This window comes from Cibotium barometz, chromosome 39 (assembly GCF_041138505.1).
Source record: "Cibotium barometz isolate CiBa-2024 chromosome 39, ASM4113850v1, whole genome shotgun sequence".
NCBI classification, from domain to species: Eukaryota; Viridiplantae; Streptophyta; class Polypodiopsida; order Cyatheales; family Cibotiaceae; genus Cibotium; species Cibotium barometz.
The window spans coordinates 44,339,990-44,484,168 of NC_141084.1; the positions used below are offsets into that span (position 1 = coordinate 44,339,990).

Below are 144,179 nucleotides of genomic sequence, written 5' to 3' on the forward strand. Positions count from 1 at the left end.
ACATTCCGACCGATGTGAGCTCATCTGAGCATGGAGGGAGCACCGAGTTATCATCTGGGTCTGAGTAGTACTCAGACTTATAGTATCACATTCCATATTGAGGATGTGGTTGTATATATTTTTTTGTAAACTGAAGCCATGGGCTACTTCGAGATATGGACTCCCTTGTATATATGTGTGAAATTTTGATAGTAATATTGAATCGTGAATCGATAGTATTACATTCATGTCTGTCTTGAATCGTGTATTGACAATGTATGCATTCATGTCGTTCTTATCTTAATCTCCCTCGTGCATATGTTCTTCGTGGATGGTCTAATGCACAAAAAAAAAAATCCAGAGAGTGTTATTGGGTGCTGGAATGCTGGAACAGTATTCAGGCACCAAATAGCACTCTGGATTTTTTTTTTTTGCTCTCTGTTCACGTGTATAAACGCATCAGAACTTCTAAAAATCGCGTGTATATACGCGGATAATCTATAAAACACGTGTGTATAAATGCATCAAAACTGAGAAATACGCATGTATAAGCGCATCTAAATTAACAAAACACGTGTATAGACGCATGTATCAACGCGTCTAAATGCATCTGAACTGAACAGAACGCGTGTATACACCCGTGCATGAGCGCATCTAAGCAGTCCTATACACGCGCTTTTACACGCATGTCTCTGGCTGCGATGATACACGCGCTGATACACGGGCCCACTACTTTTTTTCACAAGTCATTTTTAGCGGCTAGGAGCGCGGGTATGAGCCCGATTCCTTGTAGTGAGGACGTGGTGGAAAGAGGCCCTAATGCAACAGTCAAATGCCATGCAAGTGACTTTGTAACTATTGACTCCACAAAGTTTTGGCAAAGTAAGAAGGACACACTAGTACTACCGCAACAATGTGAACAGGTACTGTACACACATATAAAAATACTCACTTTTAAATATTTAATACCTTCGATGCAAGGAAAATAACATGATTGTATTTGTGTATGAATTAGGTTGTCTATCAACCAATGGTGGATAATAATAGATGGTGGCATGTCATACCTATTATGCCACGTTTCAAAGTGATGTATAGTACATTTACGAATATGGAGCGTATGGAGGATGATCATGGCCATGGAGGTGATGATGACCATGATACGAGAGAGGAGGATGATCATGAGATAGGAGATACAGATATTGAGGCCATTACCCGTGAGGACGAGCCTACCATTGGTGATGCTGATTTAGATGAGCACATGAGTAGCACAAGTAGTAGTGGGTTGAATGTACTTGACAATGTTTGGATTTTGAAGTAGATAGTTTGGCAAGGGTTGATCTCATTGAGGATGAGATTGAACAGTAGCCCATCATTGATATTGGCAAAACTATTTTACATATTGTCTCATTCTCCTCACCTCACTTAATTTTTGTATATGTGGGTTTGCAAAAAAGCATTGATGTTTTTGTTAAAATTATGTGCTTTGGTAATCATGACAATTTTTGAAAAGCAGTGATGTACATTTACCAGCCTACACCAAAATCTCACTTTTTATATTCTCTGTTTTGCGTCTAAATACGCGTCTAATTCTCAGTGTAGACGCACTAATAGATGCGCTAATACATGTGTAAATAAACGCGCTGTTAGACGTAGTGTTAGATTCTCAGTGTAGACGCACGAATAGATGCGTCAATAAACGCGCAAATACATGCGCTATTAGACGCGCTGTTAGACGCGCTCGTAATTTCTCTATTGAGGCAATGCCTATAGACACGCCCGCTATTTTGCGCATCTATCAAGCGTGTCTTGTGTTGTTGTGAATGTTGGATGTGTGGATTGTAGGGAGTGATGTGTGGAATGATGTGGAGTGATGAGAAGTGATGTGTGGGATATGCGGATTGATATGGATTGATGTGGAGAGATGTGGGGGATGTGTGGATTGAGATGGATTGATATGGAGTGATGTGAAAGGATTGTGATTGATGTAGATTGATGTGGGTTGATGAGGATTGATGTGTGGACTAATGTGGTTGATGTGAATGAATGTGAAAATGATGTGAATGGATGTGAATTGATGTGGGATGAGGTGAATTGATGTAGAAAAATGTGGGATAATGAGAAATGACATGGAATGATATGAAATGATGAGGAATGATGTGGAATGTTGTGGAAAGATGGGAATTTTGTTTGGAAAGTGTATTTGTATATTTTTGAAGATTGTTTTATGTCAAGAATAATGGGGAAAGCATTTTGACTATCTTATAGAACGAGATCGTGGGGACCTATGTGAAAATGTTGCAACATCTGGGACATCTACTATATTGTGCCCCATGCGCTGAGGATCAGCCTGGATTATCTTACCATTCGAAGATGGTGGGCATGGAAGACATTCCACGATGAGCAAAAAACAAGAGCCCGAAGTTTCAATTCAACTTCCCATGGTTTGCACCCCCATCGCCACAACATCCATGTACTAAAGAATCCATGGTCAAGCGCTTCCATGACTTCATCCACCACTATGACCAGGTCCACAACCTAGTGGTGGTTGCCATAATTTGATTCTTCAACCTCATCATCATCTCGCTGTAGTCCTTCCTCCTGACATGGGACCATTACTTTGTTGGAGACCAAGGCCTCGCCTTCGACATCAACAAAGGGCCCACACTCAAGCAGATGTTCGACTACTATGAAACGAGTCATGTGGATACCTATTTGGAGGCTCCAAACTTTTGAAGACATGATGGAGACAACCTTTTGGATGAGCTACCGCGTCTTCCATCATGCCCCTCCTTCTCCTACCTCGCCAATGGAACTTTGTATGCACTTAGTCTATCTACTACAGATGACGTCTTTGACCAGTTCCAAAGATGGACCTGCAATTGGGAGAGGGAGGTATGTTAGCCCTTCTGGTTAACATGACCTTTCGCATGGCAACTATACTTCCTTTGTAATTCATCTTTTTGTAACCATTCGGATCGCTAATTGTAAATGAGACATGGGATGACCAAGCTTACGACTTGTGCAATGCCGATCATACGAAATTGATGTACATAGAGCTAGATAAACTAGGAAGACTAGTAGTGGGCACGATTTGTAATTAGGTGACAAGACATTGTAAATATGAGCTCATGTATATAAGACATTTTATGAAATATGAAAAGGGACAATCCCATTTGTCTCAATTGAGTCTTGCCTTCTCCCCCCCTCTCTCACTCTCTCTTGAGCTTATGGTGGCTTGCTTGCTTGATTGTGATTGTTGGTGTATGTTAATAGGAGTGGTGTTGCTCTCCCTTCTTTCCTTCACTCCCTTCTTATTTCCCTCCACCCTATCTTGTTTGCATATGATTGGCATGAGGTAGAGGTTGAGCTCTCCATAGCTACTTCCCTATTGTTCCTACCCAGCTTACTTGGATATCTCTTTGGGTGACACATAGAGAGTGTAGAGTGAGCTCCCAGTAGCCTCACATCGGGGAGTTAATCTGAATAGGGTTGTCCAAGTGCAAATCACTAGATTCGACCCTTCGATACACTCTCTTCTTCTTCTCTCTTGTGCTTTTGAGGTAGCATGTGAATCCATTAACACCAATATGGGAGTAAATCCAATTAATTATGTTTCACATAGTGGGAAGACATTGTGAGTGAGTATATGTGATGAGTATATGTGATGATGCATGGTAGTGAATCTAAATAATGATTTCCACTTGTCGCTATTATTTTTGTGAGTGAATCCAAACTAGTTGTAATCGAACATTGTGGACTGGCTTTGGGTATAGATCATAAGTTTGGGACAATGAAGGTGGACATTGGACGGAATTGTCTAGCTATGCACATGTGTGTAAAATAATTAATTTTGTATGGTTTGTCCCACCAGTGTACATATGTTGGGCAAGTTTTATTCCTGATGAGAAAATTTACAAGCATTGGACTATGGTTTACTTTTGTACTTGGGGGGGGGTCACTCATAAATACGTAAGCGTAGCATGTGGGTTCAACAAAAAGGATTTGTAAAATCCTTTTTGAACATATTTTTAACATATATATAAAAGGGTATCATTTAAAGTGGATATTCACAGGTTGAATAGAAAAAGGGTGTGTTTTGTTTATGAAACATTCACAGATAAGGGATTTTTTAAGTAGGCCTTGAAGACACGTGATACAGAACAATGAACCCCTTGAGATTTTGTAAAAGCCTAATTTTGGAAAATCTATTCTATTTATGGCTCCAAGGACTAAACTTATGAAATATTATCTAAATACTACATGTGGGAAATGAGGAACACATGTCCGAGGGGGGGAGGGGGAGGGACGATTGCACCCAAACTTGTGCTCTATGGTGTCTATGGTTTATTTTCTTTTTTGATCAATTTGTAGAATAGTCAAAAATCTATGTACTAGAGGTCCTATAACAGAATGAGTATCTTATGAATATGAAGGGAAATAATGGCATGATCTCTCTCATTGTCTTTTACCACCTTCAGATCCTCAAGGTCCACCTTCTTTGTGCCTTTTACCAAAGGCCATAAACCTTTGAGCATGAGCATATATTTTACTTGAACTTGCTAAGTATGGAAACTCTTGCTATCAAACTTCTCAGTCGAGCCTCACATCTCCTTTGTCGTGATTGATAGGGGTAGGAGAGGTCTTACCACTTGCAAAAATCAAGGGTAGTGTCTAAGTCCGTTTACAAGGCAAGAAATAGTTGATGTTTGAAAAGTGGTGTGATGGAGTGGGTACAAAAATAAAAACTTACCTCTTGCACTCTGATGAGCAAGAGTGAGTGAAAACCTTCGGAAACCTTTGAGAGATAGGTTTGAAACCTTAGATACAGAGGTTTAGAAACAACCTTAGAGAAAGGGAATGTTTAAAGAAAACCTTAGAAAAAGAACCTTTGAAATCAAAAACCTTTTAAGGTTTGGTTTTTTTTTTAAATTCTGAAGAAAAAACGCAAAGGCTTTGCGCGATAACAATCTGCAGGTCAGTTGTGCAAGTGCCATTCTTTGATGCTGTAGAATGTGTTGGCTATCATTACTTGATGTGGAAAAGGGTATCGTCAGCAATGTGGCTACTGTTGACGGACAACGATGCTGCAATGTTGTTGAGCTACTGTCATTGAATAGACAGATGGTGCCCTTCGACTTGCTGCCTCCTTCTGATGTGGCTGCTGTTGATGGACAACCGTGATGCAGTGTTGTTGAGCCAGTGTTGCCCGTCGTCGAATAGATGGACAACGCCCTTCGACTTCCTGCCTCCTTCTGATATGCGGCAAAGAATTCCTCCCTAGCAACCCTTCGCTTCTTCTGAGACTTCCAAAGAAGCTCTTGTTCTTCTTCTTCAAGTTTCCAAGGATCCAAAGAGAGATTGATGATGGAAAAAAACACAGATAGAAAAACTCGACGAGAAAAAAATAGGATGGAACTGTTTCACGTTTATTTTTCTTCTTCTTGTTGATGATGTTTTTCTTCTTCTTCTTCTTCCAATCTTCAAGAGCTTGTTGGTGATGTAGTTCTCCTCTTGATGAAGCTCTTTAAGCTTTGCTTTCTCCTTCAATCCTTCTTGAAGCTCATCTCCTTCTTCTACCACAACCTTCTTGCTTGGGAATGGATTATGAGAGAGAGAGAGAGAGAGAGAGAGAGAGAGAGAGAGAGAGAGAGAGAGATAATGAAAAAAATCTTAACCTTAGCAAGGCTCTAATACCATGTTCAGAATCATGAGTATCTAGATCATTCTACAATGGAAGCAATGGAAACAAGAGGAGAGAAAAGTATGAAAGAATGAACAAGCATAAAAAACTTAATTAGTGAATCATCATGAAGATACCAAAGCTTGAGAGAGGACACAAGATGTATAGAAAGATTCTTGTATTAATTTCTATTTCAGCCACTCCAAAGCTGGCTTACCCTTCTCCTTCAATTTGTTCTTGTTGTTGTTACAAAAAGTAGGGTCTCTTGCCCTTTATGTAGGCCCTACCAGGGTCTAGGGTTGGGATAACCCTAAATTCTTTTTCCACCCATAAGCCCACTTTATTTGAGTGTGTTAATACCTCCATTACCTCTTCCTTTCATCCTTAACATTGTACATCATATATTGCAACAATTATCACCTTGTGAGGGAGAAGGTTCTTTAGGTGATGTAGATCTATTATATGTGAGCATAGAAGATCAGTTAGTTGACATCTTCACGAAGGCATTGGGCACATAGAAGCTCCCTAAGTTAGGGAGCTTACTTGAAGTGGAGTGTGTTGAGTTGAGCTCGAGGGAGAATGTTGAGATATCGAGCTCAACTAGTGCTACAATGGACATTAATAACCCACCTCGGTGAAATATTCCACACTTATGCCACTCCCATGGTGGGTGAGATTATGGGAGTGTGGATAACAAGCTGTGTGAAAACCACTTTGGAGTACTAGAGTTATGGCATAGTTATAACGCCAGCTCATATAGTCAGATTCATACTATGGACTGAACATTGTATGTTATTGTAGGAGAGTACTTTTCCTTTATGTATGTACTCTTATCTTTTAGTATATGGTTGTAGAGAAGAGAAGAAGATAGAATAAAATTTACCCATCCATCTCTCTCTTATGTCTTGCACTCTCTTGTGCGTGTGTGTTTGCTTGCAAGGAACTCAAGCTCTCCCTCTCCTCCTCACATTGTCTTTACCACTCTGGGGGGAAGCGTTCGGGATCAGGGCCGCCACACTAGGGTGGGACCTCCCAAAACCGGGGTGCAGACAGAGATCCTAGCTAGTAGAAAGTCCTTCCACGGCTTGCCATCTGAAATGAGGCCACCAACTATCATATTGTTTTCCAAAAGGGCACAGCTCTAAATAGAGGGGATCAATGATGCCTAGGCCCCTTGTGTCATGGTTGAATGATCACTCTCTAGGCCTCATTGGGCCGTATAGGCCTCTTGTCACTACCAACCCAAAGAAAGTTGCCAATCAACTATTGAACGTGACCAATGGAAGCTCGAAAGAAGGCCCATCAAGAGGTGATGTATCACATGGTGGCAAGAAGAACGTGGTTCACCACCACAACACAGCTAGCTCTGGAAAGCCTTGTGGAACTCCAATATAGTAGATTCTTTAGAATGCATAAAAGAAGAGGGGCTAGTTGCTACTCCAAGGAGATATCGATACCAACCTAGCCTCCAATATATCGAGCAGCTCGAGTGCCACTCAAGATCCACTAAAATCCCTCAACTGGCCTCCAAGTCGAGGCAGGCGATGAGCCAACCCTAAATCCACACGACTTGTGCTAGTTGATATGTGCTTCGGATGCACGACATAACATCTCTATCACCTCAATGAATATCTGGAGATTCTCCTGATCACTGGGTAGGTATGTTGATGTCTTATTCGACAAACTCTGAATCAAGCAATTCCTCCTATACAAAGATGGGAAGACGTAGCCCATGGGGTGCTTTCTCCTGGGCGGAGAGAAAAGTACTCATGTCCTCGGCAACAAACAAAAATAGATAAGGTGCCATGCCGGACCAAGCGAGAAAGCATAAATATGTTGCCTCTAGCGAGAAAGCATAATATGTTGCCTCTAGTGACCTGGATGAGACCTTGGCTATGCGAAGCCAAATAGAGCCCAAAAACACCTCGGACCCATTCCTTGGAGAATCCCATCCGGCACATAGTCTCCTCTAGAAAGCCCCAGTCTACCCTGTCATAGGCTTTCTCAAAATTCAGAAGGAACCTCAGCTGGGCTGCAGCAGGCGCCAAAAAGTGAAAATGTTGTCCAAAGTACTCGGCAGCTCCTAGGACGGTGATGGGCCTCCACTGCCCAATCTGCTTTTCTCGTTTTCTACCACTAAAGATCAAAAAAGACTGAGACTCTTCTCCGTTCGTTAATTGTGGGGGCTAGCCCAATGAAGTCAAAAGCAATGCCTCTTTTGAGTAGGCGCACTTTGGGTAATGGGAGCAGCTCAGTGCCGCGCGCATTAGCTTTAACTTAATCCGCAATGTTATCCTCAAAGCCGGTAGTGCGGACGAATCACAGCAAAACAACATACATTATCATGTTCAGGCAGCTAGTGGACAGGTTACGTGAGGGCCTGGAATTCTTGCTGCCGGGTTGCCCATAAATTCAACGCCCGGATGGGTACTAATTACTCATCGCAGCAGTATCGTACGCTCGTTGGCAAAAAACATGGGACGTGGTAGAAAGTTTTTTGCGCTAGCTCTGATGGCGTGCGCCATCATGTGGACGTGCATCAATGCCGCCCGGGAGGAGCCCGTCCAGGCCAAGCCTGAGGAGACGGAGGGCGGTTACGGCTATGGCGGCTATGGCGGCTACGGCGGCTATGGCCACGGGGGTGGGGGCGGCTATGGCCACGGGGGTGGCGGCTATGGCCATGGAGGTGGTGGCTGGCCTGCCGACCGGACACACGAAACGGAAGGCGGATACGGTTATGGGTACGGCGGCTATGGGCAGGGAGGCGGCGGCTATGAGTACGGACATGGGGGTGGCGGCGGCTATGGGCACGGAGGCGGCGGCTATGGGCATGGAGGTGGGGGATGGCCTGCCGACCGAACCCAAGGAACCGAAGGCTACCATGGAGGCGGGTATGGAGGAAGTGGTGGACACGGCCACGGACACGCCGACACCGCCTCCCAGGCCGAGGCCCTACACCCCTGAATTTGAACTTGAGCACGGTATGTCGCTCTCCATGAATAAAAGAATGCTTGCTCATGTTGTCCTTAATTTCATACTGAACTCGATGCATGGATTGCCACAGTTGGATGTTTTGGACACGCCCCAGAAGAAGACAGTGCATGAATAGATGACGACCACGACTCACTGGTTTTATGATGTACCTACTTATCCATGCAATAGAATAATGTCTTCTTCCACCGCTTGCTATACTCTTGTTTTAAAATTGTGGTTAGGTTTGTATTTGTGATTCAAAGTTTGCCCTACCCTACATGAAAGGGTCGCTACTGATGCAAAGGGTCGCTACTGATGAAATGTGCATGGAAAGCGCCACCACTAACGTCTCCAAAAGGACCACTAGTGGTGGTGACTCTTTGCTTAGGCCAATGCGGGGCAAACGAGTCAACCCACGCACACGAAGGTTATATTGCAAACCACCTCAAAAGTGAGTTTTAGCTCCTTGAAATAGGCAAAACATCCGAATAACCTTGAGTACAACCACATTGGAGGCCTATAACACCAATTGTGACAGGCATTCAATGTTGCCCCATCAAGTTGCCAGAGGCTTAAGCAATGTTTTCTGAAGTTTACATCTGGCCATAGTGGACATTTCAGCCTCACGTCCAAGAATCCAAAGTATTACGTCTAATAAGAATGGCAAGGAATCAACTGGGACAATAAAGGGTATAGATAAACTTAGGTATTTACCTTTAACACATTTTATATTGAGCTTTGACCTTCTCATGTATATTATGGTTTAAGACAACGTGTGAGGGTGTGACCATATGATTTAGGAGAACGACCTTGTGTGGAAGCTCAACCCTTTTTTAAACGAAGTACCTTTTAAACTATTATCATGAGAATTTAGGAAGGTCAAGCCTTAGAGAAATTGTTAAAAATTATCACTTACAAATATATATATATATATATTCCATGAGTGGGAAAGATAAGACTTCCAAAATGTGAGAAGTGCCACTTTTCCCCCTTGCTAAGAGCTTCCTTTTATATAACACAGGTAGTGATAATAACACCAAAATATTAAACACACGCTTGTTGTTGTGTATTAACAATCCTATAAGAAGTCGGTATTAGGGAATTCGAGAAAATCCCAATTCCCAAAATGGTAGTGTTTAGGGATTTTATGATCAATTTTTCTCAAAACATAGGTTTTATGGCACAAATAACTACATGTTTGGAAATGAAAGCATGCAGACGTGTTCATTTGTGATATAAAACCTAATCAAATTTCCCCAATATTACGTAAAAAAGCTACATGCGCACACATTACTGTACTCGATATTCGACTTGTCACCTTGAGATTTATAGTCCCAAAATGAGACCATTGGTATTAATCAAGGGACTTCAAAAAATAAAATGTTTTTTTACAGCTGTTTTTTAAATTAAGGGAGAATGGCAGTGGTGCCATTCTTCCTCAATTTTAGTAAAGGACTTAGAACATACAAAATGGTTGCTTGCAACTGTTCTTGAACCTATGTATAATTATTTCTAGAAATTGGTTTAGGTACACACACTATGAAATGCAATTTTTGGTAGCATGAGCAGCATCATCTCAAGAGTCTTTGTGGTGTTCATAAACACCATCAAAATATTAGATCTAAGAAGTTTTGTTCTACAATTGTCACATTCAAATAGTTTAATAAATGGTCATTGTGCTGTTATCCTCATTGGATGACCTCTAATCCAAAGTTGATGGAAGAATTGCACCACTACAATTCTCTCCCTCTTGTATAAAATGGAGGAAGAAAGAAAGTGGTGCCATCCTCCTCTAATCATTAAACTTTTCAAGGGAGGATGGTAGTTCCGCCATCCTCCCTACTCTGATTACAGTGATCAAAGCATGGAGCATGGCTTTGTTTGGTTTGGTGCATTATCATTTTGTAGTGTTGCCATTCTACCTGGCTACTCTAATTACAATGAAAGCATGGAGCATGGATTTGTTTGGTTTGGTGCATTATCATTTTGGGAGAATAGTAGTGTTACCATTCTACCCCCAATCACAATGTGATCTTAGCTACACTTTTGCAAACTCACTCCTCATTAAAGGACCCATTCCCATTGAATATTTGATTTGAGATGAGAGCGACAGTGGTGCCAATCTCCATCTTATTAGATTTGGCTTGGTTTGGTGCATTATCATTTGGGGAGAATGGCAGTGGTGCCATTCTCCCCCAAACAAAATGCCAAACCACCACCATCCGCTTCTTGCAAAATTAGATGTAGAATATGGTGATGGAGAGGGAAAGAGTGGTACAATTTAAGACTGACAATTGGGAGGAATGATACACTATCACATTCATATACATTTTATTTTTCATTGGCAAAATATTCTGAATCATGTCTTTCTCGCAGCACACAAATAAAAAGAACACAAAGTAGAAACAAACTAGATATTAAAAAAGACATTTATGAATGGAGTCTTGTTATTACTTCACTATCTCAATTTAAGCATAACAAAGATTCACATGTCTTCAATTCTAACATTAAAATACATCAAAGGATTTATACAGAGATATAAATGTGCAAGAGTTAAAGCTCTATTTACAAAAAATATATAATCTATAGCTTCTGAATTACAACTTGAAGCGTAAACAATGAACTATTTGTGTGAGCACTTTTAAGGTTTGCAATGAACAAAGTATTCCTCACACAATTAAACATTTTGTTGAAAATACACAAAAGCATTTATATTCAAATTAGTGTAAGATTGCATTGGCACACAAAACACAAACATGATATCTGGTAATGAATGAAAAAGTATTCATAGTGTAAGATAACATTGGCACACAAAACACAAACATGATATGTGGTAATGAATGACAAAGTGTAAGATTGCATTGTATTAACAAAAAAATATAATCCATAACTTCTGAATTACAACTTGAAGGATAAACAATGAACTATTTGTGAGCACCTTTAATGTTTGCAATGAACAAAGTATTCCTCACACAATTAAACATTTTGTTGTAAAGACACAAAAGCATTTATATTCAAAGTGTAAGATTTCATTGGCACACAAAACACAAACATGATATCTGGTAATGAAAGAAAAAGTATTCATAGTGTTATGTTATTGATCAAACTCATAGTGTGCGACTTAAAAAGATGCAGAGGAGAAGGAAGCTTAAGTTCTTGCAAGCACACACACACACACAAATCCTAGAAGAGAACACACAAGGTGAGAGGCTGAAAATTCTTCTTCTTCTTCTTCTTCAAACAACAAAAGAGGACTATAAAGAAGATAAAGTGACTAACATACAAGCGGTCCCTAATGGGAACACGGTAAGTGGAGTGGATAGTCTAGCTATAGAATATCTAGCAAAGATATGTCGGTGCCAACTGTTGAGATATCGAGCTCATCTAATGAGGTGGTGGACACTGATGACCCGCCTGGGGGATAGGCCCCACACTTACACCATGGTGAGATCATGGGTGATATGCATCCAGTGGGATGATAGGATGTGTGACAGCCATTTTAGAGACTGGTATAATTATAGCGCCAGCTCATTTTAGTTGGGTTTACACTATAGAGAACCCTAGTATGTATTTGGTTGAGTACCTTTCATATTGTGTGTACTCTTATCTTTGTATATGGTGTGTTGAGTGTTGAAGAAGAAGATTTTCAGCCTCTCACCTTGTGTGCTCTCTATTAGGATTTTGTGAGTGTGTGTGTGCTTGCAAGAGCTCAAGCTCTCTTCTCCCCTACATCTTTTAATGGTATCAAAGCCTGGTTCATGCTAAGGACTGAGCTACAAGTAAGAGAAGCACAGGAAGCGGTACAAGGGTAAGAGCTTCAACTACTCTTCCCTATTTGTGTTGGCGACGACTACATCCTTGTTAGGAGCTCTACAGGAGGCACCGACAAATGATCTCTGATTGAGGAGCTTTCTTTGCGGGATTAAAGCTACAGGTTAACTATTTAGTCCTATTGGACAAAACTTTTTGGGCTGAAAACCGCATTTCAGGCGCGTCAAGACCTCCATTTTTAAAAAAGAAGGCGATTTCGAGCAGTGCGGGTAAGTCATCGATTCTCTGCAGAACTCTGTTTTAAGAATTGCAGGAAGACAGATTGGCTATGCCGACACTGTGTGTTCTACAAGGAGGTCAACGATTGCCATTGGGTGTATTTATGCACATTGAGGTCACTGGTGGTGACATTTGAGTGTACTACAGTTCCCAATTTTACAGATTTGGTGTCTATGTTGATTATAGAAGAGAAGAGCTTGGGTGAAGACCAACAGTCTTCACAAAACAAAAACAGTTCAGAGCAACAGGCCTTCTACATGAGTTCAGGAAGAGGAAGAGGTAGAGGAGGCCGTGGACGCAGTCAAGGAGGTGGTCGAACAGGTAATCAGAATTATGGCCAGCAGACAAGAGCAACAACAATCCCAGAATTCACAACAACCACAACAACAACAACATGCAAGTGGAAGAGGCCAATTCATAGGCAAGGGGAGTCAAAGAGGTCGTGGAAATCGGCAAAGGCAGTATAATGATACACATGGATGCTTTTATTGTGGTAAGCCTGGACATGTGCAGGCAAATTGTTATAAGAAGTAGGCTGACATGTAAAATGAAAAATTGTAGCAAAACAACTATGCATGCTCGAGAAAAAACAATGAGGATAATGAAAGGTTGTTTGTTATGTAGCATGTTGTTAATGCCATGTCTAAAAATGTAGAAGCAGCACATATAGATGATGTATGGTACTTTGATTCAGGTGCTTCAAACCACATGACAAGTCATGGGGAGTGGTTCAAGGAGATGAAAAACCTTGAAAGCCTAGGTTTTGTGGAAATAGGGGATGATGCTACTCATCCAATTGCCCATGTTGGAGATGTGCCATTGTCTATGCAGGATGGCAAAGTGAAGTACCTTGGAGATGTACTTCATATTCCGAACATAACAAAGAATCTGGTTTCAGTTGGTCAGATGATTGAGCAGGGTTTGCAGGTTCGGTTCAACCCTGATGGTTGTTATGTTGAAGACTTTAAAGACAAGTGCAAGTAGGTTGCAAAAGGCAACAGAGTGGGCAAAATGTTTACATTGAATGTAAACGTGCATGAAGTGAGTGCTGCGATGTTTGCAAATGGTTCTGGAATTGTTGCAGACACACACATTTGGCATAAAAGAATTGGACATGTGAATGTACAGAGAATGAAGTCTATGTAGACTAAAGGAATTGTGACAGGGCTACCAAAATTTAAAGTTGAAGGTATGCAGAGAATATGTGAAGCATGCCAATTCGGAAAGCAAACAATGCATGTATTTCCACGTAACAAAAATGTAAGCAGAAATGCACGAGATGTTGTGCATTCAGATGTATGGGGTCCTACGAAGACCATGCCTATGGGAGGCTGCAAAGTATTATGTGACATTTATTGATGTGACCACACAAGGAAAGTGTGGGTATGCTTCATGAGAAGAAGAAGGGTGAGGTATTCACTCACATTAAGAATTTCATAGTTATGGTTGAACTTAGCAAACAGGGAAATATGTAAAGTGCCTAAGGTCAGATGGAGGGGGAGAGTACTTCTCCAATGAGTTCTCTGAATTCTTGAAGAAGAATGGTATTCGGAGACAATTTACATGCAGATACACTCTGTAGCAAAATGGAGTTGCTGGAGCAAAAAAAGAGGCACATTGCTGAGATTGCGCGAGCATTGATGGCAAAGGATATGCGCAGACATATGGCATTGATTATGAGAAAACTTTCAGCCCACTTGCCAAGATGGTAACAGTGAGAGTTGTGATAGCAGTGGCTGCGTCAAAGAGATGGATGTAAAGAATGCATTCTTGCATGGGGATTTGTAGGAAGAGGTGTATATGTTGCAGCCACCTGGTTATGAGGATGTGAGTCACCCCGAGCATGTTTGCAAGTTGAAGAAAGCCTTGTATGGCTTAAAACAAGCACCAAGAGCATGGTCTGACAAAATTTCTGAATATCTTGTCACTATTGGCTTTCATGTAGCCAATGCAGATTTCTCGCTGTATGTGAGACACGGTGATACAGGGGTTGTGCTTGTTGTCATCTACGTAGATGACTTGATCACTACGGGGGACCATGATGTAGAGATCTTTGATGTAAAGATCTTGCTTAGACAGAAGTTTGAGATGAAGGATCTGGGGGACCTCAGATATTTCTTGGGCATTGAGGTGATTAAGGTCACCACATGGTATTGGATTACTGCAGAGACAGTATGGCTTGGACATGTTGTCCAAGTACGGTATGATAGGCTGTAAGCCTATCTCAGTGCCATTGGATCAGAATGGCAAGTTGAGTGTGCAGATTCAGGAGAGATTTTGGAGGATCCTACTATGTATAGACGCAAAGTAGGAAGCTTGATCTACATGACGATCACCATGCCAGATTTGAGCTATGCTGTTGGGTTGGTGAGTAAGTTTATGCAGGTTTGTCGAAAGCCGCATTTGGATGCATTGAGACGCATACTGAGGTATGTGAGGTCTACTTTGCATTGTGGACTATTTTATGAGACTGGGACAGAGATATGTGTACATGGATACACAGATGCTGATTGGGTTGGTAGTATCTCAGATAGATCTACTAGTGGCTTCATGTTTTCTTTGGGGAGTGCTACTGTGACTTGGAGCAAAAAGAAGCAGCCTACGGTTGCTCTATCCGATACAGAGGCCGAGTACAGAGGTGCTACTATGGCAGCATGTGAGGTAGCTTGGTTGAGAAAGCTACTTTGTAGATTTGGGTCTATCAGTGCATAGACAAGTTGTCATTTTCGGTGACAACATTAGCAGCCAGGAGTTTTTCATGCTTGCACGAAGCATATAGAGGTTCACTACCATTTTGTCAGAGAGAAGGTCTTGGTAGGAGACCTTGACCTTGTTTATGTCTGTCATGGAGTTGAGCTCGAGGGGGAGTGTTGAGATATCTAGCTCATCTAGTGAGGCAGTGGACACTGATGACCCGCCTGGGGGATAGGCCCCACACTTACACCACTAGTATGGTCGGTGAGATCATGGGTGATATGCGGCCAGTGGGATGAGAGGCTACGTGACAGCCATTCTAGATACTGGTATAGTTATAGCACCAGCTCATTTTAGTTGGGTTCACACTATAGAGAATCCTAGTATGTAATTGGTTGAGTACCTTTCATATTGTGTGTACTCTTATCTTTGTATATGGTGTGTTGAGTGTTGAGTGAAGAAGAACATTTTTAGCCTCTCACCTTGTGTGCTCTCTATTAGGGTTTTGTGAGTGTGTGTGTGCTTGCAAGAGCTCAAGCTCTCTTCTCCCCTCCTGCATCTTTTCACCAACTACCAAACCTGCGGCGAGTGATGTAAATGGTCATCGAGGTGCCTTGTGTCAGCTCATGTTGAGCTTTACATCTCAACACTCCCCCCCTCAAGCTCAACTCTTCATCTCATGAAGTCCTAGCATATCTCAAAATCTACGGAGCTTCTCAGCTTCCAAGGACTTTTGGCCATGCTGACAATGATGTGCTTTTGCTTTAGCTTGGCTTGCCTCGCTTTGGCCTCTTCTTGTGCAGTTTGTTTTCATATCCTCATGGTCTTTTTTTCGTTGTTTTTTTTATCATGGACGGCTTTCAAGGTGGCCTCAGTGAGAGGGCCATAGTAGCGTTTAAGTTTTCTACCATTAAAGTAACTAGCCTTCTCAACACCATCAAGTGTTTCAATGCACTCACCGCCTTGTGGTGTGATCTCAGAGACTAGGAAAGGTCCTAAGCCCCTGAGCTTGAGATTTTTCTTGTGCATTCTGGTGCTAAATAAGAGGACCATGTCACCCTTGAGTTGATCATCAAACCGTTGTTTATGCTTGAGCTTCTCTACAATCATGCTCTAGATTGCAAAGAGGGAGGTTTCATCAAGCAGGGAGGTTTCATCAAGCTTTTCAAGTTCGAACAGGCAACAACTTAAGGCATTTTCGATGAGTTTTTTGTGCATCTCGCAACACGTAGAATTGGGACTAAGAACTCCATGGTCATGACTTTTTCAGTACCGTAGGTTAAACTAAAAGGAGGAGTAGCATTGGTTTTGCTACATTGTACAAAGTTCTATAGGCCCAAAGTGTAGGTTAAGCAAATATTCAATGAATGAAATTCAATAAAGTAGTAATTGAAATATTACTCTTCGATAAAGATAGTTTAGGGAGAACCTTTCCAGACTCAAACCTTGAATCAGACTATGACCAAGACATAACTCCTTCGTCAGTTTCAAGAAAAGACGATGTGACTAGTTCAGTAATCTACACTCAAATCACCCATCGAATTTGAACCTAAGTCTTGGGATACAGAATTAAGATATACCCATTGTATTCAAAAGAAATTCAAAACTAAAAACTTGCATACAAACCCTGTTTTCTTAAAGGACTGTCTTACGCCAGAATTCTAGAGAGAGCATTTTGTATATGTGTTTTTCTAAGGGAAGTTTGGTTGCAATAGCTGGCGGGCTGGGAGTGTTCAAAGGACGGCTCACGCGATAAAAACTTACCCAAGTCTTGACCAGCTTGGGTATGGTGAAAAATGGTGTGCTTCCGGTACGATGGGCGAGGGGGGCCGACGAAGAGATCCATGAGTGAAGTGCGACGACACCTAAGGAGGATCCTAGAGGGTTCTAACCAAGTGATGCACGAGATCGCCGTGCTTAGGACACCCATGCGCATGTCGTGGAAGATGTATATATGAATAATGACGAGAAAATTATTGTAATCTATTTTACTGGATCTCGTTGCTGACCTGCTGGTCTCAACGGAGAGTCCAGAGTAATACTATTTTGTGAGAAACAAGGATTGAATGGAAATTTTGAGTTATGATATCTATAACCAATAATTGTTTGTCAAGGGATTGTTTTAAAAGTTACAGTTTAAAGAGGAGTGTGTGCGTATCTGTATTCTAAAGCAAAAGTTAAGAAAGGCATTCAATTATGGGTGGGTGGTCCTACTATTCCAGTGGTTGGGCGGTGCCAAACCCATGGGCCGGATGGGGTTAGGCTGGAGTCAGTAGAGTTTTAATAATAAAATTGATTAATAGAAATATGCTTAGAACTCACGTAGTTAATTAAAAGCCTGAAGACTTCTCTAATGAATAGATCAATGGGTGTGCCTGATTCAATTAGAAAAAAAAGGTTGATTCCTTCAAGTCTGTAATAGTTTCCCTTCTATCTAGTTTAATTAGATGAAGGTTGGTTCGGTATCTTGACCTCGTTAGAAAAATTCGTTAAGAAAATAAAAATGGTAGAATCATCCCCGTTTTTCGGGCATGGAAAATTTTTTCGATTTCAATTTTCAAAATGACCACCAACTTAGTCTCGTGCCCCGACATTCGAGGGTGAGGCCCCGAGTGAGAAACCTTGCCTCGTGCAAGAGGAAGCTACTTCCGCTGCTGCTACCATTCGAAAATTTGGTGTGCAGAGGGGGCAGTGGGATCTCACAGTTGGTATCAGAGCGCTGTTGTAAATTTATGTAACAACAATAGAAATTGCTTAAAATTTTAAAGTAAATCTGGGAAATAATGTTTTCACTTGTTAATATTATGTTGAATGAACTTCAAAAATTGAAAACTCATAAATTAAATTGAAAATTTACAGATGTATACCCCGAATCTATCTGGAATTCTTGAACTCTCCCAGAGTCACAATATGATAGCCTTTGCATTCGAGCACCTCATCAACTCTGCTATGACCCGAGTAAGCAGAGTGAGACTCGCACGTCATTTTGAGAGTCTTTACTTTCCTAATCATCTTGAGCGATGTCAGTATATGTGGCTGGCTCTGTGGAGGACGATGTATTAATATCAGTACCAGTCAGCGTCAGAGGCTCACGCAAAATATTTCCTTAGCCATGATTTTGATAAGGCTAGGGCTTGTTCAGCATGTACAACTCTTTGATCATTCACCCATGAACTTTGGAATTTCATGCCAAGTTTTTTCTTAGCCGCTTTATCCCTCCCTAGAAGTAGAATTACAGCACCTCTCTCTGTATTGAATTGTGTGTACCATGGTATGTCTCCTTCGTAATTTCGCTTCTTTATACGTATGCGATTGAGGCAGTGATTTTGGGAGCCATGATGCTCTATGTATATATCAAAAACTTTTGATAATAAATGATGTTTTGCAAAAAAATTCTAAATTGCTTTCATGATTGTGTATGGTTAATCTTGTTCAAGAAGTATGATGAAATAATTATCTGTTTAAAGATATATCTCAAAAATTAAATAATCATAAATCTATTATCAAAGTTAAGTTGACAAAAATCTTGTTTTGTCAGAATCATGAGACGCGCGGCCCGTGCAAGGCAACCGGATCCTTTAATCGATGACAAAGAGTTAGATCCGGATGTTGGAAAAGCCTTGCACAGATTCCAACCTGATCCCTTCAAGAGTGAAGGGGAGCAATTCGGTGAAGTAGTGGAAAAGTGGATTGAGGCTATGGAAGAATACTATGATATAACTGGCTACAATGAGAGAAGCAAGATGGCTCTCGCCAGGTTAAAGATTGTGGAAACGGCCAGGGTCACTTGGAGGAATCACTGCGAGACTAACCATCTCGATCAGAATACCCAGATCTAGACCGATCTTAAAGCTTACCTTAGAAAGAGGTTTTGTCCTTCGGGCTTCCTTGAAACTAAAATGAATGAGTTCTTGGAAGTAAAGCAGGATAGCCAGACAATTGAAGAGTACCATCAGGACTTTTCCCTTCCCCTCAAATATTCCCCGTAATTGGATGAAGAGCAGCTGATGGCTAGATTCATTCGAGGAATGAACAAGCCATTGGACACCTTAGTAAAGAATGCCAAACCTGTCTCAATGGCCGAAGCAGTAAGAATGGCAAAAGACTTTGCCAAAGCCTTTGTTGTTAAGGTCCCGCCAAAGCCTGCTACCTCTAACTTTAAAAACTTCCAAACCCTGGGAAGTACTTCAAACTTTGCTCCACCAAAGAGGCAGCAAGGCCCAATTCAGAATCATAATGTGGGAAGATTCAGAAGTGAAGGACTCTTCCCCTAGAACACTTTCTCAGGAGCCCCACCTCTTTCAAGGATTCAGAAGGATGAGCTCAGAAGTGAGAACTTTTGTTTTGGATGCTAGGGTTTTGGTCACCAACTGAAAGACTGCCCGACTCCTGCCATCATGTAAGAGTGACAAGGATGTCAAGGACTGAGAGTGCAGAGACCAACCCCTTCCTATCAGTCAAATCAGGGTCCATCTCATCAAAATCAAGGAAATCCCAAGAGAACTCCAGCTCAGCCGTCTGCCTCTATCCAGAGTAGCCTTAGAACTCCTTCCCAGAATTGGGGCAACCAAAGAGAAAGAGTTCCACCTCAGACTGCAGTAACCAGAGCAGTTACAATAGAAAAAGTAGTGGAAGAGGAAAGAGGACAGATTTATGCAGCAATTGAAAACCAAGGGCCAAACCGTCAATTCTCCGTCATTTATACTCCAGCTGAGTATCAGGGTAAGCCTTTCAAGGTTTTGATTGATTCAGGTAGTACTCATTCTTTCATTTTCCCTAGATGCTTGCGTAAGCTAGTCTTAGATAAAAAATCAGGGAAACCTATGCAAGTTGAATTGGCTAGTGGGAAGATTCTTTTCACTCACCTTGAGATAGACAATATTCAGTTCAAACTAGATGGAAATTTAACTGATTGTCAGTTTAGAGTTATACCTTTGGGAGTTTTCGACAGGATCCTTGGAATGGATTTGCTCCACAAAAATCAACCTGAAATTCACTGTCATAATGGAACCATTTCCTTCCGTGACCTTCACGGAAACAAAGTTCAAGGAACCGAAATTTCAGGATCCCCAAGTTTGCAATTAGTAAAAGCTTCTAAGTTATTGAAAGGACTTAGAAAGAAGTAGCTCATTTATGTTGTCAAAATGAATCCAGTAGACACAAAGTTAAAAACTAAAGAACCTGAATGGTTAAGTGATCTTATGATGATTTATTCCCAGCAGAATTAACAAAGATACCTCCAATTCGGGAAGTAGATCATGTGATAGAGTTGACCCCTGGAGCTCAGCTAGTAGCCCTGTGCACGTGCAAAATGCCAGTTCCTGAAGCCATCAAACTCAAGGAACAGCTTAGACAGCTGTTAGAACAAGGGTTTGTAAGACCTGGTGTTACTTCAGAAAAAGAAAGATGGAACGCTAAGACTCTGTGTGGACTACAGAGGTCTAAATCAGCTGATAGTTAAGAATAAGTATCCTATCCCCAGAATTGATGAGCTTCTGGACAGGCTAAGTGGAGCCCAGATCTTCACAAAGATAGATCTCAAATTAGGGTATTATCAGATCAGGATTAATGAGCAAGATATCCCGAAAACAGCCATCAATACTCGTTATGGGCATTATGAATTCACTTTCATGCCATTTGGATTGACAAATGCCCCAGCTACATTCAATCGCCTAATGCAGGACATTCTCAGAGAATACTTTGATGATTTTGTTCTTGTTTTCTTTGATGATATTCTGATTTACTCAAAGAATGCAGCTGACCATGAAGCTCATGTCAGAAAAGTTCTTGAGATTCTACGAAAGCACCAACTCTTTGCAAAAAAGAGTAAATGCACTTTCTCTGCCGACCATGTTGAATACTTGGGCTTTCTGGTATATCCAAAGATGGAATTTCTCCAGATTCCGCAAAAGTCCGAGCAATCATAGATTGGCCTAAACCAAAGAGAGTGAAAGAAGTCAGAGGATTCTTGGGATTGACTGGTTGGTATAGAATTTCTATACCAAAGTATGCTCTCATAGCTTTCCCCCTAAAAGAAGTCAGAGGATTCTTGGGATTGACTGGTATTGGGAAAGAATTTTTATACCAAAGTATGCTCTCATAGCTTTCCCCCTGACTAATCTTCTCAAGAAGAATGTCTCGTTTCAATGGTTTGCCAGGTGCCAGAGTGCTTTTGATAAGTTGAAGACCGCCTTGGTAACCAATACCATTATGAAGTTGCCAGATTTCTCTCTACCCTTTGAGGTAGTACTGATGCCAGTGATTTTGGTAACCAATACCGTTCTGAAGTTGCCAAATTTCTCTCTACCCTTTGAGGTAGTAATTGATGCCAATGATTTTGCCTAGGAGGTGCACTCATGCAGATGAATCCCGAAAACTCAGAACGCATGATAGGAACTATGCTGTCCATGACCTGGAACTTTTTTCAGTAGTATATGACCTGAAGTTGTGGAGACATTACCTACTGGGTCAAAGATTCACTTTGATGAGAGATCATCAGAGCTTAAAGTGGATCTTCACTCAGAAGAATCTCAACATGTGCCAAAGAAGGTGGATGCACTCCCTGTAGGAATTTCATTTTGAAATTAAGTACCGCCCAGGCAAAGAAAATGTGGTAGCAAGCTTAGGTATATACATAAACTAAATTTTATATTAAAAGTGTAATTTTGAGCATTTTCAATTCATAGAAAATGAGGAGAAACGATGGCAAAAAAATCATCATTAGAGAATGAGTTTATGCATAGAATAAATTTTATTCTAAAAGTGTAATTTTAAGCATTCTCATTTCATAGAAAATGCAAAGAAACTATGGCAGAATTTTTATCATTAGAAAAAGAATTTTATGTATAATTAATTTTTATGCTAAAAGTGGAATTTTAAGCATTCTCATTTCATAGAAAATGTAGGGAAGTTATGGTAAAATCTTTATCATTAGAAAATGAAGGATTTGCAATTTTATGCCAAAAGTGAAATTTTAGGCATTCTCGTATCATAGAAAATGTGGGGAAGCTATGGAATCATTAGAAAAGCATTTATGCATAATAAATTTTGTGCTAAAAGTGGAGTTTTGAGCATTACTCATTTACTAGAAAAATAAAGAAGATTATGCACAAATTTTCTAGATTCATTCAAATTATGAGAATTATGGAAATGATTATAAATATAATTCATTTAGATAAAAATGAATTAGTTTGGGTGCATAAATTTTTAATCAGAAGATAAGAATGTGAAAATATTCAAAGCAGGGATTTAATATTTACGTGATCACAAGATTTTTTGTGATAATAACACATGTGAACAAGTTATTCACATGTTCTCATGTTACCGTTCACAAAATAACAAGTCACTTGCCATTTGCGAACCCCTTAAAAGCTTGGCTACACATGGGAATAAGCTATTCACATGTTCTCATGTTACCATCTTTACATAATAGTAGGTCAGTGGCCACCTAAGAATATTTTTTATACCCGACATAGATAATTTTTTAAGGCCCTTGTGAAAGCTTTGTGAATACAACATGTGATCACAAGATTTTTTATGTTATTAACATGTTCACATGTTCTCGTTTACGTCAGTGAAATCCCTGATTCAAAGGAATGGATCGAGAAAGCATGGATAAATTTTAAACAGAAAGAGGAATCACGAACATATTTAACTTTTGGAATTATGAAGTATGCATCTAGAATCTCAAAAAATAGAATCTTGGGTACATTCTGAACGGGAAAAGGGATTTCCCAGAAAAATACTAAAAACACGCTAAGACCAGAAGCACGCTTAGTTGGATAAATGTAAATACTTGTGACTGACTTAGTCCTAGATTCCCTGGGAAAGGAATCTGGAATTTTTAAAAGGATCCAGAATCCAAAAGTGAACAAAAATTTAGATTAATTGAGTCGAGAAAAAGTTGCCTTTAACTGAGCCAAGTAATGGCCAACGACTTAGAAAGTTTTGGTAGTATGAAAAGTAGAATAACTGTACTTTTAATCTGGTTGATAGTGGAATAAAATTTCTGATAACTAGATCAAGGAAAGTTGATATTATTAAACCTAATTCGCTCAAAGCGAAAAGAGACCATCTTGTTGTGTATGTGAAACATATTTTTGAAGATTGTTTTATGTCAAGAATAATGGGGGAAGCATTTTGACTATCTTATAGAACGAGGTCATGGGGACCTATGTGAAAATGTTGCAACATCTAGAACATCTACTATATTGCACCCCACGCGTTGAGGATCAACCTAGATTATCTTACCATTGGAAGACGGTGGGCCTAGAAGACGTTCCACGATGAGTAAAAGAAGAGCCCGAAGTTTCAATTCAACTTCCCATGGTTTGCACCCCCGTCGCCATAACATCCATGTACTGAAGAATCCATGGTCAAGCCCTTCCATGACTTCATCCACCACTATGCCCACGTCCACAACCCAGTGGTGATTGCCATAATTTGATTCTTTAACCTCATCATCACCTTGCTAGAGTCCTTCCTCCTGACATGGGACCATTACTTTGCTGGAGACCAAGGCCTCGCCTTCGACAATACTGGGGGAAGCATTTTGACTATCTTATAGAACGAGGTCATGGGGACCTATGTGAAAATGTTACAACATCTAGAACATCTACTATATTGCACCCCACGCGTTGAGGATCAACCTGGATTATCTTACCATTGGAAGACGGTGGGCCTGGAAGACGTTCCACGATGAGCAAAAGAAGAGCCCGAAGTTTCAATTCAACTTCCCATGGTTTGCACCCCCGTCGCCATAACATCCATGTACTGAAGAATCCATGGTCAAGCCCTTCCATGACTTCATCCACCACTATGACCACATCCACAACCCAGTGGTGATTGCCATAATTTGATTCTTCAACCTCATCATCACCTTGCTAGAGTCCTTCCTCCTGACATGGGACCATTACTTTGCTGGAGACCAAGGCCTCGCCTTCGACATCAACAAAGGGCCCACACTCAAGCAGATGTTTGACTACTATGAACGAGTCATATGGATACCTATTTGGAGGCTCCAAACTTTTAGGGTTGTCCAAGTGCAAACCACTAGATTCGGCCCTTCATCGATACACTCTCTTCTTCTTCTCTCTTGTGCTTTTGAGGTAGCATGTGAATCCATAACACTAATATGGGAGTAAATCCAATTAATTATGTTTCACATAGTGGGAAGACATTGTGAGTGAATCCAATTAAGTATATATGATGATGCATGGTAGTGAATCTAAATAATGATTTTTACTTGTCGTTATTATTTTTGTGAGTGAATCCAAACTAGTGATCTAACATTGTGGACTTGCTCTGAGTATAGATCATAAGTTTGGGACGATGAAGGTGGACACTGGACGGAATCGTCTAGCTATGCACATGTGTGCAAAATAATTAATTTTGTATGTTTTGTCCCAGTGTACATATGTTGGGCAAGTTTTATTCTTGATGAGAAAATTTAAAAGCATTGGACTATGGTTCACCTTGGGGGGGTCACTCATAAATACGTAAGCGTAGCATGTGGGTTTAACAAACGGGATTTGCAAATTCCTTTTTGAATATATTTTTAACATATAAAAGGGTACCATTTAAAGTGGATATTCACAGGTTGAATAGAAAAAGGGTGTGTTTTGTTCATGAAACATTCACAGATAAGGGGTTTTTTAAGTAGGCCTTGAACGCACGTGATACAGAACAATGAACCCCTTGAGATTTTATAAAAGCCTAATTTTGGAAAATCTATGCTATTTATGGCTCCGAGGGCTAAACTAATGAAATAATATTTAAAAACTACATGTGGGAGATGAGTAACACATGTCTGAGGGGGGGGAGGGGGAGGGAGGATTGCACCTAAACTTGTGCTCTTTGATTTTCATTCTCTAGACTTGAATTATGGTATGGTGTCTATGGTTTATTTTCTTTTTTAATCAATTTGTGAAATATTCAAATCTCTATGTACCAGAGGTCCTATAACAGAAATTTGAGTATCTTATGAATATGAAGGGCAATAATGGCATGATCTCTCTCATTGTCTTTTACCACCTTCAGATCCTCAAGGTCCACCTTCTTTGTGCCTTTTACCAAAGGCCATAAACCTTTGAGCCTCACATCTCCTTTGTCGTGATTGATAGGGGTAGGAGAGGTCTTACCACTTGCAAAAATCAAGGGCAGTGTCTAAGTCCGTTTACAAGGCAAGAAATAGTTGATGTTTGAAAAGTGGTGTGATGGAGTGGGTACAAAAATAAAAACTTACCTCTTGCACTCTGATAAGCAAGAGTGAGTGAAAATCTTTGGAAACGTTTGAGAGACAGGTTTGAAACCTTAGATACAGAGGTTTAGAAACAACCTTAGAGAAAGGAAATGTTTAAAGAAAACCTTAGAAAAAGAACCTTTGAAATCAAAACCTTTTAAGGTTTTTTTTTAATTCTGAAGAAAAAACGCAAAAGGCTTTGCGCGGTAACAATCTGCAGGTCAGTTGTGCAAGTGCCATACTTTGATGCTGTAGAATGTGTTGGCTATCATTACTTGATGTGGAAAAGGGGATCGTCAGCAATGTGGCTACTGTTGACGGACAACGATGCTGCAATGTTGTTGAGCTACTGTCATCGAATAGACAGATGGTGCCCTTCGACTTACTGCCTCCTTCTGATGTGGCTGCTGTTGATGGACAATCGTGATGCAGTGTTGTTGAGCCAGTGTTGCCCGTCGTCGAATAGATGGACAACGCCCTTCGACTTCCTGCCTCCTTCTGATATGCGGCAAAGAATTCCTCCCTAGCAACCCTTCGCTTCTTTTGAGACTTCCAAAGAAGCTCTTGTTCTTCTTCTTCAAGTTTCCAAGGATCCAAAGAGAGATTGATGATGAAAAAAAACACAGATAGAAAAACTCGATGAGAAAAAAATAGGACGGAACTGTTTCACGTTTATTTTTCTTCTTCTTGTTGATGATGTTCTTCTTTTTCTTCTTCTTCCAATCTTCAGGAGATTGTTGGTGATGTAGTTCTCCTCTTGATGAAGCTCTTCAAGCTTTGATTTCTCCTTCAATCCTTCTTGAAGCTCATCTCCTTCTTCTACCACAACCTTCTTGCTTGGGAATGGCTTATATGATGAGAGAGAGAGAGAGAGAGAGAGAGAGATAATGAAGGGAATCTTAACCTTAGCAAGGCTCTGATACCATGTTCAGAATCATGAGTATCTAGATCATTCTACAACGGAAGCAATGGAAACAAGAGGAGAGAAAAGTATAAAAGAATGAACTAGCATAAACAACTTAATTACTGAATCACCATGAAGATACCATAGCTTAAGAGAGGACACAAGATGTATAGAAAGATTCTTGTATTAATTTCTATTTCAGCCACTCCAAAGCTGGCTTACCTTTCTCCTTCAATTTGTTCTTGTTGTTGTTACAAAAAGTAGGGTCTTTTGTCCTTTATGTAGGCTCTACCAAGGTCTAGGGTTGGGCTAACCCTAGATTCCTTTTCCACCCACAAGCCCACTTTATTTGAGTGTGTTAACACCTCCATTACCTCTTCCTTTCATCCTTAACCTTATACATCATTACCTCTTCCTTTCATCCTTAACCTTGTACATCGTATATTTCAACAATTATCACTTTGTGAGGGAGAAGGTTCTTTAGGTGATGTAAATCTAGTATATGTGAGTATAGAAGATCAGTTGGTTGACATCTTCATGAAGGCTTTGGGCACATAGAAGCTCCCTAAGTTAGGGAGCTTACTTGAAGTGGAGTGTGTTGAGTTGAGCTCGAGGGGGAATGTTGAGATATCGAGCTCAACTAGTACTACAATGGACATTAATAACCCGCCTCGATGAAATATTCCACACTTATGCCACTGGCATGGTGGGTGAGATTATGGGGTTAACAAGCCGCCAGTGGATAACAAGTTGTGTAAAAACCACTTTGGAGTACTAGAGTTATGGCATAGTTATAACGCCAGCTCATATAGTCAGATTCATACTATGGACTAAACATTGTATGTTATTGTAGGAGAGTACTTTCCTTTATGTATGTACTCTTATCTTTTAGTATATGGTTGTAGAGAAGAGAGGAAGATAGAATAAAATTTACCCATCCATCTCTCTCTTATGTCTTGCACTCTCTTGGGCGTGTGTGTTTGCTTGCAAGGAACTCAAGCTCTCCCTCTCCTCCTCACATTGTCTTTACCACTGTGGGGGATGAGACCTTGGCTATGCGAAGCCAAATAGAGTCCAAAAACAACTCGGACCCATTCCTTGGAGAATCCCATCCGGCACATAGTCTCCTCTAGAAAGCCCCAGTCTACCCTGTCATAGGCTTTCTCAAAATTCAGAAGGAACCTCAGCTGGGCTGCAGCAGGCGCGAAAAAGTGAAAATGTTGTCCAAAGTACTCGGCAGCTCCTAGGACGGTGATGGGCCTCCACTGCCCAATCTGCTTTTCTCGTTTTCTACCACTAAAGATCAAAAAAGACTGAGACTCTTCTCCGTTCGTTAATTGTGGGGGCTAGCCCAATGAAGTCAAAAGCAATGCCTCTTTTGAGTAGGCGCACTTTGGGTAATGGGAGCAGCTCAGTGCCGCGCGCATTAGCTTTAACTTAATCCGCAATGTTATCCTTAAAGCCGGTAGTGCGGACGAATCACAGCAAAACAACATACATTATCATGTTCAGGCAGCTAGTGGACAGGTTACGTGAGGGCCTGGAATTCTTGCTGCCGGGTTGCCCATAAATTCAGCGCCCGGATGGGTACTAATTACTCATCGCTGAGTGATGACCCTAACCCATACAAGCACTCCCGTCCTAAGATGACATCCGCACGAGACATATTCATCACTTGAAAGTCAAGAACCATAGTGTGTTCTTGCACAAACACAGGCACTTGCCGTACTAGAGTATCCCACACATCGTGATCATCCCCCTGAATGGTGGACACCACATAACGATGAGAACTCTTTGTCTCCGGCAACTTTAATTTCTTAACTAATGCATAGTTCAAGAAATTGTGCGTGGCACCATCATCAATAAGAATACGTACTCGATGACCATAAATGGAGCCATGCATACGGACCAAATCATGTGGTCCAACTGTCTCTTGCCACATAGATGCAGTGAGATTACACTCATGCATCTCGGCAGTGTGCGAAACCTCTACCGCAGAATACTTAGGATCAACATCCAAGGAAAGCGTTTGCACCATGTGTATAGCCTTCTCCTTGACCTTATCCTTATTCTTGCGAGGTAACTGTGGATAATTTTTCTTCTCATGATCACTACCTAAGCAATGATAACATAGTTTCTCTTTCTTGGCCCGTTCATAGTCTTGTGGAGACAACGGACCACCTTGACCCTTTAAACTTCTTTGTGTTTTCAGTAGAATTGCTGGCAAGTTTACGCTTATTAGCATTAAATTGCAAGCCATTGAATTTGGCCGGTCTATCCATGCCCTTCTTATCCATGGTGTCATCAAAGATAAGGGCACTTTGGATAGCCGCTTCCAAAGTTTTAGGATACTGGGTTTTAACCTTTACCTGATATTCTTTATCAAGGCCTCTAACAAACCCACGAACCTTTTGAAAGTCGTCCAAACCGTCTAGCTTGAGAATGACTTCACGGTATTTGGACACATACTGATTAAGTGTAAGACCTTCCATCTTGCACTTGTCCCAGGCTGTCCAACTTCGATCTTTCTCGTTTTGCGGTAAGAACTCCTTTTTAAAAGCTGCCGCAAACTCCTCCCAAGTCTTAGGGCGAGTTTCAATAGGTAGACTCATCCACCACTTGTAGGCTTTACCTTCAAGTGTGAGACTCGTCTCAGTGACCATAACAGCAGCGGGAGTGCGGCGTAAGCGATGCAAGTCCGTCCACTTGTGTAAAAATGTATGGACCGCATCCTTGTTATGATCACGCTCCTCTCCCTTAAACACAGGCGGCTTCACGTTTTTCAACATAGCCCCTTCCTGCGTTGGAGAGGGTGCAATAGATTTGACTGTAGGATTTGGAACAAGAGGAGGCATAACTATCGAAATAGGCCCTCCACTTGCCGCTGATCCACTTGCAAAACGTGCCATAAATTCAGTAAAAAGCGTGCTCATGTTTGTGAGATTGGTATTGACATTTGTTATAGTGCGCTCAAGTGCAACTACCCTTGAAGTGAGATGCCCAAACTCTAACGTGTCTACCAAACCATAATCGTCTAGTGGACTCGCACCCCCTTCGGCATCGGTCATGTTGGCATCCCGATCAGGCGCAACGGCCTGTCGTCGCGAATCACCCACACCACCACCCAAAGGGCGTGCCTCACTAACATCAGGCATATCATTCTCAAAATCAAAGTGAACATGAGACGGTTCCGCTGAGGCCATGGTATGCACATGCTTACAAATAGAGAACGGATTACCTTCAAAAGCGAACTCCAATTGAAGCGTCGTAGAAGAATTCCTCTTGCATGCACAGAAATCGAGAAGAAATCACCACTCGAGTCGTCAATCAACACATGCATGCAAAAAAGTGTGTTGCATGTAGCATGTCATTGAAGATCCGTCCACCAAAAACTTCCAAACTTGGAGCATAGAAAACTCCTCTCACAAATTGAAGGAAGCATGCAAAAAAGTGTGTTGCATGTAGCATGTCGTTGAAGATCCGTCCACCAAAAACTTCCAAACTTGGAGCATAGAAAACTCCTCTCACAAATTGAAGGAAAGTTGAAGGTGAAAAGGTCACTTTCCTTGTAGTTTGTGTCCTCCCTTGAAAGAATAAGTAGAGTTCTTTTGAAGAGAAGAACAACACAAGTGAAAAGGTGAAGTGGCTAGCACACTTGCCTTGGAGCTTGAGGTGGTGGGTTCAAAACCCCACTCCTTGGATGGTGAAGCCTCCCCCTTGTGCCACTCAAGTAAGGGAGAATTCTCGCGCGCTCGCCAACGATCGCTCACCGATCGCCTTCTAGGACTGCCGGACTGCCTTGGTCGCCGCCTTAGGCGTCCGCTGTGGTGGTCGTACGGACGACGGGTAGGCGGCGGCGGCGCTCGCTGTGGGCTGTTCACACAAGCGCAGACGTGTAGGTCACCGTACGGGCTACGCTTGTTTCTTTTGCTGCACCGTCGAGCTCTTTCTCGTGCAGGTTGCGCTTGACGCCGCTGGCTCTGATACCAGTGTAACGCCTCCACTCTACGGCTGCGTCTTCCTCAAGCTGCCATAGCCTGGGCATGGAGAAGAAGAGAGGGTGGAAGTCGGTTCACCTCCCAACCATATAATGACGAGTTAGGGTTTCTCGTTGGGTTTTATACCAAAACACTGGCCTGTGTCCACACCTCCTAGCCCGGTCGCCCATCTTACTTAAGAGCCGTGCTAACTTAGATGTGTACACACATCGACCAAACCCTAACACCCATTAACCCCTGAACCCCGCTAGCACTAATAATACTCTCGAGACTCTGAAAGCTATTAACTTATGCTAGGGTTCGACTTCCGTAGGACCATAGTCCTGACAAGAGGACTATAAAGAAAATAAAGTGACTAACATACAAGCAATCTCTAATGTGAACAGGCTAAGTGGAGTGGGTAGGTGTGGACTAGTTGGTGTAATCCAGCTATAGAATATATAGCAAAGATATGTCGGTGCCAACTACCAAACCTGCCAGTGATGTAAATGTCGAATGGTCATCGAGGAGCCTTGTGAGTATCAGCTCATGTTGAGCTTGACATCTCAACACTCCTTCCCCCTCAAGCTCAGCTCTCCAGCTCATGAAGTCTAAGCATATCTCAAAATCTATGGAGCTTCTCAGCTCCCAAGGACTTTGTGAATATGTTAGCGACCTGAACCTGTGTTCTGACATAGGAGAAGTCGACGTCGCCAAGACTCTGTCCTTGATAAAGTGGTAGTGTATCTCAATGTGTTTCATCTACGCATGGAGAATTGGGTTCCTGGCCAACTATATACTGCTATAAGATTGTCACAATATATAACAACCTTTCTCTCCGCATGCAACCCCAAATCAGAAAGTAGCTTGTGTAACCAAGCTACCTCACACGCGGCCACCGCAACTCCTCTGTACTCGACAAGACAACTATGGGCCACCTCTTGCTGCTCCATGCACAACAGAACTCTCCAGTGAAAACATAAATCCACTAGTAGATATCCTATCTGAGATGCTACCTGCCCAATCTGCATCTCTGTATCCATATACCTCCAATGGTACACCTACTGCATAAAACAATGCAGAATCAATAGTCTCCCTCAAATATCGAAGTGTGCATCGCACACTCTCAAGATGTGGTTTGCGCGAAACCTGCATAAACTAGCTCTCTAGGCCAACAATATAACTCAAATCTGGCTTGTGAATCATGACATAGATAAAACTCCCCACAATCTTCCTGCACAAAGTGGGATCCTCCAACACATAACCTGTATCTGTATACTAAGCTTGCCATTTTAATCTAATGTCACCAAGATTGACTTATAATCAGCCATCCCATACTTAGACAACATATCTAATGCATGCTCTCTATGTGACAATTACCATCAGGTGTGAATGACCTCAATTCGCAAAAAGTAGCACAGATCTCCTAAATCCTTCATCTCAAACTTCCTTTTGAGAAGACTTTTCACATACTCAATCTCATCCAAGTTGTCACCACCAACAATAAGATCATCTACATAGATAGTGATGATCACAATACCCTTATCACTCTTGCGCACATATACAAAGAGTGATCTGCATCTGTGTAAGATTCCTCCCTCCAGCTTTTGAGGTGTAAAGGAGTAAGAACCTCCCCTTCTTTTCTTGCAGTTATTCCCCTCTCTAAAATAAAAGAAAGATCATGTTTTACCATATTTTAGCCTGGAGAGAGAAAATATCTAGAGAGAGATAATCCAAAATTGAGATATTTTTAGATATAAAAATCCTCCTAGTGTCTAAAATGGTTTTCCCTGAAACAGAAATTCAAAAAGAACTTTCCAATGTGCAATTGGAATTAATTGAAAATGTGTATTTAAAGGACCTTAGCCTAAGGGTCTAGATTTTCAAAAATTTATGGATTATGGTCCAATTAAGGTTCCTATGGACCAATAGGATTCATCCAAGTGTGGGATGAGATAAATCCAAAGAATAAAATAAAATACCAAAAAATGAGTAAATGCTCACATAAGATGAAGAGTTGATTGAGTACAAGGTTTATTAGTATTCTTATTGCTTCGGCCATTGAGACAGGTTTGGCATTCTTTGCTAAGGTGTCCAATGGCTTGTTCATTCCTCGAATGAATCTGGCCACCATCAGCTACTCTCAGGAATTTCATTGACGTAAACGAGAACATGTGAACATGTTAATAACATAAAAAATCTTGTGATCACATGTTATATTCACAAAGCTTTCACAAGGGCCTACAAAACTTATCTTTGTCGGGCATAAAAAATCTTCTTAGGTGGCCAGTGACCTGCTATTATGTGAAGATGGTAACATGAGAACATGTGAATAGCTTATTCCCATGTGTAGCCAAGCTTTTAAGGGGTTCCCAAATGGCAAGTGACCTGTTATTTTTGTGAACGGTAACATGAGAACATGTGAATAACTTGTTCACATGTGTTATTATCACAAAAAATCTTGTGATCACATGAATATTAAATTCCTGGTTGCTCTTCATTCAATTGCGGGGAATATTTGAGGAGAAGGGAAAAGTACTCTTCAATTGTCTGGCTATCCTGCTTTACTTCTAAGAACTCATTCATTTTAGTTTCAAGAAAGCCCGGAGGACAAAACCTCTTTTTTAGGTAAGCTTTAAGATCGGTCTAGGTCTGGGTATTTCAATCGAGATGGTTAGTCTCGCAGTAATTCCTCCAAGCGACCCTGGCCGTTTCCACAATCTTTAACCTCGCGAGAGCCATCTTGCTTCTCTCATTGTAGCCAGTTATATCAAAGTATTCTTCCATAGCCTCAATCCACTTTTCCACTACTTCACCGAATTGCTCCCCTTCACCCTTGAAGGAATCAGGTTGGGATCTGTGCAGAGCTTTTCCAACATCTAGATCTAACTCTTCGTCATCGATTAAAGAATTCAGTTGCCTTGCATGGGCCGCACGCCTCATGATTCTGAAAAAATGAGATTTTCGTCAACTTAACTTTGATAATAGATTTATGATTATTTAATTTTTGAGATTTATCTTTAAACAGATAATTATTTCATCATACTTCTTAAACAAGATTAACCATACACAATCATGAAAGCAATTTAGAATTTTTTTGCAAAACATCGTTTATTATCAAAAGTTTTTGATATATACATAGAGCATCATGGCTTCCAAAATCAGTGCCTCAATCGCATATGCATAAAGAAGCAAAATTGCGAAGGAGACATACCATGGTACACACGATTCAATACAGAGAGAGGTGCTGTAATTCTACTTCTAGGGATAAAGCGGCTAAGAAGCCTAAAAACTCGGCATGAAATTCTAAAGTTCATGTGTGAATGATCAAAGAGTTGTACATGCTGAACAAGCCCTAGCCTTATCAGAATCATGGCTAAGGAAATATTTTGCATGAGCCTCTGACGCTGACTGGTACTGATATTAATACATCGTCCTCCATAGAGCCACATATACCGACGTCGCTCAAGAGGATTAGGAAAGTAAAGACTCTCAAAATGACGTGCAAGTCTCACTCTACTTACTCGGGTCGTAGCAGAGTTGATGAGGTGCTCGAATGCAAAGGCTATCATATCGTGACTCTGGGAGAGTTCAAGAATGCCAGATAGATTCGGGGTATCCATCTATAAATTTCCAATTCAATTTATGAGTTTTTAATTTTTGAAGTTCATTCAACATAATATTAACAAGTGAAAACATTATTTCCCTGATTTACTTTAAAATTTTAAGCAATTTCTGTTGTTGTTACGTAAATTTACAACAGCGCTCTGATACCAACTGTGAGATCCCACTGCCTCCTCTGCACACCAGATTTCCGAATGGTAGCAGTAGAAGTAACTTCCTCTTGCACGAGGTAGGGTTTCTCACTCGGGGCCTCGCCCTCAAATATCCGGGCACGAGAGTAAGTAGGTGGTTATTCTGAAAATCGAAATTGAGAAAATTTTCCATGCCTGAAAAATGGGGATGATTCCACCATTTTTATTTTCTTAACAAATTTTTCTAGCGAGGTCAAGATACCAAACTAACCTTCATCTGATTAAACTAGATAGAAGGGAAACTATTACAGACTTAACTTGAAGTAATCAACGTTTTTTTTCTAATTGAATCAGGCACACCCATTGATCTATTCATTAGAGAAGTCTTCAGGCTTTTAATTAACTACTCGAGTTCTAAGCATATTTCTATTAATCGATTTTATTATTAAAACTCTACTGACTCCAGCCTAACTCCATCCGGCCCATGGGTTCGGCCTAATTCCATCCAGCCTAACTCCATCCGGCCCATGGGTTCGGCCCATGGGTTAGCCACCACCCAACCACTGGAATAGTAGAACCAGACCAGTACTCACCCACCCATAATTGAATGCCTTTCTTAACTTTTGCTTTAGAATACGGATACGCACACACTCCTCTTTAAACTTTAACTTTTAAAACAATCCCTTGACAAACAATTATTGGTTACAGATGTCATAACTCAAAATTTCTATTCAATCCTTGTTTCTCACAAAACAGTATTACTCTGGACTCTCCGTTGAGACCAACAAGTCAGCAATGAGATCCAGTAAAACGGATTGCAATAATTTTCTCATCATCATTCATATATACATCTTCCACGACATACGCATGGGTGTCCTAAGCACCACGAGCTCGTGCATCGCCTGGTTAGAACCCTCCAGGATCCTCCTTAGGTGTCCTTGCACTTCACTCATGGATCTCTTCGTCGGCCTCCCTCCCCCATCGTACCGGAAGCACACCATTTTTCACCATACCTAGGCTGGTCAAGACCTGGGTAAGTTTTTACCGCGTGAGCCATCCTTTGAACACTCCCCGCCTGCCATCTATTGCAACCGAACTTCCCTTAGAAAAACACATATACAAAATGCTCCCTCCAATTCTGGCGTAAGATAGTCCTTTAAGAAAACAGGGTTTTTATGCAAGTTTTCAGTTTTGAATTTCTTTTGAATACAATGGGTATATCTTAATTCCATATCCCAAGACTTAGATTCAGATTCGGTGGGTGATTTGAGTGTAGATTACTGAACTGGTCACATTGTCTTTTCTTGAAACTGACGAAGGAGTTATATCTTGGTCATAGTCTAATTCAGGGTTTGAGTCTGGAAAGGTTCTCCCTAAACTATCTTTATCGAAGAGTAATATTTCAATTATAACTTTATCGAATTTCATTCATTGAATATTTGCTTAACCTACACTTTGGGCCTATAGAACTTTGTACAAAAGTAGCAAAACCAATGCTACCCCTCCTTTTAGTTTAACCTACGGTACTGAAAAAGTCATGCCCATGGAGTTCTTAGTCCCAATTCTACGTGTCGCGAGATGCACGAAAAACTCATCGAAAATGCCTTAAGTTGTTGCCTGTTCGAACTTGAAAAGCTTGATGAAACCTCCCTCTTTGTAATCTAGAGCATGATTGTAGAGAACCTCAAGCATAAACAACGGTTTGATGATCAACTCAAGGGTGACATGGTCCTCTTATTTAGCACCAGAATGCACAAGAAAAATCTCAAGCTCAGGGGCTTAGGACCTTTCATAGTCTCTGAGATCACACCACAAGGCAGTGAGTGCATTGAAACACTTGATGGTGTTGAGAAGGCTAGTTACTTTAATGGTAGAAAACTAAAACGCTACTATGGCCCTCTCACTGAGGCCACCTTGAAAGCCATCCATGAAAAAAAAACAACGAAAAAAAGACCATGAGGATATGAAAACAAACTGCACAAGAAGAGGCCAAAGCGAGGCAAGCCAAGCTAAAGCAAAAGCACATCATTGTCAGCATGGCCAAAAGTCCTTGGAAGCTGAGAAGCTCCGTAGATTTTGAGATATGCTTGGACTTCATGAGCTGGAGAGTTGAGCTTGAGGGGGGGGGAGTGTTGAGATGTCAAGGTCAACATGAGCTGACACTCACAAGGCACCTAGATGACCGTTCAACATTTACATCACTCGCAGGTTTGGTAGTTGGTGAAAAGATGCAGGGGAGAAGAGAGCTTGAGCTCTTGCAAGCACACACACACTCACAAAACCCTAATAGAGAGCACACAAGGTGAGAGGCTGAAAATGTTCTTCTTCTTCACTCAAAACTCAACATACCATATACAAAGATAAGAGTACACACAATATGAAAGGTACTCAACCAATTACATACTAGGATTCTCAATAGTGTGAACCCAACTAAAATGAGCTGGCGCTATAGTTATACCAGTGTCTAGAATGGCTGTCACATAGCCTGTCATCCCATTGGCCGCATATCACCCATGATCTCACCAACCATACTAGTGGTGTAAGTGTGGGGCCTATCCCCCAGGCGGGTCATCAGTGTCCACCGCCTCACTAGATGAGCTAGATATGTCAACACTCCCCCTCGAGCTCAACTCCATGACAGACATAAACAAGGTCAAGGTCTCCTGCCCACCACGAGCTTCTCTCTGACAAAATGGTAGCGGACCTCTATATGCTTCGTGCGAGCATGACAAACTGGGTTCCTGGCTGCTAATGTTGTCATGGAAAATGACAACTTTCATAATTTTCTCTCCCCTTGTTTCCATTGCTTCCGTTGTAGAATGATCTAGATACTCGTGATTCTGAAAATGGTATCAGAGCCTTGCTAAGGTTAAGATTCCCTTCATTATCTTTCTCTCTCTCATAAGCCATTCCCAAGCAAGAAGATTGTGGTAGCAGAAGGAGATGAGCTTCAAGAAGGATTGAAGGAGAAAGCAAGGCTTGAAGAGCTTTATCAAGAGGAGAACTGCATCACCAACAAGCTCTTGCAGATTAGAAGAAGAAGAAGAAGAAGAACATCATCAACAAGAAGAAGAAAAATAAACGTGAAACAGTTCCGTCCTATTTTTTTCTCGTTGAGTTTTTCTATCTGTGTTTTTTTCCATCATCAATCTCTCTTTGGATCCTTGGAAACTTGAAGAAGAGGAACAAGAGCTTCTTTGGAAGTCTCAGAAGAAGCAAAGGATTGCTAGGGAGGAATTCTTTGCCGCACATCAGAAGGAGGCAGGAAGTCGAAGGGCGTTGTCCATCTATTCAACGACGGGCAACACTGGCTCAACAACACTGCATCACGGTTGTCCATCAACATTAGCCACATCAGAAGGAGGCAGCAAGTCGAAGGGCACCATCTATCTATTCGATGACAGTAGCTCAACAACATTGCATCATCGTTGTCCGTCAACAGTAGCCACATTGCTGACGATCCCCTTTTCCACATCAAGTAATGATAGCCAACACATTCTACAGCATCAAAGTATGGCACTTGCACAACTGACCTGCACAAAGAAGGTGGACCTTGAGGATCTGAAGGTGGTAAAAGACAATGAGAGAGATCATGCCATTATTGCCCTTCATATTCATAAGATACTCATTCTGTTATAGGACCTCTGGTACATAGAGATTTGAATATTCCACAAATTGATCAAAAAAGAAAATAAACCATAGACACCATAGAGCACAAGTTTGGGTGCAATCCTCCCTCCCCCTCCCCCCCTCGGACATGTGTTCCTCATTTCCCACATGTAGTATTTAAATAATATTTCATAAGTTTAGTCCTTGGAGCCATAAATAGAATAGATTTTTCAAAATTAGGCTTTTACAAAATCTCAAGGGGTTCATTATGTGCATTCAAGGCCTACTTAAAAAACCCCTTATCTGTGAATGTTTCATGAACAAAACACACCCTTTTTCTATTCAACCTGTAAATATATCCACTTTAAATGGTACCCTTTTATATATATGTTAAAAATATGTTCAAAAAGTATTTTACAAATCCCTTTTGTTGAACCCATGTGTGACACTTACATATTTATGAGTGACCCCCCCCCGAAGTACAAAAGTAAACCATAGTCCAATGCTTTTAAAATTTCTCATCAAGAATAAAACTTTCCCAACAAATGTACACTGGGACAAACCATACAAAATTAATTATTTTGCACACATGTGCATAGCTAGACAATTTCGTCCAATGTCCACCTTCATTGTCCCAAACTTATGATCTATACTCAAAGCCAGTCCACAATGTTAGATCACAACTAGTTTGGATTCACTCACAAAAATAATAACGACAAGTGGAAATCATTATTTAGATTCACTACCATGCATCATCACATATACTCACTCACAATGTCTTCCCACTATGTGAAACATAATTAATTGGATTTACTCCCATATTGGTGTTAATGGATTCACATGCTACCTCAAAAGCACAAGAGAGAAGAAGAAGAGAGTGTATCGAAGGGTCGAATCTAGTGATTTGCACTTGGACAACCCTATTTGGGTTAACTCCCTGATGTGAGGCTGCTCTGGGAGCTCACTCTACACTCTCTATGTGTCACCCAAAGAGATATCCAAGTAAGCTGGGTAGGAACAAGAGGGAAGTAGCTATGGAGAGCTCAACCTCTACCTCATGCCAATCATATGCAAACAAGATAGAGAGAGTGAGAGAGGGGGAGAGAAGACAAGACTCAACTGAGACAAATGGGATTGTCCCTTTTCATATTTCATAAAATGTCTTATATACATGAGCTCATATTTACAATGTCTTGTCACCTACTTACAAATGGGGCCCAATACTAGTCTTCCTAGTTTATCTAGCTCTATGTACATCAATTCCGTATGATTGGCATTGCACAAATCGTAAGCTTGGTCATCCCATGTCTCATTTACAATTAGCGAAATCAGAATGGTTACAAAAAGATGAATTACAAAGGAAGTATAGTTGCCACGCGAAAGGTCATGTTAACCAGAAGGGCTAACATACCTCCCTCTCCCGATTGTAGGTCTATCTTTGGAACTGGTCAAAGACGTCATCTGTAGTAGATAGAGTAGGTGCATACAAAGTTCCATCAGCGAGGTAGGAGAAGGAGGGGCATGATGGAAGATGCGGTAGCTCATCCAAAAGGTCGTCTCCATTATGTCTTCAAAAGTTTGGAGCCTCCAAATAGGTATCCACATGACTCGTTCATAGTAGTCGAACATCTGCTTGAGTGTGGGCCCTTTGTTGATGTCGAAGGCGAGGCCTTGGTCTCCAGCAAAGTAATGGTCCCATGTCAGGAGGGAGGAAGGACTCTAGCAAGGTGATGATCAGGTTGAAGAATCAAATTATGGCAACCACCACTGGGTTGTGGACCTGGTGATAGTGGTGGATGAAGTCATGGAAGCGCTTGACCATGGATTCTTTAGTACATGGATGTTGTGGCGATGGGGGTGCAAACCATGGGAAGTTGAATTGAAACTTCGGGCTCTTGTTTTTTGCTCAATATCGTGGATCATCTTCCACACCCACCGTCTTCGAATGATAAGATAAACCAGGCTGATCCTCAGTGCATGGGACGCAATATAGTAGATGTCCCAGATGTTGCAACATTTTCACATAGGTCCCCACGACCTCGTTCTATAAGATAGTCAAAATGCTTCCCCCAGTATTCTTGACATAAAACAATCTTCAAAAATAGGTTTCACATACAAATACAGTTTCCAAACAAAATTCTCATCTTTCCACAACATTCCACATCATTCCTCATCATTTCATATCATTCCATGTCATTTCTCATTATCCCACATTTTTCTACATCAATTCACATCACATCCATTCACCTCATCCCACATCAATTCACATCCATTCACATCATCCCACATCATTTCCACATTCATTCACATCATCCTACATCGTTTCCACATTCATTCACATCATCCCACATTCATTCACATCATCCCACATCAATCCACACATCAACCCTCATCAACCCACATCAATCTACATCAATCCACATCCTTCCACATCACTCCATATCAATCCATCTCAATCCACACATCCCACACATCGCTCCACATCAATCCATATCAATCCGCATATCCCACACATCACTTCTCATCACTCCACATCATTCCACACATCACTCCCTACAATCCACACATCCCACATTCACAACAACACAAAGCAACTATAGACGCGCTTGATAGATGCGTAAAATAGTGGGCGCGTCTATAGGCGTTGCTTGAATAGAGAAATTACGGGCGCATCTAACAACGCGTGTAATAGCGCGTGTATTTGCGTGTGTATTGACGCATCTATTCGCGTGTCTACACTGAGAATCTAACACTATGTCTAACATTTACGCGTGTATTAGTACGTCTATTAATGCGTCTACACTGAGAATTAGACGCATATTTAGACGCAAAACAGAGAATATAAAAAGAGAGATTCTGGTGTGGGCTGGTAAATGTACATCACTGCTTTCCAAAAATTGCCCATGATTACCAAAGCACATAATTCTAACAAAAACATCAATGCTTTTTTGCAAACCCACATATACAAAAATTAAGTGAGGTGAGGAGAATGAGACAATATGTAAAATAGTTTTGCCAATATCAATGATGGGCTACGGTTCAATCTCATCCTCAATGAGATCAACCCTTGCCAAACTATCTACTCCAAAATCCAAACAAGTGTTTAGATCTACAAATACATTCAACCCACTACTACTTGTGCTACTCATGTGCTCATCCAAATCACTATCACTTCCACTGACATAACTCGAGCATTCTCAAGCGTGGTGGGATCTATTTCCTTTGACCTCACATACCTAGAAATGAAAAAGTACACCATATTAGCAATATGAACACCTTGCATGGAGCATTGATATGCATCACATTTTGTATCATGTAAAGTACCTCACAAGCTCGCCCATCTTGTAAATACAATCTTCCACGTCCTTCGATGCACTACGAGAAATGCTAGTAGGTAGTATGAACTAAACACACGAGGAATGGTTGATTAGTTGCTTCTAATTCACTCACAAATTTGAAAGGAAAAAGATATTATGCACATAAAATACTTACTTGGAGCATCTTATGCCAATCATGAGATTTCAAGCCATATAATTGCTCTACATCTCTTTTCTTGCTCTTTGTAAAGGCCCCCTTCAAACATCTCATGCATCCAGTGGGAGTACGAATTGTAGTAATAGCACGCTTCACCGCCACCATCTCTAGCTTTGATAACCTCCATGGTGCACGAGGTAAAAAAACATGCCCATTTGGTCTCTCTTGTGGCCAAGCTTCACGCATCCTCCCTGTGGTACGTAGATCCTCCCTTATGCCTACGGAATCTCGTGTCCCATTCAAATGTTCCCAAATGGTAGATGCCACATTCTTGAAGATATGCATGGGATCAAGCAGGTGATTGATCTTGAGGTGGGACCAATATAGAACAATAAAAGATGGAGTATCTAAACAAAAGCTAGTGTTAGCGGGCAATCTTTATTTCTAGCCAATATAGCACACAACAGTACAAACCCTTACCGGCTCATGCCAAGTGGTGGAGGAGTCGTGGAACCATCTCAAATTCTCATCCAATCTCCCACAGTGAGTGATTGTTGTGGGAGGACTTCATTCCAAGGGGCAACATATCTAGGATGATCAGGTGGGAGAAATCGATGGTGATTCTCATAGATGACCTTGTTCAATGCGTCTGCCCGTGAGGCAACAAGCGAAGGACCACAAACAGGACATGCATGGTAACCCGATGTAGTGAGACCTGAACACTAGATGCAATTAAAAGTTGAAGGTGGGTTTAGGGTGCCACATCCTTTGCCTACTCATAATTAGAAGTGCAATGCTTACCTGAACACTCGCCATAGCCTGGGAAGTCATGCATCATCCACATCAAGATTGCTTTGCAGTTGAAGTCTCGTTGAGTGACGAGGGAGGCTTGCTCACATCATGCACCTCGATACCTCTCCAAAGTATCTCTAGCTCGTCAATCAAAGGCTCCAAATAAACATCTCGATTTTTGACTTTATGTTTCCCTGGAATTAGAAGGGATAACATAACATGTCCTTTCTTAATTGCCATAGAGAGTGGGAAGATTATAATTCACCAATATCACTGGCCATACACTGTAAGAGGTGCTTTTGAGACCAAATGGGTTCACACCGTCCATACCCAATCCACGTCTCAAGCTCCTAGGTTCTTCCTTGCTTGGCCATGTGTCTTCAATATGCTTCCATGCAAGAGTGTCTGCGGGAGTTCTCCACTTGCCATCGGTTGATCGATGGGAGGAATGCCATGACATGAGCTCTGCAATGGATTTGCACTTGAACATATGTTGGATGCGAGGGATTATGGAAAAATGTCACAGAACCTTAGGAGGCACGTCCAAAGTTTTGAGATCTGCTCTACATCTTGCCTCTCCACAAGTAGGACACTCTCTTGCATCCTTATGTAGTCCACGAAACAAAACGCAATCGTTGACGCATGCATGGATGCGCTTGTAATCTAATCCTCCAAGAGAGGCCACATGTTGCCTTGCCATATCTCTTGAGGTCGGTAATTTATTCTCCCTTGGAAGCATTTTACACAATAGCCTGCACGTGAAGACCATAAATGAGGAAAAGCATTCTACTAATTGACCCACTAGCATAATTTACTATGTTTGCAAAATAGACTTTAAAGCTTACTTGAGTAATGCATTCAAACTTTCATTGCTCCATCCATAGATGGTTTGCAAGTTTAGTAACTCAAGGGAGGCACGTAGAACAGAGAATGTGCACCCCTCAAACACTGGAGTTGATGCTACAGTAAAAAGATCGTCCTGCTTCATGCTATCATCCTTCCCTTTGGATTGATGGACATATAAATCCCGCACCATATCATCAAACACCTCCTCCTCCACAGCTTCATGAGGTAATGGCGGAGGGCTACTATCACCATCACTCCATGCATCCGTAACGGTCCCTCCTGAAGATCCCACCTCATATCGCCGATGCTTTGCCTCCTCACGCGACTGAGCATAGGGCAACATATGTGGGTGTGGCACTGCATCCTGTATCAAATTAAAATGGAATCATAACTCAAACATATGAACACCCATAGGTATCTCAATCAACCTTAACTCTTTAACACTTAGCATGTTTACGGTCGCATCCCATTCTCCATACTTTGAGATGTGATTGAGTGTAATCCTGCATGCACGATACATGTTTCCTCGACATCGATCACACATACATTTGCTTTTTTGCTCCAACCACATTTTGTGGTGGTGGATATGGAGGGATTCATCCTCACTGGAGCTACTTGTTGAGGATGAAGACATCCTACAAATAAACAGCCCAAAAAAATTACTCTTGTATCAAATATTTAATCTAAAAACTCTGTGGTGCGTCTAATACTACGTCTAAAACCGCGTCTGTTTTGTGTGGTACGCATCTATAGGTGTGTCTAAATCGTGTTGTAAACACGCAATTAAACACGCATTTAGACACGTATATACACGTGCACTACACATAACAGACGTGGTTTTAGACGCGATATTAAACGCGCTTTTATAGACGTGATTTTCAAACCTACTTTTAGAGCGCTTGCTTTTCTTCACATACTTTTAACGGGCTTGCTTTGCTTTTGACAGATCCACAGCCTAGCATCCACACTTATCTGCAAGCACCCACACTTATCTCCAGGCTTACACAATCATCTCCAAGCACACAAGAGAAGAGGGTGAACAAGGAAGAGAAGAAAGAGAAGCAAAGGGTGAACAAGGGAGAGAAGAAAGAGAAGCAGCTTTGAAGAAGGACAAGAAGCTTCCATACCTCTATCCAAAGTAAGTGTCTTTAGGGTTGATGTTCTTTGAAAGTTTCTCTCTTTGGATTCGTCCTTTGCTCTCTTTGAAACGAATGTTTTTGGTACAACTATTGTGCTTTTGTGTCGGGCGCATGTCTTTTTCGAGTTTTTAGAATAGTCCGTTTGTCTGTCAAAAACACGTCTAAAAGTGTGTCTAAGAGCACGTCTATAGACGCGTCTACTCTGTGTTGGAAACAAATAGCCGCGTCTATACACGTGCTGTTATATGCGAAGATAGACGCTGTTTTTCTCCTCTCTTTTTCTGTCTTTTTTTCTCCTCTCTTTTCCTCTCCTTTCTCCTCTCTTTTATCCCCACTTTTTGTCATCTCTTTTCCTCTCCTTTCTCCTCTCTTTTCCTCTCCTTTCTCCTCTCTTTTATCCCCACTTTTTCTCTCTTTTCCTCTCCTTTCATGGAAATAAGTGATTGCATGAATGAAGAAAGGGATTGCATGAATGATGGAAAGGGATTGCATGATTGAAAAAGGGGATTGCATGAATGATGGAATAGGAAAGCATGATTGAAAAAATGGATTGCACTCTATATTTTCCTCTCTTTTTCCTTCTCTCTTTTATCCTCTCTTTCCTTCTCTTTTCGTCTCTCTTTTTCTCTCTTATCTCCTCTCTTTTTGTCTCTCTTTTTCTCTCTTATCTCCTCTCTTTTTCTCTCTTTTTTTCTCCTCTCTTTTCCTCTATTCTCCTCTCTTTTTCTCTCTTTTATCCCCTCTTTTTCTCCTCTCTTTTCCTCTCCCTTCTCCTCTCTTTTATCCCCGCTATGCATGCCTTTTCTACTCTCTTTCCTTCTCTCTTTTTCTCTTCTTTTTCTCTTCTTTTTCTCTTCTCAGTTCATCAGTAATCTTCTTTTTTTCTTTTTTCGAGTTCATCATGTGGCTAGGAAGCTCTTCAGCCTCACCTGATCTTCAGGAGACCATCTTTCGGGAGTTATATAACCTTTTGGGGAACCCTCCCAGTCCTGGGGAGTTATACGGCTACATGATGGTGGGTACTCTAAACACCCCCCAAGAGTCGGCACTACAGACTCCAAACCACCCCAACCCCACACCAGCTGAGATTACCCCAGCGGAGTCAACATAGCCCAGTCGGCTACATAGCTGAGCCCCTTCCCCCATGTCGTTCTATGCCCCTTCCCTCATGCCGTCCTTCTGCCTCACAGAGCTGTCGGCATACTCCTGTGCAGTCAAGACTTGGCCAGCATACTAGCTCGACACGACACAGTAGAGCAAGCGTAGTAGCAGGGAGAGCGGTGGGGGATGCATGGCACAGTGCTTTGGGAGGGGTGGTGGTGGGGACGAGAATGATTAAGATGATTTAGATGTGCCTTCAGCAGGTGATGGTACGATCTACTATGACATCATTCAGACAAGAGGCATCTTGATGGATGCACGGGAGAAGGACATCATAGCCTTCATGCGCTCTATAATTGCTAACAATTACAGAGATTGCTTTATTCACTACAAAGATCAACCAAAGAGGTTGGCTGATGAGATCCTCGTTGCTGTTTGCTCTAGGTATCCTAACCCCCCCAATGTTCAGTTCACAGATAAATGGGCCAAGTCAAAGATTGTTTCGATACTTAGCAATAAAAGATCTTCGCTTAAGAGGCATGCACTAGCGGAGCTTGCCAGGCTCTAGGGAGGTCAACCACCAAGGGGCCCGCTCCACACCGCTCACAAGGGTGAGTGGAAGAAAGCAATGAAGTCAGCGAAGGAGGAGCCCAGTCTAAAGCACGTGGAGGCATGAAGGATCCAAATGGAGCAATATGAAAGCGTGCATTTTGGAGCAGGGGGTGTTGAATCATGGGAAGCCCAGTTTGTAAGTATCGATCTCAAATTATATTGTTTCTGTAGTTTATTAGGAGGTTGTTTCTTTGTACTAACCCCTCTGCAAATTGTGTCATCTTGCAGCTTGATATCGTGGGCAGGTACCCTACTCCTGTCGAGATAGCCTACCACCACCACCATCACAGAGGAGATACATGGAGGCACTTCTATAATGACGGGTTGATTACTGAGGAGCAGTATATCCGGGCTACTGGAGAGTCTCCCAAGGTATTTGAAAGTAATTAAATAATATCAATATTATAAATAAAGATTTAATTTTTCATACATTGATATATGTTGTCCCTTGTTTACAGGAACCTGCACAAGAAGATGAGGAAGAAGACGAGGAAGGAGGCAGAGAAGGGAGCGCAGAAGGGAACGAGGACATGGAGAAGTTAGATTAGTCGTAGAAGTAGTGCTAGCCACTCTTTTTTGTACTTAGCCACTGGCTTTTGGCTTTGTGCCTCTTGTATATACACTCCTCTTATTTTTGGTATTTGAAGCCACAGGACGTGGCTTAGCTTCGTGCTATATGTACATACAAGCACTTTTTGAGCTATCAATTAATGCCTTGTAACTAAACGTTTTGGAGTTGTAATGCTTTATTTGGAATTATAATTAATGTCAGCTATAGACGTGCTTGCAAGAGTGCTAATTAAAATGCGGTTGGCTGTAAGAATTGAATTACACAATGTGAAAATGGGATTCCTGTAACTACATAGCATACACAACATACACAACATTCTATTCAAGCACACAAAATTTAAAAAATATTATGTAGCGCGTCTATATATGCGTATGTCTATTCAAGAAGCGTCTATTTTATAGGCACGTCTGTTTGCTATCTTTTAAACGCGCCTTTAGATGCAGGTCTGTAGATGCGCTAATAGATGTGCAAATAGACGCGCCCGTAAGTTTTTTTTTAGTTGAGTAAACGCATCTGTGTGCACGTCTGTAGGTGCTTTGTCTTGTTGTGATTCCACACGTCCCACATCTTTCTCCACACATCCCTCCAATTTCTACAAACAAGATGGTCTCTTTTCGCTTTGAGCGAATCAGGTTTGATTATAAACTTTCCTTGACCTAGTTATGAGATATTTTGTTCCACTATCAACTCGATTAAAAGTACAGCTATTCTACTTTTCATACTGCAAGAACTTTCTAAGTCGTGCCCATTACTTAGCTCAGTTAAAGGCAACTTTTTCTGCACTCAGTTAATCTAAATTTTCGTTCACTTTTGGATCCTCAATCCTTTTAAGAATTCCAGATTCCTTTCCTAGGGAATCTAGGACTAAGTCAGTTACAAGTATTTACATTCATCCAACTAAGCGTGCTTCTTGTCTTAGCGCGTTTCCAGTATTTTTTCGGGAAATCTTTTTTCCCGTTTTAGAATCCTGTTCAGAATGTACCCAAGATCCTATTTTTCGAGATTCTAGATGCATACTTCATAATTCCAAAAGTTAAATATGTTCCTGATTCCTCTTTCTGTTTAAAATTTATCCATGCTTTCTCGATCCATTCCTATGAATATTTTCACATTCTTATCTCAATTTTTCCAAAATAAAATATACTCATTATTCTTCTTTTTAAATAAAAGATTTATGCTTACGACCTCGTGGGATTTACAAAATCAAGTATACCCATATTTCCTCTTTCTGATTAAAAATTTATGCACCCAAACTAATTCATTTTTATCTAAATGAATTATATTTATAATCAGTTCCATAATTCTCATAATTTGAATGAATCTAGAAAATTTGTGCATAATCTTCTTTATTTTCTAGTAAATGAGTAATGCTCAAAACTCCACTTTTAGCATAAAATTTATTATGCATAAATGCTTTTCTAATGATATAAATTTTACCATAGCTTCCCCACATTTTCTATGAAACGAGAATGCCTAAAATTTCACTTTTGGCATAAAATTAATTTATGCAAATCCTTCATTTTCTAATGATAAATATTTTACCATAACTTCCCCACATTTTCTATGAAATGAGAATGCTTAAAATTCCACTTTTAGCATAAAAATTAATTATACATAAAATTCTGTTTCTAATGATAAAAATTTTGCCATAGTTTCTTCGCATTTTCTATGAAATAAAAATGCTTAAAATTACACTTTTAGAATAAAATTTATTCTATGCATAAACTCATTCTCTAATGGATGAAATTTTTGTCATAGTTTCCTCGCATTTTCTATGAATTGAAAATGCTCAAAATTACACTTTTAATATAAAATTTAGTTTATGTATATACCTAGGCTTGAACATAAACATTAACTCATCATAAATAAAGAAAAGCATGGTTTCAAGAGAAAAAATCACAAAATAAAAAGCTTCCCAAGCATGAGGGAGGTTAGGAAGAAGATTAAGATTAAAAAAAGAGTATAAACTTCATTGTTTAGGCTTACCCTTGGTTTACTTGATTCTTTACCTTGCAAAAATTGTGTAGCCCTCAAGGAAAAAGCTTGAACACTAGGGGAAAAGGGTAATTTTCAAGAGAAGAAGAGGTTTAGTGAAGCACCAAAGCTTCACAATGGAGGTCCAATGAAGAGGGAAGAGGAGATTACACTAAATTAGAAATTACACTAGCATAGAATTACTCTAAGATGAAAATACAAAGGAATAGGGTTCTATTTATAGGTGAGGGAGGCCACTAACCAAGTCCAACTAGAATCTAGAGGTTTCTAGCTTTACTTTGATCCAATTTGGACAAGTTTTGGACCAGTTAGGCCCACTATTCTAATCTAGATTAAAAGAGGTGAGAGGAGAGATAAAATATCTCATTTTTTTAATTAAAAAATTGGGATAATCATGAGGAAGCACCTGAATCAACATACCATACATCATCTTTATGTGCTGCTTCTACATTTTCAGACATGGCATTAACGACATGCTGCATAACAAACAACCTTTCATTATCCTCATTGCTCGAGGATGCATAGTTGTTTTACTGCAATTTTCCATTTTGCATGTCAGCTTGCTTCTTATAATAATCTGCCTGCACATGTCCAAGCTTACCACAATAAAAGCATCCACGTGTATCATTATACTACCTTTGCCTATTTCCACGACCTCTTTAACTCGCCCTGCCTCTGAATTGGCCTCTTCCATCTCCATGTTGTTGTTGTGAATTCTGGGACTGTTGTTACTGCTGCTACTTGCCATAATTCTGATTACCTGTTCGGCCACCTCCTTGACCACGTCCACGGCCTCCTCTACCTCGTCCTCTTCCTGAACTTGTGTAGAAGGCCTGTTGCTCTGAACTATTTTTGTTTTGTGAAGACTATTGGTTTTTCCCAAGCTCTTCTCTTCTATAATCAACATAGACACCAAATCTATAAAATTAGAAATGTTTTCTCGAGTCTGAATAGACGTCTTGAACGCCTTGTATTGTGGCTCGAGACCACGTAGACAGACTTCCACCTTATCATCATCATCTATTGAAACACTAATAGATGCAAGGGATTCCACAATACCCTTTATCTTCAACGCATAGTCATTCATCACAGACATACTCTTTTTCTCCACAATATGAAGTTCATTCGTCAACTGTATCTTTCGTGCCTTGGTATTTGTTTTATAGAGTTTTATCAAGGTGTCCCACGCCTCCTTGGGGGACTAGGCATCCTGTATGTGCCCAATCATGGTGTCTTATATACTGATAGAGAGCTAATACATAACTTTTATGGCTCCTTGGTTCCAATCCTTGAACTCTTTCACATCTGCAGCAGTTGGATTGATGTCCGGTATCTCTGGTGCCTCTTCATGCTCACCTTCTAATAGTCCCAGTAGCCCTTTCCCATTAGGAAATTTGTCAGTCTGAACCTCCAAGCATGGAAATTGTTCTTATCAAGCTTCTCACTAAGAAGCTGGTTTAGGCCATCATTTGATATTTTGCTAGACACACAAATTTACCAGAAACAACACTCTGTTTTGTCTTGCACAAACTGCTGTATTTTCTGCAGCGGTACTGTAGTACACTCAAATGTTACAACCAGTGACCTCAATGTGCATATATATACCCAATGGCAACTGTTGACCTCCTTGTAGCACACATAGTGTCTGCATAGCCAATCTATCTTCCTGTAGTTCTTAAAACAGAGTTTTGCAGAGAATCGATGACTTATCCGTCGCAGTGTTCGAAATCGCCTGCTTTCTGAAAAACAAAGGTCCTGACGTGCATTTTCGGCCCAAAAAATAGAGTCCAATAGGACAATATAGTTGACCTATAGCTTTACTCCTGCAAAGAAAGCTCCTCAATTAGAGATCGTTTGCTGGTGCCTCCTATAGAGCTCCCGACAAGGATATAGTAGCCAATACAAATAGGGAAGAGTAGTTGAAGCTCTTACCCTCGTACCGCTTCCTGTGCTTCTCTTGCTTGCAGCTCAGCCCTTAGCATGAACCAGGCTCTGATACCATGAAAAGCTGCAGGGGAGAAGGGAGCTTGAGCTCTTGCAAGCACACACACACTCACAAAACCCTAATAGAGAGCACACAAGGTGAGAGGCTGAAAATCTTCTTCTTCTTCACTCAACACTCAACACACCATATACAAAGATAAGAGTACGAACAATATGAAAGGTACTCAACCAAATACATACTAGGGTTCTCTATAGTGTGAACCCAACTAATATGAGCTAGCGCTATAACTATACCAGTCTCTAGAATGGCTGTCACACATCCTGTCATCCCACTGGATGCATATCACCCATGATCTCACCAACCATGCCAGTGGTGTAAGTGTGGGGCCTATCCCCCAGGCGGGTCATCATTGTCCATCGCCCATGATCTCACCGACCATGCCAGTGGTGTAAGTGTGGGGCCTATCCCCCAGGCGGGTCATCATTGTCCATCGCCTCATTAGATGAGCTCGATATCTCAACAGTTGGCACCGACATATCTTTGCTAGATATTCTATAGCCAGACTAACCACTCCACTTAGCGTGTTCCCATTAGGGACCGCTTGTATGTTAGTCACTTTATCTTCTTTATAGTCCTCTTTTGTTGTGTGAAGAAGAAGAAGAAGAAGAATTTTCAGCCTCTCACCTTGTGTGTTCTCTTCTAGGATTTGTGTGAGTGTGTGTGTGTGCTTGCAAGAACTTAAGCTCCCTTCTCCTCTGCATCTTTTCAATTCGCACACTATGAGTTTGATCAATAACATAACACTATGAATACTTTTTCATTCATTACTAGATATCATGTTTGTGTTTTGCATACCAATGAAATCTTACACTTTGAATATAAATGCTTTTGTGTCTTTTTAACAAAATGTTTAATTGTGTGAGGAATACTTTGTTCATTGCAAACATTAAAGGTGCTCACACCAATGAAAAATAAAATCTATATGAATGTGATAGTGTATCATTCCTCCCCATTGTCATTCTTAAATCGTACCACTCTTTCCCTCTCCATTACCATATTCTACATCTAATTTTGCAAGAAGCGGATGGTGGTGGTTTGGCATTTTTGTTTGGGGGAGAATGGCACCACTACCATTCTCCCCAATAATGCACCAAACCAAGCCAAATCTAATAAGAGGGAGATTGGCACCACTGCCGCTCTCATCTCAAATCAAATATTCAATGGGAATGGGTCCTTTGCAAAAGTATAGCTAAGATCACATTGTGATTGGGAGTAGAATGGTAACACTACTATTCTCCCAAAATGATAATGCACCAAACCAAACAAATCCATGCTCCATGCTTTCATTGTAATTAGAGTAGCGAGGTAGAATGGCAACACTACAAAATGATAATGCACCAAACCAAACAAAGCCATGCTCCATGCTTTGATCATTGTAATCAGAGTAGGGAGGACGGCGGAACTACCATTCTCCCTTGGAAAGTTTAATGATTAAAGGAGGATGGCACCATTTTCTTTCTTCATCCATTTTATACAAGAGGGAGAGAATTGTAGTGGTGCAATTCTTCCATTAATTTTGGATTAGAGGTCATCCAATGAGGATAACAGCACAATGACCATTTATTAAGCTATTTGAATGTGACAATTGTAGAACAAAACTTCTTAGATCTAATATTTTGATGGTGTTTATGAACACCACGAAGACTCTTGAGATGATGCTGCTCATGCTACCAAAAATTGCATTTCATAGTGTGTGTACCTAAACCAATTTCTAGAAATAATTATACATAGGTTCAAGAACAGTTGCAAGAAACCATTTTGTATGTTCTAAGTCCTTTACCAAAATTGAGGAAGAATGGCACCACTGCCATTCTCCCTTAATTTAAAAAACAGCTATAAAAAAGCATTTTATTTTTTGAAGTCCCTTGATTAATACCAATGGTCTCATTTTGGGACTATAAATCTCAATGTGACAAGTCGAATATCTTCTTCGGCATCTAATTAATCCCCATGGGAAGAGTACGGTAATGTGTGCGCATGTAGCTTTTTTACGTAATATTGAAAAAATTTGATAAGGTTTTATATCACAAACTAACACGTCTGCATGCTTTAATTTCCAAACATGTAGTTATTTGTGCCATAAAACCTATGTTTTGAGAAAAATTGATCATAAAATCCCTAAACACTACCATTTTGGGAATTGAGATTTTCTCGAATTCCCTAATACCGACTTCTTATAGGATTGTTAATACACAACAACAAGCGTGTGTTTAATATTTTGGTGTTATTATCACTACCTGTGTTATATAAAAGGAAGCTCTTAGCAAGGGGGAAAAGTGGCACTTCTCACATTTTGGAAGTCTTATCTTTCCCACTCATGGAATATATATATATATATTTGTAAGTGATAATTTTTAACAATTTCTCTAAGGCTTGACCTTCCTAAATTCTCATGATAATAGTTTAAAAGGTACTTCGTTTAAAAAAGGGTTGAGCTTCCACACAAGGTCGTTCTCCTAAATCGTATGGTCACACCCTCACAGGTTGTCTTAAAACCATAATATACGTGAGAAGGTCAAAGCTCAATGGAAAATATGTTAAAAGGTAAATACCTAAGTTTATCTATACCCTTTATTGTCCCAGTTGATTCCTTGCCATTCTTATTAGACGTAATACTTTGGATTCTTGGACGTGAGGCTGAAATGTCCACTATGGCCACATGTAAACTTCAAAAAACATTGCTTAAGCCTCTGGCAACTTGATGGGGCAACATTGAATGCCTGTCACAATTGGTGTTATAGGCATCCAATGTGGTTGTACTGAAGGTTATTCGGATGTTTTGCCTATTTCAAGGAGCTAAAACTCACTTTTGAGGTGGTTTGCAATATAACCTTCGTGTGCGTGGGTTGACTCGTTTGCCCAGCATTGGCCTAAGCAAAGAGGTCACCACCACTAGTGGTCCTTTTGGAGACGTTAGTGGTGGCGCTTTCCATGCACATTGCATCAGTAGCGAACCCTTTCATGTAGGGTAAGGCAAACTTTGAATCACAAATACAAACCTAACCACAATTTTAAAACAAGAGTATAGCAAGCGGTGGAAGAAGACATTATTCTATTGCATGGATAAGTAGGTACATCATAAAACCAGTGAGTCGTGGTCGTCATCTATTCATGCACTGTCTTCTTCTGGGGCGTGTCCAAAACATCCAACTGTGGCAATCCATGCATCGAGTTCAGTATGAAATTAAGGACAACATGAGCAAGCATTCTTTTATTCATGGAGAGCCTCGGCCTGGGAGGCGGTGTCGGCGTGTCCGTGGCCGTGTCCACCACTTCCTCCATACCCGCCTCCATGGTAGCCTTCGGTTCCTTGGGTTCGGTCGGCAGGCCATCCCCCACCTCCGTGCCCATAGCCGCCGCCTCCGTGCCCATAGCCGCCGCCACCCCCATGTCCGTACTCATAGCCGCCGCCTCCCTGCCCATAGCCGCCGTACCCATAACCGTATCCGCCTTCCGTTTCTTGTGTCCGGTCGGCGGGCCAGCCACCACCCCCGTGGCCATAGCCGCCATACCCGTGGCCATACCCCTCCGTCTCCTCTGGCTTGGCCTGGACGGGCTCCTCCCGGGCGGCACTGATGGCGCACGCCATCAGAGCTAGCGCAAAAAGCTTTCTACCACGTCACATGTTTTTTGCCAACGAGCGTGCGATACTGCTGCGATGAGTTGAATTTATAGGCAACCCGGCAGCGAGAATTCCAGGCCCTCACGTAACTTGTCCACTACCTGCTTGAAGATTATAATACACGTTGTTTTCCTGTGACTAGACACCAGCCCGCACTACAAGCTTTAAGGATAACATTGCGGATTAAGTTAAAGCTACTGCTCCTATTACCCAAAGTGCGCCTACTCAAAAGAGGCATTGCTTTTGACTTAATTGGGCTAGCCCCCACAATTAACGAACGGAGAAGAGTCTCAGTCTTTTTTGATCTTTAGTGGTAGAAAACGAGAAAAGCAGATTGGGCAGTGGAGGCCCATCACCGTCCTAGGAGCTGCCGAGTACTTTGGACAACATTTTCACTTTTTCGCGCCTGCTGCAGCCCAGCTGAGGTTCCTTCTGAATTTTGAGAAAGCCTATGACAGGGTCAGCTGAGGTTCCTTCTGAATTTTGAGAAAGCCTATGACGGGGTAGACTGGGGCTTTCTAGAGGAGACTATGTGCCGGATGGGATTCTCCAAGGAATGGGTCCGAGGTGTTTTTGGGCTCTATTTGGCTTCGCATAGCCAAGGTCTCATCCAGGTCGCTAGAGGCAACATATTTATGCTTTCTCGCTTGGTCCGGCATGGCACCTTATCTATTTTTGTTTGTTGTCGAGGACATGAGTACTTTTCTCTCCGCCTAGGAGAAAGCACCCCATGGGCTACGTCTTCCCATCTTTGTATAGGAGGAGTTGCTTGATTCAGAGTTTGTCGAATAAGACATCAACATACCTACCCAGTGATGAGGAGAATCTCCAGATATTCACTGAGGTGATAGAGATGTTATGTCGTGCATCCGACGCACATATCAACTAGCACAAGTCGTGTGGATTTAGGGTTGGCTCATCGCCTGCCTCGACTTGGAGGCCAGTTGAGGATTTTTAGTGGATCCTGAGTGGCACTCGAGCAGCTCAATATATTGGACGCTAGGTTGGTACCGATATCTCCTTGGAGTAGCAACTAGCCCCTCTTCTATTATGCATTCTAAAGAAGCTACTATATTGGAGTTCCACAATGCTTTCCAAAGCTAGCTGTGTTGTGGTGGTGAACCACGTTCTTCTTGCCACCATGTGATACATCACCTCTTGATGGGCCTTCTTCCGGGCTTCCATTGGTCACGTTCAATAGTTGATTGGCAACTTTCTTTGGGTTGGTATTAGTGACAAGAGGCCTATACGGCCCAAAGAGTGATCATTCAACCATGACACAAGGGGCCTAGGCATCATTGATCCCCTCTATTTAGAGTTGTGCCCTTTCGGTAAACATGATAGTTCGTGGCCTCATTTCAGATGGCGAGCCGTGGAAGGACTTTCTACTAGCTAGGATCTCTATCTGCACCCTGGTTTTGGGAGGTCCCAACCTCTTACATGCATGGGATCACGTCACACTGGCCCTTTAGTAGTCTACTCGCATTGCATCTAAGGAGCATCCTCAGTAGCCTTTGATTTGGAGCCATCTTGTTCGTTTGCTGAGTGGTAACATGTTGGGGACTCCCCTGCACATATCATTGAGAGCTTTAAGTATGGGTCCTACTCGGTCACTCAGAGATTGGCTACCCTTGGAGGCCCAAGAGAGGAGTCTCACTCGGATACAAGGTAGGGATAGGCTTAGCCTTGACATTAACTCTTCCATGCCCTAGTGTGGCGGCCCTGATCCCGAATGCTTCCTCTTACAGTGGTAAAGATAATGTGAGGAGGAGAGGGAGAGCTTGAGCTCCTTGCAAGCAAACACACACGCACAAGACAGTGCAAGACATAAGAGAGAGATGGATGGGTAAATTTTATTCTATCTTCTTCTCTTCGCATAGCCATGGTCTCATCCAGGTCGCTAGAGGCAACATATTATGCTTTCTCGCTAGAGGCAACATATTTATGCTTTCTCGCTTGGTCCGGCATGACTATGCGCTAGCACCTTATCTATTTTTGTTTGTTGCCGAGGACATGAGAACTTTTCTCTCCGCCTAGGTGAAAGCACCCCATGGGCTACGTCTTCCCATCTTTGTATAGGAGGAGCTGCTTGATTCAGAGTTTGTCGAATAAGACATTAACGTACCTACCCAGAGATGAGGGGAATCTCCAGATATTCACTGAGGTGATAGAGATGTTATGTCGTGCATCCGAAGCACATATCAACTAGCACAAGTTGTGTGGATTTAGGGTTGGCTCATCGCCTGCCTTGACTTGGAGGCCAGTTGAGGATTTTTAGTGGATCCTGAGTGGCACTCGAGCAGCTCAATATCTTGGACGCTAGGTTGGTATCGATATCTCCTTGGAGTAGCAACTAGCCCCTCTTCTTTTATGCATTCTAAAGAAGCTACTATATTGGAGTTCCACAAGGCTTTCGAGAGCTAGCTGTGTTGTGGTGGTGAACCACGTTCTTCTTGCCACCATGTGATGCATCACCTCTTGATAGGCCTTCTTCCGAGCTTCCATTGGTCAGGTTCAATAGTTGATTGGCAACTTTCTTTGGGTTGGTAGTGACAAGAGGCCTATACGGCCCAATGAGGCCTGGAGAATGATCATTCAACCAAGACACAAGGGGCCTAGGCATCATTGATCCCCTCTATTTACAGCTGTGCCCTTTTGGGAAACATGATAGTTGGTGGCCTCATTTCAGATGGTGAGCCGTGGAAGGACTTTCTACTAGCTAGGATCTCTGTCTGTACCCTGGATTTGGGAGGTCCCAACCTCTTGCATGCATGGGATCACGTCACACTGGCCCTTTGGTAGTCTACTCCAATTGCATCTAAGGAGCATCCTCATTAGCCTTTGATTTAGAGCCATCTTGTTCGTTTGCTGAGTGGTAACATGTTGGAGACTCCCCTGCACATATCATTGAGAGCTTAAAGTATGGGTCCTGCTGCTTGGTCACTCAGAGATTGACTTATTTTCAAGTAGCTACCCTTGAAGGCCCAAGAGAGGAGCCTCACTCGGATACAAGGTAGGGATAGGTTTAGCCTTGACATTAACTATTCCATGCCCTAGTGTGGCAGCCCTGATCCCGAACGCTTTCCCCCACAGTGGTAAAGACAATGTGAGGAGGAGAGGGAGAGCTTGAGTTCCTTGCAAGCAAACACACACACCCAAGAGAGTGCAAGACATAAGAGAGAGACGGATGGGTAAATTTTATTCTATCTTCTTCTCTTCTCTACAACCATATACTAAAAGATAAGAGTACATACATAAAGGAAAAGTACTCTCCTACAATAACATACAATGTTCAATCCATAGTATGAATTTGACTATATGAGATGGCGTTATAACTATGCCATAACTCTAGTACTCCAAAGTGGTTTTCACACAGCTTGTTATCCCCACTGGTGGCATGTCAACCCCATAATCTCACCCACCATGCGAGTGGCATAAGTGTGGAATATTTCACCGAGGCTGTTAACCTATGAGACGGACATTGAGACGTACTATGTTTTACGTCATTAATTTAAATATTCTGAGTCATGGGCCGGGCTTGTCGGCACCATATGTTAAGGATGAAGGGATTGGGTGATCGTCGATGAGAGGCGCACCTTGAATATTAGTAGGATAAGGGTTAGGATCGGCCGGCCATGTATGGACGCCCAAGTGTGAACGGCCAAGTCACCTATAAGAGTCAAATGTAACCCTAAAATCTTCATTCTCATGTGTTGTGAATACAAGAGTGCTCTTGCCTTATCTGTTTGGTTTCCTTCTCCTGCGTGTGAGAGAGAGAGAGAGAGTGAGTGAGAGAGTGATCGAGCACTGTGTAGCGGCACGGCAGCGGCGGCGAGGCGATAGAGCGGCGACGGCGGCTCCTCCTTCACGGCTGCGACGCGGGAATCCTTCAAGGCGGCAGTTAAGCGGTGAGTGACACACCTTTTTGCATTCTGTTTGAGCTTGCCTTCCTGGTTGTATGCTTGCAGCCATTCGTGGCTCGCATACGGTGTTCGGCCAGGTACGACCTGTGCGGCAAAAGCGCACATTTTTGGCGCCGCTGCGCTGCCGGGGAGTTGCCCTGCACCAAGCTCCAGTTTGCAGCTCGGCTGCTACGTGAAGTTTAATCTACATTGTAGGAAAGCGACTGTGTGTTTGTTGTTGAGGTGTTTCTGTGTTTTGCAATCTGTCTTCTACAATTTGTCTTCTGCATTTCTGTTTCTTTTGTTATTTTTCCGCTCCACGTTGTCGTGACGTGGGCGGTGTCGCTGGGAAAGCACGGGGCTTCTGGCTGTGAGAGTAACTTCCAAAATTCCAGCAAGAAAACAAAATAGATAACTCCTCAAAGAGCATAAGACTTCACCATTTTTGTTGACATGTACATGTCCCAAATCATTTCAATTCTTGAAGCTTTGGAATTAGTAACATTCTCCCTTTCTCTTCTTTGGTTACAAGTTCATCATCACACATGCACTCCCAAAATCACACACAATTACCATCATAATCATAACACACACACTAGTAGAGAACAACAGAGCTCTGGATCAAGAGGTAAAATTCAGTTCAACAATAAATGCTCAGCCTATTACCATGTCTGCTGAACAGGATGGTAAAACTCCTCGTTGTGATTCCTCTGCAAGTCTTCTCTGACGCCAGCTTGAACCTGTTACCATATTATAGTAGTGATGTGTGTGAACACAGTTAGGACCGCCGGGGCACTTTTTCCCTCACTAGGAGGTTTTTTCCCCCGTGCATTGTATATACGCCCATTATCTTCTAGGGCTTGTTATCTTTCATTTTTGCACTCATAATACACTACTGTGTTGTGCTCAAGCTTCCTCATCTTCTTGAAGTTGTGTGTGCATTCCTGCAACCCTAATTCCAACAATTGGTATCAGAGCAGGCTTCCTCCTCCCGGGCAGCGTCACCGGCACCTGCCGCTTCATCTCCTCCGATTGCGACGAGGTTTCACGAGCGTCTGCAGGTTAGTATATGCTGTGGGAAAGCCCGTTGGGCTTCTTCGTTTCAGAATTTTGATCTGAAGTCATTTCGCCCTCCGTTTTTGCATTCCAAGTACTGCGCAGGCAAAATCGTCCTACTGTGCAGATTTTTTGTCAAGATTAAAATCTGCAGGACAGGTGCCCATTCGTCTGTTTTGGGCTGTGCTACATAGCACAGGTCGATTTTATACAGGTTTACCTCTTACAGACAGCATTTACATCTAGTAGTACAGTCATTGGCCATGGCTGACAACAATGATGTATTCCGCATGTTGGCTGCTGAGGATAAGTTGGATGGCACCAACTATCCATTGTGGGCATATATGATGCGACATGTATTGGTAGCAAAGGGGTTATGGAACATTGTGCAGGGTATTGATGCACGTCCTATTGTGGCTGGGAATGCTGCAAACACATCAGAAACAGGTACTGTTGATGATGGTGCAGGCACAAGTGCTGTAGCAGCTGTTCGAGAACCACCACTTTCAGCAGAGCAGATTCGTTGGGATGGTAGAGATGCGCAGGCTCATGCCTTGATTGCGCTGTCTGTCAAACGTACCATTATCCCACATATTCGCTCCTGCAGGACTTCTAAGGATGCTTGGGATGTACTTGCCACATTGTATCAGGCAAGAAATGAGGCTCGTGTTGCTTACCTCCGAAAACAGTTGGAGAGTGAGCATATGAACGAAGGTGATTCTATGGATAGCTTTTTGACAAAGATCAAGGATTTCAAAGAGCAGCTCATTTCTGCAGATGAAATCCTGTCAGACAGTTCACTTGTGCAGACTGTTTTGAATGGTCTACCAGATTCTTATCAGGGTTTTGCTTCCACTCTTCGCTTGATGATGAAAGGCAATCCCAATGCCTTATCATTTGAGGAGTTAGTTTCTGTTTTGCTGCAAGAAGACCAGTCAAGGCAAAACAGGAATATTATGCGTGTCGCAGATCAAGCTTTCGTTGCTAGTCAGAGAAGCGGGAAAGGTAAAGCTGGCTTTTCTTCTAGTAAGCAGAAATCTGCAAATGCTGCGCAACCAAAGAAGGAAGACAAAGATGAGAAGAAGAGTGACAAACAGAAGACATTTTGCAAGTACTGTAAGGGAAATGATCATGTCATCAAAGCGTGTCCTAAGCTGGCTGCGAAAGAGGCTAAGAAGAAAGAGGCTGGTATGGCTGTTGCAGATGCCTCTCCTTCTAACAATGAATCTGCTAATGTTGTGCAAGATACAGAATGGGCATTCAATGCGCAGTGCAGTTATGACCCATCTTTGCATGACACATGTATGTCTGCAGTAGATTCAGATGTATGGTACTTTGACAGTGGTGCCACTAAGCATATCACCTCGCAGCGCAGTTTATTCACTTTCCTTGAGTCTGCTCCCACAGGGAATACTGTCACTTGTGCCAATAACTCCTCTTATCCCGTTAAAGGAGTTGGACAGATTGTGCTGAATGTTGCAAATTGCAACACCTTTACACTTTTTGATGCATTGTATGTGCCAGGGATCAAAAAGAATCTGCTGTCAGTCTCCGCATTTGCCAAAACAGGTTTGGTTGTAAAATTTGTGGATGACAGATGTAATGTTCATGATCTCTCTTGTGGTGACATCATTGTAGCATCTGGTTCACTATGTCGAGGGCTGTATAAGCTCAATATGGATGGCAAATGTGTAGAGGATTCAGCATGTGCTATTATGGATACGCAGGCTATTTCAAATGCAAAACTGTGGCATGCACGTTTTGGTCATCTGAATTTTGCAAGTTTGCTACGCCTGCAGAAATCTGAAATGGTGTCTTCTTTGCCTAAGCTTGAGGCACCTGTCAAGCATGTTTGTGAGGGCTGCATATTGGGTAAAATGCAGCGTGCTTCCTTTCCCAAAGATGGATCAGTGAGAGCTGAACGCAGATTGCAGCTTGTTCACAGTGATGTTTGTGGTCCCATGCAAACTCCATCATTTGGAAACTACCTTTACTTCGTGACTTTCATTGATGATTTTACCAGGCATGCATGGGTATATCCTTTGAAGGCAAAGTCCGAAGTGTTTTTGTGCTTCAAACAGTTTTTGGTTATGGCTGAAAATGTGTCAGAAAGTAAGATGGGCACCCTCCGTTCAGATCGAGGGGGGGAGTATATGTCTTCAGAATTTAATGCATTTCTGGCTGAGCGTGGGATAAAACACCAATGTACAGTGCCGTATACACCACAGCAAAATGGTGTGGCTGAGAGAAAAAACAGGTCTCTCATGGAAATGGCAAGATGTATGGTTAAGAGTCAAAGTCTACCACATGGTTTTTGGCTTGAGGCTGTCATGTGTGCCACTTATGTACTAAACAGGTGTCCCACCAAAGCATTACAGGTTGTCACTCCATATGAGGCTTGGCATAGCCGCAAGCCATCTGTTGGCCATTTACGTGTTTTTGGTTGCCTGGCATATGCATTAGTGCCTGTGCAACATCGCAGAAAATTGGATGACAAAGCTGTCAAATGTATTTTTGTTGGATATAGTGCTGAGAGCAAAGGCTATCGTTTGTATCATCCACAGACAAAGCGCATTTTGGTTAGCCGTGATGTTGTATTTGTGGAAGATGCAGTTCAGCCCTTGGCTTCATGTACTAAGGAGACAGATATCAGCTCACGTGATGTCTATGATACATTGTTGCCTCTTTTCAGTGGTGCACAGTCAAGTGCAATACCTCATGAGGCAGTTTTTCAGCCTATGCAGGTTTTAAATGATGGCACAGATCAGCCTATATCTGATGCAGATGTGCATGATGCACTTGAGGATGAGAGACAAGAGATTGAGGGCTCTAGGAATATGCCTAGATGGCTGGTGCAGACTTTGCGTGACAGCAAGTTGGATGCCCCTTTGTCTAGTCGCACTCGTTCTGGCTCTCATGGTGCCTCTTATGCGTCAGATTGTTATGCATTGGCTGTTTCTAGTATGTGCGATGAAAGTGAGCCTGTTTCATTTGATGAGGCACAAAGTTCAGAAAATTGGATGGCTGCTATGCAAGCAGAATACGATGCTATTATGAAGAATGGTACATGGTCTTTATGTGACTTGCCCCCTGGCAAGAAGGCCATTGGCACTAAGTGGGTATACAAATTGAAGCGTAAGCCTGATGGCACAGTGGATCGCCATAAGGCTAGGCTTGTTGCAAAAGGTTATGCTCAAGAGAAGGGCATTGATTTTGATGAGACTTTTGCTCCCACATGTCGTATGACCACTGTTCGTAGCATCTGTGCATTAGCAGCTCATAATGGTTGGAATGTACATCAGCTGGACATAAAGACTGCGTTCTTAAATGGAGATTTGCATGAGGAGGTGTATGTATCGCAGCCTCGTGGTTTTGTTCAAAGAGGGCAAGAAAACAAAGTGTGCAGGTTAAAAAAGGCTTTATATGGTTTAAAGCAAGCTCCACGAGCTTGGTATGAAAAAATACATGCATATTTGACTGCACATGGGTTTCAGAATAGTCCAACAGAAAGCACTTTGTATGTTAAACGTGTGGATGGTGTACATCTAATCATTGCTCTCTATGTCGATGACATGCTGCTCACAGGACCAAATGAGAGTCATATTGCTGATTTTAAGGCTGATTTGAATGCCTCTTTTGAGATGTCAGATTTGGGGCATTTGCATCATTATTTGGGGATACAATTTAAGCAGTGTGATGGAGGTATTGCTTTGTGTCAGACAAAGTATATTGAAACATTGTTGCGGAGATTTGGCCTTGAAGACTGCAAGCCTATTGCTACTCCAATGGAGACAGGTTTGAAGTTGAGTCTTCATGATGCTGGAGATCACTTTGATGTCACACTCTATCAGACAGCTGTTGGTTGCCTCATTTATGTATGCATTACGAGGCCAGACATTCAGTTTGCAGTCTCACAGGTGAGCAGATTTATGCATAGCCCAGGCATTAAGCATTGGCAGGCAGTGAAGCGTATCTTTCGCTATTTGAGTGGTACTCGGCATCTTGGGTTGTTTTATCCCAAGGGGGGATCATTGCCGCCAGATTTACATGTTTTTTCAGATTCTGACTGGGCTGGTTGTTATGACACACGCGTGTCCACGAGTGGTTTTTGCTTCATGCTTGGAAGCTCATGCATATCATGGTTGAGCAAGAAGCAGCCTACTGTGGCCACTTCTAGTTGTGAAGCTGAGTACAGGGCAGCTTTCACAGCTACGGTTGAGTGTGTGTGGCTCAGACGCCTTATGGCTGATTTGGGTGTTGGGCAGCCATCTGCCACCACCATCTTCACTGACAGTCAGAGCGCATTGGCAGTTGCGCGGAACCCAGTGTTCCATGCTCGTACGAAGCACATTGAGGTGCACTACCATTATGTCAGGGAGAGACTCTCTGCAGGAGAGATCAGTTTGGCTTATGTGCCAACACAGGATAACCTTGCAGACCTTTTCACAAAGGCTCTGCCTCGTGAGAAGTTCGAAGCTTTTCGCAAAGCTTTGGGCTTACTCCCTTTTGTGGATTCGTCCACATAGCTAGACACTTCCCTATACATGAGTGCTAGCTCTTGTTCACCGCATCACTCCAGGGGGGATTTGTTACCATATTATAGTAGTGATGTGTGTGAACACACTTAGGACCGCCGGGGCACTTTTTCCCTCACTAGGAGGTTTTTTCCCCCGTGCATTGTATATACGCCCATTATCTTCTAGGGCTTGTTATCTTTCATTTTTGGCACTCATAATACACTACTGTGTTGTGCTCAAGCTTCCTCATCTTCTTGAAGTTGTGTGTGCATTCCTGCAACCCTAATTCCAACAGAACCCTTAATGCCGGCAGCTCGCCTTCACAAAGCCAAGGCGGCTCTCACATCGGTCCTCCTGCAGCCACACCTTGCGCTCCAACTACTCTTGGTTTGGTTTTGCGGATGCGCCAGAGAAACCCGTTCTCTCTACACCTCTTGTCTGGTTTTTTCTAGCGTTCACCTGGGAGCCTTTTCTCTGCACTCTTGCGCTGTCAGCCCAACCTGCTCTTTATACAACGGCCACCTCTCTCTTCACTCACACGACGTCTGCGACTCCAATCGCCAGCACGTCAGCTGCTCCTTCTCACACTTCTTCTCTGCAGTCTTCAGTCGCCCCACCAGCCCGTTCACTCACACGTCGGCGTCTCCATTTATTTTGCTCTGCGCCAACCACCGCATCCATCAGCCCATAGGCGGCCTGTTCCACTGGCTCCTACAGTTGTCACACTAGCAGCCCACAGTAGGCGTCACTCACAGCCTGTTGGCTATACCTACACGGTCACTCTTCGCTGCTCTGTGTCATGCGGCCCCTCTCAGAAATGACCAGTCCGACCTCCTTGTCGAACAGCAGCTTCACATGCCCTGCTCCTTTCAGAATCACGAGGCCCCTCTTACCAAAGCTGTCGACCTCCCTACATCATTCGCCAACCCTCTAGAAGGTGCGCTGGCGGCCACCTAAAACTCCATGTGGCCTTCAATTTATGGCCATATCAATATTATATTTATTTTTCTTCTTAGAGGGCCTACAAAATGGCCACACTAATACTCAAGCTGCATTGGCCACCTTAATATTTTATGGCTCAAACCTCCATATACTTTCAAACACAGCTTCCAGTGCCCACTATATCCTTGACGCGCCCACACATATTCAAGATGACTGAGCAGCTGACATCTTCTCCAGCATCTGACCTCTCACCCGACAGGCTGCAACAAGCTCAAGCCAATACCGTCAACCCTTAACACCTGGCGACGCCTTTAAAAGCAAAACCCTCCACACGCCATATATCCCATATGTACACAGGCACTTAATCCATGCATCTAGATTTGCATTTAATAGCCTCACATGCATGGTTTCACACCATAGACGTGCTGTGGCACGACAGCGTGTGGGCGTGCGTTCTGTTATCTGGTTATCTGAGTGCGGGGGGGATTTCTGAATCCCCAGATCTGTGCTGTGTGCGCGGCCAAGGCTGAACCCTAAAGAAACCCCAGAAAACTTATCTTAAAAAAATAGAAAATAAAAATTTAAAATAAAAAATAAAAAATTAAATTTTATTTTTAAAGAAAGAACCAAACGTGTGGAGAGGAAAGATTTTCTAATTGGAGAAATTTTTTTTGAAAAGAAAGAACCCCAATCGACCCACGACCCACGACCCCGGCCCCGGCCCCGATCTCGGTCTTTTGATATATATATATAGGAGAGTGAGCTTCCATAGCTTTCTTTCAAGTGAGAGCTTATGGGAAGTTGTGCCCTATATGTAGCCCACTCCCCAAGGAGTAAAGTGAGCATGTGGGATAAAGCCCTCACCCTTTCCTCCACAAGCAAATAGGCTTACGCCCCTTCCCCCCAAGGAAAACGAACTGTTTTGAGGACTACAGGAGCTCTAGATAGGCGAACACGGTGCTGTAAAGCACACTAGGACCCTTTGAACGATACGCTCGTTTCGAGCTATCACACGTCCTAGTCCAGGTTTGACCATAAGTAAGGGGGTCAAAAACAGGTTAAAAACAATCTAAACAAGTAAAAACGGGGTGCGAAACACCTAAGAAACCACTTGTGTGAGTTTCAAGGGTAGTTACCAATGCACGTACGGTACCCACATCACATGCATCTACGTTCTGGTCGGGTGCTAGAGCCTGAACCACTAGAAAGTGTTTCAGTTTACGCATGCTCATACCATCCCTTCACGTTAGCATCTTGGCCTTCGGCTGGAACCCAAGGGAGTGCAACCCAAGATCCACGAATAGTGGATAGTGACTCGTCCTCTGACTCAGAAGCCATGGAAGGACACCCTACCAAGAACCCTGAGGAGACAAGCCAAAACATGCCAGGTTGGGCCCCACAACCCGGATCTAGCATGTTTAGTCGTCTAATAGAGACCTTTAGTAGAGCTACACGCTCTGAACATGCGACAAGCAAAGTAAATGAAGAAGGTGGGGTAGTGGATTCACCATTCACATCTCATGTAGACCCTACCCTCCCAAAGAGTGTCCATGTGGATATTCTACCCACTTCGTTTAATGAGGGCCCTACTGAGCTACCACATTCTGATGCTCTTCCTAAAGTAGAGGTCCCTAGAAGCCAATCCATAAGAAGTGACATTGCGTCCACTTCAAGAGAACTGTTTGGCACACCAAGTCTAGATGGGATATTTCTCAATGAAAATTGGGAATATGATCTACACACAGAGACTCTAACGGACCTATACATGGGTTACACATACCATGTGGGTTGGTTACATCTAGCGCCACTAATCTAGAAGAGCAACATCAAATGATATGTGAGGCTATTCATAGAATTATCCAAATTGAGAGGCAAAATAGGGGAGTGAACCTAGTTTCCACTGGCCCTATGAAATCTTTGGATACGGGCAAGGCCAAACAACCAACCCTATCACAATTGGAGACTCCCTCGGTGAGGCTATTCATAGAATTATCCAAATTGAGAGGCAAAATAGGGGAGTGAACCTAGTTTCCACTGGCCCTATGAGATCTTTGGATACGGGCAAGGCCAAACAACCAACCCTATCACAATTGGAGACTCCCTCGGTGAGTCCCATAGACCCTTCGTATGTTGTTTCGCCTGGAGTCTCAATGCAGGTTGAGCCCATGAGTAGTAACTTTAGCTTTCCAACCTTGGCTCAACTTTCCATTAGGGAATCCGCAATGCCTACCCCAATGATGAGCATAGCTGAAAGTGCACTTGTTACCGCTGTAGCTAGTACAACACCGCTACCTAGTGGAACAGTACCTACAACAGTGCGTGCCAGTGCCTATCGACCCTATGTACCTATCGCTACTCATGCTCATGTAGCTCCTACGCCTCTTAGTATGCCAATGGCGTATGCTCCACGAACGCCTTATCACAACCCTTATCCAAGAGGAGCTAGGCCTAGCCACATATCATATCCTACGTCATTTGCCAACATACTCAGACCAATGCCAACTCCTATCAGCCAGGCTAGCCCAGAAGTGCCTCCACCAACTATGCCTGCTCACTTAGGTGATCTCGCAGCGTTTGCTCAGAGGCTAAGCTCACTCAAAACTTCAGTGGTAACGAGGATGTTAGGAAGCACATTGAAGTCTTTGAACACGTGTGTGATTCCTTGGAAGAGCACAATGAGTTACATAAGTGTAAAGCCTTAGGCTTAACCTAAACCAGTTTTTATTGCTCAAGACCTCACCAAGGCGGAAGAAGCTGCACTTACGAAGCTTCTTAAAGAATTCAAGGACATATTTGCTTGGACATATCATGATATGAAGGGTGTTTTACCCTCGGTGGTGCAACACACGATTCCAATGATTAGCACTGCTAAACCAATCCAGCAACATCCCTACCCAATGAATCCTAAGTACGCAAAGATTGTACAAGACGAAATTGAAAAGCTTGTAAAATGTGGATTCATATACCCTATTGAGCACTCAGAATGGGTTTCTCTGATAGTCATCGTACCAAAGAAGAATGGGAAACTCAGAGTGTGCGTTGATCTCAAAAAGGTTAATGCAGCCACCAGAAGGGATCATTACCCCTTGCCATATTCTGAACATGTGCTTGAAAGAGTGGCAGGCAAGGAGGCATATAGCTTTTTAGATGGGTACTCGGGTTACAATCAGATCACAATTGCAGTCGAGGACCAAGCTAAAACAGCATTTATCACGGAGTTTGGAGTGTTTGCCTTTCACGTCATGGCTTTTGGCTTGACCAATGCACCTGCAACATTCCAACGATTGATAAACACGGCCTTTAAGGAATATCTAAGGGACTTCTGTGAAGCTTTCTTAGATGATCTTTGTGTTCATTCCTCTTGGGACGAGCACTTAATGTGTTTACGAAAAATATTTGAAAGGTGTAGATTATATCGCATCTCCTTGAATCCTTTCAAATGCCAATTCTGGGTTAAACACGGAGTTATCTTAGGGCATATAGTGTCCAAAAATGGGATTTCCATGGACGAGAGTAAAATCAAGGTCATTCTGGAATTGCCACCACCCACCAACTACAAGGGAGTCCAACGCTTTATGGGCCATGTTGGTTATTATCGAAGGTTTATTCTATTCTTCGCCGAGATAGCTCGACCATTGTATAAGCTTCTCATCGAGTTTATTTGGACCACCAAAGAATGTGACCGTGCCTATGAGCTATTAAAGAAGGCCTTGGCGAGTGCTCCAATCTTGAGAATGCCTAACTGGGATTTACTCTTCCATGTGCATATTGATGCATCAAACTTTGCTATTGGGTGTGTGTTGACTCAACCTGGAGAACACAAGCTAGACTACCCCATTAGCTTTGCCAGTCAGTTGAACGATACTGAGATGAACTACACCACTACGGAGCGAGAAGGGTTGGCAATGATATATGCAGTAAGAAAATTTCGTTATTACCTCCTTGCCACCAAGTTTGTTTTCTATGTGGATCATCAAGCATTGTTGTATCTGGTAAACAAACCATGCTCCACAGGAAGAATCACACGATGGCTATTGATTCTTCTTGAGTTTGATTTCACTATTGTTGTGAGACCTGGCAAAAAACATGTTATGGCTTATCTCGCATACCTAATGGTGAGGCTTCTACGGGGGTTGATGATGACTTACTTGACACTTCCCTGTTCATGGTAGAGACAATGCCTGAATGGAGTGAGAAGATTGTTAACTTTTTGGTTAATGGCTTTCCACCCAAGGAGCTTCGTAAAGATCTAGCTCGAAAGCTGATCAAAGAATGCGAACCCTATTGCCTGATAGCAGGGACTCTTTATAAAAGAGGAAAGGATGACGTTCTTAGGCGTTGTGCCCGAGAGGATGAGTATCTATACATTTTGCAAGAGGCACATATGGGTGTAGCCGGTGGTCACTTCTCAGGAGACTTAACTGGGCGAAAGATCTTACAATCAGGGTATTGGTGGCCCACTATGTTCCAAGACGCATCACTCTTTGTGAAGGGTTGCGATGAATGCCAACGATATAAGAAACCCCAGAGGAAAGATCAGATGCCCCTACATCCAATCAAAGTAAACCAACCATTTGAAAAGTGGGGTTTAGACTTTGTAGGTCCAATTAGTCCAGCGGCCCGAAACACACAATCTCGCTATATTATTGTGGCCACTGACTATATGACCAAATGGGCTGAAGCGAAAGCGACACGTAAGGCATATGCAAGGACAACAGCCAAGTTTCTCTTTGAAAATATAATCACGCGATTCGGTTGTCCTTTTGAACTCGTGAGCGACAATGGTACGCATTTTATAAATGAAGTGATTAAGGAGCTCACAACAAATTTCATGATATCCCATCATAAATCTACTCCTTACTATCCGCAAGCGAACGCCGAATGGCCATGCGGAGAGTACCAACAAGACTTTAATCTCTATTTTGACAAAGACAGTTGAAGCTCATCGCACGGATTGGGATCTAAAGCTTACGACAGCTTTATGGGCCTATCGTACTGCGTACAAAGTGGCTATTAATTGCACACCATTCAAAATGGTATATGGCCAAGAAGCAGTCATGCCGTGGTAATTTGTCATTCCTAGTCTTTGTGTTGTAACTCAAGAGGGTTGGGATGGTAATCCCTTAGCAGAGCATCTGTATATCCTTGAGCGGCTAAACGAAGAAAGACAATTGGCTGTGTACAATGCCCTTGTGGAGAAGGATAGAAGGAAAAAATGGTTCGATCGCCACGTAAAGGACAAGGACATCAAGGTTGGGGATAAAGTCCTAATGTATGGAGTGCGTAATGAAAAGAAGAAGCTCAAATATGCTGGTAAGGGACCGTATAGAGTATGTGAAATTACCCCGCAAGGTACCATTAGAGTGGAGACTCTCGACGGAGTTGAAACCATTGGATTCCTTAATGGGAGTAAATTCAAAAGATACTATGACCCCCTGAACCAAGAGGAGTTACATGCAATCCATCAAAAGAAGGCAGCTAAAGAACAAGCTGAGCTTAAAAAGATACAAGCGAGAGTCGAAGCCAAAGAACGTCAACAACAGCATGCTAGGCGACAACGAGAAGCCAACTTGGGAATTACGCAAGTATTTTTCGAGGAGGCAGAGGAGGATTCACTGGAATCTGACCCACCTCTAAGATACCCAATTGAGTTACAGAGTCCTTACGGAGAGGTGCTGTATAATGCATTGTTGGATACAGGAGCGCAACACAATTTGCTATCATATGGCGTGTGGTGTCAACTGGGAAAACCACCTTTATCCAAGAGTTCTATCCAAGTTCAAGGAATCAACAAGAAGAAAACCCCTGTCTCAGGAATTCTGCACACTCCGGTTGCTTATGACAAGGGAACCATAATTCAAAGCTTTTTGGTTATGCCTGCTGCTGGTACCATGGAAGGGACTGTAATCTTAGGGCGCAAATGGATGATGGCCACCAAGTGCAATATCGATTGGGCAACCAGACAAGTCACAACGCAAGAACCAACACTAGGTCTGACCGCTCAAAATCCCGCACGTAAGTCATCCACTCAAATATCAGATAATGAAAAATCACAAAGTCCAGTGGCAAAACCATCTTCGATTGTTGGCCACCCCTCTAACGCTTCAACACCAAGAGTGGAAACAGGCAAGGTGGTCCCTAAAGCTTCGCTTACTATGCCAAAGAGTACATACAAATGGGTCCCCAAAGCTTCGTTAACAGCTACTTCCCCTGCTCAATCTCGTTCAGCCACCAAGAAGCCTCGTAAAAGGAAAGCAGCTACCCACCCGAGAAAGGGCAATGTAACATCGCGATGGATCCCTAAAAAATTATTAGTAGCCCAAGGGTACTACGAGGGGAATGACCAGATTTGGGTCCCTAAACATAAGCTGAATCCCTCTACATCACCTGTAAAACCTTGCAAATCAATTGTTGCCACCCCAATGACAATTCAAGACCGTGGTAAGGGAAAGGTAGCAGAGTGCTCCGCACCACTTCTTCCAGAGTTAGTTTGGATTCCCAAACGATATCGATCATTACCACCTAGCTCAGGAAGGGGGGAGCCCCATGAAGCTTCTAGCTCCTCATGCTAGGCACACACTCATATAGAAGTTTCTACATGCTCTACACCTACTCTTGTCAACACCCAACAAAAAACCGATGAGTCTACGTCTCCCCTTGTAATAGTATCGTCGGAAACCATTTCCTCCATTCGTCAATGGGAGCGTACACTACCATCTCTACAATTGGATGTGGCCACAAGGGTCATAAAAAGCTATCTGCCCACATCACAACCTATGACCCGCTGGACAAATTGGTTCCAAGAGGCTGCAACATCATTGCAAATAATATGATCTACCCAAGGAAAGGGGGAGCATGTACTCACGCTCGACATTCTAATGCTTCCTCCTTAACCTTCTCCCCTGACCATGTAATTGCCAAATTCAAGGGGATGTATATATATAGCTTCATACATTAAAAAAAAAACAAAGGAAAGAAAAACAAAAAATAGTAAAAAGAGCAAGAGCACAAAAAGAGGAGAAATATCCGTATACAATCAAGAACTAGATTGACCTGTCATAAACCTACTGATGCTATATCTGTGTTTGCAGATATGGCAGATGCACGATCATCATACACTTCATCCACTCCCACCTTTGATGAGAGGTATCATCTGTACCTTTCTCAGATATTTCACATGTGCTATCCTGTAATTGAAACTGAATGGGATCATATAGATGTACTAGCCAGAGAAAAAAATGTTGAGGAATTAGAATGGCTAATTCGCCTATTGACCATGACTGAGCCCTACTCCGTAGAGGAAATATCCCCGATAGCCCAATGCTTTCCTTTTCCACAAGATGACTATCCTCGCATGGTTACATTCTTGATGAGTTTATGTGGATGGGAAAATGAAAAGGAAATATCTGACAATGATGAAAGGATGGATGAAACTCATGGCACTACTGAGGTTGACTTTATTTGTTTGGATGATGCGGATAGAGGCTTAGCCTTAGGGCTAGAGCCAGGACTCTACAACATCCTCTTACCGTATCCTCAGAAGTAGTGTGGTGACTAGTAGGTAGGTTAGTGTTTGCAAATTTTTTCTAGTTTAGATTCCTTAAACAAGTCTTGAAATTTTCACACTGATGTGCCGCTCGAGGTATAGTGCTTGTTAGTTGATTGTACAGGTTGAAAAGTTTGAGGTGGGTTTGCTTTCAAGTCCCGAGACTGCCACAACGTTCATCAAAATATATCTACATCAAATTACAAGCTGTATCGTCAAATCAAGGAGATCTCCAATTACAGGTGTAATTCTTCCACACCCACTCTCTTTCGTTTTTACTGTTCAATTAATTGCATAAACTATAATGCATGACCACATGGAAATTGTCAATGTACTACTTGGTCTTTGAAGTTGCTTGCATGCTAGTGTAAATCATTAATGAGCTTAACTTTATTGGAAATATTCCCAGGCAGCATGACGTCTTTAGTTAACCTTGGAATATGATTGTCTTAGGTCTAGGGTCAAACCATCTTAATGTTTGACACTTGGCCATGTGTGTGTTGACCTCTAGGACATAGCTATTACCCCTTTGTCGAAAGGATGCAAGACAAATTATAGTTTAGGAGCATTGATAAAAAAGAAATAGATTTAAAAAAAAAACCTACAATAAATGGCAATGCAAGTCTATGATGTGCTTTAATGTTGGCCTATCGCCTTATTGATACTTGGTAGGCGAGGAGTATTCTACTCCAAACCGATGCCTTGGTTGGTAGGGGGTAGCCTTGCCTAAAGTGAGCTAATAGATTCCTGGATAATGCCTTGTGTTAAACATGGTACCAGGATCGATGTTAGTTTTGCCTTAGGAAGGTCGCCATTGTGTGTAAAAATTATCACGTGCATTTTTAAAAAAAAAATAAAGGCAAAAAGCTCCTGTAACTCTGATGTTTCTTGTGTCCCTAGGTTTGTGGTATTAACTTGTTCTTAGAGTAGACACAGTGTGGTCATCTGTTTATTTATTAAGCTTGGTTATTTTCCTTGACTTAGGCCAGTTATAAACCTTGATTAACCTTTGACACCTTGCCAACTGTTGATTTACTTTCCATAATTTTAAACTCCTGTTAATTTGCTACACTAGCTCATTCATGTGACCATTAAACTAAGTTCTCATAGCAACATCCATTGTGGTCTAACATGCTTGAATTTATACACTTTATATCTTTTGAATTCCAGCATACTTTCACTCTACTTCCCTGTTTTGCAGACGGTCAACAACAACCCTCTCGAGCTTACCATACCATAGCTTCCGATGATGGAATCTACATCGAGAAGGGGGGCATGTTAACCTATGACGGACATTGAGATGTACTATGTTTTACGTCATTAATTTAAATATTCTGAGTCATGGGCCGGGCTTGTCGGCACCATATGTTAAGGATGAAGGGATTGGGTGATCGTCGATAAGAGGCGCACCTTGAATATTAGTAGGATAAGGGTTAGGATCGGCCGGCCATGTATGGACGCCCAAGTGTGAACGGCCAAGTCACCTATAAGAGTCAAATGTAACCCTAAAATCTTCATTCTCATGTGTTGTGAATACAAGAGTGCTCTTGCCTTATCTCTTTGGTTTCCTTCTCCTGCGTGTGTGTGAGAGAGAGAGAGAGAGAGTGATCGAGCACTGTGTAGCGGCACGGCGGCGGCGGCGAGGCGGTAGAGCGGCGACGACGGCTCCTCCTTCACGGCTGCGATGTGGGAATCCTCTAAGGCGGCAGTTAAGCGGTGAGTGACACACCTTTTTGCATTCTGTTTGAGCTTGCCTTCCTGGTTGTATGCTTGCAGCCATTCGTGGCTCGCATACGGTGTTTGGCAAGTCCCCAGCTACGACCTGTGTGGCAAAAGCGCAGAGAGGCGGGTTATTAATGTCCAGTGTAGCACTAGTTGAGCTCGATATCTCAACATTCCCCCTCGAGCTCAACTCAACAGACTCCACTTCAAGTAAGCTCCCTAACTTAGGGAGCTTCTATGTGCCCAATACCTTCGTAAAGATGTCAACCAACTGATCTTCTATGCTCACATATACTAGATCTACATCACCTAAAGAACCTTCTCCCTCACAAAGTGATAATTGTTGAAATATATGATGTACAAGGTTAAGGATGAAAGGAAGAGGGAATGGAGGTGTTAACACACTTAAATAAAGTGGGCTTATGGGTGGAAAAGGAATCTAGGGTTAGCCCAACCCTAGACCTTGGTAGGGCCTACATAAAGGGCAAGAGACCCTACTTTTTGTAACAATAACAAGAACAAATTGAAGGAGAAGGGTAAGCCAGCTTTGGAGTGGCTGAAATAGAAATTAATACAAGAATCTTTCTATACATCTTGTGTCCTCTCTTAAGCTATGGTATCTTCATGATGATTCAGTAATTAAGTTGTTTATGCTTGTTCATTCTTTCATACTTTGAGTCTCTCCTCTTGTTTCCATTGCTTCCGTTGTAGAATGATCTAGATACTCATGATTCTGAACATAGTATCAGAGCCTTGCTAAGGTTAAGATTCCCTTCATTATCTCTCTCTCTCTCTCTCATATAACCCATTCCCAAGCAAGAAAGTTGTGGTAGAAGAAGGAGATGAGCTTTAAGAAGGATTGAAGGAGAAAGCAAAGCTTGAAGAGCTTCATCAAGAGGAGAACTACATCACCAACAAGCTCTTGAAGATTGGAAGAAGAAGAAGAAGAAGATCATCAACAAGAAGAAGAAAAATAAACGTGAAACAGTTCCGTCCTATTTTTTTCTCGTCGATTTTTCTATCTGTGTTTTTTTCCATCATCAATCTCTCTTTGGGTCCTTGGAAACTTGAAGAAGAAGAACAAGAGCTTCTTTGGAAGTCTCAGAAGAAGCGAAGGGTTGCTAGGGAGGGATTCTTTGCCGCATATCAGAAGGAGGCAGGAAGTCGAAGGGCGTTGTCCATCTATTCAACGACGGGCAACACTGGCTCAACAACACTGCATCACGGTTGTCCATCAACAGCAGCCACATCAGAAGGAGGCAGCAAGTCGAAGGGCACCATCTGTCTATTCGATGACAGTAGCTCAACAACATTGCAGCATCGTTGTCCGTTCAACAGTAGCCACATTGCTGACGATCCCCTTTTCCACATCAAGTAATGATAGCCAACACATTCTACAGCATCAAAGTATGGCACTTGCACAACTGACCTGCAGATTGTTACCGCGCAAAGCCTTTTGCATTTTTTCTTCAGAATTTAAAAAAAAAACCAAACCTTAAAAGATTTTTGATTTCAAAGGTTCTTTTTCTAAGGTTTTCTTTAAACATTCCCTTTCTCTAAGGTTGTTTCTAAACCTCTATATCTAAGGTTTCAAACCTGTCTCTCAAAGGTTTCCAAAGGTTTTCACTCACTCTTGCTCATCAGAGTGCAAGAGGTAAGTTTTTATTTTTGTACCCACTCCATCACACCACTTTTCAAACATCAAGTATTTCTTGCCTTGTAAACGGACTTAGACACTGCCCTTGATTTTTGCAAGTGGTAAGACCTCTCCTATCCCTATCAATCATGACAAAGGAGATGTGAGGCTCGATTGAGAAGTTTGATAGCAAGAGTTTCCATACTTAGCAAGTTCAAGTAAAATGTATGCTCATGCTCAAAGGTTTATGGCCTTTGGTGAAAGGCACAAAGAAGGTGGACCTTGAGGATCTGAAGGTGGTAAAAGACAATGAGAGAGATCATGCCATTATTGCCCTTCATATTCATAAGATACTCATTCTTTTATAAGACCTCTGGTGGTACATAGAGATTTGAATATTCCACAAATTGATCAAAAAAGAAAATAAACCATAGACACGTCACACCATACCATAATTCAAGTATAGAGAATGAAAATCAAAGAGCACAAGTTTGGGTGCAATCCTCCCTCCCCCTCATCCCCCTTGGACATGTGTTCCTCATCTCTTACATGTAGTATTTAAATAATATTTCATTAGTTTAGCCCTTGGAGTCATAAATAGCATAGATTTTCCAAAAATAGGCTTTTACAAAATCTCAAGGGGTTCATTGTTCTATATCACGTGCGTTCAAGGCCTACTTAAAAAACCCCTTATCTGTGAATGTTTCATGAATAAAACACATCCTTTTTCTATTCAACCTATGAATATCCACTTTAAATGGTATCCTTTTATATATATGTTCAAAATATGTTCAAAAAGGATTTTACAAATCCCTTTTGTTGAGCCAACGTGCTACGCTTACGTATTTATGAGTGACCCCCCCAAGTACAAAAGTGAACCATAGTCCAATGCTTTTAAATTTTCCCATCAAGAATAAAACTTGCCGAACATATGTACACTGGAACAAACCATACAAAATTAATTATTTTGCACACATGTGCATATCTAGATAATTCCGTCCAGTGTCCACCTTCATTGTCCCAAAATTATGATCTATACTCAGAGCCAGCCCACAATGTTAGATCACAACTAGTTTGGATTCACTCACAAAAATAATAACGACAAGTGAAAATCATTATTTAGATTCACTACCATGCATCATCATATATACTTAATTGGATTCACTCACAATGTCTTCCCACTATGTGAAACATAATTAATTGAATTTACTCCCATATTGGTGTTAATGGATTCACATGCTACCTCAAAAGCACAAGAGAGAAGAAGAAGAGAGTGTATTGAAGGGTCGAATCTAGTGATTTGCACTTGGACAACCCTATTAGGGTTAACTCTGTGAGAAAGAAGAGATGAGAGAAGAGACAATGTACTCAAGAACTCATCAATGAACCACTAGCTAACTTCATTAGAAATGAACTACAATGCCTCATATATATAGGAAAGTTCCTCCACCCTTTCCTCCACCCAAAAATGTGTGTAAATAGAAAAAAATGGAAATGAATGCTATAAATCCCAAAAATGCCTAGAGGCTAAAGAGTGTGCCACTAGCATGACACCATCTGGAGATGACACCTATCCAACACCTCCTCTTTAGGTCCAGATGGGAGGACCAATGCCAACGCGCTGAAGAAGATAATCCAAGGTAGGTTGAGGAAGAGGCTTAGTAAACAAATCAGCAACATTATCTTTGGTAGGACAATACTCAAGCTGAATGCGACCTTCAGAAATCCAATCAAGAACAAAATGAAAATGAACATCAATGTGTTTGGATCGTCCTCGAATAACTCGATTTTTGGCTAAAGCAATAGCACTCTGTGAATCTGAGTAGATGAGTGTCAGAGTAGATGAACATCCAAGGTGATTCAAAATTTGCTGAAGTCAAAGTGCTTCAGAAGTGGCATCAAGATATGACTTATACTCTACTTCGGTCGATGAAGAAGAAGGAATTTGCTGCTTTTGACATTTCTAAGAAACAAGTCCTTTACCAAGCATAAAACAGTAGCCTGACATGGAACGCCTAGTATCAATACACCCTGCCCAATCAGAATCTGAGTAACCAATAAGTGTATCTCCACCTGCATAAGAAATTCCATACTCAAGAGTTCCATGAAGATATCGAACCCTCGTATCCACACTTATCTGCAAGTACCCACACTTATCTCCAGGCTTACACAATCATCTCCAAGCATACACAAGAGAAGAGGGTGAACAAGGAAGAGAAGAAAGAGAAGCAAAGGGTGAACAAGGAAGAGAAGCAGCTTTGAAGAAGGACAAGAAGCTTTCATACCTCTATCTAAGGTAAGTCTCTTTAGGGTTGATGTTCTTTGAAAGTTTCTCTCTTTGGATTCGTCCTTTGCTCTCTTTGAAACGAATGTTTTTGGTACAACTGTTGTGCTTTTGTGTCGGGTGCATGTCTTTTTTGAGTTTTTAGAATAGTCCGTTTGTCTGTCAAAGCGCGTCTAAAAGCGCGTCTAAGAGCACGTCTACTCTGTATTGGAAACAAATAGCTGCGTCTATAGACGCACGCTGTTATATGCGAAGATAGACGCTATTTTTCTCCTCTCTTTTTCTGTCTTTTTTTCTCCTTTCTTTTCCTCTCCTTTCTCCTCTCTTTTATCCCCACTTTTTCTCCTCTCTTTTCCTCTCTTTTATCCCCACTTTTTCTCTCTTTTTCTCCTCTCTTTTCCTCTCCTTTCATGGAAATAAGTGATTGCATGAATGAAGAAAGGGATTGCATGAATGATGGAATAGGAAATTGAAAAAATGGATTTCACTCTATATTTTCCTGTCTTTTTCCTTCTCTTTTTTATCCTCTCTTTCCTTCTCTTTTCATCTCTCTTTTTCTCTCTTATCCTCTCTTTCCTTCTCTTTTCATCTCTCTTTTTCTCTCTTATCTCCTCTCTTTTTCTCTCATTTTTTCTCCTCTCTTTTCCTCTATTCTCCTCTCTTTTTCTCTCTTTTATCCCCTCTTTTTCTCCTCTCTTTTTCTCTCTTTTATCCCCTCTTTTTCTCCTCTCTTTTCCTCTCCTTTCTCCTCTCTTTTATCCCCGCTATGCATGCCTTTTCTACTCTCTTTCCTTCTATCTTTTTCTCTTCTTTTTCTCTTCTTAGTTCATCTTCTTAGTTCACCTTCTCAGTTCATCAGTAATCTTATTTTTTTTCTCTTTTCCAGTTCATCATGTGGCCAGGAAGCTCTTCAGCCTCACCTGATCTTCGGGAGACCATCTTTCGGGAGTTATATAACCTTTTGGGGCACCCTCCCAGTTCTGGGGAGTTATACGGCTACATGACGGGTACTCTAAACACCCCCTAGGAGTCGGCACTACAGACTCCAAACCACCCCAACCCCACACTAGCTGAGATTACCCCAGCGGAGTCAACACAGCCCAGTCGGCTACATAGCTGAGCCCCTTCCCCCATGCTATCCTATGCCCCTTCCCCCATGCCGTCAGGAGGCCCTTCTGCCTTGCAGAGCTGTCGGCGTACTCCCGTGCAGTCAAGACTTGGATCTCCAGCTACGAGTGGCCAGCGTACTAGCTCGACACGACACAGTAGCAAGCGTAGTAGCAGGGAGAGTGGTGGGGGATGCATGGCACAGTGCTTTGGGAGGGGTGGTGGTGGGGACGAGAATGATTTAGATGATTTAGATGTGCCTTTGGGTGATGGTACGATCTACTATGACATCACTCAGGCAGGAGGCATCTTGATGGATGCACGGGGGAAGGACATCATGGCTTCGTGCGCTCTATAATTGCTAACAATTATAGAGATTACTTTATTCACTACAAAGATCAACCAAAGAGGTAGGCTGATGAGACCCTCGCTGTTGTTCACTCTAGGTATCCTAACCCCCCTAATGTTCAGTTCATAGATAAATGGGCCAAGTCAAAGGTTGTTTCGATACTTAGCAATAAAAGATCTTCGCTTAAGAGGCATGCACTAGCGAAGCTTGCCAGGCTTCAGGGAGGTCAACCACCAAGGGGCCCGCCTCACACCGCTCACAAGCGTGAGTGGAAGAAAGCAATGAAGTCAGCGAACGAGGAACCCAGTCTAAAGCACGTGGAGGCACGAAGGATCCAAATGGAGCAATATGGAAGCGTGCATTTTGGAGCAGGGAGTGTTGAATCATGGGAGGCCCAGTTTGTAAGTATCGATCTCAAATTATATTGTTTATGTAGTTTATTAGGAGGTTGTTTCTTTGTACTAACCCCTCCGCAAATTGTGTCATCTTGTAGCTTGATATTGTGGGCAGGTACCCTACTCTTATCGAGACAGCCTACCACTGCCACCATCACAGAGGGAGGCACTTCTATAATGACGGGTTGATTACTGAGGAGCAATATATCCGGGCTATTGGAGAGTCCCCCGAGGTATTTGAAAGTAATGAAATAATGTCAATATTATAAATAAAGATTTGATTTTTCATACATTGATATATATTGTCCCTTGTTTATAGGACCCTGCACAAGAAGATGAGGAAGAAGACGAGGAAGAAGGAGACAGAGAAGGGAGTGCAGAAGGGAGCGAGGACGTGGAGAACTTAGATTAGTCGTAGAAGTAGTGCTAGCTACTCTTTTTTGTACTTAGCCATTGGCTTGGCTTTGTGCCTCTTGTATATACACTCCTCTTATTTTTGGTATTTGAAGCCACAGGACGTGGCTTAGCTTCGTGCTATATGTACATACAAGCACTTTTTGAGCTATCAATTAATGCCTTGTAACTAAACGTTTTGGAGTTGTAATGTTTTATTTAGAATTGTAATTAATGTTGGCTATAGACGTGCTTGTAAGAGTGCTAATTAAAATGCGGTTGGCTGTAAGAATTGAATTACACAATGTGGAAATGGGATTCCTGTAACTACATAGCATACACAACATACACAGCATTCTGTTCAAGCACACAAAATTTACAAAATATTATGTAGCGCGTCTATATACGCGTCTATTTATTCAAGAAGCGTCTATTTGCGCGTCTTTAATTGCATCTATAAACACGTCTATGCATGCGTCTGTCTGTTTTTTAAAATTTCTCCCCGAGTGTCTATTTTCGCGTCTATATGCACGTCTATAAGCGCGTCTGTTTGCTATCTTTTAAACGCGTCTTTAGACGCGGGTCTGTAGATGTGCTAATAGATGTGCAAATAGACGCACCCATAAGTTTTTTTTAGTTGAGTAAACGCATCTGTGTGCACGTCTGTAGGTGCTTTGTCTTGTGATTCCACACGTCCCACATCTTTCTCCACACATCCCTCCAATTTCTACAAACAAGATAGTCTCTTTTCGCTTTGAGCAAATCAGGTTTGATTATCAACTTTCCTTGAGTTATGAGATATTTTGTTCCACTATCAACTCGATTAAAAGTATAGTTATTCTACTTTCATACTGTCAGAACTTTCTAAGTCGTGGCCATTACTTGGCTCAGTTAAAGGCAACTTTTTCTCGACTCAATTAATCTAAATTTCCGTTCACTTTTGGATCCTCGATCCTTTTAAGAATTCCAGATTCCTTTCCTAGGGAATCTAGGACTAAGTCAGTCACAAGTATTTACATTCATCCAACTAAGCGTGCTTCTTGTCTTAGCGCGTTTCTAGTCTTTTTCTGGGAAATCTCTTTTCTCGTTCAGAATGTACCCAAGATTTTATTTTTTCGAGATTCTAGATGCATACTTCATAATTCCAAAAGTTAAATATGTTCCTGATTCCTCTTTCTATTTAAAATTTATCCATGCTTTCTCGATCCATTCCTATGAATATTTTCACATTCTTTTCTTAATTTTTCCAAAATAAAATATGCTCATTATTCTTCTTTTTTAATAAAAGATTTATGCTTACGACCTCGTGGGATTTACAAAATCAAGTATACCCATATTTCCTCTTTCTGATTAAAAATTTATGCACTCAAACTAATTCATTTTTATCTAAATGAATTATATTTATAATCATTTCCATAATTCTCATAATTTGAATGAATCTAGAAAATTTGTGCATAATCTTCTTTATTTTTCTAGTAAATGAGTAATGCTCAAAACTCCACTTTTAGCATAAAACTTATTATGCATAAATGCTTTTCTAATGATATAAATTTTACCATAGCTTCCCCACATTTTCTATGAAACGAGCATGCCTAAAATTCCACTTTTGGCATAAAATTAATTTATGAAAATCCTTCATTTTCTAGTGATAAAGATTTTACCATAAATTCCCCACATTTTCTATGAAATGAGAATGCTTAAAATTCCACTTTTAGCATAAAAATTAATTATACATAAAATTCTTTTTCTAATGATAAAAATTCTGCCATAGTTTCTTCGCATTTTCTATGAAATAAAAATGCTTAAAATTACACTTTTAGAATAAAATTTATTCTATGCATAAACTCATTCTCTAATGGATGAAATTTTTGCCATAGTTTCCTCGCATTTTCTATGAATTGAAAATGCTCAAAATTACACTTTTAATATAAAATTTAGTTTATGTATATACCTAAGCTTGAACATAAACATTAATTTCATAAATCAAGAAAAGCATGGTTTTAAGAGATCATTGTTCAGGCTTACCCTTGGTTTACTTGATTCTTTACCTTGCAAAAATTGTGTAGCCCTCAAGGAAAAAGCTTGAACACTAGGGGAAAAGGGTAATTTTCAAGAGAAGAAGAGGTTTAGTGAAGCACCAAAGCTTCACAATGGAGGGCCAATGAAGACGGAAGAGGAAATTACACTAAATTAGAAATTACACTAGCATAAAATTACTGTAAGATGAAAATACAAAGGAATAGGATTCTATTTATAGGTGAGGGAGGCCACCAACCAAGTCCAACTAGAATCTAGAGGTTTCCAGCTTCACTTTGATCCAATTTGGACAAGTTTTGGACCAGTTAGGCCCACTTTTCTAATGTAGTTTAAAAGAGGTGAGAGGAGAGATGAAATACCTCATTTTTTTAATTAAAAAATTGGGATAATCATGAGGAAGCACCTGAATCAACGTACCATACATCATCTTTATGTGCTGCTTCTACATTTTCAGACATGGCATTCACGACATGCTGCATAACAAACAACCTTTCATTATCCATTGTTTCTGCTCGAGGATGCATAGTTGTTTTGCTATAATTTTTCATTTTGCATGTCAGCTTGCTTCTTATAACAATCTACCTCCTGCACATGTCCACGCTTACCACAATAAAAGCATCCACGTGTATCATTATACTACCTTTGCGTATTTCCACGACCTCTTTGACTCCCCCTACCTCTGAATTGGCCTCTTCCACCTCCATGTTGTCGTTGTTCTTGTGAATTCTGGGACTGTTGCTGCTGCTGCTCGCCATAATTCTGATTACCTGTTCGGCCACCTCCTTGACCACGTCCATGGCCTCCTCTACCTCGTCCTCTTCCTAAACTTGTGTAGAAGCCCTGTTGCTTTGAACTGTTTTTGTTTTGTGAAGACTATTGGTTTTTCCCAAGCTCTTCTCTTCTATAATCAACATAGACACCATCTGTAAAATTAGAAATTTTTTTCCGAGTCTGAATAGACATCTTGAACGCCTTGTATTGTGGCCCGAGACCACGTAGACAGACTTCCACCTTATCATCATCATCTATTGAAACACCAATAGATGCAAGGGATTCCACAATACCCTTTATCTTCAATGCATAGTCATTCACAGACATACTCTTTTTCTCCACATTATGAAGTTCATTCTTCAACTGTATCTTTCGTGCCTTGGTATTTGTTTTATAGAGTTTTACGAAGGTGTCCCACGCCTCCTTGGGGGACTAGGCATCCTGTATGTGCCCAATCATGGTGTCTTGTATATTGATAGAGAGCCAATACATAACTTTTATGGCTCCTTGGCTCCAATCCTTGAACTCTTTCACATCTGCAGCAGTCGGATTGATGTTCGGTATCTCCGGTGCCTCTTCATGCTCACCTTCTATATAGTCCCAGTACCCCTTTTCCATTAGGAAATTTGTCAGTTTGAACCTCCAAGCATGGAAGTTTTTCTTATCAAGCTTCTCAGCAAGAATCTGGTTTAGGCCATCATTTGACATTTTGCTAGACACACAAATTTACCAGAAATAGCACTCTGGTTTGTCTTGTACAAACTGCTGTATTTTCTGCAGCGGTACTCTAGTACACTCAAATGTCACAACCAATGACCTCAATGTGCATACATATACCCAATGGAAACTGTTGACCTCCTTGTAGCACACATAGTGTCTGCACAGCCAATTTGTCTTCTTGCAGTTCTTAAAACAGAGTTTTGCAGAGAATCCGCAGTGTTCGAAATCGACTGCTTTCTGAAAAACGGAGGTCGTGACGCGCCCGAAACGCGTTCTTGGCCCAAAAAATAGAGTCCAATAGGACAATATAGTTGACCTATATCTTTGCTCCCGCGAAGAAAGCTCCTCAATCAGAGATCGTTTGCCGGTGCCTCCTGTAGAGCTCCTGACAAGGATATAGTCACCAACACAAATAGGGAAGAGTAGTTGAAGCTCTTACCCTCGTACCACTTCCTGTGCTTCTCTTGCTTGCAGCTCAGCCCTTAGCATGAACCAAGCTCTGATACCATGAAAAGATGTAGGGGAGAAGGAAGCTTTAGCTCTTGCAAGCACACACACACTCACAAAACCCTAATAGAGAGCACACAAGGTGAGAGGCTAAAAATCTTCTTCTTCTTCACTCAACACTCAATACACCATATACAAAGATAAGAGTACGAACAATATGAAAGGTACTCAACCAAATACATACTAGGGTTCTCTATAGTGTGAACCCAACTAATATGAGCTAGCGCTATAACTATACCAGTCTCTAGAATGGCTGTCACACATCCTGTCATCCCACTGGATGCATATCACCCATGATCTCACCAACCATGCCAGTGGTGTAAGTGTGGGGCCTATCTCCCAGGCGGGTCATCATTGTCCACCACCTCATTAGATGAGCTCGATATCTCAACAGTTGGCACCGACATATCTTTGCTAGATATTCTATAGCCAGACTACCCACTCCACTTAGCGTGTTCCCATTAGGGACCACTTGTATGTTAGTCACTTTATCTTCTTTATAGTCCTCTTTTGTTGTGTGAAGAAGAAGAAGAAGAAGAATTTTCAGCCTCTCACCTTGTGTGTTCTCTTCTAGGATTTGTGTGTGTGTGCTTGCAAGAACTTAAGCTCCCTTCTCCTCTGCATCTTTTCAATTCGCACACTATGAGTTTGATCAATAACATAACACTATGAATACTTTTTCATTCATTACTAGATATCATATTTGTGTTTTGCGTGCCAATGAAATCTTACACTTTGAATATAAATGCTTTTGTGTCTTTTCAACAAAATGTTTAATTGTGTGAGGAATACTTTGTTCATTGCAAACATTAAAGGTGCTCACAAATAGTTCATTGTTTATCCTTCAAGTTGTAATTCAGAAGTTATGGATTATATTTTTTTGTTAATACAATGCAATCTTACACTTTTTCATTCATTACCGGATATCATAGTTGTGTTTTGTGTGCCAATGCAATCTTACACTAATTTGAATATAAATGCTTTTGTGTCTTTTCAAAAAAATATTTAATTGTGTGAGGAATACTTTGTTCATTGCAAACCTTAAAGGTGCTCACACAAATAGTTCATTGTTTACCCTTCAAGTTGTAATTCAGAAGCTATAGATTATATATTTTTTGTTAATTCAACTTTAACTCTTGCACATTTATATCTTTGTATAAATCCTTTGATGTCTTTTAATGTTAGAATTGAAGACATGTGAATCTGTGTTATGCTTAAATTGAGATAGTGAAGTAATAACAAGACTCCATTCATAAATGTCTTTTTTAATATCTAGTTTGTTTCTACTTGTGTTCTTTTTATTTGTGTTGCGAGAAAGACATGAATATTTTACCAATGAAAAATAAAATCTATATGAATGTGATAGTGTATCATTCCTCCCCATTGTCATTCTTAAATCGTACCACTCTTTCCCTCTCCATTACCATATTCTAAATCTAATTTTGCAAGAAGCGGATGGTGGTGGTTTGGCATTTTTGTTTGGGGGAGAATGGCACCACTGCCATTCTCCCCAATGATAATGCACCAAACCAAGCGAAATCTAATAAGAGGGAGATTGGCACCACTGCCACTCTCATCTCAAATAAAATATTCAATGGGAATGGATCCATTAATGAGGAGTGAGTTTGCAAAATTGTAGCTAAGATCACATTGTGATTGGGGGTAGAATGGTAACACTACTATTCTCCCAAAATGATAATGCACCAAACCAAACAAATCCATGCTCCATGCTTTCACTGTAATTAGAGTAGCCAGGTAGAATGGCATATGCACCAAACCAAACAAACCATGCTCCATGCTTTGATCACTGTAATCATAGTAGGGAGGATGGCGGAACTACCATTCTCCCTTGGAAAGTTTAATGATTAAAGGAGGATGGCACCATTTTCTTTTTATACAAGAGGAAGAGAATTGTAGTGGTGCAATTCTTCCATTAATTTTGGATTAGAGGTCATCCAATCAGGATAACAGCACAATGACCATTTATTTAACTATTTGAACGTGACAATTGTAGAACAAAACTTCTTAGATCTAATATTTTGATGGTGTTTATGAACACCACAAAGACTCTTGAGATGATACTGCTCATGCTACCAAAAATTGCATTTCATAGTGTGTGTACCTAAACCAATTTCTCACAGAGAGAGAGAGAGAGAGAGTTGTGAAGTGTATCATGAGAGAGAGAGAGAGAGAGAGAGAGTTGTGAAGTGTATCGAGAGAGAGAGTGAGTTGTGAACTGTATCATTAGAGAGAGAGGGGGGGGAAGGAAGAGAGAGAGAGAGAGAGAGTTGTGAAGTGTATCGAGAGAGAGAGAGAGAGTTGTGAAGTGTATCATGAGAGAGAGAGAGAGGGGGGAGGAAGAGAGAGAGAGAGAGATATTCATTCTTACGAGTCACGATATCATGAAATTAAACTTAAAGACAATATGATGTAAACTTTGATCCATGAAATACTCATGCTGCGTTACCAACCAAGTATCGCATGGATCATACACAATAAAAACAATACAAGCCGCATCAAGCAAATTTACGACATTTTTTCGACCGCGTTAACGATCAAATGTCGCAATATGCAAAAAACAATATATGCACTAGCGGACGACACCAACTTACCGCGTTAACGACAAAATGCCGCCCGAATCTATGGGAATATGAATAGGATACGAACATACACTGGCCGCGTTACCGACCATATGCCCGCATTTGACAAAGGGAAGGGAAGGGAAGGTAACATCGCCATAACGATACTATGCTTGCTGCGTTATCGACTAGTATCGCTACGGCGTGCCATACTTACCATAGGACACAAACCAGCCGCGTTACCGACTATGTGCCCCACGATAAGCACCATTCCGAAGAATGGCCTTACACACACACCCCTCGTGTGTGGCAGACCACCCACATCCTGGCGCACGCATTGTGACTATGGGCGGCTGCCCGCATGAGCACACACACACACCCACACAAACACACACACCCACAACTGTCATTATCTGTGTATACTGTCAGCAATGAACTCCCAAAGGGCCCCCCGGGCCCATGTATATACAAAAATGTAGCCCATCGGGCTGAATGATGACCCCGGTAGGCCCGCCGGGGTTTTAATGTTCCCGGCGGGACCGCCGGGCAATGCAAAAATCCCGGCGGGATTTTTGCCGGTTACCAGGGAACCTCCCACCGGCTTTTTTGGGAACATGTTAACATGTTAATAACATGTTAACACATGTTATTAACAAAAAAAAATTTGTGATCACGTGAATATAAAATCATTGTTGCCCCATCAAGTTGCCAGAGGCTTAAGCAATGTTTTTTGAAGTTTACATGTGGCCATAGTGGACATTTCAGCCTCACATCCAAGAATCCAAAGTATTAAGTCTAATAAGAATGGAAAGGAATCAACTGGGACAATAAAGGGTATAGATAAACTTAGGTATTTACCTTTTAACACATTTTACATTGAGCTTTGACCTTCTCACGTATATTATGGTTTTAAGACAACCTGTGAGGGTGTGACCATACGATTTAGGAGAACGACCTTGTGTGGAAGCTCAACCCTTTTTTAAACGAAGTACCTTTTAAACTATTATCATGAGAATTTAGGAAGGTCAAGCCTTAGAGAAATTGTCAAAAATTATCACTTATAAATATATATATATATATTCCATGGGTGGGAACAAGACTTCCAAAATGTGAGAAGTGCTACTTTTCCCCCTTGCTAAGTGCTTCCTTTTATAGTCTTCTTGTAGAGCTATCGGTGTCATTCACCCTAATTTTGTAATTTAACAGTATCAGGAGATTTAGTTTCAAGAATGGCTCTTTGTTCGTCTCTCTTCAAAATTTGATACGTGCGCATTGTTTGAAATATTTTCTCATTGAGTCTTTGCAATCTCTCTCTCCTCTTGTGGTGTTTCAGTTTATGTTTTGTCTTCAAAATTTGATGTGCACGCATTGTTTGAAATTTTCTTTGAGTCAACTGGATATTTCTCAGTGAGTCTTTGCAATTCATATCTCATCTCGTGGTGTTAAACTTTAAGTTTTTGAGGGTAATAGTCAATTTATCTTACGTTGATCTTTATAGTTCATTAAAATCCTAAAGTCATTTACGTTCATGTAGATATGGCAGAAGCACAAGCAAATGAGCATAGCAAACGAGCATCAAGAGTTAGCCAAGAAGGCATATGAGCGAATGAAGGCCCTTGCACATGGACTGACAGCCCGCGAAGCTACGAGAACAGCATGCAGGTTGTCGAAATGGATAAATCCTACTTATGCCCAATGGAAAGACATAAATAAACGCGTAACCACAGAGATGATTAAGGAAATATGGCCATGTCCAGATGGCGAGATTAAGAAGGGAAGATGGAAGGTTTCGCGTTGCACTCATAATGATATCAAAATTAATGCCGAGTGCATTTTCTTGGAGGTGTACGGTCATCCTCTCCATAACGTCGACGCTCCACTCTATTTTGCTAAGATGCTATATGCACAATTTATCTTAGAAACTCCAGTGGACTTCGCCTCCAGAGAGACCACTATCAACACCCACGACATACGTGAAGAGACAGTGACATTCACAAGGGAGGAACTTGCTCTCATGGTGGAGGGCGCTGGATTGGAGTTAAACAAGGTCAAAGAAAGCTTAGGGGCATAGCTAGCAGAGAAGGAGAAAGAAGCTGTACGATTATCTCAAGCGTCAACTCCTCCCCCGGCCAATAGAGGGATTCAAGAGCAGCTCACAAAGATCAGCCAAGATGTACAGACCATCTCTTCATGTATAGCTCCTGTGCGCCAAGGGAACCACACCTCTCATTTTTTGATACATCCTGATCTTGTGGGAGTTTCTGCTGAGGCTACTAGTTCCTCCACCCCCCAATGTCTTGTATGTTACATAGTATTCGATGGGTGGAGCGGCCAGTATATACTGCCCTGTGGACACTACTACAACTTAATATGTTTAGTGAGGTAAATACAAAGTACTTCCACATGTGCATTGTGCAGTGCCCCAATAAATCAAGGTATTTATATAGTGTTCGGCATGGCTAGCAAATATAAACCACCAGGACCTTTAGATGCAACTCCTAGTGCAATTCGTAATTCATTTCAAGATGAAAGCTAAGAAAGACATAGATCCTACTTTTGTATTGATAATTTCTCCAAATACAATCATTTGTACAAGTATTTTTTATGAAATTAATGAAATGGCTTCTTCCTCTATGTCAGTATCTTGCTCCAAAATTCTTTCACCATTTACCCTCTTGTCTGCTAAATTAAGCTCATCTAAGTCAATGTCCAAATTGTCTTCTATCATCTCAAGGCTAGTGCACGATGTACGTCCAACATCAAAGTTCTCGTCTCCTACATCATCACAATCGTACATCCATCTAGGCATATCTTCTTCATACTCTTCGCTTTCAATGTCTCACAAGATCTTTTCATTGCAATACATGTAAACAAGTTTATCTGCTCGATCTGCAAGAAGTCGATTGCGAATAGTACTGTGAATATATTTGTACATGCTCCAGTTTCTTTCTGAGCCTCAGTTTGAAGAGCACTGACTTAGAACCTTCATCGCAAGGTTGCGCAATAAAGCATAGTGCTCACCACCATTCATCATCCACCGCTTCCATGCAGGCTGCTCTTCTTTAGCCATTTATTGAACAAGGGAGTTGGAAAATAAACCCTCTTTCAATCGAAATGAGGTCATCTCCTTTATGCACTTTACATGATCATCATTATTATTATAAAAAGTGTTTACCACTTTATAAAAATCTTGAACCACCTCAACGTTGGACATCACATCCATATTCCAGTATTCAGGATATAGCATGTAAGCAGCACTGTGTAGTGGTGAATGCGCTCCAATCCATCTAGCATGGAAGTACTTCAATAGGACTTTTCTTTGTCTACTGGAGAATGGTACATGCCATTACTTTTCCACCACTGAATGCTCTAGTTTCTCAGGACACTCCAAACTCCGCTGTGGACAGTCCACCATTGCATCCATGCTTTTTCGAGTTTAGGCGCTCTTTGATCAAGACTTCATACGGCATACATAACAGGCATCATTACATGGTATGCATCCATCACACTGTTCCACCAACTTCTTCTCGTAAGCGCTGCCTTCAAGACTTTGATTTTCTCTTTCACTTTTTCACTTCTTTTGTTTTCTCGACGGGCCTGCCGGGAATTGAGATATCCCGGCGGGCCCACCTGAAAAACAAAGAAGCCCGGCGGGGATACGGGACTAGTAGATTTTGGCAGGTCATTGCTCAGGTCATGTGAATATACAATGTGATCACAAGTTTTAATATGTTAATAACAAGTTTTGTTAACGTGATCACGAAATTGTGAAGACGTTAATGAAATCCCTGTGGGGCAACATTGAATGCCTGTCACAATTGGTGTTATAGGCATCCCATGTGGTTGTACTCAAGCTTATTCGGATGTTTTGCCTATTTCAAGGAGCTAAAACTCACTTTTGAGGTGGTTTGCAATATAACCTTCGTGTGCGTGGGTTGACTCGTTTGCCCAGCATTGGCCTAAGCAAAGAGGTCACCACCACTAGTGGTCCTTTTGGAGACGTTAGTGGTGGCGCTTTCCATGCACATTGCATCAGTAGCGACCCTTTCATGTAGGGTAGGGCAAACTTTGAATCACAAATACAAACCTAACCACAATTTTAAAACAAGAGTATAGCAAGCGGTGGAAGAAGACATTATTCTATTGCATGGGTAAGTAGGTACATCATAAAACCAGTGAGTCGTCGTCGTCATCTATTCATGCACTGTCTTCTGGGGCGTGTCCAAAACATCCAACTGTGGCAATCCATGCATCGAGTTCAGTATGAAATTAAGGACAACATGAGCAAGCATTCTTTTATTCATGGAGAGCGACATACCGTGCTCAAGTTCAAATTCAGGGGTGTAGGGCCTCGGCCTGGGAGGCGGTGTCGGCGTGTCCGTGGCCGTGTCCACCACTTCCTCCATACCCGCCTCCATGGTAGCCTTCGGTTCCTTGGGTTCGGTCGGCAGGCCATCCCCCACCTCCATGCCCATAGCCGCCGCCTCCGTGCCCATAGCCGCCGCCACCCCCATGTCCGTACTCATAGCCGCCGCCTCCCTGCCCATAGCCGCCGTACCCATAACCGTATCCGCCTTCCGTTTCTTGTGTCCGGTCGGCAGGCCAACCACCACCTCCATGGCCATAGCCGCCACCCCCGTGGCCATAGCCGCCCCCACCCCCGTGGCCATAGCCGCCGTAGCCGCCATAGCCGCCATAGCCGTAACCGCCCTCCGTCTCCTCAGGCTTGGCCTGGACGGGCTCCTCCCGGGCGGCACTGATGCACGTCCACATGATGGCGCACGCCATCAGAGCTAGCGCAAAAAGCTTTCTACCACGTCCCATGTTTTTTGCCAACGAGCGTGCGATACTGCTGCGATGAGTTGAATTTATAGGCAACCCGGCAGCAAGAATTCCAGGCCCTCACGTAACTTGTCCACTACCTGCTTGAAGATGATAATACACGTTGTTTTCCTGTGATTAGACCCCAGCCCGCACTACAAGCTTTTAAGGATAACATTGCGGATTAAGTTAAAGCTAATGCGCGCGGCACTGAGCTGCTCCCATTACCCAAAGTGCGCCTACTCAAAAGAGGCATTGCTTTTGACTTCATTGGGCTAGCCCCCACAATTAACGAACGGAGAAGAGTCTCAGTCTTTTTTGATCTTTAGTGGTAGAAAACGAGAAAAGCAGATTGGGCAGTGGAGGCCCATCACCGTCCTAGGAGCTGCCGAGTACTTTGGACAACATTTTCACTTTTTCACGCCTGCTGCAGCCCAGCTGAGGTTCCTTCTGAATTTTGAGAAAGCCTATGACAGGGTGGATTGGGGCTTTCTAGAGGAGACTATGTGCCGGATGGGATTCTCCAAGGAATGGGTCCGAGGTGTTTTTGGGCTCTATTTGGCTTCGGATAGCCAAGGTCTCATCCAGGTCGCTAGAGGCAACATATTATGCTTTCTCGCTAGAGGCAACATATTTATGCTTTCTCGCTTGGTCCGGCATGGCACCTTATCTATTTTTGTTTGTTGCCGAGGACATGAGTACTTTTCTCTTCGCCTAGGAGAAAGCACCCCATGGGCTACGTCTTCCCATCTTTGTATAGGAGGAGTTGCTTGATTCAGAGTTTGTCAAATAAGACATCAACATACCTACCCAGTGATGAGGAGAATCTCCAGATATTCACTGAGGTGATAGAGATGCTATGTCGTGCATCCGAAGCACATATCAACTAGCACAAGTCGTGTGGATTTAGGGTTGGCTCATCGCCTACCTCGACTTGGAGGCCAGTTGAGGATTTTTAGTGGATCCTGAGTGGCACTCGAGCAGCTCAATATATTGGACGCTAGGTTGGTATCGATATCTCCTTGGAGTAGCAACTAGCCGCTCTTCTTTTATGCATTCTAAAGAAGCTACTATATTGGAGTTCCACAAGGCTTTCCAAAGCTAGCTGTGTTGTGGTGGTGAACCACGTTCTTCTTGCCACCATGTGATACATCACCTCTTGATGGGCCTTCTTTCGAGATTCCATTGGTCACGTTCAATAGTTGATTGGCAACTTTCTTTGGGTTGGTAGTGACAAGAGGCCTATATGGCCCAATGAGGCCTGGAGAGTGATCATTCAACCATGACACAAGGGGCCTAGGCATCATTGATCCCCTCTATTTAGAGCTGTGTCCTTTCGGGAAACATGATAGTTGGTGGTCTCATTTCAGATGGCGAGCTGTGGAAGGACTTTCTACTAGCTAGGATCTCTGTCTGCACCCTGACTTTGGGAGGTCCCAATCTTGCATGCATGGGATCACGTCACACTGGCCCTTTAGTAGTCTTCTCCAATTGCATCTAAGGAGCATCCTCATTAGTCTTTGATTTAGAGCCATCTTGTTCGTTTGTTGAGTGGTAAAATGTTGGAGACTCCCCTGCACATATCATTGAGAGCTTAAAGTATGGGTCCTGTTGCTTGGTGACTCAGAGATTGACTTATTTTCAAGTAGCTACCCTTGGAGGCCCAAGAGAGGAGCCTCACTCAGATACAAGGTAGGGATAGGCTTAGCCTTGACATTAACTCTTCCATGCCCTAGTGTGGCGGCCCCTAATCCCGAACGCTTCCCCCTATAGTGGTAAAGACAATGTGAGGAGGAGAGCGAGAGCTTGAGTTCCTTGCAAGCAAACACACACGCCCAAGAGAGTGCAAGACATAAGAGAGCGATGGATGGGTAAATTGTATTCTATCTTCTTCTCTTCTCTACAACCATATACTAAAAGATAAGAGTACATACATAAAGGAAAAGTACTCTCCTACAATAACATACAATGTTCAGTCCATAGTATGAATCTGACTATATGAGCTGCCGTTATAACTATGCCATAACTCTAGTACTCCAAAGTGGTTTTCACACAACTTGTTAAATTCCCTTTCTCTAAGGTTGTTTCTAAACCTCTGTATCTAAGGTTTCAAACCTGTCTCTCAGAGGTTTCCAAAGGTTTTCACTCACTCTTGCTCATCAGAGTGCAAGAGGTAAGTTTTTATTTTTGTACCCACTCCATCACACCACTTTTCAAACATCAACTATTTCTTGCCTTGTAAACGGACTTAGACACTACCCTTGATTTTTGCAAGTGGTAAGACCTCTCCTACCCCTATCAATCACGACAAAGGAGATGTGAGGCTCGATTGAGAAGTTTGATAGCAAGAGTTTCCATACTTAGTAGGTTCAAGTAAAATATATACTCATGCTCAAAGGTTTATGGCCTTTGGTAAAAGGCACAAAGAAGGTGGACCTTGAGGATCTGAAGGTGGTAAAAGACAATGAGAGAGATCATGCCATTATTGCCCTTCTTATTCATAAGATACTCCTTTGTTATAGGACCTCTGGTACATAGATTTTTGAATATTCTACAAATTGACCAAAAAAGAAAATAAACCATAGACACCATAGAGCACAAGTTTGGGTGCAATCGTCCCTCCCCCTCCCCCCCCTCGGACATGTGTTCCTCATTTCCCACATGTGTTTAGTCCTTGGAGCCATAAATAGAATAGATTTTCCAAAATTAGGCTTTTACAAAACCTCAAGGGGTTCATTGTTCTGTATCACGTGCGTTCAAGGCCTACTTAAAAAACCCCTTATCTGTGAATGTTTCATAAACAAAACACACCCTTTTTCTATTCAACCTGTGAATATCCACTTTAAATGGTACTCTTTTATATATATGTTCAAAAAGGATTTTACAAATCCCTTTTGTTGAACCCACATTCTACGCTTACGTATTTATGAGTGACCCCCCCAAGTACAAAAGTAAACCATTTTTTAAATTTTCTCATCAAGAATAAAACTTGCCCAACATATGTACACTGGGACAAACCATACAAGATTAATTATTTTGCACACATGTGCGTAGCTAGACAATTCCGTCCAATGTCCACCTTCATTGTCCCAAACTTATGATCTATACTCAAAGCCAGTCCACAATGTTCTATCACAACTAGTTTGGATTCACTCACAAAAATAATAACGACAAGTGGAAATCATTATTTAGATTCCCTACCATGCATCATCACATATACTCACTCACAATGTCTTCCCACTATGTGAAACATAATTAATTGGATTTACTCCCATATTGGTGTTAATGGATTCACATGCTACCTCAAAAGCACAAGAGAGAAGAAGAAGAGAGTGTATCAAAGGGTCGAATCTAGTGATTTGCACTTGGACAACCCTATTCGGATTAACTCCCCAATGTGAGGCTGCTCTGGGAGCTCACTCTACACTCTCTATGCGTCACCCAAAGAGATATCCATGTAAGCTCGGTAGGAACAAGAGGGAAGTAGCTATGGAGAGCTCAACCTCTACCTCATGCCAATCATATGCAAACAAGATAGGGTGGAGGGAAATGAGAAGGGAGTGAAGGAAAGAAGGGAGAGCAACACCACTCCTATTCACATACACCAACAATCACCAGCAAGCAAGCAAGCCACCATAAGCTCAAGAGAGAGTGAGAGAGGGGGGGAGAAGGCAAGACTCAATTGAGACAAATGGGATTGTCCCTTTTCATATTTCATAAAATGTCTTATATACATGAGCTCATATTTACAATGTCTTGTCACCTAATTACAAATCGGGCCCAATACTAGTCTTCCTAGTTTATCTAGCTCTATGTACATCAATTCCGTATGATCGGCATTGCACAAGTCGTAAGCTTGGTCATCTCATGTCTCATTTACAATTAGCGATCATAATGGTTACAAAAAGATGAATTACAAAGAAAGTATAGTTCCCACGCAAAAGGTTATGTTAACCAGAAGGGCTAACATACCTCCCTCTCCCGATTGCAGGTCCGTCTTTGGAACTGGTCAAAGACGTCATATGTAGTAGATAGAGTAAGTGCATACAAAGCTCCATCGGCGAGGTAGGAGGAGGGGCATGATGGAAGACGCGGTAGCTCATCCAAAAGGTCGTCTCCATCATGTCTTCAAAAGTTTGGAGCCTCCAAATAGGTATGTACATGACTCGTTTCATAGTAGTCGAACATCTGCAGCAAAGTAATGGTCCCATGTCAGGAGGAAGGACTCCAGCAAGGTGCTGATGAGGTTGAAGAATCAAATTATGGCAACCACCACTAGGTTGTGGACCTGGTCGTAGTGGTGGATGAAGTCATGGAAGCGCTTGACCATGGATTCTTTAGTACATGGATGTTGTGGCGATGGGGGTGCAAACCATGGGAAGTTGAATTGAAACTTCGGGCTCTTGTTTTTTGCTCATCGTGGAATGTCTTCCACGCCCACCATCTTTGAATGGTAAGATAATCCAGGCTCATCCTCTGCGCATGGGGCGCAATATAGTAGATGTCCCAGATGTTGCAACATTTTCACATAGGTCCCCACGACCTCGTTCTATAAGATAGTCAAAATGCTTCCCCCAGTATTCTTGACATAAAACAATCTTCAAAAACAGGTTTCACATACAAATACACTTTCCAAATAAAATTCCCATCTTTCCACAACATTCCTCATCATTTCATATCATTTCATGTCATTTCTCATTATCCCACATTTTTCTACATCAATTCACATCACATCCATTCACCTCATCCCACATTAATTCACATCCATTCACATCATCCCACATCATTTCCACATTCATTCACATCATCCTACATCGTTTCCACATTCATTCACATCATCCCACGTCATTTTCACATTCATTCACATCAACCACATCAGTCCACACATCAATCCTCATCAACCCACATCAATCTACATCAATCCACATCCTTCGACATCACTCCATATCAATCCATCTCAATCCACACATCCCACACATCTCTCCACATCAATCCATATCAATCCGCATATCCCACACATCACTTCTCATCACTCCACATCATTCCACACATCACTCCCTACAATCCACACATCCCACATTCACAACAACACAAGACGCGCTTGATAGATGTGCAAAATAGCGGGCACATCTATAGGCGTTGCTTGAATAGAGAAATTACGGGCGCGTCTATTAGTGCATCTAATAGCGCATGTATTTGCGCGTGTATTAACGCATCTAGTCGTGCGTCTACACTGAGAATCTAACACTACGTCTAACAGCCATATCTTGAGCATATTAACTCCAAATTTGTCGAACCTTATAGATTTAGATCCTACTCTTCAAGATCTTTCCAATGATATGTCACATGATGGGGTTTTGACAAAAGCTTGGATAGGTTCACCATGATCCCATTTTTCAAATGGGAATGGGATTTTTCCCAAATTATCTAATATGGTGTTACAAGTGTTTAGATCTACAAATACATTCAACCCACTACTACTTGTGCTACTCATGTGCTCATCAAAATCAGCATCACCAATGGTAGGCTCGTCCTCATGGCGCGGGTAATGGCCTTAATATCTATATCTCCTATCTCATGATCATCTCCTCTCTCGTATCACAAACATCATCACCTCCATGGCCATGATCATCCTCCATACACTCCATATTCGTAAATGTACTATACATCACTTTGGAACGTGGCATAATAGGTATGACATGCCACCATCTATTATTATCCACCATTGGTTGATAGACAACCTAATTCAAACACAAATACAATCATGTTATTTTCCTTGCATCGAAGGTATCAAATATTTAAAAGTGAGTATTTTTATATGTGTGTACAGTACCTATTTGAAAAGATGCAGGGGGGAAGAGAGCTTGAGCTCTTGAAAGCACACACACACACACTCACAAAACCCTAATAGAGAACACACAAGGTGAGAGGCTGAAAGTCTTCTTCTTCTTCACTGAACACTCAACACACCATGTACAAGAATAAGAGTACACATAATATGAAAGGTACTCAACCAATACATACACGGGTTCTCTATAGTGTGAACCCAACTAAATGAGCTGGCGCTATAACTATGCCAGTCTCTAGAATGGCTATCACACAGCCTCTCATCCCACTGGCCGCATATCACCCATGATCTCACCAACCATGCCCGTGGTGTAAATGTGGGGCCTATCCCCCAGGCGGGTCATCAGTGTCCACCGCCTCACTAGACGAGCTCGATATCTCAACACTCCCCCTGGAGCTCAACTCCATCTCATGTACACTAAGCGAAGCCCTGAATCTGCGGAGCTTCTCTATACCCAATGCTTTGGTGAAGATGTCAGCTACCTGATCCTCTGTGCTGACATAAGCAAGGTCAAGGTCTCCTGCCAAGACCTTCTCTCTGACGAAATGGTAGTGGACCTCTATATGCTTCATGCGAGCATGAAAAACTGGGTTCCTGGCCAACTCTATACTGCTAATGTTGTCACAGAAAATGACAACTTGTCTATCCACTGATAGACCCAAATCTACAAGTAGCTTTCTCAACCAAGCTACCTCACATGATGCCATAGCAGCTCCTCTGTACTCGGCCTCTGTACTCGATAGAGCAACCGTAGGCTGCTTCTTGCTGCTCCAAGTCACAGCAGCACTCCCCAAAGAAAACATGAATCCACTGGTAGATCTTCTATCTGAGATACTACTAGCCCAATCAACATCTGTGTACCCATGTACACATATCTCTGTCCCAGTCTCATAGAATAGTCCACAATGCAAAGTAGACCTCACATACCTCAGTATGCGTCTCAATGCATCCAAACACCAACCCAACAGCATAGCTCAAATCTGGTCTGGTGATCGTCATGTAGATCAAGCTTCCTACTATCGCCTAAACATAGTAGGATCCTCCAAGATCTCTCCTGAATCTGCACTCAACTTGCCATTTTGATCCAATGGCATGGAAATAGGCTTATAGCATGTCATACCATACTTGGATAACATGTCCAAGCCATACTATCTCTGCAGTAATCCAATACCATGTGGTGACCTAATCACCTCAATGCCCAAGAAATATTTGAGCTCCCCCAGATCCTTCATCTCGAACTTCTGTCTAAGCAAGATCTTTACATCAAAGATCTCTGCATCATGGTTCCCCGTAATGATCAAGTCATCTACATAGATGACAACAAGCACAACCCCTCTATCACCATGTCTCACATACAATGAGAAATCTGCATTGGCTACATGAAAGCCAATAGTGACAAGATATTTAGAAATCTTGTCAGACCATGCTCTTGGTGCTTGTTTTAAGCCATACAAGGCTTTCTTCAACCTGCAAACATGCTCGGGGTGACTCACATTCTCATATCCAGGTGGCTGCAACATATACACCTATTCTTACAAATCCCCATGCAAGAATGCATTCTTTACATCCATCTGATGTAAAGACCATTGCTTTGACACAGCCACTGCTATCACAACTCTCACTGTTGCCATCTTGGCAACTGGGCTGAAAGTTTCCTCATAATCAATGCCATATGTCTGCGCATATCCTTTGGCTACCAATCTAGCCTTGTACCTGTTTATGCTTCCATCACTGTTATGTTTAACTTTGTACACCCACTTGCATCCAATGGCTTTCTTGCCTTCAGGCAATTGCACTAAGTCCCAAGTTTCATTTCCATATAGTGCATCCATCTCCTCATCCATAGCTTTCTCCCAACACACATTTCCAATAGCCTCATCAATGCATGTGGGCTCTACAACCTGCAAAACCTTTGCCATATATGCATAGTGATGTGCCACATAACCATCATAGGTAAATCTCTGCATAGGATTTTTCACTCTTTCAGATCTTCGCAGCTTTTCATTCATGGCTTCCATAGCCTTCTTTACACCAGGTGTTCTCATAGCTGGGATCCCAAGCTCCTCATCAAGACTCATATCTGAGCCACTAGACTCTCCATCAACATGAGAATGCCTTGCAGAAATGTCAGGCATACCAAGGGGCTCAACCACTTTCTCTTTTCCTTTACGTGATGTACTAATCACATTTGCAGGACTGGTATTATGATGCAGCCTGCCACTCCATGGTCTATCAACAGACCCACTAGATGAGGACTCTCCTGGTCCACTCAAAGACTGTGATTGCTGACCTGCATTCTGTGCAACCACACTTTCTCTTTTCCTTTACGTGATGTACTAATCACATTTGTAGGACTGGTATTATGATGCAGCCTGCCACTCCGTGGTCTATCAACAGACCCACTAGATGAGGACTCTCCTGGTCCACTCAAAGATTGTGATTGCTGACCTGCATTCTGTGCAACCACACTTCCACTCACATCAGCCACAACAGCTTCTTTTTCAGTAGTATACCAGCTGCTCATCTCATCAAAGACAACATCCCTGCTTACCCTCAACTCACGTGTAGCAGGATTATAACACCTGTATCCCTTTTGATCAAGGGAATATCCAATAAACACACATTTTTCAACTTTCGGTTCCAGCTTAGTTCTCAGCTCATTTGGCACATGCACATATGCAATGCATCCAGATGAGACAAATCTAGTTTTTTGCCAGTAAACCTCTCCTCTGGAGTTACATCATGTATGGTTGCAGTTGGAGTCCTGTTCATGATGTATACTGCTGTAGAAACAGCCTCAGCCCAATAGCTATGCGGCATATTCTTCTCTTCCATCAATGCTCGTGCAATCTCAGCAATGTGCCTGTTTTTCCGCTCAGCAACTCCATTTTGCTGCGGACTGTATCTGCATGTAAACTGTCTCCGAATACCATTCTTCTTCAAAAATTCAGAGAACTCATTGGATAAGTACTCTCCCCCTCTATCTGACCTTAGGCACTTTACATATTTCCCTCTCCATCTGACCTTAGGCACTTTACATATTTCCCTGTTTGCTTTTCAACCAAAACTCTGAAATTCTGAAAGTGAGTGAACACCTCACTCTTCTCCTTCATAAAATATACCCACACTTTCCTTGTGTGGTCGTCAATAAACGTCACATAATACCTGCAGCCTCCCATAGATATGGTCTTCGTAGGACCCCATACATGTGAATGCACAATATCTAGTGCATTTCTGCTCACATATCTGTTACGTGGAAACACATGCTTTGTTTGCTTCCCAAATTGGCATGCTTCACATATTTTTTGCATACCTTCCACTTTAAACTTTGGCAGCCCTGTCACAATTCCTTTTGTCTGCATAGACTTCAATCTCGGCACATTCACATGTCCAATCCTTTTATGCCAGATGTCTGTGTCTGCAACAATTCTTGAACCATTTGCAAACATTGCAGCACTCATTTCAGGCATGTCTACATTCAACGTAAACATTCTGCCCACTTTGTTGCCTTTTGCAACCAACCTGCACTTGTCTTTAAAATCTTCAACATAACACCCATTAGGGTTAAACCCGAACCTGCAAATCTTGCTCAATCATTTGGCCAACTGAAACCAGATTCTTTGTTATGTTCGGAATGTGAAGTACATCTACAAGGTACTTCACTTTGCCATCCTGCATAGACAATGGCACATCTCCAACATGGGCAATTGGATGAGCAGTGTCATCCCCTGTTTCCACAAAACCTGGTCTTTTCGGGTTTTTCATCTCCTTGAACCACTCCCCATGACTTGTCATGTGGTTTGAAGCACCTGAATCCACATACCACACCATCTTTTTGTGCTGCTTCAACATTTTCAGACATGGCATTCACGACATGCTACATAACAAACAACCTTTCATTATCCTCATTGTTTCTGCTTGAGGATGCATAGTTGTTTTGCTGTACTTTCCCATTTTGCATGTCAGCTTACTTCTTATAACATTCTGCCTGCACATGTCCAAGCTTACCACAATAATAGCATTCACGTGCATCATTATACGGCCTTTGCCAATTTCCACGACCTCTTTGACTCCCCCTGCCTCTGAATTTGCCTCTTTCACCTGCGTGTTGTTGTTGTTATTGTTGTGTATTCTGGGACTATTGTTGTTGCTGTCTCGCTGGCCATAATTCTGATTACCTGTTCGGCCACCTCCTTGACTGCGTCCACGGCCTCCTCTACCTCGTCCTCTTCCTGAACTTGTGTAGAAGGCCTGTTGCTCTGAACTGTTTTTGTTTTGTGAAGACTGTTAGTCTTCACCCAAGCTCTTCTCTTCTATAATCAGCATAGACACCAAATCTGTAAAGTTGGAAATGTTTTCCCGAGTTTGAATAGACATCTTGAACGCCTTGTATTGTGGCCCGAGACCACATAGACAAACTTCCACCTTGTCATCATCATCTACTGACACACCAATAGATGCAAGGGATTCCACAATACCCTTTATCTTCAGCGCATAGTCATTCACAGACATGCTCTTTTTCTCCACCACAGTATGAAGTTCATTCTTCAACTGTATCTTACGTGCCTTGGTATTTGTTTCATAGAGCTTTACCAAGGTGTCCCACACCTCCTTGGGGGACTTGGCATCCTAAATGTGCCCAATCATGGTGTCCTGTATACTAATGGAGAGCCAATACGTAACTTTCCTGGCTCCCTGGTTCCAGTCTTTAAAATCTTTCACATCTGCAGCAGTCGGATTTATGTCCGATATCTCCGATGCCTCTTCATGCTCACCTTCTATGTAGTCCCAATAGCCCTTTTCCATCAGGAAATTCGTCAACCTGAACCTCCAAGCATGGAAGTTATTCTTATCCAGCTTCTCAGTTACAATCTGGGTTATGCCATCATTTGACATCTTGCCAGATACACAAATTTACCAGAAACAACACTCTGGTTTTTCCTACACAAACTACTGTATTTTCTACAGCGGTACTGTTGAACTCTCAAATGTCACAACCAGTGACTTCAATGTGCATACATACACCCAATGGCAACTGTTGACCTCTTTGCAGTACCCACAGTGTCTGCACAGTCAATCTGTCTTCCTACAGTTCTTAAAAACAGAGTTCTGCAGAGAATCGATGACTTACCCGTAGTGCTCGAAATCGCCTGCTTTCTAAAAACGGAGGTCCAGACACGCCCGAAACGCGTTTTCGGCCCAGAAAATACTGTCCAATAGGTTCGATAGGACTATATAGTTGCCCTATAGCTTTATAGGTTCGATAGGACTATATAGTTGCCCTATAGCTTTACTCCCACGAAGAAAGCTCCTCAATCAGAGATCATTTATCGGTGCCTCCCGTAGAGCTCCCGACAAGGATGTAGTCACCAACACAAATGGGAAGAGTAGTTGAAGCTCTTACCCTCATACCGCTTCCTGTGGTTCTCTTGCTTGCAGCTCAGCCCTTAACATGAACCAGGCTCTGATACCATAAAAAGATGCAGGGGGGAAGAGAGCTTGAGCTCTTGCAAGCACACACACACACTCACAAAACCCTAATAGAGAACACACAAGGTGAGAGGCTGAAAATCTTCTTCTTCTTCACTCAACACTCAACACACCATGTACAAGAATAAGAGTACACATAATATGAAAGGTACTCAACCAATACATACACGGGTTCTCTATAGTGTGAACCCAACTAAATGAGCCAGTGCCTCCTACGAACGAGCATAGGGCAACATATGCGGGTGTGGCACTGCATCCTGTATCAAATTAAAACGGGATCATAACTCAAACATATGAACACCCATAGGTATCTCAATCAACCTTAACTCTTTAACACTTATCATGTTTACGGTCGCATCCCATTCTCCATACTTTGAGATGTGATTAAGTGTAATCCTGCATGCATGATACATGTTTCCTCGACATCGATCACACATACATTTGATTTTTTGCTCCAACCACATTTCACGATGGTGGATATGGAGGGATTCATCCTCACTGGAGATACTTGTTGAAGATGAAGACATCCTACAAGTAAACAGTCCAAAAAAATTGCTCTTGTATCAAATATTTAATCTAAAAACTCTGTGGCGCGTCTAATACCGTGTCTAAAACTGCGTCTGTTTTGTGTGGTATGCGTCTATAGGCGTGTCTAAATCGTATTGTAAACGTGCATTTAGACACGTATATACATGTGCACTACACAGAATAGACGTGGTTTTAGATGCGATATTAGACGCGCTTTTATAGACACGATTTTCAAACCTACTTTTAGCACGCTTGCTTTTCTTCACATACTTTTAACGGGCTTGCTTTGCTATTGATGTGACAGATCCACAGCCTAGCATCCACACTTATCTGCAAGCACCTACACTTATCTCCAGGCTTACACAATCATCTCCAAGCATTCAAGAGAAGAGGGTGAACAAGGAAGAGAAGAAAGAGAAGCAAAGGGTGAACAAGGAAGAGAAGAAAGAGAAGCAGCTTTGAAGAAGGACAAGAAGCTTCCATACCTCTATCCAAGGTAAGTCTCTTTAGGGTTGATGTTCTTTGAAAGTTTCTCTCTTTGGATTCATCCTTTGCTCTCTTTGAAACGAATGTTTTTGGTACAACTGTTGTGCTTTTGTGTCGGGCGCATGTCTTTTTCGAGTTTTTAGAATAGTCCGTTTGTCTGTCAAAGGCGTCTAAAAGTGCGTCTAAGAGCACGTCTATAGACGCGTCTACTCTGTGTTGGAAAAAAAGAAGGGGATTGCATGAATGATGGAATAGGAAAGCATGATTGAAAAAATGGATTGCACTCTATATTTTCCTCTCTTTTTTATCCTCTCTTTCCTTCTCTTTTCATCTCTCTTTTTCTCTCTTATCTCCTCTCTTTTTCTCTCTTTTTTTCTCCTCTCTTTTCCTCTATTCTCCTCTCTTTTTCTCTCTTTTATCTCCTCTTTTTCTCCTCTCTTTTCCTCTCTTTTCTCCTCTCTTTTATCGCCGCTATGCATGCCTTTTCTACTCTCTTTCCTTCTCTCTTTTTCTCTTCTCGGTTCATATTCTCAGTTCATCAGTAATCTTATTTTTTTCTTTTTTCCAGTTCATCATGTGGCCAGGAAGCTCTTCAGCCTCACCTGATCTTTGGGAGACCATCTTTCGGGAGTTATATAACCTTTTGGGGCACCCTCCCAGTCCTGGAGAGTTATACGGCTACATGACGGGTACTCTAAACACCCACTACAAGGGATCAGGCTCATACCCGCGCTCCTAGCCACTAAAAATGACTTGTGAAAAAAAGTAGTGGGCCGGTGTATCAACGCGTGTGTCATCGCGACCAGAGACATGCGTGTAAAAGCGCATGTATAGGACTGTTCAGACGTGCTGATACACGGGCGTATACACGCATTCTGTCAGTTCCAGCTGCATTTAGACACGCTGATACAAGCGTCTATACACGCGTTTTGTGACTTTATATGCGATTATACACGTGTATTTCTCAGGTTTGACGCGTTTATACACGCATATTTTACAGATTATCCGTGTATATACACACAACTTTTTACAGTTCTGACGCGTTTATACACGCGAACAGAGAGCAAAAAAAAAATCCAGAGAGTGCTATTTGGTACCTGAATGCTGTTCCAGCATTCCAGCACCCAATAACACTCTCTGGAATTTTTTTTTTGGTGCATTGGACCATCCACAAAGAACATATCCACGAGAAAGATTAAGACAAGAACGACATGAATGCATACATTGTCAATACACGATTCAAGAAAGACATGAATGCAATACTATCGATTCACGATTCAATATTACTATCAAAATTTCACACATATATACAAGGGAGTCCATATGTCGAAGTAGCCCATGGCTTCAGTTTACAAAAAAATATATACAACCACATCCTCAATATGGAATGTGATACTATAAGTCTGAGTACTACTCAGACCCAGATGATGACTCAGATGAGCTCACATCGGTCGGAATGTCCGATGAGTAGTGCTCACGTCCACCCTCTGTAGTGGCGGCGGGTGGATCATCAGCAGCTTGTGCCTGTTCAAGTAATATATAGTATATAAGTATATATATATGTAATTCAATAAAACAAAATCATTCGTTTAGAGTTTTCAATTACCTGTCCACCGTATGGTCTCATGGCCATCTCAAACTGCGCGTCTGTAATACGTCCCTCGACTCTGAAGATGGCCCACGTGTCACGTCTGCTATGCCAGCGAGCATACGCAGTATCGTGGGTTGTGGGCTTCCTCCTCGTAACCCGTTCACTGTATCATAATCAACACAATTTGTAAGATTAAAATAATCATAGGATCAATGAATTAAGTAAACAATCAAATAAAGTGGCAAGATACTTACGAACTCTGCCTCCCATGACTCGACGCTGCTAGATCCGAAATGCGAAGATCCAATGGTCTCCATCTGGATCCGTCGTGCCTCCACATGCTACCTGCTCTTCACGCCACCCTCTGCTCATTTCTTTGCCTCCTTCCACTTGCGTTTGTGCGCAGTGGTGGCAGGTTTCTTGGCAGGATAGCCACCCGCAGCTACATTTAGCCCATCATCGTACGCGAGTTTTTTAAGGTGAGATCTTTTATTACTTAAGATCTCCCTTATTCGCGTCCTTCCCCATACATCCGAGAATGTAGCATGTGGGGGATTGGGGTACTGACTATGTACAGCCTCTATCACCTCCCCAACTAATCGGCTATTTTGATCTTTAAATTTAATAAAACAATTTCTATACAAGTTTGATACTACCCCACGCATGTACTCCATTACCTCCCTCCACCTTGCATCCATCACTATCCCGCCCCTGTCCGTCACATCATAGCAGATCACTCCCTCCACCTCTCTCATCTCCTCCTCTTCCAAACTGTCTCCTCTAACTCTTCTCCCTCTATCTCCTCTCTCACCGCGTGCCCTACTACCTCCCCCACCAAAGCACCCGCCGCATCCTCCACTCCCACTCTTCCTACTGCTGCGGGTGGAGTCACGACTGGGGGATTGTCTACGTGACGGTGGCTGTGAGCCCTGACGTGAGGGTGGCTCTGAGGGAGTACGTGATGGTGGTTGTGAGCCCTGACGTGACGGTGCTTGGGAGGGTGTGCGTGAGTGTGTCTAGGACGAGGTATGTCTCCTCGGTGGGCATGGAAGAGGAGAAGCTGCATGCCGTCTCGTCGAACTCGTAGGCATAGACGGCAGTGGAGTGCCCTGGATACTCGCGGTAGGGGTATAGACACCAGGCATGGAAGGAGGGGGATGGGCATACATGTACTTTGTAAGCTCAACTGGACTAGAATGGCGCCCAAAATGATTTAGCATCTCCATCAGCCAATTGCTGTACGCAAATGGATCGGATGAAGAACCTGGAATATCCATAAAGAATCTGCAAAAATAATCCTCATGTACATTATGGGTTGTCTCTTGACTCACACAAATATCATCATCCAAGTCACCTATCAGCCTGCAAACCATAGAAACAGGAAACATAGTCTCGTGTATACACCCATCCAGAAACGCGTGTATACACCCAGCCAAAAACACGTGTATACACCCGTCCAGAAACGCGTGTATATCCGCGTGAACAGTCTGTGCACACGTTTTTACACGTGACCTGTTTAAAAAAAATTTTGAAAGCGATCGACCTCCGACAATGTGTCCTTATAAAAGACCCATTGTCGCCCTTGTCAAAATCGTTCACCCAAAATCGCAAGCACAGAAGCAACAGGACGGAGACAAACCCAAAAATCAAAGACAAAATAGCATAAATAAATCTGAGGAAGGAGACAAGGCAAAGGACAAACTGACTCACCTCTGAAAAAGTGAGTCTTCTTTCGTGGTCGGTTTCCTTCACCCGTGTGTGGTCCTTCTCTGCTCCCTCCTTGCGTTATTAGTGTCTGTTGGAAGAGGCAAAAACGAAAGAGGGCAGATATGTTAGTTCAAAATGTTTATTTGGGGAAGGCAGGCTATTTTTAGTTTAAACAGTTCGTCGCGTGTAAAAACACGTGTATTTTTGCATGTATGATAAATTAGCCACGTTTATATACGCAATTTTCAGGAAGTACCCGCGTTAATACACGTGATTTTTAGGAAATAGCCGCGTTAATACATGCAATATTTGAAAAATAGCCGCGTTTATACACACGATTTTTATACTTTCATTAAAAACATTGGCATGATTTTGTGTCTTCTGGTTTGTACATAGGATGTCATCAACCTCCTCAAGCAGTTCTGGGGAAGATGAGACAATGCGTCATCGTAATCGCGATGTGTGGTTGGGACAACGGATCAAATGTATGTGTAATCGATGTCAAGGATGCATTGTACGAGCACATCGACTTACCTTAAATCACATCTCCATGTATGGAGAATGGAATCAAATAGGTTTAGAGGTGAGTAGATGTAAATTGATGGTATTCAAATGACTCATGGTATCCAAATTAAATTAATGGAGTTATAATATATAAACTCTAATTGAAGTAGGATGCAGTACCACACCCTAACATGGTGCCCTACGCGCGGCGAGAGCACGCAAAGTGTCGACGAGATGATGCTGGAGCTTCGGGATCTATTGTCAGAGATGAGTGGAAAAGGGATGACAATAGCCCTACACCCCACGAAGTTGTGGAAGAGGAAGTGTTTGATGATATGGTGCATAATCTTTTTAAGGATGATCCCAAAGGTATGGATGACGATGATATGGAACAAGAGCATCTTTACAAGGCTTCATCGACACCAGTTTTTGAAGAGTGCACATTCTCTATTTTACGTGCTTCACTTGAACTACTCAATATACAAATAGTTTATGGATGGAGCAATGCAAGTCTTGACGCATTATTGAAGTAAGCATTCTAACTTGCAAATTTGAATTAGTGGTTTAAGGTTTAGGATTTAGGACTAATTGATGATATTGGATGCAGGCTATTATCAAACATGCTTTCAAAGGGAAATAGACCACCCACCTCAAGAGACATAGCGAGGCACTATGTGACATCTCTTGGAGGATTGGATTATGATCGCATACATGCATGCATCAATGATTGCATTCTCTTTCGTGGGACGCATAAGGAGGCTCGACATTGTCCCACTTGTGGTGAAGCAAGGTATAGAACAGATGTGAAGAGTTTTGATGTACCTCGTAAAGTCTTGCGACACTTTCCTATAATTCCTCGCATCAAACACATGTTCAAGTGCAAATCCATAGCAGAGCTCATGTCATGGCATTCCTCACATCGATCGGATGATGGCATGTGGAGAATTCCCGCAGACACTCCTGCTTGGAAGCATATTGAAGATGAGTGGTCCAGCTTTAAAACAGAGCCCAGAAACTTGAGACTTGGCCTAGGTATGGATGGAGTGAATCCATTTGGTTTCAAAAGCACCGCATACAGTGTGTGGCCAGTTGTGTTGGTGAATTACAACCTTCCACCCATCAATGGCGATCAAGAAGGGACATCTTATGTTATCCCTTCTAATCCCAGGGAAACATAAAGTCAAGCATATGGATGTTTATCTCGAACCGTTGATTGATGAGTTGGAGGAACTATGGTGAGGTGTTACGGTTAGTAGGCCTCCCTCCTCTCGACACTTCGACTTAAAAGTAGTGTTGATGTGGACAATGCATGACTTTCCAGGATACAACGATTGTTCTGGTAAGAATTCTAATTACCTCCCTACTCTAATACTATTGGCTATATTAATTATAAATATTGACTTTATTATTCTAACTTTTATTTATATTTTAACAGGTTTGAAAACATCGGGTAAACATGCATGTCCTATTTGTGGCCCTTCGTTAGTACATGAGTATGCTGACGGTTTGTGTAAGACCATATTCGATAATCATCATCGATTTCTCCCCTCAGATCCTAAATATGTTTCTAGTAAGAGTAACATTCCTCCACAAACACTTCGTGCAAAAGATTGGAAGCGTATTTGGGAGTCTACAAATATTCGTCCTCCAGATGGCATGAACAGGTATAGTAATGTTTTTCAATCTTGTTTTGTGTAGTCTCTAATTGGATTAAAGGTCACATAGAGCAATCCCTTGTGTAGGTACTCCATTTTTTTCGGCTACCATATTGAACCCATCTTAAGATCAACCATCTTCTTGATCCCATGCACATCTTCAAGAATGTGGGATCTGGTATTTGAGAACATATTATTCGTAAACGAGGACTTGCGGGTCGCAGGACGTATGCATCAAGATTGGCCACGAGAGGAGGGTGGGCACGTTCGTCTTTCGCCTGCCCCATGGATTATATCAAAGAAAGAGGAGAAGCAGGTAAAGCAGGCCATCACCACTTTGCGTACTCCCACTGGATGCATGAGATCATTGAAGGGAGCCTTTACAACCACTAAGAAAAGAGGCGTTGAGCAACTATATGGGTTGAAGTCCCACGATTGGCACAAGATGCTCCAAGTAAGTGTTTTCCAAGTCTTGTATGTTGAAATTAAATTTTGTAATGCCATAAACCATACATACATGTGCTCTTATGTGCACAGTTCATACTACCTACTAGCATTGACCATTGTGCAAATAAGAGTTTGAAAAAATGTATTTATAAGATGGGCGAGCTTGTGAGGTATGTAAAACCCATGTCAGATCACCCTTCATTATACCTTGCAAAATGAACATGCATGAGGTATAACGTACTATTTATTTATTTTTCAGATATGTTAGTTCTAAAGCAATTGATCTAGCCACGTTGGATGATGCGCGTGTTATGGCACTGGAGGTGGTTTGTTTGGTAGAGGAGACTTTTCCGCGAACCATTCTCACAAGTCAACTACATCTCATTGTGCATTTAGTGGACAAAATCGCTTTATGTGGCACTGTGCATGCACGTTGGATGTTCTTCCTAGAGCGCTTCATGAAGACCTTAAAAGACTTTGTGAGACAAAGTGTAAGGCCTGAAGGAAGCATGGCTGAGGGTTGGTTGATACAAGAGTCTCTTGTATATATTTCAGAATTTCTTGGTCAGGTGGACAGCTCTTTGCCACGACTATGGAGCAATGAAGAGGACTTGAGGATGACCTCTATTGTGCCTCAAGGAAAAGGACAGAGTAAAGTAATTGACAGAACATTGATTGATGATCTCAATTTCACTTGCATCCTTAATAGTGATGTGATGAGTAGATGGGTTACAAGATATGTGGATGCAAAGACAAAAAGGCAAGCAGAAAGAGCTCTCTTTCGGAGGCAACATGGCTCTCGTAAGGCGTACCCTAAGCATCTAGCAACACTTCCGAATGATATCCATGTTGATTGGTTGCATGAGGAAATGGAGAGAGCAGAGAGCGACGAGGGGCTGCATATCACGGCGGAAGAATGGGAGTATGCACGAGGATGCATGTTAAAGGTATATAGAACTAATGTTTTGCATTAGTTGTAAGTGATTTGCTTTTAATATTTATTCACATTGCTTACACAAATATTGCTTCTATTTTAGTCCAGTGTACTATGTTCAATGCTATATGGTGTGAAGGCAAGCATTTTCGAACACAAAGAATTGATGAAAAGAGGAATACACAAGATTGCGGTGTCATTAGTAGCTTTGAGGGAGCTAATGGAAAAATGGATGATTATTGTGGCACAATCCAAGACATATTTAGGCTTGACTTTCGTCGCTTCTTTGTGTATGTTTTGGATGTCAAATGGTAAATGAACGTGGTGGAAAAAGGGCCTAATGCAACGATAAAACACCATGCAAGTGGCTATGTAACTATTGACTCTACAAAGTTTTGGCAAACAAAGAAAGATAGGCTCATATTTCCACAACAATGTGAGTAGGTATGCATTTTTTTACTAATGTGTTTCATGTACATATATATCTAAGCTCGCGTACCCCTTGACTTTTGATATGCTAATTAATTATTGCAGTCTGTGTATTTGAGTAGGTTATCTATCTACCAATGGTGCATGACATTGAATGGTGGTACGTCATCCCTATTGCACCACGTTCCAAAGTGATGTATAATACATTCACTGATATGGAGCATATGGAGGATGTAACAAGCCGCAATGAAGATGATGTCGAACATGCCAATGAAGATGTTGTGATCGATGATCAAGAAATAAGAGATGATCATGATAATGAGGATGAGCGTGCCATTTCTCATGATCATGAGAATGACCCTACCATTGAGGATGATGGTGATGTTGATGAGGATGATCAGGACATCGATACCATTATCAATGGAGTACAGAATATCGATAGTGGAATAAATTTAATCGTAGCCTTACAAATTGATCAAATGGATATAGATGTTGATCGTTTGGCAAGGATGGATCTTATTGAAGATGAGATCGAACCCTAACCAATCCGTCACTGTATCGTTCTAAATTGATGACATTTCTATTGTATGTGTTGTCTTTTAATTATCATCTCATGATTTATTTTTGAATATATTTCATTGTTGTAAATGCATGTAGTGGGATTGTGTAATGATATATACTATAATGTATTATGAGATGGTTTAAAGAAAATAGTTTTTAATTTTGTAAAGGAATTCAGTTTTTTTTACCAAGCGTGTATTGATGCGTGTATTAATGCGTGTATTGATGCGTGTATTATTGCGTGTATATACACGCGCTTATACACATGCTGATAAATGCCAATATACACGTAAATTTGAATGCCAAAATACACGCGTCTAATTCTATTCGAATACATGCGCAACCATACACGCGCCCATAATTTATCGCGTGTATGAAACGCGTGTATGGTAGCATTGTCTTGTAGTGACCCCCCAGGAGTCGGCACTACAGACTCCAAACCACCCCAACCCCACACCAGCTGAGATTACCCCAATGGAGTAAACATAGCCTAGTCGGCTACATAGCTGAGCCCCTTCCCCCAGTCGGCTACATAGCTGAGCCCCTTCCCCCATGCCGTCCTATGCCCCTTCCCCCATGCCGCCAGGAGCGAGTCCCTTCTGCCTCGCAGAGCTATCGGCGTACTCTCGTGCAGTCAAGACTTGGTTCTCCAGCTACGAGTGGCCAGCATACTAGCTCGACACGACACAGTAGCAAGCGTAGTAGCAGGGAGAGCGGTGGGGGATGCATGGCACAGTGCTTTGGGAGGGGTGGTGGTGAAGACGAGAATGATTCAGATGATTTAGACATGCCTTCGGGTGATGGTACGATCTACTATGACATCACTCAGACAGGAGGCATCTTGATGGATGCACGGGGGAAGGACATCATGGTCTTCATGCGCTCTATAATTGCTAACAAGTACAGAGATTACTTTATTCACTACAAAGATCAACCAAAGAGGTTGGCTGATGAGACCCTCGCTGCTGTTTGCTCTAGGTATCCTAACCCCCCTAATGTTCAGTTCACAGATAAATGAGACCCTCGCTACTATTCGCTCTAGGTATCCTAACCCCCCTAATGTTCAGTTCACAGATAAAAGGACATCATGGCCTTCATGCGCTCTATAATTGCTAACAATTACAGAGATTACTTTATTCACTACAAAGATCAACCAAAGAGGTTGGCTGATGAGACCCTCTCGCTGGTGTTCGCTCTAGGTATCCTAACCCCCCTAATGTTTAGTTCACAGATAAATGGGCCAAGTCAAAGATTGTTTCGATACTTGGCAATAAAAGATCTTCGCTTAAGAGGCATGCACTAGCGGAGCTTGCCAGGCTCCAGGCCGGTCAACCACCAAGGGACCCGCCCCACACCGCTCACAAGCGTGAGTGGAAGAAAGCAATGAAGTCAGCGAAGGAGGAACCCAGTCTAAAGCACGTGGAGGCACGAAGGATCCAAATGGAGCAATATGGAAGCATGCATTTTGGAGCAGGGGGTGTTGAATCATGGGAGGCCCAGTTTGTAAGTATCGATCTCAAATTATATTGTTTATGTAGTTTATTAGAAGGTTGTTTCTTTGTACTAACCCCTCCGCAAATTGTGTCATCTTGCAACTTGATATCATGGGCAGGTACCCTACTCCTGTCAAGACAGCCTACCACCGCCACCATCATAGAGGAGATACATGGACGCACTTCTATAATGACGGGTTGATTACTGAGGAGTAGTATATCCAGGCTACTGGAGAGTCCCCCCAGGTATTTGAAAGTAATTAAATAATGTCAATATTATAAATAAAGATTTGATTTTTCATACATTGATATATGTTGTCCCTTGTTTACAGGACCCTACACAAGAAGATGAGGAAGAAGACGAGGAAGAAGGAGACGGAGAAGGGAGTGCAGAAGGGAGCGAGGATGTGGAGAACTTAGATTAGTCATAGAAGTAGTGCTAGCTACTCTTTTTTGTACTTAGCCACTGGCTTGGCTTTGTGCCTCTTATATATACACTCCTCTTATTTTTGGTACTTGAAGCCACAGGACGTGGCTTAGCTTCGTGCTATATGTACATACAAGCACTTTTTGAGCTATCAATTAATGCCTTGTAACTAAACGTTTTGGAGTTGTAATATTTTATTTAGAATTGTAATTAATGTCGGCTATAGACGTGCTTGCAAGAGTGCTAATTAAAATGCAGTTGGCTGTAAGAATTGAATTACACAATGTGGAAATGGGATTCCTGAAACTACATAGCATACACAACATACACAGTATTCTGTTCAAGCACACAAAATTTAAAAAATATTATGTAGCGCGTCTATATACGCGTCTGTTTGTTCAAGAAGCGTCTATTTACGCATCTATAATTGCATCTATAAATGCGTCTATGCATGCGTCTGACTGTTTTTTAAAATTTCTCCCCGAGCGTCTATTTGCGTGTCTATATGCACGTCTATAGACGCGTCTGTTTGCTATCTTTTAAACGCACCTTTAGACGCGGGTCTATAGATGCGCTAATAGATGTGCAAATAGACGCGCCCGTAAGTTTTTTTTTAGTTGAGTAAACGCACCTATGTGCGCGTCTGTAGGTGCTTTGTCTTGTTGTGATTCCACACGTCCCACATCTTTCTCCACACATCTCTCCAATTTCTACAAACAAGATGGTTTCTTTTCGCTTTGAGCGAATCAGGTTTGATTATCAACTTTCCTTGATCTAGTTATGAGATATTTTGTTCCACTATCAACTCGATTAAAAGTACAGTTATTCTACTTTTCATACTGCCAGAACTTTCTAAGTCATGGCCATTACTTGGCTCAGTTAAAGGCAACTTTTTCTCGACTCAATTAATCTAAATTTCCGTTCACTTTTGGATCCTCGATCCTTTTAAGAATTCCAGATTCCTTTCCTAGGGAATCTAGGACTAAGTCAGTCACAAGTATTTACATTCATCCAACTAAGCGTGCTTCTTGTCCTAGCACGTTTCTAGTCTTTTTCTGGGAAATCTCTTTTCTCGTTCAGAATGACCCAAGATTCTATTTTTCGAGATTCTAGATGCATACTTCATAATTCCAAAAGTTAAATATGTTCCTGATTCCTCTTTCTGTGTAAATTTATCCATGCTTTCTCGATCTATTCCTATGAATATTTTCACATTCTTATCTCAATTTTTCCAAAATAAAATATGCTCATTATTCTTCTTTTTTAATAAACGATTTATGCTTACGACCTCGTGGGATTTACAAAATCAAGTATACCCATATTTCCTCTTTCTGATTAAAAATTTATGCACCCAAACTAATTCATTTTTATCTAAATGAATTATATTTATAATCATTTCCATAATTCTCATAATTTGAATGAATCTAGAAAAGTTGTGCATAATTTTCTTTATTTTTCTAGTAAATGAGTCAAAACTCCACTTTTAGCATAAAATTTATTATGCATAAATGCTTTTCTAATGATATAAATTTTACCATAGCTTCCCCACATTTTCTATGAAACAAGAATGCTTAAAATTTCACTTTTGGCATAAAATTAATTTATGCAAATCCTTCATTTTCTAGTGATAAAGATTTTACCATAGCTTCCCTACATTTTCTATGAAATGAGAATGCTTAAAATTCCACTTCTAGCATAAAAATTAATTATACATAAAATTCTTTTTCTAATGATAAAAATTTTGCCATAGTTTCTTTGCATTTTCTATGAAATTAAAATGCTTAAAATTACACTTTTAGAATAAAATTTATTCTATGCATAAACTCATTCTCTAATGGATGAAAATTTTGCCATAGTTTCCTCGCATTTTCTATGAATTGAAAATGCTCAAAATTACACATTTAATATAAAATTTAGTTTATGTATATACCTAAGCTTGAACATAAACATTAATTTCAAAAATCAAGAAAAGCATGGTTTTAAGAGGAAAAATCACAAATTAAAAAGCTTCCCAAGCATGAGGGAGGTTAGGAAGAAGATTAACATTAAAAAAAGAGTATAAACTTCATTGTTTAGGCTTACCCTTGGTTTACTTGATTCTTTACCTTGTAGCCCTCAAGGAAAAAGCTTGAACACTAGGGAAAAAGGGTAATTTTCAAGAGAAGAAGAGGTTTTGTGAAGCACCAAAGCTTCACAATGGAGGGCCAATGAAGAGGGAAGAGGAAATTACACTAAATTAGAAAGTACACTAGCATAGAATTACTCTAAGATGAAAATACAAAGGAATAGGGTTCTATTTATAGGTGAGGGAGGCCACCAACCAAGTCCAACTAGAATCTAGAGGTTTCCAGCTTTACTTTGATCCAATTTGGACAAGTTTTGGACCAGTTAGGCCCACTTTTCTAATGTAGTTTAAAAGAGGTGAGAGGAGAGATGAAATATCTCATTTTTTAAATTAAAAAATTGGGGTAATCATGAGGAAGCACTTGAATCAACGTACCATACATCATCTTTATGTGCTGCTTCTACATTTTCAGACATGGCATTAACGACATGCTGCATAACAAACAACCTTTCATCATCCATTGTTTCTGCTCGAGGATGCATAGTTGTTTTGCTGCAATTTTCCATTTGCATGTCAGCTTGCTTCTTATAACAATCTGCCTCCTGCACATGTCCATGCTTACCACAATAAAAGCATCCACGTGTATCATTATACTATCTTTGCCTATTTCCACGACCTCTTTGACTCCCCTTGCCTCTGAATTGGACTCTTCCACCTCCATGTTGTTGTTGTTGTTGTGAATTTTGGGACTGTTGTTGCTGCTACTACTCCCCATAATTCTGATTACCTGTTCGGCCACCTCCTTGACCGCGTCCATGGCCTCCTCTACCTCGTCCTCTTCCTGAACTTGTGTACAAGGCCTGTTGCTCTGAATTGTTTTTGTTTTGGGAAGACTATTGGTTTTTCCCAAGCTCTTCTCTTCTATAATCAACATAGACACCATCGGTAAAATTAGAAATGTTTTCCCGAGTCTAGATAGATGTCTTGAACACCTTGTATTGTGGCCCGAGACCACGTAGACAGACTTTCACCTTATCATCATCAACTACTGAAACACCAATAGATGCAAGGGATTCCACAATACCCTTTATCTTCAATGCATAGTCATTCACAAACATACTCTTTTTCTTCATAGTATGAAGTTCATTCTTCAACTGTATCTTTCGTGCCTTGGTATTTATTTTATAGAGTTTTACCAAGGTGTCCCACGCTTCCTTGGGGGACTAGGCATCCTGTATGTGCCCAATCATGGTGTCATGTATACTGATAGAGAGCCAATACATAACTTTTATGGCTCCTTGGTTCCAATCCTTGAACTCTTTCACATCTGCAGAGCAGTCGGATTGATGTCCGGTATCTCCGGTGCCTCTTCATGCTCACCTTCTATATAGTCCCAGTAGCCCTTTCCCATTAGGAAATTTGTCAGTTTGAACCTCCAAGCATTTTCCCATACTATAATGGCGGCTCGCTTGGTGATACTCTTCTAAAGGTCCCTTTCAGATTCAGTGAGTTCACTAGAGCAATTTTCCGTTTGGATCGAGGATGGAGAAAACCCTCGCCTGATAATATTCCTTTAAGTCATCTAGAACTTTCTAAAATAAAACAAATAGTAATAACTATGCCACATATTATGCATGCTCTAGTGGAAGGCCTAGCGGACGCACATTTGGTAGGAATTGTACATACCGACCTACATCCATTCAATGTAGTGTTGGATTTTACAAAAGAGTTGAATGAAGCCACGCGTAGGTATTATCGATTGGGGGTTACTGCTGAGAGTGCCCAAAAAACGGATGTCTCTCAATTTTGTATTTGAAGCAGACAAGAACCCTGAGAAGGTGGCACAAGCAGTCTCCTACGTAGACAGAGAGCGAAATAAACGGCCGTGGATAGCCCCAGAAATTTATGATCCGTTTTTGGTAGATGTATACACTCCTGCATCTGATGTTTTTGCTTTAGGGTATTTATTGCAAATTTTATATGACTTTTGGCAGAAAGTACAAGAGTTGTGGATGGACAATAGTTCCTACGACAAAGTTACCATGGATAATATTATTTATAGAGTCAAAAATTGGATGTGTCTACCTAATCGCGATGACGAGTGAAAATCTGTTTTGCAAGTAGTGGAATTTCTTAGATCACTAAATACTAACCTAACGAGGACACAACGTCCTCTTGTAGAGCTATCGGTGTCATTCACCCCAATTTTGTAATTTAACAGTATCAGGAGATTTAGTTTCAAGAATGGCTCTTTGTTCGTCTCTCTTCAAAATTTGATATGTGCGCGTTGTTTGAAATATTTTCTCATTGAGTCTTTGCAATATCTCTCTCCTCTTGTGGTGTTTAAGTTTATGTTTTGTCTTCAAAATTTGATGTGCGTGCATTGTTTGAAATTTTCTTTGAGTCAACTGGATATTTCTCATTGAGTCTTTACAATTCATATCTCATCTCGTGGTGTTAAACTTTAAGTTTTTGAGGGTAATGGTCAATTTATCTTACCTTGATCTTTATAGTTCATTAAAATCCTAAAGTCATTGACGTTCATGCAGATATGGCAGAAGCACAAGCAAACGAGCATAGCAAATGAGCATCAAGAGTTAGCCAAGAAGGCATATGAGCGAATGAAGGCCCTTGCACATTGGACTGACAGCCCGCGAAGCTACGAGAACAGCATGCAGGTTGTCGAAATGGACAAATCCTACTTATGCCCAATGTAAAGACATAAATAAACGCGTAACCACAAAGATGATCAAGGAAATATGGCCATGTCCAGATGGCGAGATTAAGAAGGGAAGATGGAAGGTTTCGCGTTGCACTCATAATGATATCAAAATTAATGCCGAGTGCATTTTCTTGGAGGTGTACGGTCGTCCATAACCCCGACGCTCCACTCTATTTTGCTAAGATGCTATATGCACAATTTATCCTAGAAACTCCAGTGGACTTTGCCTCCAGAGAGGCCACTGTCAACACCCACGACATACGTGAAGAGACAGTGACATTCCCAAGGGAGGAACTTGCTCTCATGGTGGAGGGCACTGGATTGGAGTTAAACAAGGTCAAAGAAAGCTTAGGGACACAGTTAGCAGAGAAGGAGAAAGAAGCTGTACGATTATCTCAAGTGTCAACTCCTCCCCCGGCCAATAGAGGGATTCAAGAGCAGCTCACAAAGATCAGCCAAGATGTACAGACCATCTCTTCACGTATAGCTCCTGTGCACTAAGGGAACCACATCTCTCATTTTTTGATACATCCTGATCTTGTGGGAGTTTTTGTTGAGGCTACTAGTTCCTCCACCCCCCAATGTCCTGTATGTTACAAAGTATTCGATGGGTGGAGCGGCCAGTATATACTACCCTGTGGACACTACTACCACTTAATATGTTTAGTGAGGCAAATGCAAAGTACTTCCACATGTGCATTGTGCAGTGTCCCAATAAATCAAGGTATTTATATAGTGTTCGGCATGGCTAGCGAATATAAACCACCAGGACCTTTAGATGCAACTCCTAGTGGAATTCGCAATTTATTTCAAGATGAAAGCTAAGAAAGACATAGATCCTACTTTTGTATTGATAATTTCTCCAAATACAATCATTTGTACAAGTATTTTTTGTGAAATTAATGAAATGGCTTCTTCCTCTATGTTAGTATCTTGCTCCAAAATTCTTTCACCGTTTACCCTCTCATCTGCTAAATTAAGCTCATCTAAGTCAATGTCCAAATTGTCTTCTATCATCTCAAGGCTAGTGCACGATGTACGTCCAACATCAAAGTTCTCGTCTCCTACATCATCACAATCGTACATCCATCTAGGCATATCTTCTTCATACGCTTCGCTTTCAATGTCTCGCAAGATCTTTTCATTGCAATACATGTAAACAAGTTAATCTGCTCGATCTGCGAGAAGTCGATTGCGAATAGTACTGTGAATATATTTGTACATGCTCCAGTTTCTTTCTGAGCCTGAGTTTGAAGAGCACTGACTTAGAACCTTCATCGCAAGGTTGCGCAATAAAGCATAGTGCTCACCACCATTCATCATCCACCACTTCCATGCAGGCTGCTCTTTAGCCATTTGTTGAACAAGGGAGCAGGAAAATAAACCCTATTGCGTGATGAGTGGTGATCAATGCAAGGATGCAATGCAAAGATGCAAGCAGGCTGCTCTTTAGCCATTTGTTGAACAAGGGAGTTGGAAAATAAACCCTATTGCGTGACGAGTGGTGATCAATGCAAGGATGCAACGCAAAGATGCAAGCAGGAAAACAAGAGACTTGACATTCTTATTTAGGGCTCTTGTAAAGAGTTCCAAGTTGTAGATGAGTGTGGGAGTGGGCTTAACACTAGTTCTGTAATTGGACACTAAAGTGTCTTGAGGACACTAAAGTGTCCTGAAAGTTAGCATTTTTCTTGAATTTTTGTGGGCAATCTATTAAGAGTTTTGAAATGCTTAACATCCACAGATGTTCCTCAAGACCCCAAAAAAAATTGAGATTTTTTAAATTGCACTTTTCTTAGCTTTTGCAAGGCAATATTTTAATTTTCTTAGATGCATGCTGATAAAACGCATGATTTTTGCTGTTTTCAAAATAGTAGTAATTTGTACATAACTTTTAGAAGGGACATAGTTTGATCATGAAACTTGGCTTGATGGAAAGCCCATGATGTAAACTAAATCTTGGAATCATCAAACGATAATTATTGGATAAATTTTTGACTCGCTAATATTGAAATGATGTTTTTTATACAGGTGGAGCATGAATTTTTCTCCTTCCATATGCAAGCTAATAATGTAAAACTTGAGGTGCACCCATGTTATATAGGGTAAATACTACTTTGTTTTGAATTTTCCAAAACTTTAGAGCCACTTTTTGGGCCTCTTCTCATACATGGCCTTTTGCGCAACCTGTTTTTAATACGTAAAATGTCTAATTATCAGCCTAATTTTGATTTTCATCAAAGGGGAAAGCTATGTAAGTGCATTATTTGTTGTAACTATAGGTGTAGACTACTTGTGCAAGCATAGTTATGATTAGTTTTTGAAAAAAGATGATCAAATTTTATATTTTTATTTTTTACAGTTTTTTTAGAACTAGGCGATAAGAACCTACTTAAGTGGAGGCTAAGTTAGTGTCATACACATCAAATTATGGCTTATTTATCTCATCTCAAGCATGAAAACCAATAATCAACATTCTCATTGATAGGGCTATAATTTTTTTTAGTGGCGTGATTGAGTTTTGATAATACGCGTTACTTTTGCTGATTTTATACAACTTTTTTGGAAACAATTCTAGGAAAGGAAAATGATTTTTTTGGTGAACTTCTACCTCTTTGGACTGATGTATGCTATCAAAATATCTTGGGAAAAATGCTATTGATATCATTGGATTTTTTTTTTGAGAGAATGATGCTTGCATATTTGGAAAAATCCTGAAAAATCCTGAAAAATGTTCATTTTCAAGACATATGCTACTTTGTTGCTTATGTACTTCCAAATAAAAAGGAATTTTATATTTTTAGCATTTTTTACATAAGAATAGGGTTATGTTCTACATGCCCAATGAAGCATTTTGGTTTTTAAAGCCTACATTAGGAGTTTGATTTTTTTCGCAACCCCCAAAAAAGGACACTCAAGTGTCCTGTTTTGGTACCAAACTAGTGTTAAGAATAATCCCACATGGGAAGTTTTGGGAGTTTTAGGAGTTTTAGTATAAAAAGTGGCTCATTTGAGAGCTTAGGCACACATTGGGCTACACTCATGTTTGAGCTCTCTTGAGACTAGCTCTCCCTCTTTTTCATAGAGGTGCAAGCTCTTCTCTCTCCCCATCTAACTATTGTATGAGCAATGCTCTAGTGTGCATGTTTCTTTGTTGATGCTTGTGGATTCTCTATTAGGCTTTGTGTGGTAGTGTATTTAAGCTTAAGCTTCTCCATAGTTTGTAGCTTATCCATGGGCAAGGCATTGCTTGAGTAGTGATTGTGAATGCATGTTTATTTTAAGTTCCATTAAGCTTCAAGGTTTGTGTGCGTGCTAGGGAAGTAAGAGCTTGAGAATGAAGTATGCTTTGAGCTTGTGTATGCATTAGATTAGCTTTCTTCTTGTATGGGATGCATGAATGAGTGGGATGATGAGTGAATGAGTTATGGCAAGATTGAGCTTGTGTGTGTAAAGTCTATGTCAAGGTAGTGGTGTTCATAGCATTTTCTCCATTCGTGGATAAGCTTTCGTGCACTGGTACGGGTTGAATCCCTAGCTCTGAATTGGATTGAGCTACACACGGATCATACTACTCATGCTACAAGTGAGAGAGTCTTCCGTCTCTCCATTCGCGCCGCTGCTGGGGAGAAGACTCAAAACCAGTTGAGAAGCTTGCATTACTACCACTATTTCTTTTTGTTTTTAGGTTTAGGGTTAGCACGAGTGTGGAATCTCGGAGAGCTAGTGATTAGAAGAGAAAAAAGGTAGATTACAAAGACAAAGGAGGGGCCGGATAAGATCGCAAATTTTATTTTTTATTTTTGTTATATATATATTTTTTAAAAAAACACACAAAGAAACCATGCATTGTGACGGGTTGTAGCTCTCATGGAGCATTGCGGAATGCTATTAGGTGTGTTGCTAAGCTCTTCCATAGCTTATGCAAGCTCCATAGGCTCTCAAGTGTGAAGGCCGCTTAAGGAAGCAGAGGCTGTGAAGAGAAGGCGAAGGAGGCGGAGCTCTTTAAGACTCCACTTGCTCTGTTGCTTTCCCTCACGCAGAATAGTGCCACCTACTAAGAAAAGGCGGCTGCTTAGTAAGAAGGCTGAGCCCTTCTCTCTCCACATCGCCTCTCATCAGGCGCTTTTCTTCAAGCTTGTTTTCTCTTCCCGGCTGAATCCCGATCACCAACAGTAGCAGCAAGAGCAGAACACATGGCTGTCCTCAACGTCTTCTTGTCCGAGCAGCAAGAGTAGAGTACAGCAGCTCACACCTAGATTTTCTCAACGCTGAAGAGAAAGCGGGGTGGCGAAGGCGAAGCCAAGGGCGGAGTTGACTGACAGCTGGCCGCTGAAGGGGCGGGTGGAGGCGACTGACGAGCTGCAGCTGTGAAGGGTTGGCCGAGCGTGTGAAGGGCTAGGCGGGTGGTGAGAAGAGGCCTGTGTCGCCGTCAGCAGAATGGGCGAAGCTGACGTGGCCACTGAAGGCCGAAAGCAAAGGCCAGGTGAAGGGCCGCGTGGAAGCAAGGCCGGCTATAGCAGAAGAAAGAGCAGGCTGCAGGCTGATTGTAAGCGAGGCGAAGGTCGACGGCGGGGCCAGAAGGAGGCGAGGCAAAAATAAAGCCGCTGAAGGCCAAAGCAAAGAAGCTCCAGAGCGGGCAGAGGAGTCGAGAAGCAGACGAAGGCGGTGCCAAGGTGGAGAACTGGCCGAAAAAAGAGAAGCGAGTGGGCTGTGAAGGTTAGGTGGCCGCTGCAGTGGCCAACGTATGAAGCGAAGGAGGCCGCGCCGGTGGGAGAAAGAGAAGGAGGCCGGCTGCATCTGAGGTGGCCGACGGAGGTGAACACACCAAAAAGGAGGTTGTGGCGCCAGAGGTGGTGACTGCAGCTGTGAAGGGGCCGACGAAGGACGTGAAGGAGGCGAGCAGAAGGCAAGCAGCCACAGTAGTAGCTGCGTGAGGGCGGTGATGGCGAAGCCAAGAAGGTGGAGGTGAGCTGGCCGTTGAAGGCGGAGTTGAGCTACCATTGAAGGCGGTGGGTGAGGTGACTTGGCGAACGAGGGGTGCCGCAGCAGACGTGGAAGCGAAAATCCCGAAGGCGATAAGGCTGAAGGTTAGTATTTTTTTTTTGGTTTTTTTGTTAATTTTCATGTTTTTTTGCATATTTTTTAAAAAAAATAATAAAAAACAATAAAACAATAAAAATAAATAAAAATAATTTTTTTTTTTAAAAAGAGAAAGAAAAAAAATCTGTAAATTATGTGTTTTATTTTGAGTCCATATTTTTTGCATATTTTGCATCTTTTCTTAAATTTTTATAATTTTTTACATAATTAGTATTTTTGTGTAATTAGTTTTTTTAAAAATAATAATAATAATTAAAAATAAAAAAATAAAAATAGATAGTTACACACATATTCATGTTAGTTTTAGTGGTTAGGTAGGGTTTAAAAATATATATATATATATATACATAAATATATATATATATATTAAAAAAAACCTTAAAATTTTACCTTATGTACTTGCGGTCGGGACGTCATATAGACACTGCCATAGGGCCTAGGGCACCTTCTAGAGTACCTACGTAGGAAAGTGGGACCCAATCGGTAGGAAATTTGGCAAATATTGCTGAAAGTTTTTCTGAATCCCAATCTGATACCCTTTCCAGAACAACTAGCTCATTGTCCATGGACAATCTAGGGCCGTCAAATAGTCATCCCTTAGCCCCAAATAGGACACCCACAAGATCTTTTAATCCATTTGAAGCCGACACCATGGGGTTACCACTCAATGTGAGACTTCAATATGTCTACACGAATGCTCAAGGAGCTGAGATCTTTAGGGATCCACAACAACGGTATCTTGTTAAGATCGCAGACTTTTTCTCAGAACTTGATAGAGCACCTCTAGTCAATGACCAGGGTAACATGTACATGGGTGGAGATGGTGTTCGCTACGAAGTCACCTATCATCCAGAGAATGTAGACAAATTAGGGGAGCTCTCTAAAAGCGAGTTCTTAGACTTATCAAAGCTTTCCAGAGCAAGGGAGTCTAGAGATGATTGGCTCATTGAGCCGGACATGCTTGGACCATCTACTGCCCAGTCCTCAAAGCCATCCATAGATGATTTACTTTTTGTAGATCTAAATTTGGAAAGGGATAGGAAAGGCAAGAGCAAAATGAATCAGGGTGCTAAGAACCAATGGGAGTTTGTACGACAAATTCCAATGACAAAGGTCTTACAGGATGACCCACTTCAAGAGGTCTATAAGGACTCTTTAGAAGGATATTATGCCACAACTAGATTGCCAGAGCTAGATCTTCCTCTAGTACTTGTGGTGGTAGTCGAGAAGCTTGCAGAATACAAGAACCGAATCGTTGATAAATGGGCCAATGAATACCGAACCTTAGATTGGAAGGAGATTCGGGAGCTCACGTGGAAAGGACAACCATTATTCATGTAAGTGTTCTCAACAAATACAGCTAAACCAAGAGAGACAGCCTTTCTTGGAGAAATTGCTGCTCCTCCCCTATGAGAGTTCATTAGAAAGGGACCCTCAACATCAAAGTGGACCACTGCAAGTAGCCCAACTCTAGCACCAAGATATTATCCTACACCAAAGTGCGACCACAGATCACACCACAACAACGTTTCTCTCACTATGACAATCGGAGGGTAGGGGAGCCAACTCGGCCTCCCATAAATGCACCTCCTGAAATGCGGGTAACAAGATCTTTGGAGGGGGTTGGTGAGGCAGGTAATAGGGGACCCACACCAATTTGGGATGCATGTGGACCATCTTACCAAAGAGAGGAACAATTCCCACTGAGAGTGAGAGGCCATAGGCCCTATGATGAGTTCCACAAATTGATCAAAAAAGAAAATAAACCATAGGGGTGCAATCCCCCCCCCTCGGACATGTGTTCCTCATCTCCCACATGTAGTATTTAAATAATATTTCATTAGTTTAGCCCTTGGAGTCATAAATAGCATAGATTTTCCAAAATTAGGCTTTTACAAAATCTCAAAGGGTTCATTGTTCTGTATCATGTGCGTTTAAGGCCTACTTAAAAAACCCCTTATCTGTGAATGTTTCATGAACAAAACACACCCTTTTTCTATTCAACCTGTGAATATCCACTTTAAATGGTACCCTTTTATATGTTAAAAATATGTTCAAAAAGGATTTTACAAATCCCTTTTGTTGAACCCACGTGCTACGCTTACGTATTTATGAGTGACCCCTCCAAGTACAAAACTGAACCATAGTCCAATGCTTTTAAATTTTCTCATCAAGAATAAAACTTGCCCAACATATGTGCACTGGGACAAACCATACAAAATTAATTATTTTGCACACATGTGCATAGCTAGACAATTCCGTCCAGTGTCCACCTTCATTATTATCCCAAACTTATAATCTATACTCAAAGCCAATCCACAATGTTAGATCACAACTAGTTTGGATTCAGTCACAAAAATAATAACGACAAGTGAAAATCATTATTTAGATTCACTACCATGGATCATCATATATGCTTAATTGGATTCACTCACAATGTCTTCCCACTATGTAAGACATAATTAATTGGATTGACTCCCATATTGGTGTTAATGGATTCACATGCTACCTCAAAAGCACAAGAGAGAAGAAGAAGAGAGTGTATCGAAGGGTCGAATCTAGTGATTTGCACTTGGACAACCCTATTCAGGTTAACTCCCCAATGTGAGGCTATTGGGAGCTCACTCTACACTCTCTATGTGTCACCCAAAGAGATATCCAAGTAAGCTGGGTAGGAACAAGACGGAAGTAGCTATGGAGAGCCCAACCTCTACCTCATGCCAATCGTATGCAAACAAGACAAGGTAGAGGGAAATGAGAAGGGAGTGAAGGAAAGAAGGGAGAGCAACACCACTCCTATTCACATACACCAACAATCACAAGCAAGCAAGCAAGCCACCATAAGCTCAAGAGACAGAGAGAGAGGGGGAGAAGGCAAGACTTAATTGAGACAAATGGGATTGTCCCTTTTCATATTTCATAAAATGTCTTGTATACATGAGCTCATATTTACGATGTCTTGTCACCTAATTACAAATGGGGCCCAATACTAGTCTTCCTAGTTTATCTAGCTCCATGTACATCAATTCCGTATGATTGGCATTGCACAAGTCGTAAGCTTGGTCATCCCATGTCTCATTTAAAATTAGCAATTAGCACGGTTACAAAAAGATGAATTACAAAGGAAGTATAGTAGCTAGGTGAAAGGTCATATTAACCAGAGTGGCTAACATACCTCCCTCTCCCGATTGCAGGTCTGTCTTTGGAACTGGTCAAAGACGTTATCCATAGTAGATAGACTAAGTGCATACAAAGTTCCATTGGTGAGGTAGGAGAAGGAGGGGCATGATGGAAGACGCGGTAGTTCATCCAAAAGGTCATCTCCATCATGTCTTCAAAAGTTTGGAGCCTCCAAATAGGTATCCACATGACTCGTTTCATAGTAGTTGAACATATGCGTGAGTGTGGGCCCTTTGTTGTCGAAGGCGAGGCCTTGGTCTCCAAAAAAGTAACGGTCCCATGTCAGGAGGAAGGACTCCAGCAAGGTGATGATGAGGATGAAGAATCAAATTATGGCAATCACCACTGGGTTGTTGTGGACCTGGTCATAGTGGTGGATGAAGTCATGGAAGTGCTTGACCATGGATTCTTCAGTACATGGATGTCATGGCGACGGGGGTGCAAACCATGGGAAGTTGAATTGAAACTTCGTGCTCTTCTTTTGCCCATCGTGGAACGTCTTCGGTCGAGGCCCACCGTCTTCGAATGGTAAGATAATCCAGGCTGATCCTCAGCGCGTGGGGTGCAATATAGTAGATGTTCCAGATGTTGCAACATTTTCACATAGGTCCCCACGACCTCGTTCTATAAGATAGTCAAAATGCTTCCCCCAGTATTCTTGACATAAAACAATCTTCAAAAATAGGTTTCACATAAAAAATACAGTTTCCAAACAAAATTCCCATCTTTCCACAACATTTCACATCATTCCATGTCATTTCTCATTATCCCACATTTTTCTACATCAATTCACATCACATCAATTCACATCCATTCACATCATCGTGTTGAAATTGGAGCATTGTGATGAGCTATGGTGGATCAAACACTAGAATCAACATCATTAACAAAGTGATTAGCAAATAATTAAGATGTAATTAGTAGGTAATTAACAAATAATTAAGACATAATTAGTGGATAATTAACAAATAGATTAATGTAGGCATGGATACTCAAAAACTAGCAAATTCTCATTAGGGCAATGCCTCAATTTATAGAGTTTACATCAAACATCAAATCCCACTGATTTCTCCATGATTCACTCCACCTCTTTTCCCTAATTCTCTCCACCTCTTCACTTTTCCCAGAATATCTCCACACTTCCTAAATCTTCTCATGCTACCCTTTATTCTCTCCCAGTAGATTCTTCTCACCTTTTCACAGGTTCTTTCACATTTACACATCCTATTTTACAGCCTCTAACCAAGGGCTTGTTCCCGCACACACCCTATTCACTTGTATTTTCAACACCTCCCCTCAAGTGAATACTCCTAGTACACCTAGACCCTATACCAAGTTTTCCTCCCCTTGATAGTCCGCGACTAGTGTCTACACCTCCCCTCAAGTTAACTTAGCACACCTGCTGTACCAAGTTTCTACTTGATAGCCTGCGACCAGTGCCTCAAGTCCCTAAACTCCATAGTCCTTGACACTCTCACTCTCTATGTGTCCAAGGCTACTATAAGTGCCCGCGACCTTGACTAAAGTGCTCACACATACATCTACCATGTGGCCTACATCATCGGTGGCTCAGAGGTGGTTTTACTTTGTTGGGACAGATTACATTGGGTTGTGGGGTCTCTCTCTCTCTCTCTCTCAGAAAAGATGATCCGACTCCACTTCCTTTGGAGCCTCCATGAAGTTTGCCGATGTCGTTCCTTCTCTACTGGGTTTGCTATAGCAATCTCTCGCCATGTGTCCCGGCTTTCCACATTTGTGGCAAGTGAAGGTCCTTCCTCCTTCTCTGCCTCTTCCTCGTCCTCATCCTCGAGAGAATCCTCCTCGGGTGAAGAATGCTTTTTCTTCTCCTGCTGTTGAGACGTCGAGCCATTTCTTCTCTTTGCCTCTGCTCTCTTGCTATAGTAGAGCTGCTTCTATCTCATGTAGCTTCAATTCAGGTACATTCTTTAGTGTTGCTACAATATTTTCATATTCAGCTTTGTCCACACACTCTTCAGAAGCACTACTAGTGCCTCATCATCTTCTACCTTTTTGCCAATAGCTGCCTGTTGCTTAATGCTTTTATATTTGTTCAAGTGTGTGATTAAAGGTTCACTTTCCTTCATGTCCAATTTGTAGGATTGCATTAACAGATTTATCTTTGAATTTTTTGCTTGTGTGCCAAGTAATTTATTGAGTTCATCCCATGCATCTTTTGCCCATTGTATCCATGTGATGTGATGAATGATTTCATCATTTAAACTGAGTGCAATAAGTCCCAATGCTTTTTCATTCCTGCTCTTCCACTCATTTTTCCCTCTCTCTGGGCATTCATCTCTCCCTTCAACTAGTCCCCACAGATTTTTCCTCATGAGGAAATCCATGGTTTTTGTCTACCATGTGTAAAACTGCTCCCCATTAAATTTGGCTATTTCCTGTACTGTACTCATGGTGATGTGAAGGGGGTCTTACCTCTTGATCCAATTTCAAGATTCAAGGGCAGTGTCTACCCTTTTACAACTCAATCTGGTGTTTAAGAGATGATTACAATAAATTTATCAGCATAAAATCACCAGAAATTACATTAAATCAAGGGTAACCAATTTGTACGGAATGGTTGGAGTATCAAACCAACTCTGAATTGCAATCTGAAGTTATAGGGATCTATATCAGATACCTAATGGTTAATTTGAACCCTCAATTGCACCAAAATATAGTGATTAGCACTGATTAGTCATTGATTAGCAAATTAATCCACTGTTTTGTGTGTAAAAAACAGAGTATGCGGGGAGTCCAGATCTGGTGCCTTAGACTTCAAATGAGCTCAAATGCTTTCAAAGGCATTAATAGCAATGAGTCTAGTAGAGGATTAAGCCAAGAAACACAAGATTTGACCAAATATTGAAAGCTTAATCTTTGTTTTACCAAAGTCACCTGCAGATTTGATGAAGAGCTTGGATCTCACTGTAAACTTGATGAAACTGAATTTTGTCTTCATCAGCTTGTAGAGCATGCTTGAAAACACCTTGACTAAGAGGAATTAGAGGCATTTGAACTGATGAAGTAGTAATGTCAAAAACAGCTCAGAAAAACGATGCCCCTTAATCTGTGAAAGTCTACGCTTCTACTCGACAGTTTGCTGCGTGGAGTTGATGGGCTTGAAGAGCATTGAGGTGGCTACCATGTGCTAGAAGGGTTTGACCTAATTGTGAGTGTGCAAGGTGAATGGACTCCTCCACTAGCTGGGGGTATAGAGGTGAGTTGAAAACTAACTAAAATTTTGATTATTTTTTAATTATCTACTAATCCTAACTAATTAGATAATGGGCTCATGAATCTGATGGATTCTAGGCATGGTTGTGATACCATGTTGAAATTTGAGCATTGTGATGAGCTATGGTGGATCAAACACTAGAATCAACATCAATAACAAAGTGATTAGTAAAAAATTAAGATGTAATTAGTGGGTGATTAGCAAATAATTAAGATGTAATTAGTGGGTAATTAACAAATAGATTAATGTAGGCATGGATACTCAAAAACCAGCAAATTCTCATTAGGGCAATGCCTCAATTTATAGAGTTTACATCAAGCATCAAATCCCACTGATTTCTCCATGATTCACTCCACCTCTTTTCCCTCTTCACTTTTCCTTGATGCTCTCCACCTCTTCACTTTTCCCAGAATATCTCCTAGAATATCTCCACACTTCCTAAATCTTCTCATGCTACCCTTTATTCTCTTCCAGTAGATTCTTCTCACCTTTTCATAGGCTCTTTCACATCTACACATCCTCTTACAGCCTCTAACCAAGGGCTTGTTCCCGCACACACCCTATTCACTTGTATTTTCAACACATCCCACATCAATTCACATACATTCACATCATCCCACATCATTTCACATTCATTCACATCATCCTACATCATTTCCACATTCATTCACATCATCCCACATCATTTTCACATTCATTCACATCAACCACATCAATCCACACATCATTCCTCATCAACCCACATCAATCTACATCAATCCACATCCTTCCACACATCACCCCATATCAATCCATGTCCATTCACACATCCCACACATCGCTCCACATCAATCCATATCAATCCGCATATCCCACACATCACTTCTCTCATCACTCCACATCATTCCACACATCACTCCCTACATTCCACACATCCCACACCTTTCTCCACACATCCCTCCAATTTCTACAAACAAAATGGTCTCTTTTCGCTTTGAGCGAATCAGATTTGATTATCAACTTTCCTTGATGTAGTTATCAGAAATTTTGTTCCACTATCAACCAGATTAAAAGTACAGTTATTCTACTTTTCATACTGCCAAAACTTTCTAAGTCGTTGGCCATTACTTGGCTCAGTTAAAGGCAACTTTTTTTCGACTCAATTAATCTAAATTTCCGTTCACTTTTGGATCCTCGATCCTTTTAAGAATTTCAGATTCCTTTCCCAAGGAATCTAGGACTAAGTATGTCACAAGTATTTACATTCATCCAACTAAGTATGTCACAAGTATTTACATTCATCCAACTAAGCGTGCTTCTGGTCTTAGCATGTTTCTAGTATTTTTTTGGGAAATCCCTTTTTCCGTTCTCAGAATGTACCCAAGATTCTATTTTTCAAGATTCTAGATGCATACTTCATAATTCCAAAAGTTAAATATGTTCGTGATTCCTCTTTCTGTTTAGAATTTATCCATGCTTTCTTGATCCATTTCTATGAATATTTTCACATTCTTATCTCAAATTTTCCAAAATAAAATATGCTCATTATTCTTCTTTTTTAATAAAAGATTTATGCTTACGACCTCGTGGGATTTACAAAATCAAGTATACCCATGTTTCCTCTTTCTGATTAAAAATTTATGCACCCAAACTAATTCATTTTTATCTAAATGAATTATATTTATAATCATTTTCATAATTCTCATAATTTGAATGAATCTAGAAAATTTGTGCATAATCTTCTTTATTTTTCTAGTAAATGAGTAATGCTCAAAACTCCACTTTTAGCATAGAATTTATTATGCATAAATGCTTTTCTAATGATATAAATTTTACCGTAGCTTCCCCACATTTTCTATAAAACGAGAATGCCTAAAATTTCACTTTTGGCATAAAATTAATTTATGCAAATCTTGCATTTTCAAATGATAAAGATTTTACCGTAACTTCCCCACATTTTCTATGAAATGAGAATGCTTAAAATTTCACTTTTAGCATAAAAATTAATTATACATAAAATTCTTTTTCTAATGATAAAAATTCTGCCATAGTTTCTTCGCATTTTCTTTGAAATGAGAATGCCTAAAATTACACTTTTAGAATAAAATTTATTCTATGCATAAACTCATTCTCTAATGATGAAATTTTTGCCATAGTTTCCCCGCATTTTCTATGAATTGAAAATCCTCAAAATTACACTTTTAATACAAAATCTAGTTTATGTATATACCGAAGCTTTAACATAAATATTAATTAATCATAAATCAAGAGAAGCATGGTTTTAAGAGGAAAAATCACAAAATAAAAAGCTTTCCAAGCATGAGGGAGGTTAGGAAGAAGATTAACATTTAAAAAAGAGTATAAACTTCATTGTTTAGGCTTACCCTTGGTTTACTTGATTCTTTACCTCGCAAAAATTGTGTAGCCCTCAAGCAAAATACTTGACCACCAAGGGAAAAGAGTAATCTTCAAGAGAAGAAGAGGTTTAGTGAAGCACCAAAGCTTCACAATGGAGGGCCAATGAAGAGGGAAGAGGAAAATACACTAAATTAAAAATTACACTAGCATAGAATTACTCTAAGATGAAAATACAAAGGAATATGGGTCTATTTATAGGTGAACGAGGCCACCAACCAAGTCCAACTAGAATCTAGAGGTTTCCAGCTTTACTTTGATCCAGTTTGGACAAGTTTTGGACCAATTAGGCCCACTTTTCTAATCTAGTTTAAAAGAGATGAGAGGAGATATGAAATATCTAATTTTTATTAAAAAAAATTTGGGTAATCATGAGGATTCTAGGTACCTCATTCATGAGCTCCACTCACCCTCCTGAGGTGTCAAAAATCCATTTTTTAACTAATAAATTCTCTTTTTTTTTACTATTAAGTGCCTGTACTAGTCAACTCTTCATCTTATGTGAGAATCTACTCCTTTTTGGGGGATTTGCTTTTAGTTTTGTATTTTTCTTGTTCCAACAATTGGATTAACCCCATTGGCCCTCTAGAACACTCTTTGGACCTTAATCCATAATATTCTGAAAACGGGTACCCTTAGGCCAAGGTGTCTAATGCACATATTCAATTAATTTCTAATGCATATTAGAAAGCTCTTTTTCAACTTATGTTTCAAGGAAATTCATCTTAAATAAAAGGGATAACTTTATATCCAAAAATATCTCAAAACTATATTACCTCTCTCTAGGCCAAAAACAAAGGAAAATAATGTTTTCTTGCATTCTGAAATTAGGGATGATTATAGGGGACTGAGAGGAGAACTTTTACATATTTTTGGGATTGAGGAGGAACCATACATCCGTTCTAAAGGGGGGAAATGATTATAAGAGATTGAAGGGGAGATTCTTATATCTTTACATCTCAAAAGCTGGAGGAAGGAATCTTACAATCTTTCTTATTAATGTTGTGTGCTAAGAGGGTAATCATTCTACTGCTGTAGCACGTAATACATGGGGTACTTTGAACATACAATGTCTATTAAAACTAACCCCCTCACTTGCAAGTTTTTTGTGGTTGAGCATGTGTTGGAGAAGCAGATTTAATCTTGGGGCATAAATGGACTGTTGCTTCTCAAGCACAAGTATGCTTTGCTAGCAATAGAGTCATCATGATGGTCAACGACAAAAAGTTGACATTATCATATTGTAAGGAAAAGGATCCACCTTTAATGGATATCTATGATACTAAACGTAAAAGGATACAAGCCTCTTCCACAAAAGCCCCTCTAGACAATGAGCTACCATCTGTGCCAAACGGCTTACTCTAATAAAGCATCTACTCCTTCAACCCTATTCTCACTACTATGAAGTTCGATGCCAAGACCTCATAATAAACATCTATTCCTGAAGAAATTACCATAGCCAAGCCATCTATCTCTAAACAGGGGACTCAAAGGAAAGACTCTAGAGCCTATGCATCTTCATCAGACAAAACTTCACCAAAAAGGAGATAACCACATGCTCAAAGACCTCATCACATTGACAACCACTCCACAAGGAGACTCTAACCTCATCATCATCAACAATGCCCATGAGTCTCAAACCTGCAGCCCCAACACCAGCCAAAGTCAAGGAGGGCCCCAAACCTTCCACATCAACCTTAAAGAAAACTCCACCAAGACTCCCATAATCACGAGTAAGATTGCATTGGCACACAAAACACAAACAAGATATATGGTAATGAATAAAAAAGTGTCAGATTGCATTGTATTAACAAAAAATATATAATCCATAACTTTTGAATTACAACTTGAAGGATAAACAATGAACTATTTGTGAGCACCTTTAATGTTTGCAATGAACAAAGTATTTCTCACACAATTAAACATATTGTTGAAAAGACACAAAAGCATTTATATTCAAAGTGTAAGATTGCATTGGCACACAAAACACAAAACACAAACATGATATCTAGTAATGAATGAAAAAGTATTCATAGTGTTATATTATTGATCAAACTCATAGTGTGCGAATTGAAAAGGTGCAAGGGAGAAGAGAGATTAAGCTCACAAGCACACACACACTCACACAAACCCTAAAAGAGAACACACAAGGTGAGAGGCTAAAAATTCTTCTTCTTCTTCACACAAAAAAAGAGGACTATAAAGAAGATAAAGTGACTAACACACAAGCGGTCCATACTGTGAACACGCTAAGGGGAGTGGGTAGGTGTGGACTAGTTGGTGTAGTCCAGCTATAGAATCTCTCGCAAAGATATATCGGTGCTAGCTACCAAACCTGCCAGTGATGTAAATGTTGAACGATCATGCAAGCGCCTTATGAGTGTCAACTCATGTTGACTCTCAACACTCCCCCTCAAGCTCAACTCCACCTCATGAAGTCCAAGCATATCTCAAAATCTATGGAGCTTCTCACCTCCCAAGGCCTTTGTGAATATGTTAGCGACCTAATCCTGTGTTCTGACATACGCGAAGTTGATGTCGCCTACCAAGTCTCTCTCCCTAAATAATAAAGTGGTAATGTATGTCAATGTGTTTCATCTACGCATGGAAAACTGGGTTCCTAGCCAACTGTATACTGCTAAGATTGTCACAATATATGACAACCTTTCTCTCCACATACAACCCCAAATCAGAAAGTAGCTTGCGTAACAACCAAGCTACCTCACATGTGGCCACCATAACTCCTCTATACTCGATAAGACAACTATGGGCCACCTCTTGCTGCTCCATGTCACAATAGAACTCCCCAGTGAAAACATAAATCCATTGGTAGATATCATGTCTAAGATGCTACTTGCCCAATCTCCATCAGTGTACCCATATAGCTCCAATGGTACACCTGCTCCATAAAACAATGCATAATCAATAGTGGCCCTCAAATACCAAAGTGTGCATCGCACATTGTCAAGATGTGGTTTGCATGGAACCTGCACAAAATAGCTCTCTAAGCCAACAATGTAACTCAAATCTGGCCTGTTGATCGTGACAAAGATCAAACTCCCCACAATCTTCTTGCACATAGTAGGATCCTCCAACACAAAACCTGCATTTGTACTAAGCTCGGCGTTTTGATCTAATGTCACCAAGATTGACTTATAATCAGCCATCCCATACTTGGACAACATATCCAATGCATGCTCTCTCTGTGACAACCAATTACCATCCGGTGTGCAAATGACCTCAATTCGCAAAAAGTAGCGCAAATCTCCCAAATCCTTCATCTCAACATTTCACATGTTCAATCTCATCCAAGTTGTCACCACTAACAATAAGATCATCTACATAGAGAGTGATGTGATCACAATACCCTTATCACTCTTGTGCACATACAAAGAGTGATCTGCATCTGCCATATGAAAACCAATAGTGACAAGATACTTAGCAACCTTGTCATGCCATGCTCGTGGATCTTGCTTCAGCCCTTATAAAGCTTACATAAATACTCTCGGTGACCTGTATCCTCAAAACATTGTGGTTGATCCATACACACTTCTTCTTGCAAGTCACCATGCCAGAATAGATTTTTTACATCCATCTGATTATTTAAAAACCAGCCTTTAGCTACAGCCACCACAAGCACGGCTCTCGTAGTAACCATCTTTGCAACCGGGGCAAATATCTTCTCATAATCAATCCCATGTGTTTGCGCATATCCTTTGGCTATTAATCTAGCCTTGTACCTGCTTATGCTATGATCATTGTTATGTTTCACCTTATACACCCACTTACAACCAATAGCTTTCTTGCCTTTAGTAAATGGCACCAAATCCCAAGTCGCATTTCCATACAATGAATCCATCTCCTGATCCATAGCTTTCTCGCAACACACATTTCCAATAGCCTCATCAAAACATGTAGCTTCTACAACTTGCAAAACTTTTGCCATATAAGCATAGTGATGTGCCACATAACCATCATAAGTCAACCTCGTCAAACAGGGTTTTTGACTCTTCCAGATCTTTGTTGCATTCATGGCTTCCATAGCCTTCTTCACACTAGGTGTCCTCATTGCTGGAATCCCAAGCTCCTCATCAAGGCTCATCTTTGAGCAACTAGACTCTCAATCAACAAGAGAATGCTCTACAGAAATATCAAGCATACCAAGGGGCTCAAGCACTTTCTCTTTGCCTTTATGTGATGTTCCAACTACATTTCTAGGACTGGTATTATGATGCAGCCTACCACTCCATGGTCTATCAACAGAACTGCAGGATGAGGACTCTTGTGGTCCACTCAATGATTGCTGACTTGAATTTTGTGGAACCACATCTATACTTACATCAGCCCCAACAATATCTTTTTCATCAACATACCAGCTACTCATCTTATTAAATACAACATTCCTACTTACCCTCAATTCACGTGTAGAAGGATTATAGCATCTATATCCCTTTTGCTCAATAGAATACCCAATAAATAAATATTTTTTTACCTTTGGATCTAGTTTAGTACGCAACTCATCTGGCACATGCACATATGCAATACATCTAAAACTTTCAAGTGAGACATATTAGGTTTCTTGCCAGTAAACTTCTCCTCTAGCATTACATCATGTATCGCTATAGTAGGACTCCTATTCATGATATAAACTATTGTAGACATAGCCTCAGTCCAATAGCTAAATGGCATATTTTTCTCTTCCATCAATGCTGGTTGTATCTCTACAAAGTGCCTATTTTTTTCTCAGCAACTCAATTTTGCTGCGGAGTGTATCTACATGTAAATTTTCTCTGAATGCCATTCTTTCTCAAGAATTTAGAGAATTCATTAGAGAAGTATTCTTCCCCTCCATCTAACCTTAGGTACTTCATATACTTTTGTGACTGTTTTTCAGCCATCACTCTGAAAGATTCTGAAAATGAGTGAACACTTCACTCCTCATTCATGAAATACACCCACAATTTAGAGAATTCATTAGAGAAGTATTCTCCCCCTCCATCTAACCTTAGGTACTTCATATGATTTTGTGATTGTTTTTTAGCCATCACTCTGAAAGATTCTGAAAATGAGTGAACACTTCACTCTTGTCCTTCATGAAATACACCCACAATTTAGAGAATTCATTAGAGAAGTATTCTCCCCCTCTATCTAACCTCAGGTACTTCATATGCTTTTGTGAGACTATTTTTTAGCCCATCACTCTGAAAGATTCTGAAAATGAGTGAACACTTCACTCTTCTCCTTCATGAAATACACCCACAATTTCCTCGTGTGGTCATCAATGAATAATGCATAGTACCTGTCTATAGCCACCCATAGACATAGTCTTCAGGAGCCCATACATCTGTATGCATAACATCTAGTGCATTCCTCCTCACATTTTTGTCATGTGGAAATACATGCTTTGATTGCTTTCCAAATTGACATGCTTCACATACTTTCTGCATACCTTCAACTTTAAACTTAGGCAGCCCTATCACAATTTCTTTAGTCTCCATAGACTTCATTCTTTGCACATACACATGCCAAATGTCTATATCTGCAAAATAACTCGTGAACTATTTGCAAACATTGCAGCACTCACTTCAGGCATGTTTACATTCAATGTAGACATTATGTCCACTCTATTGCCTTTTGCAACCAACCTACACTTATCTTTAAAATCTTCTACATAATAGCCATCAATAGGAAGGTTTCCTATTCTATATTCCAATGTTGATCATTGATGATTATGATCAACCCATTCCTTAATAACTTCTTTGATACTATCCCACAATTAACATGGCATTGCAACAAAGGTAATTGTCCATACCGATTAGTCTCTATCACACAGAGGTGGAGAGAATCAAGCAAAAGAGGTGGAGATATTCTGGGAGAGGTGGAGTGAATCAAGGAGAAATCAGTGGGATTTGATGCTTGGATGTAAACTCTATAAATTGAGGCATTGGCCTGGTTTTTGATTATCCATGCCTACATTAAGCTATTTGCTAATTACTCACTAACTACATCTTAATTATTTACTAATCACTTTGTTAATGATGCTAATTCTAGTATTTGATCCACCATAGCTCATCAATTTCAACACCATTCTCCCCAAACGATAATGCACCAAACCAAACAGAACCATTATTCATGTAAGATTCCTCCCCCAACCCCCTTTTTGATGTCTAGTATATTCCCCTGTAATCAATTCCTTTTCTAAAATATAAGAGATCTTGTTTGTGGCTGTTTTAACCTAGAGAGAGAAAATATTCTAGAGAGAGAATATTCAGATTTTGAATATTTTTGGATAGAAAAATATCTCTTATAATTCAGATGAGTTTCCCTGAAACAGAAATTTAAAAAGAATTTTTCAATGTGCAATTGGAATTAATTGGAAATAGGTATAAAGAACCTTAGCCTAAGGGTCTAGATTTTCAGAAATCTTTAGACTATGGTCCAATTAAGGTTTCTATGGGCCAATAGCATCAATCCATGTGTAGGGAGGAGATAAATCCAAATTGTAAAAAGAAAATACCCAAAAATGAGTAAATGCTCGCATGAGGTGAAGAGTTGAAAATGTACAAGGTTTATTAGTAAATAAACACATATGTAAGGAAGGGGAGTTCTTTAAAAGAGGTGCATATTTCACATAAGATGAAGAGTTGAAAATGTACAAGGTTTATTAGTAAATAAACACATATGTAAGGAAGGGGAGTTCTTTAAAGGAGGTGCATATTTCACATAAGATGAAGAGTTGAAAATGTACAAGGTTTATTAGTAAATAAACACATATGTAAGGAAGGGGAGTTCTTTAAAGGAGGTGCATATTTCACATAAGATGAAGAGTTGAAAATGTACAAGGCTTATTAGTAAAAAAAACTATGACACATATGTAAGGAAGGGGAATTCTTTAAAGGAGGTGCATATTTCACATGCTTGAATGAGTTTTAAACTCATAAAAATTGAGATATTTTATCTCTCCTCTCTCCTCATTCAAGTCTAGTTCCAAAAAGTTAGCATTAACTGACCTAAAAATGGTCAAAAAGTGACCAAACTGACTTGGAAAATTCTAGAATCAGTTTGTTTGGTTAGGAGCTCAAATTTTCCTATAAATAGAAGCCTTCCCTTGTTGAAAAAAAATATAGAGTCTTATGCCTTGTTACTCTACTCCACCTAAGCCAAATTAGATAGAGTCTTATGCCTTGTTACTCTACTCCACCTAAGCCAAATTAGATAGAGTCTTATGCCTTGTTACTCTACTCCACCTAAGCCAAATTAGATAGTGTCTTATGCTTTGTTACTCTACTCCATCTAAGCCAAAATATATAGTGTCTTATGCTATGTTACTCCACCTAAGCCAAGAACTGTGAATTCTTTAATAATTCACTAGTTTTTTGACACTTCTCTCTTTCTTCAATCCCCATTGGTGGCTCCATCAACATACTAAATCCATTGATTGGTTGGGGGCCTCTACCGTGAATAAAGAATCAAGCAAATCATAAGGTAAGTATATTGAATTTTGATCTTTTCTATAATTTCTCAATGATTCTCTCTTCTCAACCCCTCTCAAGCTTGAGAAGTTTAATTGGCATGGTTTTTTAAATGCTATTGAAGTTAATTGGTGAATAGTAGTGAAGAGTTACATAATTTAATAAATGCTATAGAAGTTAATTTCCATTTATGTTTAAATTCTAATGGTTTTTATGTAATTTCTCTCTCTCACCCAAGAAATGGTCATACTCATGACCCACTCTCAATCCAAATGAAGCTTTTCATAAAGCTTTTCCTTAATCCAAGATTAAGCTATGCTTGAGGCCAAATTAATGGCTTTTTGCTATGCTTTTAGTTTATGCACATTGATGATTCAATCCATTATGGATTGATGACCCAATTAGAGACCATTCTAATTGTTTTCTTAATGATCCAATTAGAGACCATTATGGATTGATGATCCAATTAGAGACCATTCTAATTGTTTTCTTAATGATCCAATTAGAGACCATTATGGATTGATGATCCAATTAGAGACCATTCTAATTGTTTTCTTAATGATCCAATTAGAGACCATTATGGATTGATGATCCAATTAGAGACCATTCTAATTATTTCTTTAATAATGAGCTTTATCCCTTAGAAAAAAATTGAGATTTATCAGTCATAGTAGCGGAGCTATGGCAAAATTTTTATAGAAATTACGCATAAAATAAATTCATTCAAAGCATAAAAAGAGGACTTCCTACCATATCCTAGGAACTATCATCCTAGATTAATTAAAAGAATATTATTATGCATGGAGATATGGATGTTTGCATGTAGATGTAGAGGTATGGATGTGAGTGTGAATGTGCAGGTGGATGTATGCATGTAGATGTAGATGTATAGATGTAGATGTGGATGTGGAGGTGGGTGGATGCATGTAGATGTAGATGTATAGGTGTAGGTGAGAATGGAGATGTGGATGTATACATGTAGATGTAGATGTATAGATGTAGATGTGAATAGAGATGTGGATGTATACATGTAGATTTAGATGTATAGATGTAGATGTGGATGTGGAGGTGGGTGAATGCATGAAGATGTAGATGTATAGATGTAGATGAGAATGGAGATGTGGATGTATATATGTAGATGTAGATGTATAGATGTAGATGTGAATGGAGATGTGGATGTATACATGTAGATGTAGATGTATAGATGTAGATGGGAATGGAGATGTGGATGTATACATGTAGATGTAGATGTATAGATGTAGATGTGAATAGAGATGTGGAGGTATACATGTAGATGTAGATGTATAGATGTAGATGTGGATGTGGAGGTGGGTGGATGCATGAAGATGTAGATGTATAGATGTAGATGAGAATGGAGATTTGGATGTATATATGTAGATGTAGATGTATAGATGTAGATGTGAATAGAGATGTGGATGTATACATGTAGATGTAGATGGGAATGGAGATGTGGATGTATACATGTAGATGTAGGTGTATAGTTGTAGATGTGGATGTATGCATGTAGATGTAGGTGTATAGACGTAGATGTGAATGTAGAGGTGGATGTATGCATGTAGATGTAGATGTATAGATGTGGATGTGAATGTGGAGTGGATGTATGCATGTAGATGTAGATGTATGGAGGTGAATGTGAATGTGGATGTGGATGTATGCATAGGGATGTAGATGTATGCATGTAGATGTGAATGTACGCATATAGTTGTGGATGTATGGATGTGAATATACGATTGTGAGGTGAGGGAATCTGAAGTGATGAGATGGAAATGATGAGATGGGATGAGTATACATATAAATGGAATATGGAATAAGTAAGGTAGATTGAGGAGGGATAATGTGGAAAAATGAAAGTTAAAATAGAAATTGTATTGTAAACTGTTTGTAAATGCTGTTTGTAAATGCTGTTTGTAAATGATTGTTTTATGTCAAGAATGCTGGGGGGAGCATTTTGACCGTCTTGTGATTAAAGTCGTGATGGTAAAGTTGCAACTGCTGACGGGGAGTCAATGAAGGACGTCTCGCGTAGCAAGGTCGGCCGAGGTCTTGACCAGCCTCGGTGCGATTAAAATGGTGAGCTTCCGGTACGGTGGATGAGGGGCCAAGGAAGCGGCCTATGCGTGAAGCGCTAGGTTACCTGCGAAGGATCCTAGAGGGTGCTGACCATACGGTGCTCGGGCTCTGGGTTGCCTAGGATACCCACGCGTGCGTCGAGGAAGATATTGGAACAGAGTTGGAGTTGTTTTCTGAAATCGAGCATGGATCTGGTTGATTGACCTTGCTGGTCTTCAATGGATGAGTCCATGGCTCCTTATATGGATCTGTTGGTTGATCTTGCTGATCTTCAACGAGAGTCCATCTTGTTAAGTGATTATATTGCCAAGTATTATGGGCTAGGAACTATCGAAACGGCTCCTGAGCGTTCTAGTTGCCAATGATGCCATAGATACTCTGATGAAGGAATGATGGGAAATTAAGAATCAATTGGATAAATTGGAAGATGGTGATCAATGATACTATGGTTTTATTAAAGGATTGTTTTAAACTGGTTGAATCTGGTTGAAAAAAAAAGGCAATTTCATATTGGGTGTGTGTGTGGTGTGACTAGTTTTATTTTGCATGAACATCCGGCTAGGGGGCCTTGGAACTCTTTTCCTTGGTACCCGGGACAAAACCTAACCAAATTTTTAATTGGATCCCATCACTACAGTGGTTGGGCGGTTGGCTAACCCATGGGATTGGATGGGGTTAGGCTGGACTGATGGATCTGTAAATCGAGACTCAAACTTTTGTTTTTACGATAGAAAAAAAAATAAATCCCGGACAGAAACTGTTCTATGGATAGGAATCAACGGCTGTGCCTCTTGAATGGGGAAAAAAGCGTTGATCCCAATGATCCAAGTGCAAGTTTCTTCCTTGAACTGACTAAGTATATTATAGATGTAATCGGATCATCTCGATCAGAAATGATCTTGACTACGTTAGAGTAAAAAGTTATCCTGGTGGAATCGCCCGTGCTTTCCGGTAAAGGAAATTTTTCCGGTTCGGTTTTGGAACAACCGACGGATTAGTCTCTTATCCGGATATCCGTGGGCGAGGCCCCGAGTGTGGGACCCCTGTCCCGCGCGAGAAGCGCTACTTCCGCTGCCAGTGCCCCGAATCCGTTGCTCGGTGGGAACAGGGATCTTACAATTCATGCTTTCACTGTAATCAGAGTAGGGAGAATGGCGGAGCTGCCATTCTCCCTTGGAAAGTTTAAAGATTAAAGGAGGATGGCACCATTACCATTCTTCCTCCATTTTATACAAGATGGAGAATATAAATGGTGTAATTCTCTCATCAAATTTTGATTTTTGGAGGGAGGAGGGGAGAATGGCAGCAGTACCATTCTCCCCTTAGTTTTCTCATCTCAAACAAAAGTTTTTGAAGAAGAGAATGACACAATGCCATTTTCCCCTAAGTAATGGGGCTACCATCTCCCTTAGTGAGGTGAGAATGGTGTAAAATCCATCATTGACCCCTAAAATAAAATTTTCCAAGAGGATTGGAGAATAGCACCATTTTCATTCTTCACAATGATAGAGGATCCTAAACCCTTCCATTCTAGTGGGGAAAAGTGGAGAATGATAATCTCTCTCAAAACCAAGTTAAGGATGGGAGAACAACACCTTGCCAAATCTCCCCTATGATAGTGGACCAAACCGAAGAATGTCAAGGGAGAGAATGAAGTTAGTTCCATCAAACCAAAATTTAGTGTATATAGTTATGATAATAGAAGTTGGTGATTATTTCTATTAGTATATTTAACTAACTATTTTTAATATTCAACTTCACAGAAATGGAGGATGCGAGGAATGTTATTGATATAACAAACATAGATGGAATGGGAACTACAAATATAGGAGATGATGTAGCGCCAAGGGGATTACAAGATGCATGTAGTTTGGAGAGTACTGTAACTATAAGAATAGATGAAGAAAGATCTTTAGTGGAATTGGGAGATAGAAACACTACAAGACAATGCTGCCATACACGCGTTTCATACACGCGATAAATTACGAGTGCGTGTATGGTCACGCATGTATTTGAATAGAATCGGGCGCGTGTATTTTGGCATTTAAATTCGCGTATATATTTGCATTTATCAACGCGTATATAAGCACATTTATATACTCGCAATAATACACGCATCAATACACGCTACCATACACGCATTAATACACGCTGCCATACACATATTAATACACGCTTGGTAAAGAAAAACTGAAGAAAAATTGAATTCCTTTACAAAATTAAGAACTATTTTCTTTAAACCATCTCATAGTACATTACAGTATATATCATTACACAATCCCACTACATGCATTTACAACAATGAAATATATTCAAAAATAAATCATGAGATGATAATTAAAAGACAACACATACAATAGAAATGTCATCAATTTAGAACGATACAGTGACGGATTGGTTAGGGTTTGATCTCATCTTCAATAAGATCCATCCTTGCCAAACGATCAACATCAATATCCATTTGATCAATTTGTAAGGCTACGATTAAATTTATTCC

General features: G+C 41.2%; 3 protein-coding genes across 4 annotated transcripts in view; 1 reads left to right on the forward strand and 2 right to left on the reverse strand.

The window, feature by feature from the left end:
- Positions 1 to 8,078: 8,078 nt before the first annotated feature.
- On the forward strand, positions 8,079 to 8,838 carry LOC147616138 (uncharacterized). Its single transcript, XM_086778767.1, has 2 exons — positions 8,079 to 8,640; positions 8,724 to 8,838. Exons 1-2 carry the CDS (start codon positions 8,202 to 8,204, stop codon positions 8,762 to 8,764), a joined length of 480 nt encoding a protein of 159 aa, XP_086634893.1. The 5' UTR covers positions 8,079 to 8,201; the 3' UTR covers positions 8,765 to 8,838.
- Positions 8,839 to 53,431: 44,593 nt separating this feature from the next.
- Positions 53,432 to 91,352, reverse strand: LOC147616139 (uncharacterized). Of its 2 annotated transcripts, none has more exons than XM_086778768.1 (2): positions 90,725 to 91,352; positions 53,432 to 53,540 (listed from the first exon to the last, which is right to left on the reverse strand). In XM_086778768.1, exons 1-2 carry the CDS (start codon positions 91,176 to 91,178, stop codon positions 53,506 to 53,508), a joined length of 489 nt encoding a protein of 162 aa, XP_086634894.1. In that variant the 5' UTR covers positions 91,179 to 91,352; the 3' UTR covers positions 53,432 to 53,505. The 2 variants fall into 2 exon arrangements, with proteins under 2 accessions (XP_086634894.1, XP_086634895.1); XM_086778769.1 differs by lacking the exon at positions 53,432 to 53,540 and adding an exon at positions 90,605 to 90,716 and having other exon boundaries at positions 90,800 to 91,351.
- A 52,728-nt stretch (positions 91,353 to 144,080) lies between these two features.
- The window catches only part of LOC147616140 (uncharacterized), a 1,202-nt gene continuing 1,103 nt past the window's right edge, over positions 144,081 to 144,179 (reverse strand). Inside the window, exon 2 of the mRNA XM_086778093.1 lies at positions 144,081 to 144,179. This exon is cut by the window's right edge and continues 321 nt beyond it. Within this exon, the coding sequence (XP_086634219.1) occupies positions 144,081 to 144,179 (99 nt within the window).

Coding starts and splice junctions, on each gene's coding strand:
- LOC147616139 (XM_086778768.1), bottom strand. CDS start 91,178: ATGGCGGCTATGGCGGCTACGGCGGCTATGGCCACGGGGGTGGGGGCG. Junction 53,541..90,724: donor ACTGAACTCGATGCATGGAT/TGCCACAGTTGG, acceptor CCACAGTTGGAT/GTTTTGGACACGCCCCAGAA.
- LOC147616138 (XM_086778767.1), top strand. CDS start 8,202: ATGCCGCCCGGGAGGAGCCCGTCCAGGCCAAGCCTGAGGAGACGGAGG. Junction 8,641..8,723: donor TGAATTTGAACTTGAGCACG/GTATGTCGCTCT, acceptor GGATTGCCACAG/TTGGATGTTTTGGACACGCC.